Raw genomic sequence first — 144,179 nt, forward strand, 5'->3', positions numbered from 1 at the left:
CAAAAACATCGTAAACAGAGGAGGCAAACAGAAAGAAAATGGAGGAGAGACTCATGCCAATGATGCCAGGTCTAACACGTGTCCCCTCCAGCTGAAATGTGGGGAGAACTACCCTTCACCCAGGGTGTCCTCATCACTAAGGCGGAAAAATCTGGACAGACCATCAGCATTGGCGTGATCTGTACCAGGGCGGTGTTCCACCGTAAAGTCCATCCCCTGTAGGGAAATGGACCACCTCAACAGCTTTGGGTTCTCACCCCTCATCTGCATTAACCATCTGAGGGGCCTGTGGTCTGTCTGAACCCGGAAGTGAGTCCCAAACTTCAGCGCCCAGACCACAGCAAATGCCTCACGCTCTATCGCACTCCACCTTTGTTCCATGGGAAGTAACCTCCGGCTGATGAAGGCTACAGGTAAGTCTCGGCCCTCCTCATTCATCTGTGCTAGAACAGCCCCCACACCATGCTCTGAAGCGTCTGTCTGGACAATGAACTCTTTTGAAAAGTCGGGTGCCTGGAGGACCGGTGCTGTACACATTGCAATTTTCAGGGTGTCAAAGGCTTTCTGACAGGCGTCAGTCCAGATCACAAGTCTCGGCTGCTTCCGGGAAGTCAGTGAGGTCAAGGGGTGCACAATGTTGCCATACCCCTTGACAAACCTCCTGTAGTAACCCGTGAGACCCAAGAAGGCTCTCACCTGAGTCTGGGTTTTGGGCGGTTCCCAAGCCAGGATGGTATCTATCTTGGGTTGCAGGGGGGCTACCTTGCCGCTCCCTACTTGGTGCCCCAAGTACACCACTGAACCCTGCCCAATCTGGCACTTACTGGCCTTGATTGTGAGGCCTGCTCTGCGCAGGGCCAACAACACTTCCTGGAGGTGGCGCAAGTGTTCCTCCCAGCTGGCGCTGAACACTGCTATATCGTCCAGGTCGGCGGTGCTGAAATCTTCCAGCCCGGCCAATACCTGGTTAACCAACCTCTGGAATGTGGCAGGGGCATTCTTCATCCCAAAGGGCATCACCCGGAACTGGTAGTGCCCATCTGGTGTGGAGAATGCAGACCTCTCTTTTGCCCCATCAGTCAAGGCGATCTGCCAGTACCCAGACGTTAGATCAAACGTACTAAGGTACCGGGCAGCCCCCAACCGATCGATGAGCTCATCAGCTCTGGGGATGGGGTGCGCGTCAGTCTTGGTGACTGAATTGAGTCCTCGGTAATCCACACAGAACCGAAGTTCTGGTGAAGCACCAGGCGCTGCAGCCTTTGGGACCAAGACCACTGGGCTGGCCCAAGGACTGCTAGAGGACTCAACCACCTCTAAGGCAAACATCTTGGAGACCTCCTCCTTGATATATGCTCTGACCTTTTCAGTCACCCTGTAGGCCTTGTGCCTCAAAGCAGTGCTGTCCCCAGTGTCCACATCATGGACACTCCACTGAGTGACACCAGGGATTAAGGAAAACAGATCAGGGAATTGTACCAACAGATGGCGACAATCTTGCTGCTGCTCAGGGGTCAGTGTGTCAGAGAGGACAACACCATCCACTGACCCATCTTTCTCTTTTGCACACAGGAGGTCAGGAAGAGGCTCACTCTCCTCCTCCATCCCAGCATCTGTGGCAAGAAGCATGCCCACTTCGGACCTTTCTAAGTGGGGCTTTAACCGGTTGACATGCAGGACCCTTAAGGGGTTCCTGGGAGACTTCAAGTCCACCAAGTAGGTGACATCGCTCTTTTTCTCCACAACCTCAAATGGTCCTGTCCACCTGTCCTTGAGCGCACAAGGTTCCACAGGGGCCATGACCCAAACTTTCTGACCAGGTTGAAGCTCAACCAGAGTGGCATTCTGATCGTACCACCGCTTCATCTCTTCCTGGCTGGCCTCCAGATTTGCCTGAGCAAGATCTCTGAAGCTCCGAGTCTGGTTCCTAAAGGCCAGCATGTAACTATATACATCCTGGGGAGGTTTCCTGGGAGATTGCTCCCAGCCTTCTTTAACCAGACTCAAAGGTCCTCTTCTGTGGCACCTCATGGTAAGCAAACAGTAGGCATGGCAAGAGGACGTCCCATTTACGCCTCATTGGTTCTTCAAGACCCATGATCATGCCTTTGAGGGTCCGGTTGAATCTCTCAACCAGCCCATTACCTTGAGGGTGGTAAGGAGTGGTAAACTTGTAGGTTACCCCACACTCCTTCCACAGAGACTTCATATAATTCGAAATGAAGTTGGTGCCCCGGTCTGACACCACCTCTCTGGGGAACCCCACGCGGGAGAAAACACCCATCAGTGCCCGTCCCACCACGGGGGCCGTCACTGTTCGGAGAGGGATGGCTTCCGGGTACCGGGTGGCATGGTCCACCAAGACCAGGATAAACCTGTTGCCCATGGCTGTCTTGGGGTCCAGTGGCCCCACAATGTCAATTCCCACTCGCTCAAAGGGGGTACTGACGACGGGAAAAGGTTTGAGGGGAGCCTTCTGCTTCCGCCCACTTTTCCCACTTGCCTGGCAAGTTTGACAGGTCCTACAATGGATATCTGAATCCCTTCTCATCTGGGGCCAATAAAAATGGGTGACAAGCCTGTCATAGGTCTTGTCCTGCCCCAGATGTCCAGCTAACGGAACATCATGAGCCAACCCCAGTAGGAAGGCTCTGAAGCGCTGGGGTACCACCAGCACACGGGCTGACCCAGGCTCAGCAGCCTTAGGCTCGCTATACAGGAGGTCGTTCTCCCAGTAGATCCAATGTGACCCTGACTGATCACCTGTCGTTTGGGCTGAGGCCTGCTGCCTCATACCCACAAGAGAAGGGCACACTTTCTGTTCAGCACAAAATTCATCCCTGGAGGGACCACCATCCTGCTGCCAATGGGTCAGCTCGGGCAGGTCTCCCAGTTCGGCCACTTGTTCTCCTGTCGGTTCCAGGGCATCCCCCTCAGGGTCTGCTCCCTCCTGGACAGCGGGAATGATGGGGGACGGTTTCCCGCCCCCCCTGCCTCTTCTCTTCACGGTTGGGACCTGGGCCATACTTTCAGGCTCCAGGGCCCCATCAACACCCTTACTAACTGACATGGACCGGGTGGTCGCACACACCCACTCAGGCAGACCCAACATTTCCAGATGCGCTTTTCTCTCCACCTTAGCCCAAGGGGAGTCCTCCAAATCATTGCCCAGGAGACAATCAACAGGCATGGCGGGCCTCACAGCAACCTGAAGAGTACCTGAGACCCCCCCCCACTCAAAAGGAACTTGAGCTACCTCACACTGACTCTGTGAGTTGTCAGCAGCTACAACGGGGTAGAAGGCATGAGGGACCACCTGCTCTCTGGACACCAAGTGACACTTGACAGCTGTCACACTTGCTCCGGTGTCTCTGAGAGCTTCCACCCTATGGCCATTAATGGTCACCCACTGCCTATATTTCTTAGTGTTACTAGGCAGAGGGGTTGGAGGGACCATTTCAACGTCTCCTAAAGAGACCAGGGACATTTCTGCGGGACCCCACCCACCGGGGGCACCCATCTCATCCCCTCCCAGGGCTACACTCGCTACCTGACGAGGGGGTGCACGCGGCGGTGCATTCGAATCCTTCATGGGACACTGGGGATCATAATAACGGTGTCCCACCTGCTTACAGGCATAGCAGGTCATGGGGCCCCTGTGAACAGGTTTACCTGTCGGGGCCTCTGGCTTCTTTACAGGGGGAGGCTGGGAACCCTTCCCTTGGTTCCCTTGGGGATTACTTTGGGGCCCTTTCTGAAACTCCCTCTGTTTACCCCTGTCCCCCCCACTCTTCTGCTGGGGACCCTGCCCACCTTTGGCTGAGTCTCCCACTGGACCCTTGTGGACCCTGGTACTGACCCAGCGGTCCGCCTCCTCAGCAAGTTTTCTAGGGTTAGATATCTTGCTATCAACAAGGTGCTGGCGTAGCTCTGGAAAACAGTTATTAGACAAGTGCTCCCAAGCAAACAAATCATAAAGAGCATCATAACTATCAACCTTGCTACCCTTTATCCAACCATCCATGGCTCTGCAAAAAAAAGACACATATTCAACCCACGTAGTACCCGGCAACTTCTTACATTCTCTAAAGGTTTGTCGGTACTTTTCTGGAGTTAAGCCATATCTCAGCATTAAAGCATCTTTCATATGAGTATAAGACATCCTATCCTCAGCAGGAAGGCTCAACAAGGTATCTCTCCCTTCATTTGTAAAGCGGCTCCACAACCCCGTTCCCCAATCTTTCTCAGGGACCCGGTGGGCCAACAATGCTAACTCATATGCTTAAAACCATTGGCTAATATCTTCATTCTTACTGTAATCTTTGATCACATCTTTAGGAAAATAAAACCTACTTTCTGCAGGCACAGATGGAGCGTTGCCACCAGAGGGATTCAACTCTAAACTCTTAGTTTTAAGCTCCATCTCCCTCACCATCTTCTCACGTTCAAACGCTAATTTCTCTCTCTCAAAATCTAATCTTTTGCTCTCCATTTCAGCTTCCCTTTTGCTTCTTGCATTCTCTAATTCCAACTGCCCTCCTAATTTAAGTTTTGCCATCTCTAACTTGTTCTCCCTCTCCTTCTCCCTGTCTTCCAACTCTTCAGGAGAAAGGCTCTTAGAGGAAACACTGCTGCCGGGAGATGCCACGTGCCCATTCACGGGCTCTTCCGCCTCCTCTTCCTCCTCCTCTTCCTCTTCCGGTACCACCACCGGATCAGAGGGATTTCTGGCCTCTAACCAGGCCTTCAGCGCTTTGATGAAGTCGCCTCTCACTTTGAGACCTGTGGTAGGAACTTTAAACTGCTTGCAAAATCCTCTTAGATCCTTTAGCTTGTAGGAATCTATCTTCTCCTTATCAAATTCCTCCAAAACAATAAGAGAAGGGGTAGCAGCTCCGGCATTTTCCATGGTCAAAACTGGCAGTGTTTAAAAAAATAAGCTCCAGGAAAGCGGAGAACAAAAATAGGATATCCTACCAAAAACAGATTGTGGCTGCGTTATGGTCTGCTTTCACTATGTAGCGTACACTAATCACTGCACATGAGTCATAAATGCAAAGTTCAATCCTCACCGCTGACCACCAATGTTAGAACCGGCGGTCTCTAGTTGGCAGAGGTATGCACTTCTGACAAATAGGGACCAACCAACTCTAGTCAGGGAAAGGGGATTACACACTCAGATAACCCCTGCTCACCCCCTTGGTAGCTTGGCAGAGCAGTCAGGCCTAACTCAGAGGCAGTGTGTTAAGCATTTATGACCACATACAGTAATAAAGTGAATACACTACAGATGGACACGACACCGAAGTTATTATAAAAATAGTATTTTTATATAAGGCTTAGCACAAGACCAAATAACGACAAAAATATACCACAGTCTTAATAAATACTCTTTGGAAGGAAAAGTAATAGTTCAAGTAAGGTTTCTTCTTGGCAAATAGTTCTTTAGCAACAAAATTAAGTATTCTTCTGAAACACAGTTCTTTGGCAACAATGTGACCCCCACAGGAGTCACACGACGTCGAGTCTATGGTATTCCCAAGGTTCGGCGTCGACCGCGAGGAGCGCTACGTCGAGCCTGGAGTTGCAACAGACCGTACAGTACCTTGAGAAATGAAGAAAACGATGATCCACGGCGTCGAGATGTCGGCGTCGAGGGCGGCGTCGATCGTGCCTCGGAGTCGGGTCGATCTGCAGCGGCGTCGGGAGATGTCGGGCCGGAGCAGCGCTCACGGCGTCGAGAAGGGCGTTGAGTCGATGCGATCAGCAGCGGCGTCGGGACGGGGTCGCTTGGAGGTGGAGCCGATACTCACTCCTCACTGGCGTCGATACCGGCGTCGAGACGGGGTCACTTGGAGCAGGGGCCGATACCCACTGCTCACTGGCGTTGCTGCTGGCATCGATCGGGCCCGGCGGCCGGCGTCGAAGGCTCGAGACACTGGAGCCGTTACTCACGATGTCGAGCTGGATTCGGCGGCGTCGGCGGCGTCGAGACTGCAGATTTTCCCTTGTGTACTGGAAACAACACTTTCCAGCAATTCAGCAATTCAGCAGATGGTGAAGTCCTTTGGCCCTGTGACTTCAACAGGAGACTGGCACTCTTCCAGCCCTTGGAGATTTCCTAGCAAGTGTTCAGAGAGTACACACCAAGTTCCTCTCTCCTTGTTCCTTGGCAAAAATAAAGAAGCAGCTTTCAGGTTCCTCCACAGCAAAACAGCACTCTGGCAGAAAGGGGAGGCAAGTCCTTAGATCAGCAGGCTTCTTGTCCTTGGTACAGGTTTCCTTGTCAGAAGTGATCTGAGTTCTTGGTTCAGGGGTCCTTCTCTTATACCCCATTTCTCCTTTGTTCCCTTTGTCCAAGCAGGGAAATTCCCCCCATCTCAGGTTTGTTGTGGGTGTTGCCAGGCAGAGGCACCTGGCCTATTCACTGAGCAGGGCAGGGTCCTCAGCCGCCCAGCAGGAGGCGGAGCCAGTATTGTCACTGGCAGGAGCAGGGCTATCAGTCGCCCAGCAGGAGGTGGAGCCAGCATTGTGTCAGGCAGGGCAGGCTACTCTTCCCTCACTCTATGTGTAAATGCCTCATTCACCCCACACTGACTCATTCAGATCTCTGGAGCCACCCAGCCCCTGACACACACACCAAACCAGCAGAGACCGGTGGATAGTTGGACAAGAAAATAGCCACTTTCTAAAAGGGCTATTTTCAAACATAGAATTTAAAAATCATCCATCCTAAAGGATGTGTTATTAAATTCTGAGTTCAGGGATACTAAACTCGACCTGCTACCATGCTCCCTGAGTCAGATAGATTATAATGGAGTTAATAATCCATCTGCCCATTCTGGCCTATGGGAGGCAGGTAGCCCTTCAATAGTGAAAAACGAAAATGGCTGTAATTCACTATTAGGTCATGCCACACACATCAGGGCATGACCTACCTTTTACCAACAATGCACCCTTCCCTAGGGCCTACCATAGAGGTGTCTGAGATGTGGCAAAGTGAAGGTTTGGAGACTGGCAAGTAGGTTTCCTTGCCAAGTCGACATGGCAGTCAGGGACTGCACGCAGGCTCTGCGGTGGCAGGCCTGAGACACATTTTACAAGCTGCTTCTGTGGGTGGCACAACCAGTGCTGCAAGCCCACCAGCAGCAGTTAACTTACATGCCCTTGGCACACGCAGTGCACTAGACTAGGGACTGAACAGTAAGTCAACCAAGCCAATCATGGTAACACCAATCAATGTAACAATTTAACATAGGGAGCACTTGCACTGTGGCACTGATCAGCAGTGGCACAGTGCCCAAAGCAATAAACCAGCAAAAACATCGTAAACAGAGGAGGCAAACAGAAAACAAGCATTTACAATGCAATGGTCTCGGCAATATTATAGGTAGAGCTATTGGTATTGCTCATTATTTTTTTATCATTTTTGTATCCCTAATTAAATGGCATTGTCATTTCTATTGGCATTAGCTTTTTTTTTGCATATGTGATACCTATTGCATTAGCAGAGAGAGAGTGAGGTAGTGAGGTAGTGTGATAGAGAGAGAGAGTGAGGTATTGAAATAGAGAGTGAGGTCAGAGGTCAAGCTAGCGCTGAGTACGCTGTGCGCGAGCCTGGTCCTGCTGTTGAAAACAATCTAATAGACTGACAAACAAAAGCGCGACCATGTCTCACGCCGATGTTCACTATGTGTTGGATGATGAAAAGCTGAGCGCATTTATAGAGATAAAATTGGTGTGGTGAAAGCTTACCGCTTGACAAGCAACCGTCACATGTCATTAAAAGCAAAAGTGAAAGAAAGGACCGAATCCTGCTCTGCAGATGGGCAGGTGTAGACCTGTCAATATCACGAACGTACGTGTTAAAATAATCTAACAAATAGACGCGTATCCATATCTCTTTGCCGGTATTTACTATGTGTGCGATTAGACTGAAAATGCGCTAAAAACAACTGAGCGAATCGCAGAGAATAAACTGGCGTGGATAATGTTTATCGCTTGCTCAGAAACCGTCTATGTCCGTCAAAGTCGAAGGGAAGACTGAATCCTGCTCTTCTTTCAAGCCGGTGTGAACCGGTCAATTACACGGGCGTACGTGTCAAAATGCATACGCTCACAGTGATGTTGGAATTTAGCAGGAGCGAGGGAAAAAAGACTATGAAAGGTGCGCCCTGTGTGGGGCTGCTAAAAAAATCTTCCTAGACTGGGAGGCACTCAAAGGTGACGGAACATATCACGTCTGGGGGGGGGGGGCATGGATGGCATGAATTGCTGTACATATCCCAAGGATGCGATAAATGGGTGCAAAGATTAACAGATAACCAAAAGTGTTAATCCTATACATAGAATGACAGATACAGAATGTGATTAAGTTAGCCCCAGTGCGCTGCAGTACATTTTGTTGGTCTGTGTTCACCGCCCACTGTCTCACACTGCGAGACTGTGGCAAGCATCTGCTGGGAGGAGACGTCCCCGTCCTCAGAGTCGGAGTGACACCACTTCACGAAAGACTTAACCAACAGGCTGAGGCGTCGGTCATCACCGGCACCGTCGCCATCGATTAGGAGCCGCTTACGGATAATTTCGTCATCGGTGACAGCCCCCATGCCTTAGACGTCCTAAACCAAGAGAGTCAAGTAAGTTGCAGCAGTCACCGTAATCAGGCTATCACAACGCAAAAGTCGCCGAGCTGCAAACTGCCACAAAACCACACGTGTTACAGAGACCACCAAAACAGAATCAGCAGCCCAGAATTATTTGCTGAAGTCACCCCTAAGCTCTTCTGCTCACTCCATCCGGTGAAGCCTGCCCCGGCAGCGCCGCCACCAGCACAACAACACGGCGCTGGACGGATGGATCCTCACGGCCAGACTATAGCAAAAAAATGGCGGATGGAAGCTTCGAAAATTTTTCGGATTCGGGGGCGTGTTCCTGCTGTTCTAAAAGGGCGTGGCTAAAAAGTGGAAAGAACAGCAAGAACACGCCCCCGAATCTGAAAAAGACGGAGCCTATTTGGAGGGACGGCTCTCTCCTCCAATGGCGGGCCTCCGTTTAGGAAGCCAGCCAATGGAGGAGAAGCAAAAAGAGAGGCGGGCTAAATAGCCACTCTAGGAAACATTAAATCTTCCGACTTCCGGTTCTGCCTCCGGCAGACCGGTAGTCCTCGACCTAAAAATGGAGGAGAGACTCATGCTAATGATGCCAGGTCTAACAGTGCCTTTCGCAAAATATCGCGAAATGGCAAAAAATCTCCGCAATCACGCGAACTTTTGCGTGATCACGGAGATTTTGGTGTGCTGATTAATGCGTTACTGAATTTGACCTTCAACTCGGGCACTTGCTTTATTTATAATTATAACTGTAAGACTTACAGATATAAATAAAGCAGGTGCCCGAGTTGAAGGTCAAATAAAAGTGCTTCCTGTTGGGGTTTAATTTTTGTGACAGGAGCTTCGTGCCAGAATGAATCCTGCCCTGCATATTTACTCAAGAAGATGCCACCGTTTTGTGCAATACCTCTACTCAACTGGATTACTTTCTACTGGCTAATCAGTAAGTGCTACCTCGTTGGGTAAATGTATGTGTTTTCCTACACTACAGCTGCGTAAATGGCCAGAAGAGTTTTCTACAGCGACCTTGTGTGTCTGTAACATTGCCACCGCGCCAACGGGCGCCCAAGAAGATGCCACCGTTTTGTGCAATACCTCTACTCAACTGGAGTACTTTCTACTGGCTAATCAGTAAGTGCTACCTCGTTGGGTAAATGTATGTGCTTTTCCGACACTACAGCTGCGTAAAGGGCCAGAAGAGTTGTCTACAGCGACATTGTGTGTCTGTAACGTTGCCACCGCGCCAACGGGCGCCGGGGTCCCTCGAGTGAGCTGTCCATCATAGTGGGGAAAAGGGCAGGAAGACGTTGCACACCACTGGTGTGTGGGGCGGGGCCAAACAGACAGGGCTTCCATGCAGTTCACATGTCTCTTGTTTATAAAGGGCCAGAGACGGATCAGAGCATCAGATGAGGAGACAGAACCTCCTAGTGTCAGGAACTACACGGGGATTGCGCTCGAGAAACTCATGGATGCACAGAGCTCCATCAAGGATGACAGCAAATTGTTGACGGTAGATATGGGGAGACAGCAGCACACTTGCCTAGGCGACAATTTCCGTTTCCTCGCGGATCGCAGAAGTTTCGAAATTTTCGCGTTCCGCGCGGAACGCGAAAATGTCGAATTTTCGCAATTTTCGCGAGCGGAACGGTAATTGCCGCCCTTCCTTAGTGTTTACTTTGGAGTAGTCCAGTTTGGTGATGAGCTGCTTGATGTTCAGGCGGTTGAGGAGCACGTAGAGGGGTTCTTTTATTCTCTTGGTGCTTGCATCCCCAAGGGGTTTGAAGGCTCAGAGAAATGGGTGTTGTTCATATTTAATGGAGACAGAGGTGAAGAGGACTAAGCTTTCTTCTGTTAGATCCTTGTTAGTTCTTGTGGATCTGTAAATGAGGATGAAGGTGGTAGTATAGATTCCATAGAGGGAGAAAAAGACGATAAGGATTTCAAATAGTTTTATTGTATCTGGTTCACTAAGGGTGCAGGGCCAGATTGACTTGATAGTGATGACGAGTTTCCCACCTGTCTTCTGTTTGTGATCAGCACAGCGGATACTGTAGCCCATTTAGAGGAGGACATCTAAGGTTTATGTGGTTTCTGTGAGAGCCATGTTTCTGTGGAAGATGCCACACTCCTGACATCATAGACAGTACCACAACACAAGCCAGCTGGATTCTTTAACAATAACCCTAGGGGTGGCGTAGCGTGGTTCAACGAGGAGAAATGTTTTAATTTCTCCTTGTTTTTTTCCTCTTTCAAAGCGTGCTGAATTCTATAGCACACATTGGAAGAGGAAATCACCTCAATTTATTGTTAAAGAATCCAGATGGCTTGTGTTGTGGTACTTTCTATGATGTCAGGAGTAACGCCATCACACCTGAACTACGATGCACCATCAACACCACCTTCGAAACCAGCACTAGAAACGCAAAGAAGTCAAACCCCTGCTTAAGAAGCTACTCGGCAGACCCTTCGGACCTCAAAAACTACCGACCCATCTCCCTCCTCCCCTTTGCAGCCAAAGTCACCGAGAAGACCTTCAACGCTCAACTAACAAAATTCATCAAAGAGAACTCCATCCTCGACCCCTCCCAATCTAGATTCCGCAGCAACCACAGCACCGACACCACCCTACTCACTGCCACAGATGACATCCGCACCCTCCTCGACGAAGGCCACACCACAGCCCTGATCCTACTCGACCTCTCTGCAGCCTTGAACACCATCTCCCACCGCACACTCACCGCCAGACTCCACGATGCCGGCATGCCGGGAACCACCCTCGAATAGCTCCACTCCTTCCTCACTGGCAGGACCCAAAGAATCAGACTGCCACCCTTTCTCACCAAATCCACAGAGATCAACTGCGGAGTACCTCAAGGATTGTCATTCAGCCCTACGCTCTTCAACATCTACATGGCCCCCCTCGCCTCCATTGTCAGTCAACATGGACTCAGCATAGTCTCCTATGCTGACGACACCCAGCTCATCCTCTCCCTCGCCAAGGATCCTGTCACCACCAGACTCAGCTTCCAGGAAGGAATGAAGGATGTTGCATCCTGAATGAGCAGCAGCTGCCTGAAACTCAGCTCGGAGAAGACAGAGGTCATCGTCCTCGGACCCTCCCCCACTGATTGGGACAACACCTTGTGGCCCACTGCCCTCGACAGCCCGACCACCCCCACCGACCATGCCCGGAACCTCGGCATTATACTCGACTCCTCCCTCTCCATGACCCGACAGGTCAACGCTGTCGCCTCCACCTGCTTCAACATCCTCTGCATCCTTCGCTAGACCTTCAAATGGATCCCCCGAATCAAGAAAAACCGACACCCACGCACTCATAACCAGCTGACTGGACAACGGAAACGCCCTCTACGCCGGAACCAACAAGTCTCTGCTCTGCAAACTCTAGACCATACAGAAAACCGCAGCAAGACTCATCCTCTGTATCCTTCAACAAGAACACACCACCCAACACCTGCGAGACCTCTACTGGCTCCCCGTCAAGAAGAGAGTAACATTCAAGATACTCACCCACGCCTTCAAATGCCTCCACACCACCGGATCCCAATACCTCAATGAGAGAATCTCCTTCCACATACCCAAGAGAAACCTCCGATCCGCCGACCTCGCCCTCGCCAAAACCCCGTGCATCCGCAGAGCCAGAATGGGCAGAAGAGCCTTCTCCTACATCACTACCAAGACCTGAAACGAGCTTCCAATTGACATCAGACATGCCCCCCTCTCTGAACATCTTCAGGAAGACCCTCAAGACCTGTCTCTTCGACTGAACAGAGTTGCTTACTCCCCCCTCCCAGCGCCTTGAGACCCTCACGGGTGAGTAGCACGCTTTACAATTCCCTGATTGATTGAAAGATTGATTGATTGAAGCGGACAAATGTGCATTGATGAGCATGAGGAGTATTTGTAGTGCTGACACGGTATGTATCCTTGTGAGCAATATGTGCATAGTATTCTAGATGTTTACTAAATGAGTGCTGTGAGTTTGTATGTTGTATTTGTCTGTGTGGGATACAGTGAGGGGTATGGTTGTGTTCTACCTGGATGTCTAGGTTCTGTCAAGGGCTTAATCCATTTTTTTTTTGTTAAACCATTTTATTGGGTTTTCAATATTCAGAAATCATTACACATGTTTACCATACATGAATACAGGCGAAACATGAAGGGTACATTGATTGTACTGAGGCATCAGTACATGCAATAACTACAAAGCAGGCTCCAGAGGATATCAATGAAATTGCTTGGAGGACTGGATCTCTCCCGAAGAAATTGTGGTCTCCTGTGTTTGTACCCAAGAAGGGAGAAATAGAACGATAACAAGCTGCTAACTTGGGGTACAAAACCGGGAGGAGCGACGAGAGGGGGTGGGGTTGGAAGGATGTACGTTGATGCATCCTAAGTGACGAGGGCTACAGGCACAGGTAAAGGACAGTGCGTTGTGGCGTCTCAATGGGTTACCAGTGGTGAATATCTGTGCATGCAGTGCTGGGGGGACACAGGAGAGAAGGCCTGTCTCAGCCCTTAAAGAGGATTCTCAGCGAGGTGCCCCAAGTGGACCTTGCGACTACGGGTGTGCAGTGTTGTTTTTCAAAAGTGCAGGAGCAGCATGGCCCATTCAGGGGACTTGAGGTGCCGGTGCACCCGGCACACCTCCTCGTTGAGGAGCGTATCCCCCTCTGTAGTACCCCACTTATACATCACCCCTACCTAGGCCACCACAGGGTGTCCCGTGGGTGCGAGCCAATGCCGTGTGCTTCCTCGCTTGGCTAGCAAGAGGGCCAGGGCTGCAAACCATGACTCAACGTTGTGATGCTTCCTGTTTCAGAATATGCCTAGCAAGTAGGCTTCCCAGGAAGAGAAGTCAGGAAGCTCTGTGACCTCATGCAGTGTAGCATGGATGGTGCCCCATTAATGCTGTAAGGCTGGGCAGGCCCAAAACATATGTAAGAATGCTGCGCTAGGGGCATGACATCGAGGGCAAGCAAATTGTGTCTCTGGGAAGTGATGCTGAAGCTGTGCCGGCGTGAGGTAGGCCCAGTGCAGGATGAAGAATTTTATATTTTTGAAGCGGGAGTTCCGGGAAACCTTCTTCAGGAATTCTAGAGAACGCGCCCACTCTTTATCATAGAGTGGTGTCCAATACTCCTCCTCCCATTTGTGGCATAGCTGAGCAAGTGGGGTGGGTGCCAATTCTCAATGGCCTTATATATCCAAGTGACAAAGTGATGGCCCGGGCCCATAGTTAGCACTGAGTGGAGCACTGGGTGAGTCGCCCCAGAAAAGTCCAGAGATGCAGGCAATCAAGTACGAGTTGCCGGTAAAGAAGGATTTGCCCTAGGGGAAGTCCGCTTTCTTTTGGCAACTGACCGAAGGGTAGAAGCTTGCCCTCAAGAAAAAGGGACTCTACCTCAAGGAGCGAGAGGTCGGTCCAGGCTTGTAGTTCCTGGGCAGTGTAGTAGCCCATGCCTCAAGGCAGGCCAATCAGCGGCAGCAGTCGGGTATAGAGCAGGGCCCCTTGGGACAGGCTATGGATTCGGAGCATACATGCCTTCGCTACAGTCACCTGTATTGAAAGGGTCGAGACAGGCTGGGCTCCTGGTAAGAGCAGGTGGTGGATTGCCGGCAGTTATAAAGGTCCAGCCTCAGAACAGGCCTCCCCCAGGTAATGCCCCGCTGTCCGGTGAGATAGCCACTGGAGCTGTGCCGCCAGAAAATATGCCTCAAATGACAGGGCACCCAGGCCTCCACAATCCACCAGCAGCTGCAGCTTATCTGGGGCGGCTCACCAATGGACTCTTCCTCAAGTAAGGGAGCAATGCAGGGCGTCCAATTCCCTGAAGAAGGAACAAGGAGGGATGAATGGAAGATTTGAAAACTAGTATAGTACGTGAAGCAAAAGGGCTATCTTTGCCAGTGCGATTTTCCTTATGGGAGTCAGGGGAAGAGTCCTCCAGAAATTGACCAAGGAGCATATACCTGCAGTGCTCTGCAGTGATTGCCCTTGTATAGGTCATGGGGGGTATGATACAGACAGACGCCCAGGTAGTGAGGTGCCTGCTCGTGCCAGGTGAGTCAATAATGGCCAATGCACACCTACCGCAGGGAGAGGTTGGGACTGAGACGGTAGACAGAATATTTGTCAAATTGACCCTCAGTCCAGCTGCTGAGATGAAATCTGACAGTGTAGCTCGAAGAGGTTTGAGATCCCGCAGGTAGAGGAGTAAGTTATATGCGTACCAGGACGCACTGTAGGCCTCGCCCATCAGAGGGATGCCACAATCCCTCCCCTCCCCCTGGAGACGCAAAGCTAAGGGCTCCATTGCCAGGGCAAAGAGTAGGCGGGAGAGCAGACACCCCTGACACATGTCCCGGGTCACTGAGAAGGGAGCCAAGATGTAGTGACCCAGACAAAGGACCTTTCTCATTCATTATAGAGATAAACATAAGACACCTTTATACTTGAGCCCTGTTTAATCAGGACACGAGGGCAAGAGATGCACTGGTAGTGGTTGTTTTAGAAGGCAGGAAAAGGAAAGCATGGGCTGATTGGCTGCTGTAAGCTTGCTTTGTTAGCCTTCAGGCTACGTTAGCCCCGAAGCAGTCGCTGACTGATCCTACTTATACTCTGTCGGAAGGTGAGAAAAGGAAGGAGCAAGCTGACTGGCTGGTGGAGACTGGCCGCAGTACCAGACAAGGGTCTCTAGCTTCCTGAGCACAATTTTAAAATATGTTATGCCACTTGTTATACTTCTTTTTAACTTCAAATGGCTGCGTATGGTGGTAATGGCTTACAGGAGTTGTACTAACACCTTGGACAACTACTATGGGTTGTGCTGATGTGGTTAGGCTCTCCTTAAAAGATATGTGGAAATCTATAGTTGGGCACAAACTGGTACTTTTGTCTGTTAGGATTACAATTTTTGCAATACGGATTTCCTGGGGGTGAGGAGGCATGATATCGCTTCTGGCAACTGCAACTTTACTGGTATCACTGGGCCCAGAATTATTGGATCCAATATTTATGGGCCTGGGAATAGCAGACTAGGCACCACCTTCAAGCTGCAGGGGCTGCAGGCAGCTTTTGATCCCGGCCCCTACTTGCCTACATCTTTCAGGAAGTGTCGTAACACAGTGTGGGGGGCCTTCAGCACAGTACCCCAGCTGGAGAGCTCCCGATTGAGTCCGAAGGGTGGGCCTCCATGTACTTTGCATGGGGGCCCTCTCAAGTTTTGTTACGACAGTGCTTTCAGCATAGGGACAGTAGTAGAGGCTAACCACCTAGCTGAAGAAAAAAGAATCTATCCATCTCACTGCCCCCTGGCTCCTTTCACCCTGCCTGAGGCAGATGAAAAAGCCCCCACAACATGTAACGTCTGCACTAAACCGGTTGTAAATGTTTACGCATTTGGACATACTTCTCCGCCAGGAAAAGGAAAACTTCCAGAATGGGACCAGGTATTACCGAGTCCTCGTGTTATTTCCCAATCTGGCGGAAATAATGTATTATCCCCGTTATATTACGGCTGGGACATTGCCCGGTATCAGTAATGCTGGTCACAGTATCTCTCTGATAACGGGAAATTCATAATTATGCCCGAAGTCTTCAGGCAGATTTACAAGCCCCTTGCACCGCTGGTGCATCACGTTGCTTGACGCACCGGTGGCGCAGCCTGCTGAGTGATATTTACAAGCACAGGTAAAGTCACCCTGCGTGACTTAACCTGTGCTTATTAATATTGCCCATGTTCACTCAACACTTTGCTTTTTAGGGGCGTGACATGGGTGTTGCTGTGGGTATTCCCACGCAACACCCATGTCCACTGATGCATTTCCAGATTTATGAGAAATCGTAAATCTGGAAATGCGTCAGAATGCTACACCACCCTGGGGTGGCATAGCGTGGTTCGACGAGGAGAAATGTTTTATTTTCTCATCATTTTTTGCAGAAAGGTACCCCTTCCTGCACAAAAACAATCTCCCCACCACGCAGGCATCCTTGCACCATGGTACGAGGGTGCCTGCACCGGCACATGGCCGCAGTTTGTGCGCCAGCACAGGGGAAAGCACAGAGATGCAACATATTGTTGTAAATATGTTGCATCCCTGTGCTTCGAAACGAACGCTGCGCGGCGCAGCAAAATGAATTGCGACATCGCGCTGCATTAGTTTCTTCTAGATCTGCCTCTTCGCTTTTTGGCTGCTACCCTATAAGATAAGTGAGAATAAGGGGAGAAGCAGAAATGTACACAGAAACATTAACAGGAAGAAAAAAAGGAGAGGCCGGACAGGGAAAGGGAAGAATTAATGTTTAGTTTTATAGTAAGTATGATTTGTCTTTCCAAGACATATTAAAAAACATTTTCGATCTCGTGACATAGATTTCAGAAAAGACTGTAGAGCAGAGCTGGCACTGCCATAAATATCCGTATCCTACAGCATCCCTGCCTGTCATGAATTATTAACCACCCCTGCTGACTGTGCATGGAAGAGACAAGAGATAAAACACTGAAGCAGGGGCGTTCAGGTGTCCGCGCCGGAGACAGCCAAGCGGTGACACATCCCAGGCATTGAAGTGGCTGTGAGGCCCGCTATCTCCATCACAAAAGGCATTAAAACATACTTTGGCTTTTATCATCTGAGCGGTCATGTTTTCCCTTTGAGAAATCTGAGGCAGGAGACAGCGGTGGCAGGGCAGGCCTGCTTTATCGCCTTGTCTCCGTAAGGAAGACAGGTTTGGAAGTCTTCCGCCTCGTTCGTCATTGTAAGGTTGGGCAGCCCTGGCAGGCCCAGGCATGCATCACCTTACGTCACGGAGTCAAGTCAACAGAGCGACGAGCAATAGGACCTTTTCTGGGCAGAGAAGGTCACTGTCGTATTTCAAATGCAGAGTGCGTGTGAAAATGCGTGCGTTGAGTATGCAACATTCACTTAATTTGCTTTTGCATAATAATGTAAAATGCCAGGAAAATTACTCATAATGTAAATTCATCATTTAGCGGTATGGCTTAGCATGAATTGTTTCGTGATGATCTTTGATACAAAGACGGGTTTTGATACAAACACAAGTGCCACGTGCAACAGTTGCTCACGTTCTTGCCATTCCTCGGGTGCTAGCTGTAAAATTGTACCTTTTACAGCAGGTAGATATGTGCCGTGAAAAATTTGCGAATTTTCGGGGATTTTCGAAACAAGTTAAACACAAAATTCCCCAATATACGCAAATTACATTGTAGTAATTTAACTTTCGCCCAGCCCTATGCACGGAGTTGCAAAATGTTTCAGCATCTTATCCGTAAAGAATAATAGTTCGATTTTTCTGCAGTCCAGCAGCCACACCACAAATCAGGACATAAAATCAGGAGACAGTAACTCGTTTTTTCTGCTCTCAAGGACAAGGCATGCACTGGTATACCCCAGGCCATCCTCAACAAGGGTCAGAAGCAAGGAGTACAGGAATCCAGTTTACTTTATAAAGGACCAAGAAGGAGATAGTAAAGTACACCATCATCTCATATTATAGGCAAGCCACCACTATGTGCCCATTCACACGTACACAACACACAAGGGCATACCTACAAGCCCCTATCGCCCCCGGAGTGTCACTTTTTGTAATGCTCCTGTGGCATAGCGGCATTTCCTATATTTACAAGGTTGGCGCTACACCACTTAACGTGGCTAAACGCCACCTTGTAACCCGAAGTCCTCAGCGGCAAAGGGGTGTGCAATGGGTGTTGCAGTGGGCGTTACAACGCAACACCCAATGCTTTTGGATGCTGACCAGATTTACAAGGCTGGGGCAGTGCCAGAAACTAACACCAGGGAATACCTGGTCTTATAACGGCGATACGAAAAAAATTTATTAATTTCTCCCCGTTTTTTGCTCTTTCTATGTGTGCTGCATTTTGCAGCACACATAGAAAGAGCAAATCGCCATTATTAATTGTTTATGTGCAGGACGGTGTTTCTTCCTGTACATAAACAATCGCACGTGCAGTACAGGAACCCTTGCAACATAGCGGCAGGGTGCCTGCACTGATGGTAGGCAGCTTTTTTGTGCCAACGCTAGGGGAAACACGGTGCATCCCTGCATTTTAAAAATGTCAGTGTGCGGCGTTGCCAAATTGGGTATAGCACCGCACTTTTTAACCGTATCATATTTTGTAAATATGCCACACAATCTTTATGATTAAGCCATGGCACAATGCACCACAAAGCATCACACACTATATTATCAACCTGCCACTTATCATCAAATACAAACTCCAACAATCAAAATATTTTAATGCAACGCTCACATTGCTGAAATCTTTCACTCACAACCTTGAGAACTTTAGCAACAAAGAGGCATGGCTTACCCTCAACACTGCAGGCTATAGTATACAGAAAATCAAGTGCATGCACAAAACAGGTGTAGACCTTGCTGCTGTACAGAAGACCTAAGGATTTGTGTGACCTAAGAACCCTCTAACTACAATGCCATAGAACTACTCACGTGTCACTTCACCATTCTCCATCACTAATCACTCATTGCAGCTTCAGCTATATCTATATACCTCCCACAATAGCACGGGACTCAAGAAATGTAAACAGCTATTGATCAATCTGAAATACTTGCACTGGCTGCCTCTCCTAGCCTGCACCATCTTGAAGACTTACTATCTCACATACAATGCAATAACAAAAGGTACACCACTATCTGACTGAAAAAGTTAACATCTTCGTTGTTCACCACAAATCAGGACATAAAATCAGGAGACAGTAACTCGTTTTTTCTGCTCTCAAGGACAAGGCATGCACTGGTACACCCCAGGGCATCCTCACCAAGGGTCAGAAGTAAGGAGTACAGGAATCCAGTTTGCTTCATAAAGGACCAAGAAGGAGATAGTAAAGTACACCAACATCAAATATTATAGGCAATCCGCTACTATGTGCCATTGCCACGTACACAACACACAAGAGGAGAAGTGTGGCTCAATGATTAGAGCGGCAGACCCTGATGCATTGGTCTAGCCCGGCGGGTCTTGGGCTAAAAAATTCCACGGACCTGATAATTCTCACCTCGGTGCCATTCCAATCATGGAGTCCCACTCTGCAACTCTGGGCAATAGCTTGCTTAATCTCCACAACGGCCCCCACAACGCTAAGGATGCCTGGCCTCCACCTTGGTGGTGCCCAGGAGTGGACGCCTCATAGGGAAAGCCAGGATAGGTTCCACAGCGGTATTCGTACAAGCGCCTTGAGACCCTTGCGGGTGAGTAGTGCGCTATACAAGTATCAATTTACATTACAATTTACATTTGCAACACACAAGGGCATACCTACAAGCCCCTATCACCACCGGAGTGTCACTTTTTGTGATGATCCTGTGGCACAGCCACATTTCCTATATTTACAAGGTTGGCGCTAAGCCACTTAACGTGTATAAGCACACAGGACGTCATCAGATTAAACAGAGGCAAGACTTCTCTAATAGTTTGTGAGATTATGAAACAACAGACATCCACCTGTCATGCGGCTTAGGAAAGACTTGAAAATACCTGTCTCCAATCAGTATTTATTCATATGCTAAATGCCACTCATACAATCCTCCCCATAACAATAAAAAACTCCCTTTTCCTCCCTGTTCATTTACATGATCTTCAATCGTCACCATTACTGGTTATTGCCTTGTAATGACTAAATGGATCCACTCCCTCTCTCTCTTCTGGATGAGCCAAAACGAATATCTACACATAAAAATACGCATATTTGTAAGCAGTGTAACCTGCATTGAATGTTTCTGTGATGGGACTTGAATTCACACATAAGTTTTATTTCAGCCTGAAACAAGCACTGGCAAAGCCAACGGGGCCTTGCCTGCCTATTTGAGCTATTGTCGTTGCCAATTGGGTAGGAGTGGGCAATAGAAACAGATGGCAACAAAAATACGTTATGAAATGGCCAGTGCTGGACACATCATAGAGCTTTTTCTTCCTTTTGGCATTGAGGGGTGGGGGGAATAGAAACAAGCTACATGGATAACAAGGGAGTGGAAGTGAAATGAGCAAACAGATGGGGAGCTGAATAACCAACACAGACGGTGGAATAGGAGGGGAATAAGCAGCACGAACAGGGTGAGAGGGGAATGAGTAGCTTTGACGGAGTGGGAGGGGAATAAGCAACAAGTACGGTGGATGAAAGGGAATAAGCAACACAGATGAGGGGGAGGGGGCAAGAAGCAACAAAGACTGGGGTGGGAGGGAAAGAAGTAAAACAGAAAAGGACAGCAGATGATAAAGAAATATAAGAAAAAAAATAGTACCTCAATCACAACGTTAGCAGCGGAAGGACTTTTTTTTTTTTTTTAAGTTCAGAAAATTTTTATTGAAAATTATAAAGGTGTCAATAGAAAATCCATAATAAAAGCCTCATAACCATATATCCAAGATGAACATATTTGCGAATACACGAATCAGACTTATAAATGATAATATGCAATACAAAACAAAACTAACTAATACATATGTAATCTAAAAGTCAATAAGTTATAAGAGAAGGTAAGAACGAAGGAGGGGGTCAGGGGGGTTTGAGAACTTCTTGAGCAGCGGAAGGACCTAATCCAGATGAAACAAGCAGTATTTCATCTGTACTCAAGATGAAAGGTGAGTAAGTGAATCTGGCTTGCATGACCCAATTAGAAGGCTGTAAAGGAGAATGATAATGAAGCTCAGGAATGGTAAGCAATAGGCGGGCGCCAAGCTCCTTGTAGAACACAATATCTCCTGCAAGCTTGAGCACATACGCATGCCCTGACGAGAATGAAAGGAAAGTGGCTTGGTTGTTGCTGCAGCCAAAGCCTCATGCAAATTTACTGTGCAGAATTTCCAGATTGTAAAATCTGGGTCATTATTCCAACCCCGGGAAATCTAGGTGCAGAAACAACTGACCCACTAATGATCAGGCAAAGTGGAAGGTGAGAGGGGCACTACATGTGCCCCCAGAACCACTTTGCAGTGGCACACGAGGTACAGGTCCCTGTTTGGGGACCCCAATCACCCTTTCAGACAGCCTGTACATGGTGGTGTTCCTGCCATGAAGAGGCTGTATGAAAGGGATATCCAAATCCTAACACCTTTTCCTGGCTCGGCACCACCACCAGTCTGGGCCGCGACCCCTGACCGACACCCCATCAGGATCTGAGATCCTGTTGGAGGTGACGAACTGGACTTTGCCCACTGTGGGTCCGACCGGCAGCATTAAAATGAGTCAGTCGGACCGAAGGGCTGTCAGAGGTCGGACCACAACCAATGGCGTGTTGTTGTGCTGTCCGACTGCCATCATTACCAGCCCCTAAATTCAGTTACTGGCTCAACTTTGACCTCAGATCCAATCTAAAATATGCCTGAGCCACTTCAATATCAATGTGGTATTTACGTATACTGTTCTACAAGATCTTCATCCTATACTATATACTGAAACTGTGCAGGGGGATAGATGAATCTTGAAGGACACCGCAATTGAACTTTGAGTGTATAGTGAAAGTACCCAGCCCTTCTTTGTGGCCTGTCTTCAACGATATTTATGAGCTAGACAATGCAGGTTACAGATCTCCAGTAGTATCCTGGTGCTCAGTATTCTATGGGGTCCAACGCTTAGATGGAGAATTGGCTGCAATGCCTTCCCTAAGGAGAACGCGTGAAGGATACACACAGCTTGTTGCTCAATGCACTTGGATCTTGTTCCAGCTTTGACATATGGTTTATGGCATATGACCTCTGAACCTTCTACCCTAGTGAGGTTACACTGACGTGTTTTGTTATTGTTTTATCATGCCATGAACAGGCAACAACCTTTACAACGCAACCTTTACAACGCACTACACTTACAACGCATTTTTTACAACGCAAAATCCATTACAATGCATTGCATTACAACGCATGACACTACAACGCATTTTTAAAAACTACCTTTACAACGCATTCCATTACAACGCATACTACCTTTACAACGCATACCATTACAACGCATAATATTACACTACACTATCCAACACTTACCCTACTGTTGCACCCCCTGGAGTTAGAATAGTAATTTTTACCCCTATACTATCCAACACTTACCCTACTGTTGCACCCCCTGGAGTTAGAATAGTAATTTTTACCCCTATACTATCCAACACTTACCCTACTGTTGCACCCCCTGGAGTTAGAATAGTAATTTTTACCCCTATACTATCCAACACTTACCCTACTGTTGCACCCCCTGGAGTTAGAATAGTAATTGTTACCCCTATACTATCCAACACTTACCCTACTGTTGCACCCCCTGGAGTTAGAATAGTAATTTTTACCCCTATACTATCCAACACTTACTCTACTGTTGCACCCCCTGGAGTTAGAATAGTAATTTTTACCCCTATACTATCCAACACTTACCCTACTGTTGCACCCCCTGGAGTTAGAATAGCAATTTTTACCCCTATACTATCCAACACTTACCCTACTGTTGCACCCCCTGGAGTTAGAATAGCAATTTTTACCCCTATACTATCCAACACTTACCCTACTGTTGCACCCCCTGGAGTTAGAATAGTAATTTTTACCCATATACTATCCAACACTTACCCTACTGTTGCACCCTCTGGAGTTAGAATAGTAATTTTTACCCCTATACTATCCAACACTTATTAAGTAATTTTTACCCCTATACTATCTAATACTTACCTTAAATGCAATTTAATATTATGCGTTGTAATGGTATGCGTTGTAAAGGTAGTATGCGTTGTAATGGAATGCGTTGTAAAGGTAGTTTTTAAAAATGCGTTGTAGTGTCATGCGTTGTAATGCAATGCGTTGTAAAAAATGCGTTGTAAGTGCATGCGTTGTAAAAGTGTGCGTTGTAAGGACATACATCCGCCATGAACATATATAACTTTATGATGTTTTGTAAAAGCTTGCATAAAGTACATAAATGTGTTATTAACACTACTCATTTTCTTTGCTAATAACGGATATAGGTCTACAATATGATCCCCATATATGTAACCAACAAACTGCGATCTTGTTGACCATTTCTCATGTCGAGTTCCCATGCACACTTGGGGAGCAAGACAAGAGTTTGCATTGTTCTTTATTGATTGAAACACCATATAAAAACCTCTTGTTCTTTCTGCGTTCAATGTTAGCTCACCCTGGTGATGATTTGCCCAATGGCTTTCATGCCTGCACTCGTTGCAGACTAGCCAGAGGAAAGTTATGCAGAGTTTGGGTATATTGCTGAACATTGGCAGCAAACACAGGCTAGCCTTCTGTTAGCTCTTGTATAAAATGTTAGGTGTCTTTTTTCCATTTAGTTTTGTAATAATCATCTGTGTTAATGTGCTAACTATTATTGCTATTCACTTTCTATATGTTCGGATGGTGTACTCTAAAGAAGTTTACCTACATCGCTGTCCAACTTAAAAATAATACAGTATGTCAAGTTTATCCAGATATATTTGCATCATTAAAAATAGCTTACCAACAAGAGGTTTAGTAAAGCAAATTGATCAGTGCTCAGTAACATTTTCAAAGAAGCAGCTAAGTAATTTTGTTTTAAAAGCTAGGAAGCTTATTTTACGTTCAATAATAAATGCATTGAAATGCGGATCAGCAGTTCAAGTAAAAGAACATTTATAGCGAAGCAGGTCGGAAGTCGAGGTTGTAAACGTCTGGCCTGAAATCCCGGTAGTCACTTATTCTGAAAAGACACGGGAGCAGATCTACCAGAAAGGGCCGCAGCACGGCGCCCCAAGCCCTTAGGCTGCGCCACGCTGCGCCACTTTTAGAGCACAGGAATGTGACATATTTATAATGATATGCCGCATTCCTGAGCTCTCCCCTGCGCTGGCGCACAAACAGCTGCCATGCGCCGGCGCTGGCCTCCGTCGCAGGCATCCTTGCACCATGGTCCAAGGATGCCTGGGCTATGGGAAGATTGTTTTTGTGCTGGAAGGGGCACCTTCCTGCACAAAAATAATCACTACAAGCATTTTCCTCTTTCAATGTGTGCTGTAGAATGCAGCACGCAGTGAAAGAGGAAATAAACGAGGGGAAATTAAAACATTTCTCCTAGTTGCGCCTCGCTACGCCACCCCTAGGGTTGTGTAGCAAACTGACGCATTTCCAGGTTTCCAATTTCTCGTAAATCTGGAAATGTGTCTGGCTCCATGGGTGTTGCGTGGGAACACCCACAGCAACACCCATGGAATGCCCCTTTCACGCCAAGTGCTGCGTGTAAAGGGGCCATTTTAACAAGGACAGGAAAAGCCACGCAGAGTGGCTTTTCCTGTCCTTGTAAATATGGGGCAGAGAAATGCGCTGCCAGTGTGTCACAAAAAGTGACGTACTGGCAGCACAAGGGGCTTGTAAATCTGCCCCAAAATGTATTAAGATGAGTTGTTTCTAGAGATTGCGCCATCACAGTTCATAACTCTTGGATCTTATCTCTATTTGATCAGCTCAGTTCTCTTTATATATATCTAGCAAATATTCACGACTGCTCAGAAATTGCATTATTCTTGCAACATAAACGAATATATTTTGTGTTTTCATTCACGAACTTATCATGAAACTGCCACTCCTAGACATTTGTTGTTCTGCTACTGCTACTTCAAAGAAACAATTCTTCAAGCATTACCCCTGGCTTGGCATCAGAGCAGCAGTACTTGGTAAGCTACATACCTATATTGGCAAGCCTGGCCTTATCACCTTTCTTCTATTTCAATAGATGTCTCAAGAGACTTTTTCTGCACATCATAGCCATCCAGACAATTAACAAAGGTAACAGGGATAACAATTGTCGTAGGAGGTTTGTTTAAATTTAGATTTGAATGAATCCAGAGAAGTGGCGGGATCAACTATTGCTGCCATCTGTTGAACGAGATCTCAATCATTTATGTGGATGAGGATCAGGGGGATTTTCTCTGTGCAGATGGACATCAGCTAGTATCATCTCTATTCGGAGAGGCTGGCCAGGACTTCCCTCCATCAAAAGGGACACTAGCTAGGACTCTTTCCATGAAGCTAAATCAATCAGGACTTGTTCCACTCAGAGAGTCAACCAGGGCTTCTACCATAAAATGAGATTAGACAGGATATCCCACCACCAAGATAGATCATCCTCATAGGTCCTTTCTCCAGACAAGAATTAGCTGGGGATACTTCAAAATAGGTCAGACTGGACATTCCTCTATCCCTTGAGACATACGTCTGGAGTCTCCTACATTCAGCAGAAGATCAGGTTGGTATTTCCTACATAGAGACGGATAATAAGCAGAATAAAAACATTTATCTCACTCTTAGTGATGCCATCATAACTGTTAGGGCCCCCACTTGACGTCTAGGTTTCACAGAAAGGGTTTCCCACAGCGGTAAGGAGACAGATGTGCTTACATTCTCGTGGAGAAGGCTTTATCTACACAGATCCTGCACCCGACAATAAGTCAGACTTAAAGCGCATTGGGCCAGCGATATTGAAGAAATACATCCACAGAAATATATGACTGCAGTAATGAAGGGAACAGTGAGACTCTTAAAGGGTAAGCAGTGAGTGATGTAGGGAATGAATAAAGGTCCTAGAAGTGAACAAAATAAGTGATTTTGGTAATGGGTGAGGCTCCATCAAAGTTGAAGAAAGCAGTGTAATAAGAGTTATTCTCAATTGAAATATACTATGCCATTAAAATAAAGAATGTGCATGCCTTCATTGAAATACAGGAGGCTAGGGGGAGTCATAAATAAAATGCCATTAATGTCTACAAGACTCGCAATAAGACACTGAGTGATTTGGTGTACAGGGCCAGCAATTTCAAAATGAGCAAACATCCCTTCAGTTGTTTGAGGCTAGATCAAGGAAGTGTGTAAAATCAGCGCAAAGAGGATGTTCTTGCAGTTGGAGTGTATGATGAAATCAAAGATACGGCAAAGAGCAAAATTAAGGTTAGGTGATAAAATGCAACAAATTGACACTACATTAAAGTCCCTGATGAGATCAATGATGGCTGAGTGAGAGATATTCTATTGACTATTGTGAGCCCAGCAAATGATGATTGAACGTCAAAACATTATAAGCAGAGACCAGCTTTAAACAAATTATTGAGATTAAGCTGCAGTACGTGTGAAGGTGACGGCAAATTTGTGAGATTTCCATGAGTGTGTTGACATATCACATTCAATTGTATTATGTGGGACAAGCAATGAAAAAATGAAGCAGGTTGCATAACACGTTATGAGACTGGTGAGGCCACAATGAGTGAGATAATACTTAAGAACAAAAATTCAGAAATAAAGTGAGTGAGATCACAAGAAATGTATGAGATCAGCAATAAGAGAATAAGCAAAATTCATTTGATGTGTCTCACTTTAAGTTTTAAGTTGCAAATACTTGAACTGAATGATGGGTGTGTATTGAGATTCCACAGAAATGTTTGTGACTAGCAACAGACATACAAGTATGACTCCATAAGGGCATATGATACCGGTCATCAGAGAGCGAAGGTGACTCCACTGATATGCTTAAGCCAAATGGAGAGAAAGTTGATGAAACTCAGTGATGTGAAGGGAAAAATAGAGCATAATAGATTTAAATAACATTGTAATTAACCCCGGGCGGGTAACTCTGCTCCACCGCCGGAGTTTGTAGATTTTTGCCAACTCCGCTCCAAACGCAGAGTTTAGGCAAAAACTCCCCTCCATCGTGGAGCAGAGTTAGCCAGCCCCTCCACCCTCCCAAATCAATTACAAATTTAAAAAGAAGGAACTTACCTGCGTGGTTGCCTCCTCCTCTGCCTGGTCACTCTCCTTCCTGCTCCTCGCCGTCCTTCTCCTATGAAAAAAGACTACAATGTGCGTCTTTTTTATTAATTCAGGAGGGGGGAGGGAGCATAGCGTATTTCCACTGAGTTTTTTTCAAACTCCGTGTAAATACGCGTGGAGGCACTATGTCTGCTATGCCCGGGCTTAATTGTAATGTGCAAGTGCAGCATTGAAAATGTAAAAGAAATGATGTTCATGTAGACAGTGTTAAAAAAATAAATGACCTCTAGGACTGCCCACCCTTACGCCCTACTGGTTCTCCATCACAGATGCTATCCTCTAACTGGGGCACTGAAAGCACTAACAGCTCTCTTAAATGACTTTGCATAATAGCCTGCCATCGCAAACCAACATTCCAGATGGCTAGCCACAGCCCTGGCTTCGGCCAAGAGCTGCATCCTGAGACTGGAGATCGCTCGTATGACCAACTTCCAACATGTGGCTCAAGGAAATGTACAAGGTTGCTGCCTACGAACGCATTATCGCCAGACCAAACAATCAATTTGATAAATTCATAGACACATGGAGAGACTTTCTCCCAGAGACTTGACCATTGGCCTTCGACACCGTCTCCCACCACACCCTAGGCACAAGACTCCTCGATGCCGGCATCCACGACAAAGCCCTGGACTACATGCTTTCCTTCCTTACCGGTAGAACACAACAAATCAGAATACCACTGTTCCTCTCAGAACCCACAGAGATCAGCTGCGGAGTCCCCCAGGACTCTTCCCTGAGCCCCACCCTCTTCAATGTCTGCATGGCCCCGCTCACAGCTATAGTCCGGAACCTCAGACTTAACATTGTCTCCTATGCCAACAACACCCAACTGATCCAGTCTCTCACCAAAGAGGCCACAATCACCAGAAATAACTTCCATGATAGAATGAAGGCCATCGTCATATGTATGAGAGACAGCTGCCTCAAGCTCAACTAGGACAATACCAAAGTCCTACTCCTGGGGCCCAACACCTCCACTTGGGACGACTCCTGGTAACCCACCGCGTTCGGAACTCCCCACCACACCCATGGACCACACACAAAACCTCAGCATCATACTGGACGCCTCGCTCACTATGAACTGCCAGATCAATGCTGTCTCCTCATCATGTTTCCACATTGTTCACCTGCTTCTAAAGACCTTCAGATGGATCCCCACTGAGACCCGAAAGACAGTCGCCCACGCATTTATCAGCAGCAGACTAGACTACGGCAAAACACTATACGCAGGCATCACCCAGAAACTCTTCAGGAAACTACAGAACGTTCAAAATGCCGCAGCCATACTGGTCCTCAACATCCCCCACTGCAGCCACATCTCTGAATACCTGTGAGAACTCCACTGGCTCCCAGTAAACAAAAGAGTCTCCTTCAAGCTCCTCACACATGCCTACAAAGCCCTCCACAACGCCGAACCAGCATACCTGAACCACCATCTCTCATTCCATGTACCCAACAGACATCTCCGCTCTGCCCAAATGGCCCTTGCCACCGTCCCCCTGATCCACAAGATTAGGACTGGAGGAAGATCCTTTTCCTACCTCACCACCAAAACCTGGAGCACCCCGTCTTTTCTACCTCAGGCTATACCCGTTGCTGACCCAATTCAGGAAGGATCTCAAGACCTGGCTCTTTGAGTGAACCTTAGTGCACAGTCGGACCTGCAGCCCCCCGTACCCCCACTTCTTGAGACCTTCATGTGTGAGTACTCATGCTTAATAGATAGTGATTGATTGATTGACCCTTCCCTACTCACCGTCCGGTCACTAGTCCTCTATCTATAGGTCCATCACACTGACCGGGCACTTCGCTGAATTGAGTCCAGCTCACAATACTTTACCAGTTCATATTGCCTTCCTACTGTTAAGTCTTTGAAGTGCATATAGGGCGACCTTTACCTGAAGGATACAACCCAACTGCCATGTGCATTATTGGTGGCTGCCCAGTGCACCATGTGTGGACAACATCGCCGAGTGGCCAAGTTGCCACCCCTTTCAGTGAGACGAAGTCACCCATATCATTGTGCTTACAATGCCCCCCGGGCATGTTTCAGAATATGCGATCCTCCCCACACACCCCCGCCATCCCCAAGCCGCTGGCTGCAGGATTGGATTATTACCTATTCCTTACTGGTCACACTTAGGCCGCACCAAAAGTTATGGTTGCTTCTGTCACTGAAATTTGCTCTTGTCCTGTGACCTCTTAGATCCCTTATGATATGTTCTGCTCATAAGCTGTCACAAGGTCCTTTTTGACTTTACCTACTTGTGAATGCTGTGCGCCCTCCACCTGTACTATGTATATACATCTTAAAAAAGAAAGGTTTAACTGAAATAAAAAGAACGACATGGCATTCCTTGGACGTGTATGAGATCAGTGATAAGAGAATTTGTAACATTCCAACAAACCATAAGAAATAGGTAGTGAAAGAATGAGTGAGTTTCAGCACTGAGCAATGCAATAAGAGAATCAATGACATTCTATTCAAATATAGATCAGTTTTAGGAGAACAAGTGTGCTTTCAGTGAAGTTGACGCAATGAATGGAATAATGTGCAGGATTTTAATGAGGTTTTAGCAGGATGCGTATCGTCAATTGATTGGTGAATGAATGACACTTTAGCGACATGGATGAAAATAGAGACAGCAAACTGAGTGAAACTGCATTTCTCAATTAGACCATCAATGACAGGATATGTGAGATGAAAATGATGTGTGTTTAGCTAATGATAACAGAATGAGTGAGATTGCATTACCGTGTATTAGACTATTAATGAGCAAGAGAATGTGATTCCATTGAAGTGTGTGAGATCAGCAATCAGAATTTGCAAGATTCCATTGAAGTGAATCAGCCCAGGAAAAAGCAAATTGCAAATGAGTACACTTCCGTCAAAGGGCATGAGACTAGCAATGAGAGAATGATCAGAATTGCATTGAAGTGTGTGAGACCTGCAGTGGCGCAAGCGGGAATCCTTTGAAGGATATGAGTTAAAAAATGACAGAATGTGTTACATGCTTCAAGAATGAATCAGGCCAGTGGAAAATGGAACGAATGCCCGTCCATTTAAGTGTACGATCGTAGCAATGGCAGAATTAGTGGTATTCGCTGACATTTAATTGGTCTTGCTTTTGCAAAGCATGCTGTTGCCAAAAGTGCCACAAAGTGCTGTTAGCTCGCCCCCGGGGTTACCGGCGCATGCATGTGTTTGCGCATCCACTATGTAGGCTAGAGAATTGTTTAGCGAGTCCTGGTTGAGTGATTTGAATGGATTGCTTTGGTATCCATAAGCAGAGTGTGGCAACTGATTTTGGGCAAAGTTGATATGCTGTTCCAGAGTATCATAGCAGAGGTGGCACTGTGGCAAGGAAGCTTGTGCTGTATGTGTGCAAGATTGACAGATGAGCTATATGTGATTATAGGGGCATGCACGAGGGTCGTTGTGGTACCGCATACGGTTAGCTCATTTAAGGTGAAAGGTATATAGTGCGTAGCATTGTAATCACCAAGTGAGCATTTTGCTTCTTGTCCTGGCAAACTAAGAAAGATTTCAGACAATTTTTCTAATCAATGCTCAGTCGCACTTTGAACATAGAATTACATACTTTGATGACTGTATTACAATTCTTGTTGAATGTTGAGTGGCTGTGAAGTTTCATCCTCCAATTCACGATCCGTGTCACTTTGGGATTTCTATTCTGAGATGCATCTCGAAGCAGAGATTTTGTCTGGGGTGCTTTCTCTTAATTTCATAGGGTGCACATTGGCCGGTGGAGAGGCCATTGAAGGAGACTCTTAATGCAAACAGGATTCAGTGAAGAGTGTGTGTGGCTGGGCTCTTGTGGTTCCATGGTTCAACATGCAGAAGTCTATCTTCATCACCTGCATCAGTGGTGAGTGTTTCTATCTAATCAATGTTTAGCTTCCAATGAGTTCTGGTCATCCAGTCATTGGTGGCGGACAGGACAATAAGCATGCAGAGACAATGAGTGACATACTTGGCCAACAAAAATGTTTGTCTGAGTCTGGTGTGATAAGATAATCAATCAATCAATCAGGTTCTTATAGAGCGCGGCTTATCACCCTTTAGGCAAGGCCAGACTGGGAACTGAAACCAGATCTGGAAAACAGCTTGGCTGGCCCCTGGGGTGTTGGTGAGTGGTAGTGGAAAGCACCATTCCCGTCTCACCGCTGCCGCTTTTGTTACAGGGGCAATATTGCCCCCGGTAACAAAAACAGCCCCCCAGGGGTCCAAAACTGGCCCCCACCCTGGCAGCCCACCGGGGAAACGCCCGAAGCCTGCTACGGCCAGTCCGGTCCTGCTTTTAGTGTATCAAGGCACTGGAGGGTTCTGCAGTTCAGTTGAAAAGCCTGACTTGAGGTCCTTTCTGAATTGAGGCAGTGATAAAGCCTTTAAATCAACAAATTATAAGTCTTCTCACCTATGTATCGCGCTCTGCGGTCATACCTTATGTCAAGCCAACCTGTTAGTCCTGTTTGTGCGTGTTATATTGAGCTAGGTCCCAAAGCGCTCCTTACCATTTTCTTCCATTTTGTACACACTTTTCAAACCCAGCCATGCTCGGAGGCTGCTCTCAGCAGGACTTGTGAAGAAGCGTGTATCTCTCCAGGCGTCTGTACGGCTCTGTGATTCCCATTATGCATAAAAGCAGATATAGCACTGTCTGCTTATGTGTAAGAGATCGTGCTCAGGAGCCAGCTGCCTCTCGCAGTCGCTGCCTCTGTCCCCTGGCTGTGCTAACAGCATTTTCATTAGAGTGGCAATAACAATGGTCTGGAAAAGGCGTATTGACTATGGCTTGCTTTCCATTCCACGCGAGGCCTCTTAGCAGTGTTTACATCGTGAAAACAATGGATAGTGCAGGAGCCCAAAGTGTTTATAACGAACCCGCTGCCGCAGGTGCCCAATGGTGCCAGACGCCATGGTTGCCAAATATCAATAATGCCTGCCTAGTCTTGATACCACATCATGCCTCTTTCTTTCTATCACTGTCCTACCCTTCTTCTGTTGATCTCTCTCTTGCAGGTTAGTTTTCTTCCCTTCTTCTGCCTTTGTGACTGTTTTCGATCTTTCTCTACCGACTATAGGGGCATATCAACAACAACCGGCGATAATTATCTCTAAGCGCACTTAGTGCTAGGATAATTATCGCCGGCTTCCATAGAATATCATGGCTAAGTCAGAAAAATAACAGACGTAAAAAAGCAGCGTTAACCGCGGTTAGCGCTGCTTTTTTTGTCTCAAACAGGGTTAGCGACATTCTTGATAATAGGAGAAATGTCGCTTAGCGACATTTCTCCTATTATTTTACTCTGGAACGCCCCCTTTGCATCTCATTAGAGATGCAAGGGGAAGCGTAGAGTAAAAGGGTGCTAACATGCAAATTTGCATGTTAGCACCCTGTTGTTGATAGGGCGCTAGTTTTATCTCTCCTTTTTTGGCTTTTAAAGCCAAAAAAGCAGAGATAAAGCCCTTGTTGATATGCCCCTTACTTCTTTTCCACATTTCTCTCTCTTGCTCCGATTTTTAGTTTGATGATGAAAAATAAATCCTGCTCCCCAAAAGTCAGTGCCCATTGAATATCATCATATAACTCCTCTTTATAGTAAATGACACCTCGTTGTCTCTGCGTCTTTGTGACAGTTGAATGTTCTTCATGAGATGCGACCCAATGAGAGGGTTGTAAAATGCTATTAATAAAGCATCATAAGATTTATTTACGAAAAATTGCCTCGCAATGTTTTACATTTTTAATACATTAGCCGTGGCAGATTCGCCCCTGTGTGCTCACTCTGTGGTGTGCGCTTGGTGAGAAAGCTAGCTAGACAGAGGCACAGTGAGCTCGCGCTCAGAAGGTTTCATGTCGCATCATGTTCCTCGTGCACCGTGGCCGGCCCCGACCAGCCTCTGGAAGTGTCCTCCTCCCACACATACTGTGGCTGGAAGAGGTGACAATGAAGACCGTGTCTGTTTCACTGTTGTCATCCAGTGGGGAGGGGGAAACGGGAGAACGGGTAACAGAGCCTTTACGACAGCCAATCACCAAACTAAGGACAACTCTTATGAACAAAATGAGTCTTCAAAGCAGAGCAGGAAGAAAGGTAGCGTGTGTGTTATCACAAGTGGTCCAGCTTGGCTATTTTCACAAGCTTACGACGTCTGGCAGCAAGCGCTGCAGCATGCCTGGTCAAACAGGATTTACTGTGTAAAAGTCTAATCCAGCATAATAACATTTTGCCAAGACGTAAAAGTGCAACAGAGAGTAGATGTCCATATGACAGCGACACAGAAGGTGGTGGGGCTGGACATGTTCAGTGTAGTGACCTGGGGGCAGGGCACTAGGACCCTGCAAGACACTAGATGGACACTGAGGGAACCGGACACCACATCTGGTCAAGGGGTGTGGGAGGGCATTGCAGAGTGAGGGAACGACGTGGGCAGACGTGCGTGGGCACTGGGAGAACATCCTGTACTAGAATAAAGTATCATCGATCCTTACCTGTCTCCTGTGAGTCTGTTCTGAAGAGACACGACATCTGGCAAATGAAGGCGGGATACGAAGGGCAGAAGTGGATCAGAACGTCTGTTTCCTGGAGAAGAAGCGCGACGGAACCAGGAGCCAACTCTGGTCCGCTGGCCAACTCAAGAAACACTCGTGCGGAGTGGTGTGATGGGGAAAGAAAAGAGGAGCCAGGAGCCCACACTGGTCCGAGCAGTGCAGCCAGAGAACAGCACGACGCGGGAGCTCACTCCGACCGACACATCGGTAAGCGCGCTGTTGAGGCTGTGCATAGTGAGGAAATAAAAGAAATAAAGAGGGCATCCGCCGGCGAGCAGAAAAGCAAATAAGCGCCAGCACCCAAGAGCACTCATATTAATCTAACGCTGAGAGAAGGAAGGCGCGCGTTAGTTTGAGCCAACTATCGCGAGACTACAGCGGCCATTTTAGAGTCAGGCATCTCGGGCCAATCAGAAGCCAGAAACAAGCGACGGTCAATTTAAGAGGTCAGGCAATGGGAGAGAGACAAAAGAAACCTCGCGAGACTATGGCGGCCATCTTGGAGTCAGGCAACTGAGCCAATAGGAAGCCAGGAATCAGAGACGGACATTTTGAAGTCAGGCGGCCATTGAAATACATTAAAAAACAAGGAAAAAGTGCAACAAAGGCGCAAATAGCTGACAAAAGAGGAAAATAATGCATAGGAAAGGAAAAACAAAAGGAACAAAGAAGGAATAAAGAAATAAAGAAAAAAAAAAAGAAAATGAGCGACAACGAGGAGAAGCAGAGCACGCAAGCCATCTTCCGCAGGCCGTTACCGTTCAGCCTATCGGAGCCACAAGCAGGCATAAGGTGAGAAAGATGGGTCGGGAAATTTGAGCGCTACATGAGCGCCACAGACGTCCCGGATAGCAAGCAACTACACCTACTACTGAATCTCGCAGGGGACAAAATAGAAGATCTTTTATTAACATTCCCTACTGACCAGACCGCGGGTTACAAGGGAGTGATGCAGTGTCTCACACAAAAGTTCAACCCCCAATGTCGATTTTGAAAGATATACATTCAACACAGCATGCCAGCAGGGAGAAGAGAGCCTGGACAACTTTGCAACGAGACTAAGGAAGCTGGTCGCATATTGCAAGTTTGACAAGTTCGACAATGAGCAAGCAATAAGACTGCGCATCATCGAAGGGTGTAAATGAGTGGAGTTCCGAGCACGCGTTCTGAAGGAACCAACAACGTTGGAGAAGATATTGACGATGGCTCGCACGGAAGCACGGGCCACGGAGCAAGCGAAGCAGATGGAGATGGCAAAAGAGAAGAGAGTGGCGCTAGCACATCGGGTCACTGGGAACTTCAAGAAGAAAGAATTCCAGGCGCCGGTCCCACAAAAGAAAGGCGAACAAACGTGCTATCGATGTAGCCTAGAGTTCCCACATGTCGGTGCCTGCCCAGCAATGGGTCAGAAGTGCAGGAAGTGCAACAGGGACAATCACTTCTCAGGCACGTGCAAGACCAGATGATTCAGAAGTGAAAGAGGCAGAACAATGAGACCACGGATGACCAGTAACATATACGCACGACACATGGACACGGCAAATCGCAGCTCCTCCGATGAGTCAGAAGAGACGCCAGCACCTGTGAGGGAGGCGAGACTATATTTGATGTCAGACGCACCAAGAGAGGACAAAGAAACAGAGCATGTGCATCTCGTGGAAAAACAACAAATAAAGAAAACGGCCACTGTGGACATCGGCGTAGGAAACCACCAAGCAAAGTTTGTGCTTGACAGTGGAGCAACCTGCAACATCATGTGCATGTCAGAATACCAAAAAATTATAGTGAAACCACAGCTATCACCATCAACTGTGGACGTGTTCACGTGGGGTTCCAAACGGCCGGTAGAAAACATGGGAAAATTTACAGAGACTCTGACGTACAAAGGCAAATCATACCAAGATGAAATACATGTGCTTAAGGGTGACATCCCAGCACCATGCCTGCTCAGCAACGTGACGGCCCAGGTAATGGGGCTACTGGCAATGACATACCACATGTCGGAAACGGAAAATATCCTACTAGAATACCCAGCCATATTGAAGGGTCTTGGCAAGCTAAAAGGAAAACAGATAACATTACATATAAATGAAGCTATCAAGCCAGTGGCCCAGCATCACAGACGAGTACCAATTAACCTAGAACCACAAGTTGAGGAGGAGATAACAAGCTTACTGGCACAGGATATAATTGAACCTGCTGAAGGACCGACGCCTTGGGTGTCCCCGATTGTGGCAGTCCCTAAGAAGAACACCTCAAAGATCCGCATCTGTGTGGACATGAGGATCCCGAATACCGCAATCGCAAGAGAACGTCACCCGGGGCCACACCTGAATGACATGAGCAGCTGCCTCACTGGGGCTTGCCGGTTCTCGAAGCTGGACCTGTGCAAAGGGTACCATCAGTTAGAACTGGACCACCAGTCCAGGTACATCACAACATTTTCCACGCACATGGGTCTGTTCAGATGCAAGCGACTGAGTTTTGGAATATCGTCAGCAGCAGAGATATTCCAGGAGACAATAAGACAAGTGATAAGACCGGTACGGAACAGCCTGAACTACAGCGATGACATTTTGGTATTTGGAAAAACAGACAAAGAACATGATGCAGCTTTGCGTCAAGTCTGCACACAACTGGAGCGAGCGGGCCTCACGTTAAATGGAGAGAAATGCGAGCTGGGAAGAGGGGAACTAGTGTTCTTCGGGCACATCTTCTCCAAATGAGGGATGAGGCCAGACCCAAGCAAAGCTGAAACATTGAAAAATGCAAACCACCCAATGGACGTTGCAGAAGTACGGTCGTTTCTAGGTCTTGCCAGCTATTGTGCGCGGTACATACAGGACCTCACCACAGTGATCACACCACTAAGAGAACTGACCAAACAAGGAAAGAAGTTCATCTGGTCTCAGGAATACGACAGGGCATTCGAAGAAATAAGAAACGCGGTGGTGACTGTGGAACATCTGGCCTACTTTGACCCCCTACTGTGCACTGAACTGACTGTTGATGCCAGCCCAGTAGGACTAGGAGCAATGCTAGCGCAGCATCTGCCAGGGAGAGATTCACAAAGGAAAATTGTTGCGTATGCGAGTAAGAGTTTAACAGACACTGAAAGAGCATATTTGCAACCAGAAAAAGAGAGCCTAGCAGTGGTTTGGGCGTGTGAACACTACCACATGTTTATCTACGGGAAGTCATTCACCATCATAACGGACCACCAGGCGCTAGTGACGATCTATGGTAGCCCGTCAGCTAAAATGCCGCCCAGGATTGAACACTGGGGCATAAGGTTGATGGATTATGACTTCACGATTGTGCACAAGCCAGGGAAAGAACACAACCCGGCAGGTTACATGTTGAGACACCCACTACCGCAAGCCCATGAGACGACATCGATGGCAGAGGAGTCCCTCAATTTCGTACTGAAACAAAACACCCCGGCACCAATAACACTAACAGAACTGGCAATTGAGACCAAGAAAGACGCCACGATGCAAACGGCCTTGGAGATAACAAGAAGGCAGAGATGGAGGCATGTCAACAATAATTGCACCTGGGGAACAGGAGTATGCAAGGAAGAAGTGCTACCTCTCAAGAAGATTAATGAGGAACTGTCAGAGACAGATACCGGGATAATGATGAGAGGGACAAGAATAGTGATACCAAGCTCACTCAGGAGGCAACTGGTAAACCTGGCTCATGAGTCACACCGAGGCATAGTAGCAACGAAGAAGCCGATAAGAGAGAAAGTATGGTTCCCTGGCCTAGACCACATGGTAGAAGACACCATAACGACCTGCCACCTCTGTCAAGTAACAGGATCACCGGCTAGAAATGAACCACTACAAATGTCGGAAACTTCAGAGAGCGGTGTGGACAACATTAGCCGCTGATTTCTTTGGGCCCCTAGACACAGGCAACTACCTGCTTGTGGTCATCGACGAATACTCACGGTTTCCAATAGTACGACACGTCCCGTCGACATCAGCAACAGCAACATTACCGATACTAGATGACATCTTTGCAGCATGGGGTTCATCGGAAAAACTAAAAACAGACAATGGTCCTCCATTCTCAGGGGAAGACTTCCGCAGATTCATGGCCTACCTAGGGATAAACCACAGGAAGATAACTCCTCTGTAGCCTCAAGCAAATGGAATGGTGGAGAGGTTCATGGGAAACATCAAAAAGGCAGTTCAAAGAGCAAAACTGGCACAAATTTCACTTGGCCAAGCTCTGTGCCAGGTTCTGCGTGATTACAGAAACACACCCCATAACTCCACAGGAAGATGCCCAGCAGAGCTAGTACTGGGACGAACAAGTAGAACAAGGCTACCGCAAATAGAGGCAACAATGACACCGGATCACAGCAGCATTGCAGAAAGAGACAAAGAGGAGAAGAAAAAAATGAAAAGATATGCAGACGCCAAGCGACACGCCAGCTTGTCAGACCTAAAGGAAGGAGACACGTGGTAGTACGTTAGCGGCAACAAAGGAAATCAGACAGCACGTTCTCCAACGACCCGCTAACAGTAACGAAAGTAAAGGGACCAATGATCACGGCAGAGTCAGCACATCAGTGGATAACACGAAACAGTTCACATTTCAAAGAACTAAAAGAGGAAAAAAGAGAAGACCAGGATAAGGAAACAGCAGAACAAGAAGAGCAGGAGCATAACAGCGGTGAGGGGCCAGCAGAAGAGCAACAGACGGAAACAAGCCAGAAAAGAGCATGCAGACGTCCAAAAAGACTAATAGAAGAAATGTGATGATGGGAGGCACACCGACCTGTGCCCGGGCAGACTTTGCATCTATCTCTATCTACACATCTCTGTGTTTCACTTTTCTAGTCACTTCTTCGTGACAAAAGGGGGAGATGTAGTGACCTGGGGCAGGGCACTAGGACCCTGCAAGACACTAGATGGACACTGAGGGAACCGGACACCACATCTGGTCAAGGGGTGTGGGAGGGCATTGCAGAGTGAGGGAACGACGTGGGCAGACGTGCGTGGGCACTGGGAGAACATCCTGTACTAGAATAAAGTATCATCGATCCTTACCTGTCTCCTGTGAGTCTGTTCTGAAGAGACACGACATTAAGGTAGGTGGCAGTTGTAGTGGACTCTCCCCATGGCAGTTTTATGGAACTAAACTTCAAACTTTGAAGGGGACTCGGAAAACACAAAGGTGATGGGTGAATGCGTGTGAATAGTCCAGGCCGCTGGCAATTGTTCAGATTGCATTCCAGTCCATCGTTCTTTGCCTACTATTACGTTGCAGACTGAGGCCAGCTCAATGCAAACCAGCTGGTATTTGTCTTGAAAGAAGAGCTGATCTTTTTTTGCCCATTATCCACTCCAGGCAAAGACCAGCTACTTGCAAACCTGCCTTGGTCCTGCTCCATTCAAGAAGGGTCCAGCCTTAGCTTCCAGGCTTGACCCCTCGGAACATGAATATACTTAGCCTTTTAGGCTCGCCAGTGAGGCCTAGCTTGTGTCCTCTGTTAGAGTAGTCATGAGGCCTACATGGGCATACCTGTTGCATTTAGGGTGTCAAACTGGGCAACAAGCAAGTGTGATTGGTGAAATGCTTGCCAATAGTACTCTCAGCCACTGATAATTGCTCGGGCCCCATTGCAGTCCAACCAACACAAAGAAGGCATAAATGCACAAAAATTACATAGAAAGGTACATTTCATGCACTTTTGCAATAGTGGCAGATTAAGTGGGGTCATTATCAGTTTGTGATGGTGTAGACCTTACTACCTTCCCACTACTGATTGCCCTGTCCAAAAGTTTCATCAGATCAGCTTGATCCACAGCCAATAAAAGAGTCATCACCCTCTAACGTGTGGTTTAGGTCTAGGCAGAAGTTTAATTACATATATCAAACATAATTACATATATCAAACAAAGGAGGGACTAGAGCCGCTTGTAGGTCCAGCATGCATGCCCCTGGGAAAACAGTGATAAGACCCGAGTATGCAATTCCTTAGAGAAAAAAAGAAACAGAGGCCTGGTCGGTACATCAAGATAACCTAAGATTGAAGACGGGGTGTCTCCCACTTTGGGAATTAGGGCCCTCACACAACCGGCTGGGTGTCATGCTTCATCATACAGCATGCTCCACGTCAGGCCGGCGCTGCAATGCCTGATGGGCACCCTATGAGGGGCTCTCTGTCGGAAATCTTTTGTTCCCAAGGCTGTAAGGGGCGGTTTGAGTATGGGGCCTCGTGCTGTAGATGTGTGTAGAAGGTGTGAGGGAGCTGTGAAGGGGATTCTAAAATGAGATACAGCTGTATTCAAAATTAATTTTAATCAGCGAGTCCAATTTAAAATGTAGGGTGGCTCATCACTGAGGTAATGTTCAGCGGTGGCTACAGTTAACAGGTCAACATGTGTCTTACCTAGGATGTCAGAATGAATAAGTGGCAATTCTTAAGGATCAAATGTTAGAAAATGACTATCTACACAGTGGTTGGTTTCCTTATTAGTATTCATTATAAACCAAACACACAAGCAATATAACATTGAGGTACCTTGTAGTAAAACCGCCATAAAATAAAAATATAATGGTATACATCATTAGAAACAGCCTCTGGAGAGACAGCATGCAATAAAATTCTAAGCCAAGATGTTAGTAAAAAGCAAATGCGACAGGCACAGTTTAGAGGAAGAAATATGTGACTAGAGCAGGCGGGTGGCTCATCAACCATCATGATATGTATAGCAATTACAACTCACCCATCTTGGGTGGTTCACCAGCTGCATCGAATCACTGGTGGAGGGTACGTTAAGATTTTTAATGTCCTAGTCTGACACAAAGTACAAAGAATTGTTTTTAGACCAACTAATCAAGGTGTCAGAACTGGAGCAGAAAGTGCGGGTGGCACGCATTAAGGAGAAGTGCGGGGTTGCCACATGTATAGGGAGCTATATGGCCAGTAAGCTTATGTGGATGCCATGGATATCTGAAACACAGGCACCGTGTTTGAATAGTGCAAAAAGAACAATTGATGGAAATAATGCAGAACAATGTTATACATTCACCCCAGTACAGAGATCTTGCCTAAATCCATCACTTGTTTGTTCACCATGCCATTCCAGTTTGAACCCAGCCATATGCAAATCAGTCTTGACCCTGAACAGTCCAGCCCAAACTGCCAGGCCAGGTCCTCCCTGGACTGGAAACAAGCATCCTAGGACCGGTTTCGGGGTTTCACCCCTCATCAGCCAAGATAGCTTGACTCCAGTGGCATGGAGAGCACGGGACCCAAGTCTGAGCATACCCGTCCCACTCGGGGTGGCACATGCAAAACAACAATTGATAGACAGAATGCAGAACAATGTCATACATTCACCACAGTACAGAGATCTGGGCCTAAATCCATCGTTGTTTTGCTAACCATGCCATTTCAGTTTGAACCCAGACATGTGCAAACCAGTCTTGACCTTGTGCCTCATGGGAAGAGTCCAGCCCAAACTGCCAGGCCAGGTCCTCCCTGGACTGGAAACAAGCATCCTAGGACCAGTTACAGGGTTTCACCCCTCATCAGCCAGGATAGCTTGACTCCAGTGGCGTGGAGAGCACGAGACCCACGTCTGGGTATACCCGTCCCACTCGGGGTGGCAAATGCAAAAAGAACAATTGATGGACAGAATGCAGAACAATGTCACACATTCACCCCAGTACAGAGATCTGGGCCTAAATCCATTGATTTTTTTTCTCACTATGCCATTACAGTTTGAACCCAGCCATATGCAAATCAGTCTTGACCCTGTGCCTCATGGGAACAGTCCAGCCCAAACTGCCAGGCCAGGTCCTCCCTGGACTGGAAACAAGCATCCTAGGACCGGTTTTGGGGTTTCACCCCATATCAGCCAGGATAGCTTGACGCCAGTGGCATGGAGAGCACAGGACCGGCGTCTGGGCATACCCGTCCCACTTGGGGTGGCAAATGCAAAAAGAACAATTGATGGACAGAATGCAGAACAATGTCATACATTCACCCCAAGACAGAGATCTGGGCCTAAATCCATTGTTTTTTTGCTCACTATGCCATTCCAGTTTGAACCCAGACATATGCAAATCAGTCTTTACCCTGTGTCTCATGGGAACAGTGCAGCTCAAACTGCCATGCCAGGTCCTCCCTGGACTGGAAACAAGCATCCTAGGACCGGTTTCGGGGGTTCACCCCTCATCAGCCAGGATAGCAAGACTCTAGTGGCATGGAGAACACGGGACCCACATCTGGGCATACCCGTCCCACTCGGGGTGGCAAATGCAAAAAGAACAATTAATGGACATATTGCAGAACAATGTCATACATTCACCCCAGTACAGATTTCTGGGCCTAAATCCATCGGTTTTTTGCTCACCGTGCCATTCCAGTTTGAACCCAGCCATATGCAAATCATTCTTGACCCTGTGCCTCATGGTAACAGTCCAGCACGAACTGCCAGGCCAAGTCCTCCCTGGACTGGAAACAAGCATCGTAGGACCAGTTTCAGAGTTTCACCCCTCATCAGCCAGGATAGCTTGACGCCAGTGGCATGGAGAGCATTGGAATAGTGTGCACCAAAGAAGGATTAAAGCATGAGTGCGAATGGCACCTGGTTAGATGGATGGAATTGTCCTCATATTAATAAAGCAAGTTATGGGGCTGACGCAGTAAGTGTGTTCTATTTCCAGTAACACTGTATACATGTAAAACCTTGAAGGATATGTCAATGCCTTATATGAGGGGATAGATATGGTGGCAATAGCACATGTGAAGTACCCCAGCAAAACACCAAGTGGGAATTGGCAATTGAATAGAATTACTAGCCACAGTGGCACATATGTGGCACTATGTGGCACTTATGTGAACCAAGGTACCCACAGTAAAAGAGTCGCTGTCAGGGAAGGAACAGAGTGACAGTATGTTGTATGGTGTAGCAATGCCTCGCGCTCTGTGGAACAAGGTGGCAGGGATGGTGGAGCATGGATGTCGGGATACAAGTGTTCAGATAAGGCAATCTCATTATGGTTGTCGCCCCGAGGAGACATGGCACATAGTATCATAGGTAAAGATCACCTGGTATACTGGAGTGAATCCTTCTCATGAAATCCATATAACTAGTCTTTGATAGGTGTTCCGGTTAGAAGGTACTGAACATGTCAATACTCAAGGGAGCATGCTATCTACTCAGTTCACTCCAGGGTATATCCTCATTCAAACACTGTTTATCAGTGAAGAGGCAGAAAATCAAATTTTTCTCTCTCCTGAAGAGGGCTTGTTTGCTCATCTGGGGGTGTGCCTCAATTATAGTCCATCTTAGACTGTCTGGTGTATGTCCCTTCTGTTCAAACAGTGTACACATCTTGATGTTAAGTTTGTGACAACGGATGTTACTGCAGCGCTCCATGATGCATATTTTAACCATCCTGGTGGTCATACCTATGTATCACAGGTTACATGGGCATGTAAGTGTGTATATGCAGTTGCTTGTGTTGAAGTTGGTATGTTCTTTCTGCACCCATTTGAACGAGTTAGAAAATTCAATCTGGTTGGTAGTCTCAGTGAGAGCACATATGGTGCAGGACCCACATGCATAGTGTCCCCTCACTGTGGGGAGATCCCATAGGGCTCTTTGGTCACAGTGGGTAGTAGGTGGTGGTCTGGTGTTGAAGAACCAGAACCTTTTGGGCCTGGCGGCGCAGGGTACGCCTTATTCTCCTGGGTTCTCCTGCTTCAGCTAACAGAGACACGGGGACACTCTATCGGCGTAAAAGATCAGATTTTATTAGCTGCAGCTAGTACAGTTGTCCTAGAAGTACACACGGTATGTTCTCAGTAGACTGCCACTTCACTCCGTGGCGCACAATCTTTTATAGTACATAGGTGATATATACATTAACGAAGGACACACCTAAGACATACATGAAAAACCAGTAGGAATAGTCCGAAAGAAAGTCAGAGCCAATAGAGAAAGTCAGAAAACAAAAGTATCGAGTAACTCGAAGAAGCCTCTCCTCCAACTGTGTTTGCCACCCCTCCCACAGGTTAAGGTATTAACATGTCTGTAACTAGCAGGTGGCCAGATACGTTTGTTTGTTTTGGAGGACAGTTGTGAAACGAGAGAATACGAGCGGAGGACAGCGAAGGCCAGAAGATGAGATAAAGTCAGGAGAGAATAGTGTGAACCAACAGATAGTTAAGACAGGGATTAGCAAAACCAGACAGGGATTAGTGTACTCGGCCAGTCTCTAACACCAGCTTTGTAAACAGATGCACAAGGCTATTTTGACACAATATTGCAGGAAAAGCAGAAAAGACTTCGTTCGTCGTGCTGCCTGAGTGAGGGCAACACAAAATGGCGGCAGAGCATAAAATGGCGGCTCAATGCGATCGTGATCGAAAATCGAATTTCCTCAGACCCTCCTTTTGCCAGAACTCAGGCAAGATACACAGACTCACGTTAATCTGAGTCGATGTCGATGGCCATGAGGTCATCGAGCTGTTGCTGTAACATCATTCTAATATTCTCTGTTCTTTGTGTCTTGGGTTTTGGGATGCACACAGTAGCACAAAGGTCGCAGATGGCGGGACCACAGTGCATACAAAGACAACAAGAGAAAACGATGGCTAAAACCATACCAAGGAATGTTAGCACTTTCCAACCCCATTTGGACAGTAGTCCCCAAAACCATCCCAATAACGACCAATCTCCTTCGTCCTGATGAATTGACTCAGAGATTACATGCAATTTAGAGATGGCCTGGTATACTGTCAGAGCGTCATCAGGTATATAAATACAGCAACTCGATTTGATCAATTTACAGACTCCACCACGATCTGCAAGAATAACATCTAGGGCAACTCGGTTCTGTATAGTCATAAGACGATCCGCCTGTAGTTCTGCTGTAATATTACTCAAAGCTCCTACAGTAATGTCTATGGTAGTCTCTACAACACGAACCAGTTGTCTCATATTCCTGCTGTTTGCCATAGGACCCCAAAAAGGAAGAAATCCTTTTAGGAAGTCTCCTCCCTCCTATCCTGCTGTGTCTTTGGAATCAATAATTCCTCTGCCATATCTGTTTTTATGAAAATTTGAAGAAGCAGTGTATGTAGGGGGAAGAAGAAAAGCTATATAGCAAGTTCCAGAAAAACCAGTCGGCAACCACGTATAGGCTCTATCATGACAGATGAAATACGTGCCCTGAGATGGCACTAACGGCGGCGAATTCTGAGAGGAGTGGATGCAAGTATGGGAACAAAAGCTTTTTCTTTGTTCGGGGTCAGTAGTTTGGCCGTTTATTTGCAAACAGAAATTGCCTTGATGAGGTACAGTCCAAATTGGTGGAGATTTTCCCTGTTTAACCTTATCACTAAGACTAGTGATATAATGAGTGACGTTCCAATTAGTATATGCTTTTCTCTCATCAACAGAAATTTTACTATTTTCCATGATTTTAGCCATAGCTACCATTCCCTTTATCAATGAATTATGACTGAAATCTGGACCACCAATATAAGAACTGATAGGTAGTTTAAATCGGTTTTGATAGGCGTTAGAGAAAATTACAAAATAAGCCCAAGCAGAACCTTCATAAGAGAATGGAAGGACTAAATATGGCATCCCTTTTTCTGTGGTATGAGGCATTAGTCCACACACCCAACAATCGGTTGTATTAATTACTAATTGGTGTTGGTGTAATAATTGGATAAATGAATTATTGTAATATTCGATTCTTCTTACGAGTTCATGTTGAGGAAGTGATGAAATAGATGCGGAGAGATAGTAGAATAAAAAGGCACAGTAATAGAAGAAGGGACAACTTTTTGCTGCATAGCATAAACAATCCAACCTATACACGCCAATAAAATACACAATAATATGAAAACACATAAAGTTATACTACAACGACTATATATTATTTTACAATGATTGTCTTTCATTTTGTTCCTTCTCTCTCTTTCGCCTAATGTAGTTTCCATCTTCTAAATGGATGCTCACGGCAATCTTCCTTAATCACTTGGTCACGATTGTCTGCCGTCCTATGACACTGCAAGTCCTGCAGGCCTATTGCCACTACTCAGGTCACAGCCAAGACTCCTACCGTGACCCTGCAACCGGGATAGAAACTACATAGAAGAGAGAAGTTCAAGTTTTCTTCTTCAGTCTGGTTTTTAAATCGTAATGAGCCTTATCAGGTACAGTCTGATCCTGAAACAATGTTCGTGGATTTGTGGTGTTCAGACGAAAATGTGATGGTACAGCTTCTTGGAGAATGTCGTCGTTTTCTTTTTCCGACAGTGTTCCATTCAAGCGTGCATCACTAAAAGGTATAAATCGGGGAACCTTCTCGCTTTCAGAGTCACTTATACCCTTGCGGACCCACTGATCAAAGGGCAAAGGCAAAGGAACCTTCTTGCAGTGCACGCCGTGAATCCAGTTCTTCTTTCCTTCAACCTTCACTGCTGTACGAGTAGTCAGGAGAACCTGACGGGGTTCTCTCCAGCGAGGCTCCAAATTCTTCGTCCTTTGAAAATTCTTCACACAAACCCAGTCACCTGGTCGGATGGAATGACCTGAGTCTGTGGAGGCCTCTGGCAAAGCGCTCTGAACCTGTTGATGGAGAACACGCAATTTAGTTGTGAGGTCGTGCAAATAATCAATCAACATCGGATATGGCAAGTCTGAATACTTTTTAGGGCGAGGGACTCCCCGTATATTAGCTGGGCATCCGAAAACTACCTCATAAGGGCTAAGTCCCAAACGAGAATGCACAGCCGTTCTGGTAGATTGAAGAGCCAAAGGTAGGGCATCGGGCCAACTAAGGCCTGTGCTAGCCTGTACTTTAACAAGTTTGAGTTTTAGAGTGCCATTATAGCACTCCACTAGACCCGCTGATTGTGGATGGTTTGCCGCATGGAACTTCTGTTTTATACCAAGACCTGCACAAACCTTTTGCATGACTTGGCCCACAAATTCGCTCCCATTGTCACTCCAGACAATGCGCGGCAAACCAAATCTAGGGAAAAACTCTTTTAGAAGTACTTTGGCTGTAGATAAAGCAGTATTGTCTTTCACGGGGTAAGCCTCTATCCATCTGTTAAAAGCACATATTACCACTAGAACATATTTGAGATTGTTGCATCGTTACATGTGAAGGTAATCAATTTGCAACACCTCAAATGGATAGGTCGGAGGAGCAAAATGACCTGCTGGAGTTGGGGTTCCCTTTCCCGGATTGTACATTAAGCAAATAATGCAATGTTTCACTACATTGTCTGCACACTTCGGGATTCCTTTGTTTTGCCATACTGGAGCCAGAAGCTTGCATAGTCCTTTCGCACTTAGGTGGGCTGGACCATGCGCCATAGTAACTACAGGTAGTACATAGGCATCTGGTAACAGCCAACGTTGGTGCTCGGACAATTCCACCCAACATCCCATCTCATCTAACATTCCTGTACTTTCTTTCCACCTATTCAATTCTTTCTCTGTAGCCTCTTCTTGAATTGATTTCACACTTTCTACTGTATCCTCATACATTCCTCTTTCTCTGACCCAATTTGCAGGGCCCGCAGCATACATGCGACTTGTAGCATCTCTGGCTGTCTTTTTCGCTACCTCGTCCGCAAATGCATTCCCGCGACCAACATCGTCAGTAATCTTCTTATGCGCACTACACTTCACAATTGCTATCTGGGTAGGCAAAGCAAGTGACTCAAGAAGGTCAGTCACCAACTGACCATGTTGTATCTTAGTGCCGTGGGAAGTAAGGAATCCCCTTTCTTTACACAAACGTCCACAATTGAACGCCACACCAAAAGCATACTGACTATCGGTGTACACGTTCACTCTTTTTCCTTTGGATAACACATACGCTCTGGTTAGGGCTATCAGTTCAGCTGCCTGGGCTGAATTATGTCTGATGCGTGCTGTTTCCACGACTGTATGCAAGGTAGTAACAGCATAAGCTGAAGTTGCTTCTCCATTAGGAAGCTTAAAACAAGAACCATCTACCCATAGCGTTCCATCCGGATTCACTAATGGCGTATCTGTTAAGTCAATTCTACCTTTTGTCTCTTCCTCAGTACGAAAGAAACAATCATGTTGTTCCTGAACACCTTTCTCTTCTGGAAGAGGCAACAAAGTAGCTGGATTTAAAGTATTACATCGTTTGATATGCACGTGGCTAGCCAAAAGCGTCAGCTCGTATCCAGTCAAACGAGCACTCGTAAGATGCTGTGTTTTTGTTCTGTTTAGCAAAGTATCCACTGCATGTGGCACCATAACAATGAGAGTATTATCTAGCACCACTCCAGCAGACTGTCGAATAGAAATTGCTGCTGCTGCTGTAGCTTTAAGACAACTAGGCAATGCCTTGGCTACCGGATCTAACATAGACGAAAAATAGGCACATGGCCGCTGTTTATCTCCAAATCGCTGTGTTAAGACTGACAACGCACAACCTTCTCTTTCATGAACATAGAGCGTAAAAGGCTTACTATAATCAGGAGTACCTAGTACAGGAGCAGAACACAGAGCAGCACGTAAGTCAGTAAAACTCCTCTTACATTCGTCAGTCCATGGAAGGGGCTGAGGCGTATCTTTCAAAGTGAGTGCCAACAAAGGTTTGGCCAACAGAGAGAAGTTAAGGATCCACTGCCTACAATAGGAAGTAATGCCCAGAAAGGCACGTACCTCTCTTTGTGTGGATGGCACAGACATTTGCGCAATAGCTTGGATATGTTCTGGGGTTAATCGCCTTCCCTCCTTTGATAAGAGATGACCCAAGTAGGTAACCTCTCGGCGAACATATTGTAGCTTAGAAGGTGAAACCTTATGATTAAGATTGGATAAGTGTCGCAACAATGCAACCGTCACATTCTTACATATATCCTCTGAATCAGCAGCGATTAATATATGTAATAGCCCTATTCTTCCTGTTCTTAAACGCACTGATCCTTCTCAGCCTCCTGTTTATTGCTTTGTAATTGATCTTCGGGAGGTAAACAAAATTGTTGTACCACAGTTTCCTGTTGTTCCAGATATCACTGCGCTGTTGACGATGATAACTTCTACAGCGGTTTGGTTTTCTGTTATTGATCTGAAAAATGCTTTCTTTAGTATTCCCATTGCCGAAGAGAGTAGGGATATTTTTGGCTTCTCTCTTGGAGGCCGAAGCTTCCGGTTCAAGCGCGCACCTCAAGGCTATTGTGAAAGTCCGTCTATTTATAGTCAAGCTCTGAAATGTCATCTTGATGCTTTCTCTTTGCCGTCTGGTGCTGCTCTCATTCAGTACATGAACGATTTGTTACCTCTCGTTTCCTCAACCACATCTTTCTGAATCAAGTCATGAATGATTTCCAAAAGTGCTCTTTCACCTTCAGTGGAAATTCTATATTGAGGAACACGTGGCAATTCAGCATTGGGCTTGAGAGTAACAACATAAGGTGGAATTTCAAGACAACCAACATCATTTGGACCCGTAGCCCAAAGCGTTGTAGGAAGAGAGAGCAATTCAGGTGGGAATTGATCTTTAGACAAATACATTGGAGAAGTCAGTTTCTGTCCTAAAGTAAGATATACACCAGAAGGAGAGCAATATATTGTTGCATGCAATCTTTTCAATAGATCCAAGCCCAATAGATTCTCGCCGCAACCATTCGTTAAGAGAAGCGGAACTTCTAAATCATAAGGGCCAATTGAAATGGGCAAAGGGCAAGAAACCGGATTACAAACTGGGGCGCCAGAAAAACCTACAGATACATTCGTTAAGCCAGACAAAGGTGCCCCAGGGAGTTTTGAGTGAATGATAGAACTTCTCATCGCACCAGTATCTAAAAGAAATGGCTCTGAAACACCCAGTGTAGTGACATTAACATAAGGTCCATTCTGATCTACTGGAATCGACACAACTCCATTACTTTGTCCATGGCTGTCCTAGTTAGCATGAAGACTTTCATTCCCGTCTTCAACATAACAATCCTCATTGTAATACTGTGTAGACCGAGCGTTTTGCTGCTCAAAGTAGTTCCCGGAATTAGAAGGAGGAAGGGAACGCTGTTCTTGGGTCAACATACCTCGACCTCTACCTCTCTTTGCTGACTGGAGACCACCACGACCTCGTGGAGCAGATAGTGTCCCATTACGCTGCAATAAAACCGGACAACTATTCTTAAAATGACCTTCCTCTCTACAATAGGCACATTGATTAGGACCTAGCAAAGTTCGCGGAATATATGGCTCAGGCTTTTGATACACCCTCTGAAACTGTGGAGGCTGTTGAAACTGGGGCTGAGCATAACGAGGTGGATATGCCTGTTGCAAGAGAACCTTAGTTTTCAATTCTTTAGTCTTTTTCTCTTGCTTATCTTTTTCTTCTTTATCTCTATTTTCATAATATTGAGCAGTAGCCAATATCTGAGCTGAAGAAGAAACAGCCCATGAACTCTCGGAGTCTTTCTAACTTATGCAACAGCTCGGGAAGCAAATTAAATACGAACTTATCTACAAATAACCGCTGTCCACCCTCCGTAGTCATGTCCTGACCACTGTGAACAATGAATGTCTCCTTGAAACGAGTGAAGAAATCGGAGACACACTCATCGTTCTTCTGTTTACACGCGGCTAATTTATCCCAGTTAACTCTCAAGGCAGGCATCATCGTTTTCATTAATGTAATAATCCTACCAGGGAGTTCTGAAATCAAAGCATCAGGCTTCGCACCACCCACTTGGTCTCTATCTGCGGCAATTATAGCATCCCAGCCTCCACCTAATTCTTGGGCATGATTCTCTTTACGAATCCTAGCCCATAATGCTTGTGGAACTACATTCCCCATCAACATATCAATATCTGCTAAATTCATGATGCAGGCATCAACAGTTTGTGACAATTCTTTATAATAACCTGCAGGGTTCTTACGAGGATCCGGTAGAGACTGTTTAAGTGCCAAAACTTCAGATCTTTTCCAGGGGACATGTACCCATATTCGCTGGAAGTGAGCAGGAACAGCTTGATTAGCACCTGCTGCTGGAACCGCTTCTCTCCATACTGGAGGAACCTCTCTCATTCGGTAATTTTTCAGTGTCAACCTAACTGAGGGATCTGAGTCTAGAAAAGTCTGTGAGGTAAATAAGGTTCTAAAGGTAACAAGTGTCTTTACAGCGTCCTCAACCTTAGAACCCACAATGATTCCTTTATCAAAATTAGCCTGAATATCTAACAGACCCTGAGGATCCGAACCCAAGTCCATATCATCCCATCCTTTAACAAGAGTATCACACATAGTATTGAAAACATATCTCTGCGTAGGCGCATTCCACTGTGAGAAGGTAGGCATAATGTCGGGTACACTATACCGAGGACCCTTCTCAATCCATTTGCGAGCGAGAGAGTCCAACCTTTCTCATTCTTCGGAAGCTGGGAACTGACTACGAGACTGTCTTCGCGAAAAAGCCGGAGACACATTTAATGCCTCAAAGAAAGGTGATAAAAGACCAGAGACTGTATCTGTGAGTCGTTTACGCATAGACGGAGAATTGGACATTGGGATAGGGGACAAGGTATTAGGCGAACTAACTGAAGAGAAATCAGTAATTACCGGGGAAGCAGAAGGCGAAGAAGATGAAGGTAAAGGAGTCGAAGGCAAAGCTGGCAGAGGCGGCAATACTTGAGGGGGCAAATGTGGAAGATCCAGAGCAAGCGGAGGCGCAACTGGCGGCTGAACAGGCTGTAACAACGGGGGTGCATTAGCACCTTGTACATAGGGCGGGGGCAATCTCAATAGGTGAGACATCAAGGGATCCTCCTCTAAATCCTTTATTTTATCAGAAGGGGAAGCTGGCAACATCGGATAGCATTTATCTATTGCCATACGATGCTATCTCTCTGAAATTTCCATCGCATTATCAACTTCATCATCTTTAAATTGCTGAGCAGCCTGTATAATTGTCATACCCTGTGCTTTCTTATCTCGTTTTTCTTGTTTAATTTTTCTCTGTTTGGCTTCCTTACGCCAAAGGCGGAAAGAGTCAAACATTGCTGGCCGGGCTTTTCTTTTAAATAAAATAGTTTCCAAATTATCTGGAATGTCAGGCTCAAAGCTACCATTTTCTAGCCATTTTAAAACACCATCATTCTTCGTGTATCGGATCCATGCCTCGTTAAAGGCAATGGGGCCAACACCATGTTTAGAATAGAGCTCATAAGTGGGAGTTCCAACCGAAGGAATCGGACAAGAGTCTTCCAGCCGGGAATCCCTATTACAACCAAAACAACAAAGTTTCTCAAACTTAGTCAGACCAGGCATCGTTATTTCACTGGACTGTTCACAAACATCAAGGGGGTTAAATCAATTAACACAGCACAAATGTACTTACCCCTCGGCTTCGGTTATTGCAATACCTGAATCAAAGACCCAAAGAACCTAAGAACCAAAGAACCAAAGAACCTAAGGACCAAAGAACCAAATGTGGGAGCGACCCACCAATACTTAACTAAGATGTCTTCTTACACCAACAGAGGCCCGTCTATCGTCTCGCTTTACCATACATTACCAAAAAGAGGGCCAAGGCAGGGCGGCAGTCAGGGCAGTAGTCATCAGTAGCCATCAGGAAGGAGTAACCACGCTGCAAAAGACCTTCGGACCACTTTCGACATACAGGGGTCGCTTGACGTGGTTCGCAATTCCTCCAGAATTTTCTTGCGGGGTTCCTCACGACCTTCAGGCAGAACCACTACCTCTGAAGCCGCCCTACGTTGGGCGCCAGTTGAAGAACCAGAACCTTTTGGGCCTGGCGGCGCAGGGTACGCCTTAATCTCCTGGGTTCTGCTGCTTCAGCTAACAGAGACACAGGGACACTCTATCGGCATAAAAGATCAGATTTTATTAGCTGCAGCTAGTACAGTTGTCCTAGAAGTACACACAGTATGTTCTCAGGAGACTGCCACTTCACTCCGTGGCGCACAATCTTTTATAGTACATAGGTGATATATACATTAACGAAGGACACACCTAAGACATACATGAAAAACCAGTAGGGATAGTCCGAAAGAAAGTCTGAGCCAATAGAGAAAGTCGGAAAACAAAAGTATCGAGTAACTCGAAGAAGCCTCTCCTCCAACTGTGTTTGCCACCCCTCCCACAGGTTAAGGTATTAACATGTCTGTAACTGACTTGTAGGTGGCGTGATACGTTTGTGTGTTTTGGAGGACAGTTGTGAAACGAGAGAATTCGAGTGGAGGACAGCGAAGGCCAGAAGATAAGATAAAGTCAGGAGAGAATAGTGTGAACCAACAGATAGTTAAGACAGGGATTAGAAAAACCAGACAGGGATTAGTGTACTCGGCCAGTCTCTAACACCAGCTTTGTAAACAGAGGCACAAGGCTATTTTGACACAATATTGCAGGAAAATCAGAAAAGACTTCGTTCGTCGTGCTGCCTGAGTGAGGGCAACACAAAATGGTGGCAGAGCACAAAATGGCGGCTCAATGCGATCGTGATCGAAAATCGAATTTCCTCAGAGTGTACAAGTATGTTTCTAGTATGTTTAAACGCAAACCGCAGTGTGGGTAGTGTCAGATCACCGGTTTGTAGGATGCCCTGGTGCTTTTTGATGATCTTTTTGATGATCTTGCGGATACGGTTAGAGTCAGGTGTGTATGTAGTGTAGTGTATGTAGTGACACATGTCAGTGTGTCTGTTATTTGTCTCTGATTCTGTTCCAACAGTGCCTCTCTGTTATTATTTCTGGCCCGTTTGTTTGCCACTTTGATGCTGTGTGTGGGGTAGTCCCAGAAGGCCAGGTTGTGTGCCAGTTGGTCAGCCTTAACTTTGTAGTCCAGTACAGTACTGCAGTTACAGCATAGCCGTAAAAATTGTCCGCTATAGCGCTTTAGGATGGGGCTTTTGTTTAAAAGTAGGCTATTGCATTACTTAGGTTTTTTGGAGACTGTGGTACTCAATTGTCCTACTGTCAATGTGATCATGAGGTCTAGGAATGGAATACTTGTGTTAGACATGGTGTTGATGAGGCGGAGGTAGGGATTGAGGGTGTTAATCCACCTACATAAGTCCTCTCATGATGTTATGTCACCCTTCCAGAATATCAAGTTATCATCAATATATCTATGCCACAGCAGTATATTGCTGGTGTATGGGTTAGAGTAATCGAAAAGTATCCTTTTCTCAAAGGCAGCCATGTAGAGGCATGCCAAGCTCAGGGAAAATGTACTTCCTATTGAAGTTCCCTGGATTTGGTGGGACAGCTGTTTTTTTTAATTGGAAAACGTTTTCAGTTAAGGCTAGTGTGGCACACTCCATTAAGAAATTAACTAGGATGGGGGAATCCCAGTCCTCAGCCAAAAGCGCAGCCTCTACTACCTCGAGTGTGGCTGTTTGAGGGCTGTTCGAGTAGAGGGACTCCACATCTAACTTGACAAGTAAGTCGATCTTATGGGTCGTGTGGATGTTTTCAATAAGGCACAGTAAATCCCTAGTGCCCTGTAGCAATGACTGTGTTTTCTGTACTACAGGTTGTAGAAAGTGGTCACAGAAGCGTGACAGAGGTTCAAGGAGGGAATCGATGCCTGAGACTATGGGTCATCCAGGTGGAGGGTTCTGTCCCTTGTGGATTTTAGGGAGGACATACAATAGGGCAATCTGTGTTTCCTTGTGATAAGAAAATCAGCCTCCAACCCTGTGTTTCATCAGTAGAGACCATTGCTGTAATTCGAGTTGTCAGACGACCAGTAGGGTCACTGGCAATGGGGGTGTAGTAGTGGCGATATCCATGGCGCCCACATAAGTTTACCGTCCATAAAGCACCCTATACATGTGGCAACCCCACACTTCTCCTTAACGGGTGCCACCCGCACCTGTGTTTTCACTTAACAACCCCCCTCTGAGGTGAGTACTTAACCCAGCCAACCAGAACTCTCCGCACTCTACCGAGCTGGTGGAGAGAGGGTAGGCCATCCGGCTACTGAGCCACTGCTCAATAGTAAGTACCTTGCAATCGTAATCATCGGTGCGGATACCTTGATTAGTTGTGTCAAACCAGGATGTTTAAATTCTTAATGTAATCTCCACCAGTGATTTGATGCAGCTGGTGAACCACCCAAGATGGGGGAGTTGTAATTGCTATACATATCATGATGGTTGATGAGCCACCTCGCCTGCTCTAGTTCTTATATGTGCCGCCTGCCTGCCACATATTTCTTCCTTTACACTGCACCTATCGTGTTTGCTTTTTACTAACCGCTTGAATAAGAATTTTATTGCATGCTGTCTCTCAAGAGGCTGTTTCCAATGATGTATACCATTATATATTTGTTTAGGTTGGTTTTACAACAAGGTACCTCAATGTTAGGTTGCTTGTGCATTTGGTTTACATTGAATATTAATAAGGAAACCAACCACTGTGTAGATAGTCATGTTCTAACATTTGGTCCTGAAGAATTGCCACTTGATCATTCTGACATCCTAGGCAAGAAACATGTTGACCTGAACACTGTAACCACCACTGAACATTACCTTAGTTGTGAGCCACCCTACATTTTTATTTGGGACCAGTGAACTCGCTGATTAAAATAATTAATTTTGAATACCAGGCGTCTCATTTTAGAATCTCCTTCACAGCTCCCTCACACCTTCTACACACATCTACACCACGAGGCCCTATACTCACACCGCACCTTACAGCTTTAGGAATAAAAGATTTCCGACAAAGATCCCCTCATAGGGTGCCTGTCAGGCATTGCAGTGCCCACCTGACAAGGAGCTTTCCCTATGATGAAGGGTGTGAGGGCCCTAATTCCCAAAGTGGGAGACACCCCGTCTCCAATCTCAACCAGGCCTCTGCTTCTTTCTTTTTTAATGAACTGCATACTCAGGTCTTAACACAGAAGTTATATTACACCAGAATAATCAGAGTAATTTCTAAACTCCCACATTACTCTTTGATGTGAAATCACCGATAATAATGTAATTACTCCTGGGGTCGTATTGTGGAAAGTGCCCCGGGGCGCAACGGGCGTGTGCGCCTGGTTTGCGTGCCCTTGGGGCTCTTTGGTACTACAGAAAGGGCTGCAGTTGCTTTTGCGTCCCTTTCTGGTATACAGATAACGCTGGCACACATTTAGTGCCATCACTATCACCAGAGGGTGTTCCCTCATTTGCCAGGTGCGTGGCCCCATGCAATATGGGAATCCCTTTGTCTCCTCACCTGCGCCGTATTATATATGCGGGTGCAGAGGCAAAGATGCTATCAGGAGGTGCACTGACAGTGCCCGACCTAAAAGGTGATGCACCGTCAGTGCGACCCCTGATGGCAGCCCTCTGGAGGGGGGCCACCCCCCAGAAATGCCTTTGCAGGCAGATGCAGTTGCTCACTGTACCCGTTTGCAAAGGCATCTCACTCTCCTCAAAAAAGTGCAGATGAGTTGCCGCATGCATAGTGAAACATGGAGTGGCTGCTTCAAAGCCGCTCCATTTTTCACTAGAATGCGCTGCCCCTTTGGAAGCAGGACTTTGCGGATTCAATGTATTAGGGTTCACTTTCCGTGTTGGTACCAGCGCACCTGTTTTAAGGTGTGCCATGGCGCAAACAGGGAAAGTTCACCCCCCTAGTCGCGTAATTAAGAGTAATGCGGGCAAAAAGATCCCACCACAAGAGCACATTTAGTTAGCGGCCGCTTGAGCTCGGTATTCCTGCTCTGCTGCATGTAGAGCTATTCTTACCACACAATGCATCCTCGCGTTCATTTTTAATACAAGGGTGCATTTTGCGTAAAGAAATAGCGTTAAGTGCATGGCATAATTTGGAGGAAATCCTACCCAAAGAGCACAATTAGCACTAACTCTTCATATTTATGATGTAAATGGAACCAATGTTCCAAGGTTCCTTTGGAATGTTGTTATTTGAACTCCTGCAGTCAGTTGTTGTGAAGGCTGGCTGGAGAAAGTCACCTTGTGGTGGGCTGATTAACGATACCATTTAATCTACTCTTTGAGAAGGGTACCTTGTTTGCAACAGTTTTTTGGGGATGGTTTGGTAGCGTACTGTGTATCACCACGCCAGATGATAGTGATCATGAGGGTGACTCAACCTCATGTTACCCAGTGCGTTCAAGTTGAGAGACACCACAGCATTGTGAGTAAGGTTTGATTGCAACTCTCTGAAGGTACTGTTTCACTTTTGTATACAGTTTGGCTGCACATGTTTGGTTGTTCTTTGAAGAACTATTTTTATCAGTGGTGGACTACTGGCATAAGCACCGTGAACAAATAGCAGACTGCAAGAGCAAAGAGTAGTGTTTGGGGATCGCTTACCATTTTGGAGAGTTGCGGCTATTCAGCACATGGGCGAAGAGCAAGCTCTCCTGCACAAGACTCCTGAAAGAGACTCAGCACATGTGTCCTGGTGCGCCATACTGTTAAATTGGGTGGAGTCTTCTGCACATCAGCGTGGTGACGTACACACCATGTCCTCTTAAAGTAGTGTTGATTGGGAAAAGTGCTTACTGCTCAGGCAGGCAGAGCACAGTAACGCACACATTCAAAGCATTCTAACTATTGGAAATTAAATTTAATACGGTGACACACGCACCTCATTTAGTGTATGTTCCACAGTTATTATATATTTGCAAGGAGACTTTGCTCAGTGATGCACATACCTCATAAAAGGTGTGTTTCACAGTGGAAAATATATATATTGTGAAATAATTTTTTTCTTCTCCAAGAAAACAACTTAGTGATATGCACATCATTTGTGACACTAGTTAATTTTTGTCCTAATTTTTTGAAACATGGAACAAGTGTCAATTGCAGAGCCACCATCATTTCTACAACATCAGGGGATGGAATTGATCCTATGGGGAGATTGGATTGACATGTTTGACAATTATTTGCAAGCTTTGGATAGTGAATACTTTAGCTCTCTGAAGGAAAGTAGCCAATTATTTTGAAATCTTTGGTTTTGGAAGCACAGAGAATGTTTACATTTTTGCCTGCAGCACTGGAAAATGGTTCTAGAATTTCTTATGTGTACAGGGAGGCCAGGGTTAGACTTAGTAATAGGTTTGAAAAGGAAACAAATGTTGTGATGGCAAGGTACACATTTTATACCCAACCACAACATGTGAGAGAAAAGATTGATGAATTTGTGTCAAGGCTGTGAGGTGTCAATTTGTTGTCAATTTGTTGGTATCGAGATGAGATGATAAGGGATCAACTCATCGTGCAGTGCAAAAGTAGAAAAATCCAGGAGCAGTTGTGGGCAGCAAAAACCCGAAATTCAAGGATGCCATTGAAATGGCAAAAGTCGTTGAAGAGTTGGAATTTTGTATGTGAAAAATGCAAAAATGCTCAAGTGTCAGTTCAAGAGAAGAGATGTGGCTGAAATTGTTGGAGAGGTAGAATAAATGAGCAGTAATGTGGGGGCAGTAGGGAAAAATAGGACACCACAAAGAACCCCTGGAAATACATTTAATTCTAAGGCGTGTAACAGATTTGGGAGCAAATTTCATGGGAGTGAAGCCAAATCATGCTATGCCATTGGCAAAGAGTGCAGAAAATGCAGATGCAAGGGCCATTTTGCATACATGTGCAAAGAATGGCCTAAATCTAAGGTGGAGGTAACAGGTGATGAGAGAGGTGAGTTTATTAGTGACTGCATTTTGAGTGTAGGTGAGGATTATGGCACTGAGAGGAGAAAGACTAGGCTTAAAGAATGGCTTAGCATTGGAGAAGAAAGAAATGAACTGATGATTGATACAGGTTCAAGACACGGGAAACACAAAAATATATGTTGCTGATAGTGGGCCACCTATTTTAGAATGAATGCATCAATATGATCAGAATGTAATAGTGAATCCTAGGACTTCAGAACAGGTAATGATAGTGGAGGAAAAGAATGTTGATGACATTTTGAAAGAGGCAAAAGAAATGTTTTGGAAAGTGTTGGGTGAATTAAAGTGGTATGTGCATGAGATCCAAGTGAAACCAGGTGCGGTATCAGTAAAGCATAATGTTATGTTGGCTCTTATTGTAGTCAGAGAGAAAGTCAGTCAGATGCTGCATGAAATTGTGATGGAGGTAATTGAACCTGTGGAGGAGTAAAACCTAAAAAGAGATCTTTTGGTAGCTATAAAGTTGGCTCCACAACCTAAAGATGAAGATGAGTTAAGGTTGTTTATAGGACTGACAGAATATATTACACCAAATTTGTTGAAAACTTTGCATTTCAAACTGGAGACCTTAAGTGTTGTTGAGAAAAGGATGTATCTTCAGGTGGGGTGAGGAACAAGAAACCTGTTTTGATAAAATTAGGCAAGAGATGTGTGCCACAGGAATTTTGGTACCTTTCAATACTTCATTGAGTACTATTCTTACTGTGGATTCCAGTGCATCTGGAGTGAGTGCTGTCTTATCTCAACTCCATAAAGAAGTTTAAAAACCAGTTGCTTTTGTGTCGCGTTCTTTGACTGAGACTGAGAAAACCTACTCGGTTATTGAGCATGAGGCATTGGCGGCAGCTTGGTCCATAGAGTATTTCAGGACATAATTATGGGGAGTGAGTTTTAAAATGAGAACGGATCATAGACCATTGATAAAAATCCTGACTCCTGGAGGGGCTGGTGAGAAATAAGCAAGGTTGGCAAGATTGGCGGCACGTTTTCAAGATTTCATCTATATTATTGAGCTCATTTCAGGGTGGTGCAATGCTGAAACTGATGCTCTTTCACAATTTTCTGTGGACTGGAATGTTGTGGACAAGGAGGTAGTGATTGATAGAGAGAAGGAGGGGCTGTGGCATGGTTGGAAGATGTGGTACACTGTGATGTAGGTGTTTTTACTAGAGAAGAGTGGATGCAGGAAATGGAAAAGGATAATATTTTGCAAAACGTGTGTAGAATAGTTGTCAGTAGTGGAAGGGTCAGGGAACTCTGCTCTCCCCTCGTGCAGCTCCATAGTTGCGCCACTGCCTTCCAGCACCTCTCTGCCCTCTGGAAGGTGTTTGAGGCCCTCCTGCACCAGCAGGCTCCTGCCTGGGCCTCATCCCTGGTGGTCCATTTGTAGAGCATTGCTCTTCTGCTGGTCCAGCTCGGCCAGCCTTCTATGCCTTCCGTTCTGTTGTGTCTTTTTCTGATTGTCTCTCTCATTCTGCTCATCGTGTCTTAATTCTATTTCCTTTTTATTGTGTCTTGCTTTGGTGCAATTTTTCATGCTGCTGCTGCTGCCCCTGCAGCCCCTCTCCCCTGCCGGTTCCTGCTCCCACCTCCCACTTCGCTCTCTTGCCTGTCCCCTACTTAATGGGACAGGGGAGACTGTTACGACTCAGCCTCCCTCCACACACTCAACCCTGGAAGGAACAACTGCCAGTTGTCAATGCCAGACACCACCCACAGTCAGTTTTCCTGCCGACACTGCCGCCGAACCTTCACCAACCCCCGCACCCCCACGGCCACCGCCCACCCTCCGGATGCCAGCACACCTGACCCCCTGACGTGCATCCTCCTCAACATGTGCTCCCTACACAGAAACGCAGTTGAGATCTGGGACCTCCTTGAAACCCTTTCTCCAGACATCGCCTTCCTCACAGAAACCTGGACCAACTCCACCTCCGCCCCAACATCACCACTGCCATCACCGATGGATACAAGATCCAGAGGAAGGACCACCCAGGAGGAGGACTTGACATCGCCCACAAGATCTCTCTTCTACTCACCACTTCCAGCACAAACAACTCCTCGTCCCCCACAGAACACCTTCATTTCCTGATCCAGACCAGCCCCAGAGCCCTACGCTGCACCCTCGCCTACAGATCCCCCGGACCATGAAACCCGTTCTCCACAACCATCACAGACCTCATCGTGCCCCACTCCATCCCCTCTTTGGACAACATACTGCTCGGAGACCTGAACTTCCACCTTGACATGCTCAGCGACCCCAACTCCACCACTCTCATAGACAACCTCACCAACATCAGACTGAAACAGCTCATCACCACTACTACCCACAAGGCAAGACCCACCCTCAACCCCATCTTCACAAGAGGGAACAACATCCACTTCAGCCACATCACACAGCCCCTCTGGACAGACCACCACTGCATCCACTTCTCCTTCAAAAAAACTACTGCCCGTAAACCTACACCATGCCCTCTACGAAAGAATTGGAGCAAGGTCACCAAAGAACACCTCAATTCCACCATCAACCACGATCCCCCCCACCACGACCACTGATAACTCTGCAGCCAACAAACTCCACTGATGGATCATCAACTGCCCAGACAAGCTCATCCCCCACCGTAACTCCGACAGACAATACCCCATGAAAGCCACCTGGTTCACCACTGACCTCTGAAAATACAGACACACCTGCAGACGTCTCGAAAAAGCACGGAGAAACACCAAATTCCCAGAAGCGCGTACCACCTACCAGAACACCATGACAAAATACCACCAACGCATCATCCACCAAAAAGACCTTCATCCAAGACAAATTCCTCGCCAACTCCAGCAACTTGCAGGAACTCTTCAGCATTATTCAGGAATTCACCAAACCCCCAAGCGAAGTTTCGGACGTCACACCTTCCCAGGACCTCTGCGACAAACTCAGATCCTACTTCCATCTCAAGATCAGGTCCCTCTATGACAACTTCAATGATCAGACATCTGATGCTGAAACCACCCCCACCCCCAACAACACCAGGCAGCCAACCATATCCGCCTGGACCCCAGTCACCACCGAAGACACCGCCACGACCATGAAAAGCATTCACTCAGAAGCCCCCACGGACCCCTGCCGCCACACATCTTCCAGAGAACCACCGCCACCATAGCACCTGACCTACGACGCACCATCAATGCCACCTTTCAATCTGGCACATTCCCCGATGACTGGAAATGTGCAGGAGTCAAGCCCCTCCTCAAGAAGCTCTCTGCGAATCTCACAAACCTCAAAAACTACAGACCCTTCGCTCTCTTCCCACTCGTGGCTAAAGAGAAGATTGTCCACAGCCAGCTCACAACCTTCATCGAAGCTAACTCTATCCTCGACTCTTCGACCAGGACAACAAGGCAGCCCTCATCTTACTTGACCTCTCTGCAACTTCTGACACCGTCTCCCACTGTACTCTCACCGCCAGACTGCATGACGTTGGCTTACAGCGAACTATCCTAGACTGGATACGCTTTTTCCTCACAGGTCAAACCCAGAGAATAAGACTCCTGCCTTTCTTTTCTAAACCCACAGAGATCAACTGCGGAGTACCTCAAAGATCATTGCACAGCACCCCGCTCTACGACATCTACATTAGGCCTGGGCGAAAATTTAGTTCCGTTCGCGGAAATTGCGATAATTTGACATTTTCGCGTTCCGCGGAGAGCGCGAAAATGTCAAATTTCCGCTTTCCGCAGCGTGGCGATAATTTGTTTCTTGCTCGCACTGTAAAATAATACATTCTCGCGCGTGCGCGATCGCCTTACCTGAATCCCTGCATTCACCGACAAGTTTTCTTGATCCGGTCGCGTTCTCCATGAGATGTTTGATTGTTTTTAGCCATTTGCGCTGTTTCGCGACAGTTCGCGCCCGCAGTGACGTCATGCGTCGCGCGATCTCGTCTTCTTCTCGCGATCATGCACCGCGAGACAACTCAAAACAAGATGGCCGCGCCCGCGAGCAACCACATGGGTAAGTTGGCGACCCACAACCATGCAGAAAATCTCGCGAACATGCAGGAAAAAAAATTCCGCATCTTCGTGATATTTCCGCTTGTTTGTGATAATTTTAAACATTTTCACGATAATTTGCGAAAGTGGATTTCGCAAATTCCGTCCACCCCTAATCTACATGGCCCCCCTCGTTGCCACGTCAGACAGCATGGACTCAGCATAGTATCCTACACCGACGACACCCAGCTCATCCTCTCCCTCATGTGGCAAACCGACATCACAAGACTCAGCTTCCAGGAAGGAATGAAAGAAGTTGCATCCTGGATGAGCAGCAGCTGTCTGAAGCTCAACTCAGAAAAGACTGAAGCCCTTGTCCTTGGACCCACCCCCTCAGCATGGGACAACACCTGGTGGCCCTCTGCCCTTTGCAGCCCCCCTACTCTGATGGACCACGCCCGGAACCTCGGCATCAAACTCGACTCCTCCTTTACCGTGACCCGACAGACCAACACCGTCTCCTCCTTGTGTAACAACACCCTCCGCATCCTTCGCAAGACCTTCAAGGGGATCCCCCCGAATCCAGAAAGACCGGGACCCACGCACTCATTAGTAGCAGACTGAACTACAGACACGCCCTCTAAGCCGGAATCAACAATCCCTGCTCTGGGAACTCCAGACCATCCAGAACACCGCTGCCAGGCTTGTTCTTGGCATCCTTCAACAGGAACACATCACCCAGCACCTACGAGACCTCCTCTGGCTCCCTGTCAAGAAGAGAGTACCCTTCAAGCTACTTAATCATGCCTACAAATCCCTCCACAACACCGGACCCCAATACCTCAATGAAAGAATCTCCTTCCACGCACCCAAGAGAAACATCTGCTTCACCGACCTCGCCCTCGCTGAAACCCAACGCATACACAGAGCCAAAACGGGTGGAAGATCCTTCTCCTACATCGCCTCAAAGACCTGGAATGAACTCCCCCTCAACATCAGACGTTTCCCCACTCTGCAATCCTTCAGGAAGAGCCTCAAGACCTGGCTCTTCGGCTGAATCAGAGCTGCATGACACCCCCCCGTTTCTTGAGACTCTCACTGGTGAGTAGCATGCTTCAAAAATCACTGATTGATTGATTGATCGATTAATTATCTGTTAGTTAAAATAGAGTTTTGATGGGGGGCAGGTTTATACCACCAGAAAATCTAAGGAGAAAAATCATTCAGTTGGCACATAAAGGATATTTGGGCCAGAACATGACACAAAGGAGAGTGAAAGAAAACATCTGGTGGCTGGGGATTGATGTACAAACTGTCCAATGGGTGGAAAGGGTATGGAGTGGAAGGAAAGTGAAAAAAGACATAAGATTGGTGCGCAATTTGAGATGAGTCACACTCAAGATCCTACAGAGGTGTGGCAGACTGTGTGTATGGACTTAATTGGTCAATTGGCTGGAGTTAGTCAGGATTTGTGGTTTGCCATGCTTTTGGTGGATGTTTATATCAAGCATTTGGAGATCATTCATGAATCTTGTGTCTACGTGTTTTACTATTAGAAACTTGTAAGAAACTTTTAGGAGGGACGATTTTTCTCACACCGACAGAATGGACAATGGTACTCAACTAACTTCTAATGAGATTAAGGAATTTTTATTGATGCATAGTATCAAACATCATCACAAAGCTCTTTAAAAAACCTCATGCCAATGGCATTATGGAACGGATGAGTTGCTTGGTCAAGTGAACTATTCAGTTAGATGTTCAAAGTGGATCTGATGTGGGAGAGGCAGTTCAGGAAGTTGTTTGAGTACATCACACCACTGTAAATAGGGTGCTTTGCTGATTTCTTTTTGAGTTGATGAGAGGTAGCAAAGCCAGGACTAAATTCGTTCCAAGTTGGTTGAAATAGTGATAAACCGAAAACAGCTTGGCGAGGGTGCAAAATTTCAAATATTCATGTTGGTGATTGGGTGAAAGTGAAAGATGGATGTGTAGGAAGAGGACTGTTTAATTTTAGAGGTCTGTTTCGAGTCATTCAAGTCTATGATTTGTATGTCTTTTTGGAGAATAGTTATAAATAGAACAGACGCAGAGTAGCTTTGTATCAGAAGGGAGAAAAGTGTGAAAAATCTGTAGTGGATACTAGTGAGGGGTGCAGTGGATTTTTGTTTGCAGGTGATGATGTGTCTAGTTCTATGGGCAAGCGAGGCCAGGTAGGTAGTGGTTCTGAGATGTGGAAATGTGAAAGGGAAGTGGGTGATGGAAGTGCAATGGAAAGTGAGAGAAGGGATGGTTGTTTAAGGAGAAAGAAGAAACATCTCAATTATCTCTAGGACTGTGAGAGAATTAGTTTGATTCTTTCTAAAATCATTTCTTGAAAAAGTTAATACGCATGTCCAAAGTTAATTGCATTTTCTGTTATGCATGGCATGTGTTTCATGTGTTAAGATGATTTATGCTTTTAGTGTAATTCCATCTTTGCAGTGCAAAATGCATTCCTATACCCCTTTTGGAAGTGAAGAGGGATTTTGCGCTAACAAAATAATACTGAATGCAGGGAGAAAATTGGGGGAAATCGTATTGCAAGAGCACATTTGGCGTACATGAGCAGGCTGTTCGTGCTCTTTTGCATTTAGCGATATTTTTTAGAGCAACATCCATTCTCGCAGACATTTTGTACGCCCGGGGGGCATTCAGCTCGAAATGCAGAATTACCCTTCTCCCGTAATTATGTGTAATTTTTCTGATTACTTAGGTAATTCCACATGATTATTCTACATAGAATTATGCAAATTACGCTCACTCCTAGTGTGGATGAAACCAATGAACATACACCATAAGAGTGATGTTGGGGACTAATCCTACAGCTCACTTTCAGTTCCGTCCTAAACTTTGTTAAATGGTAATACTGTGGCTCGTACAACAAACCTGTCACTCAAGGCACTGAAAGGTGGATTGCTGGTTCACAAGTGAACACAGTTTCAATGTCAAGTCAAATGGGTTACTTTTATACCGGAGTCTCTACGCTTTTATGACTTTAATGGAGAGACACTGCACAAAGCTTAGGGGCCAGTTAAGACACCACCCGCATGTCCAGAAGAAGGGATGGCACTTTAACTTTGGCTTCAAAATATTTTTAATTATCATTTTTACGAAATCTGAAATACCAGTAATTTGGGAATCTGAAGTTGTTCAAGAATGGTTTCAACAGTTTTGAGACTGGAATGACCTACACAATGACGTACATCCCAGAGTGACCTGTAACAAATGAGGAAAGAAGGTAAAGGCTAGGAAAGGAGCTTGCTTTGAGAAGGGGTTTCTATGCAGCTACATGGGCAGAACAAAAGCCATTCCAGAGTGAAACCACTATCCTTTACTCTCGTTTTGGAGCTTCTCTAGAACAGGTGAGTCAAAATGGGATTGCTACTAATACACGGAGACTTTATTAAGTGCTACTTGTAATGTGATTTTAAAGAAAACACAGTTCACATAACACATGGTACACATGCATATCATGGTTTACTGCCTCACAGCAGATGCTCGTGTAGAAGAGAATCACTAACGTTCAGCGGCGGCTAGCTGGCTCGCGGGTGCCGTGGCAAGCGTGGTGGGAGGGTCATGACATGAGGGGGTTCACGTCTGGAGGGTCACGTGGAGGTCACGCATATTTTTAAAAAGAAAGATTAAAAATAAAATAAAATAAACGTACCTTTTCGCCGGGTCTCGCGTCTCCGCTCCAGCTCTTCTCCGTCTTGGACGGAAGCACAGCAGGCCCCATTGAGCAATCACAACGCTACAATGCAGACGGCAACCAGGCTCCCCTGCCCGTTACAATGCTGCAATGTAGTGGTGTGATTGGTTTTGAGCGTCTTGGTAAGACGCTTAACCAGGAAATGGGAGCCTGGGCTTGTTCTCCATGCAGGCTGTAATGCAGCCTAATGGAGAACAGGAAAGTGGCCATTACTAGTTTGGGTGGCCCAAGAGGCCGACCAAACAGTAATTGCGCACTTAGGAGTGGTCAAACCACTCCTCCCCTGCCCTGCTCTGATAGCAGAGCAGCCCCGTCCACCCACCCACCCGCAAAGCAGCTGGAAACATAAAATGATAATAACCTAGAGTTATTATCATTTTATGCTTCTTCTTTGCACTGCTTAAAAGCAGTGGGACGATGCACCTGTGTCATAGGGAAGGAGCTGCTAATGTAGATGTATGTAAAAAGAAGTTCAATATAAATCTGTCATCGTAGTGAACTGAAAACGTCTGCGTCTCTGTATCTCAAATGCGTCTCCTCACAATATAGTGAAGGGAGATGTCACGTTGTCTTTTGGATGGGTGTACCCATTAGCCTGTTTCCCTTCCCATCACTTAGTACACGATTTACATTTATGGTTCTCTTACAGCTGATCACATGGGGGCAGATTTATGACGACTGGCGCATCCCTGCATATCAGCAGGGATGCGCCAGTTATTATGCGCCACAGCTGCGCCACCATGGATGTGCCGCATTTATAATGCGGCGCACCATGGGGCAAAAACGGCACAGATGCGTGACGCATCTGTGCCGAAAAGTGGCGCATTGCTGGAGTTGTGTCGCAAACGCGACGCAGCTCCAGCAATGATCTGGGGGGCCTTATCTTTACAATGCTGCGTCAATCCTTACGCCTGCTTCAAGCAGGCGCAGGGTTTTGACGCAGCATGGGCCTAAAAGTGACTGAGTGAAATCTTGTAGATTTCACTCAGCCACTTTTAGGAGGCGTTCCTGCGTCGGAACGCCCCCACCTGCCCTGGAACGCCTACATGTGGCGCAGGGCTTTACAACGTGACGCATCTCCCAGATGCGTCATGTTGTAAATACCCCGCACCATGGCGCAGGATTTGCGCCGCTGCTGCGTCACAAAAGTGACGCAACGGCGGTTCAAAAGTGGCGCAAGTGCAACATAAATCTGCCCCATGGTGTTTAACCAAACTATTGATCAAAAACATTGTGGCTCACAAATATAATGGCCAGAGTATCGTGATGTCAAGAATGTCGTGGGACTTAATATAGAAGCTGAGAATATTGTTTTTTAGGTATTTAATATTATGATTTCAAAATAAAGTTGTAATTCATATCGTTTTTTAGTATAGTTTATTTAATGTATGTATAGTTTGATTAATGTTTCCCACTTTAGCATAATACATTATTAGTATTGTAATGATATCTATTACTTTGCTTTAAAATATTTAATTTTTTTATACAAAATGTATTTTTGTAATATGTAATTAGAAACTCGAAATTTAATAGCAGGTCCCTGGGTTTGCAGGGGTTTATGGTGGGAAATATTTAATTTATAATAAAATAAATTATTAATAAATAGTTTTTTTAATTCGTTTTTAATTGTTTCATAATTCTCAATTGGTTGATCTAATTATGTTTCAGCATGTGAAATAATTTTATATATTTATTCTGCACATTTTTATTGGTTTATCTAATTTCTAAAGTAATAAATAATATATAATTTATTACATTTATCTTGCGAATTTTAAATGTTTGTTAGGTGCTAGGATGGAAAGTGTTTTAATTTAAGATATTTTAAAGATTTTTTCATTTGTAATATAAAGCTTATACTTATTAAATAACATCTTATTTGTTTTATATTTAACAAATAAGATTATTTTTTAATATATTTTCAGATTGGCTTTTATTGCTTCTTAAGTATTTTATTTAAAATATTTCGGGGTGGATGTAGTAACTCTGACACCTACAAAGTCAGTCATGTTCTGTACTGCTTCTCAGATTAGAGCAGCGCCCTACTGGGGAAAGAAAAAGTACCCTGGCAAAAATCCTCATACTGGACTGCTCCAGTCATCTCCTCTCTCTCCCTTTCCATCCATCATTCTCTCCCTTTCTGATCACTGGTTCACTGTCCATTCTCATTCTCCTTCTCCTTCTCCTTCTCCTTCTCTCTCTCTCTCTCTCTCTCTCTCTCTCTCTTTCTTTCATTCTCTCTCTCTCTCTCTTCTCCCCGCCCCCTCCAGTCCTGTACTGGGATGCTGGGGAAAGTAACAGACACCAGCAGTGACCTCAGACTTTCAAATCCATCCTCTAATGGCTCCACCCCACTGTGAAAATTCCAGATGGAATAAAAGGCCAGTGCAAAACGTTGTCTAATGTTGCTAAATTGGAGTGGGGATAGTAAATCTGACCCCTCCAAAGTCCAACACTTTCCCTATTTTTGCGTATACTGGAGTGGGAATAGCAATTGTGACCACCCTCAAAAGTCTAACACTTTTCCTACTTCCCTACAGATGCTCAGATTTGTATGAAAATAGCGAATCTGACTCCTCCAGAGTCAAACAGGTTCCCGAATTTTGCTTATCTATGAGTTGGAATAGTAAATCTAACCTGTAGTAAATCTGTCTTTACCTTGTCATCACACAGAATTTTTCACCATATGCTGGACCCTATATTTTTGCTCTATTTAGAACTCTGTGACCTTTACCCCTGATAATCAGTTGTATAGTGCCTTTACTCCTAATTTAACCTTAGTTAACTTAGCCTATTCCTGATTGGCACATTTAACTTGCCTGTAAGTCTTTAGTATATCATAGAAAGTGCACCTAGGGGTTGGAAGTTAAATGCCACTGATGGACTAAATTACCTAATGTGCCATCCACTCTAATGGCAGTGAAAGCATGGCATCAGGCCTATCTTGTGTTGTCCTGACTGTTGCAATGTAAACTATTTTGACAGAAAAAAACTGCTTTTTAAATATTACCTCCCTTGTAAAAACCTCCTTTTTAAATGTTAATAAGTCACCCTTATATAAACATTATAGCCCACAAGGTAGAGTGCATTTACAAGTGGTTTATGTAGAAAATGAATGCTGCCATGTCTCTACAGTAACAAGGCCCAAAAAGCTATCTTCATTATGGTAGGCCTAGCAGTTTTATGTAGAAAACCTCAGTACGGATTAAAATACTAATACTGTAGCTCAGGAACTCCACCAGCTTGAGAAATAATTAAGCAACTATTTTAACAGTTATTAAAAATTCATTTTAATGGTGAAGTCAGATGTTTAATAAATATTAAGGACAAATGACTTTAAGAAAGTTACCCTTTACCTGCCTAAACTGACAGAAAGCTAATTAGCATAAACCTCTGCCAAATTTTAGCCTGTACTCAACCTTGAATCGGTGTGAAATCACCAACTAGGTTGACCTCAATGGGTAGAGATGAACCCTCTGAATTCCACAGAATAAGCAGGGAGGCTGTGGGCATCCTTTTTGACACTACAATGTCAAATCCTACTTGACAGGTCACTTGGGGAACATTTTTAAGGGAGAGAACAGGATGCCAAGACAATTCTTTTGTATCCACTGTCTGGTTGCTGTAGGACTCTGTGCTTGTACTACTAGCCTTCTGTCTTTGTGTTTGTTATGTGTATAGTGTCTGCCTCAAACTGAATTAAAAGTGATAGATAGTACATTCCCAACTCATACCCTCAGCCCTCAGAGTCAGAGTTTAGTGTGGCTAAATACTTTTCTCATCTTCAAAAGTGCCCTAACACACAGCATTTTTGACGGTCAAACAGGAACTGCTGCAAACATAGGAGTAAGTAGGGTTGTAATTGGGAACTTTTACCCAATTGGTTAGGACATGTCCATGATTTGTTCCCATCCACTAGCTAGTACCAGGCATAACTATGACCCCTCGAGGCACCCACTTCAGAACATTTTCAGTTACCTGCAGAATATCTGAAGAAAACTGGAGCTGTTGTCTGTGATCTGAGTGGAGTCTTGAAGGACATGACCCGCTCCTTCTTGTACCCAGGACAAAGAGGTGGACTCTCAGGGTCATAAAGCAAACCTCCTGTTACAAGGAGACAACAAATGCCATTGGAAATAATATAATTGTGATATGGCAGTCGGGATTGCTGTCACATTTTGTGATGGAGTATCTAACCAGGCAAAGTATAAATTCGGCCCTAAGTTACAAAGTAAAACATTTAACCATGAAAAACCTGGTTGATGTATCTGACCTGTGCTTTGCATTAACTGCTATTTAAAAATTAATAAAATCCTATCTCTTGTTTTTGACATTGGATAGTCTCTTGCCATTGTGTTTGATACATTTTCTATTTCAATTTGAGACATTTTTTTTTGTATTGCATAAATACTTTACCCATTGCCCTACGTAAAATGTATTTGCTCTGTGCTATAGCTACCAGGGCGAAGAGTTCAGATTCATTTCATGACTTTGAGGGTTCACCCTGACAAGGTTTGTGATTATTCTTTGAGGAGTATAGTCACCCACTTCTCAAATAATAATCCAGTTTCTTAAATACCCTCTCCAAAGTCTAACACATACCCTAATTTTGCTTACTTTGGATTCGGAATAGTAAATCTGGCATCTGCCTAGTCAAACACTTTCCCTACTAATGCTCAGGGGCCTATTATGATGGCGGGCGGATCACCACCGCCCGGCCGGCGGTGGCGATCCATCCGCCATCACAACTACATTTACCCCCCGCCATATTAGCATGCCAGGGGGTACCGCGGTGGACGGAAAGTCCGTCCGCCGCTTTTCCGCCTGTCGGCAATCGTCACGATTGCCGGCGAGGCAGGAAAAGCCCACAATATGGTGGCGGTTCCTTGCAGGCATCGCCATCCATATTATGATGATTGCGGTGGCGATGCCTTTCCATGGTGGTGACTCCGCCATGGAAAGGCATGCAGGAAATGACTATGGGGGCCTGTTCGGACCCCCGGGGGGTGGGGGGCTGCACTTGGGGGTTCCTATGGTACCCCCCCTTCATTGCCATGCACTAGGTGGCAGGCACTGCGCGGTGCCTGTCACGTTGCCTCTTTGGCATTGCGGTGGGTGCTGCTTACAGCACCGCCCACCGCAATGTCAAAGACGCAGGATGTGACCGCCAGGGTGGCAGTCGCATCCTAATTGGCAATGCGGGAATGCTGCACCCCTGGCGGCCAGTCCCAGCACCGCTAGGGTGGCGGGCGGACTAAAGTCCGCCCGCCATCCTAATTGGGCCCTAAGTTAGGAGTTTTAACGTTTATTTTAATATAGTGTATTACTTATCAATGTGATTTAAACTGATTTAGAAAGTTTTGTTGTTTATTTTATTTTTTGTTTATTCTTTTTAGTTTTAATGATTTGCTTTATGTTTTTAATATATATCTGTTTTATAGTTCCTTTTTATTAATTTTAAGGTAATTTATTTTTATTAAGTGTTTGCATTTTCATGTTTTAATTTATTTATATACATTTTTAAAATATATTATATTTATTAATTTATTACTTGTAATATTATTTTAAACTTTAATATCTCAAATAAATTCATTATATAATACTATGTATCCATAAATCAACATGCTTACCTGTTTTTGATAATATTTTGGCCCATGATATTTTTGTAGTTTAAATACGTACGTAAACACAATAATTTGATTCCCCCTAATTTGTTTTGTAGTATTTGTGTATTGTGATAGTTTTGTTTTCAATCTTATATTATACAAATGATCACATGAATTACTATGAACCATCTGCAAAACTTGAGGTTCTACATTCTATTGAGAGTCGATGAAGCATGGAGTTTACCCAAACAAAGGGGTCCATTAGGATGTCGGGCGGTGGCACCATCGCGGTGCTGGCGGTGTAGAAAAATGCTTTTTTCCGCCCGCGCAGCGGTCCTCACATCTGTCATATTAGTATGGTCAAACATAGCCTATTTCCCGTCCGCCGCGGTGCGACGCACACCGCCATCAAAGTGCGCCTGCCACCACAGCGGTGGGAGCCAATGGAGACCAATGTCCGCCCCGCTCCACAAATTAGGATGCCCCAAACAAGCAGACGCACCGCAGCGGAGATACCACCCAACCAGAGACGGAGGAAGCACACCAGCGGAGCGCGAAACCAGAGTCCCGGTACACACCACACGGTCACGACCGCCATGGACCCAGCTCTACGGTGCTGTACCTGCTACATCACCAGGAACTCATGGACCGCCGTGGACGCTGCCTCAGGTACGCAATAACACAAACACAACACAAAGCACATGGGCTGACACAGGGTCCAAATCCACATCAGACACCCTGGTGGGGACAGGGACACATCCACAAGGGCACCCACACATCACCCACCTGCCACCAAGTCACCTTTCTGCATCCTGGACACACATCTTCCATGACCATGCAGCAATATCCCGGTCATGTCACCGCAGCGGTGAACACAAGGAAATACATGCTCACAATGCAGAAGGCAGGACCAGTGCCAGGCATACGCAGGGCACAAAGACCACAGGGCAACACCCCCTCCCACCACACACTAGCACACTCCATGAAGGCGCATGCCATGTGCCCCTCCTGTGCACTCCATGCACAACAACAAGCCAGGTCAATACACACCCTGCACCACAAAACAAACAGCCAGGGAGACTGACACTGCAGGAGTGGCTGCACAGGAACACACAGCACAGTAGAACAAGGCCAGGGAAACACACACACCACCACATCACCACACTCAGGGAAACTAAAATGAGGACAAGCACCAAATGAACACATACAAGGAACTAACATCCAAATGGACACACAGCCTGCATAGTTACACATACATACCACAGACTGACACATACACAGCCCACATGCCAACAGCAATGGGGCACAACAAATAGGAAAACCAAAGTGGGCTGCACACAAATAGAAGGACATGGAGACACACAACAAGCATGTGAACATCACATGCAAGAGAAGGAACAGAGAACAACACCCTCATACCATCAAAGCACACATGGCTGGTACAGTCAGTGAGGACAAACCACAGACATCATAGTACAACAACACAGGGAGACAGAAAGGCAAACCATGCAGAGGCACAAGGATGAAAGGGGGGCCATGAAGTCAAACTGTGAACAGCCACACATCTATACAACTACTTCACAGGAGTACACCAGCAGCACCACACACAGGGCCCATTGACACACCCCATGACTGACAAACACCAGTAGGAATCTACACACATACCCCCCTCACACCAGCAGCACACAACAACAGTGTCAAACACACTGAAGGCTTGCAATACTTGCCTGGCAACACACACACAAACAATCACACACTCTGGGGGTAGCCACAAATATCACACACACACAGGGATGCCACAACAAATGTCTGCACAAAAACAACACACAAACACATAACCCAACAGAAACACACACAGAACCACAACCAGAACGGACATGCCCTGTGCAGCTAAACGGGGAAAGGCAATGGGAGCACAGACACAACAGGAGGGCACACCATCATCCTTCAGGAACAATGCACAGACAACATACCACAACACACACAAGAAGTGCACCATCACAGAACAACACAGCCACATCAAACACATCAAACAAACAACAGATGCACAGGCGAAAAAATCACATAGCAAACACAGCAGGACATCAGGGGATGCACACCAGGCAATGACAAGGCAACAGACACACACAGCACTGCATGCACAACAAGCAGTGTGTGCACACCAAGCATACCAGCCACACACAGACATCAGTGACAGAACAGCAACCCACACAACACCATACAGCACAGCACAAATACAACAGCACACCCAGGAAGTGAAGCAATAACACAGACAACACACATACATCCAACAAAACACCAACAGATGCACAAGTCCAGGACACAAAGGTGGAAACAACTTGACCAGAGGACTGGGCAGCACACACAGTTGGACTGCATAGCAGCAACCATGACTGCCAAACAGCACCAGCACATCACATACAACCCATTGGGGAAATGCCCTGAGTGACACATTGACCCTGGACAAAGAACTGTACCACAAAGCACAGTGTCACCAATGAAGTGATGGGGAGGCACACACACAAGGGGACAGCTGACACCAAAGTGAAGTGTACTGCATGTCTGTAGGGGACATGGCAGGAGTGTACCATACACAAAGAGATGGAGTGCAGACCCACAATGGGTAGGCATCCGAAGCACAGATAGGGGATGGTATGACAGCACACACAACATGCCACACTGGAGGCAAGAAGGAACTATGTGACAGCAAGGCATGAGAAAACACAACCACAATGGCAGTGTGGAACAGCAGGTCTGCACAGTCCCCACAAATAGCCACCAGACACATGGATGTGCAACAAAACATAACACTGACTCACCAGTCACACACTCTGCATACTCACAAGTGACAAAAACAACAATTAGGAGTCAGACAGAAGTGCAAGGACACACAAACACACTGCACAGTGCACTACATACAACTCACACATGTGCATACAACCACATCCACAGGGCTGAACAATCAAAACAACAGGCATATAACTCATGGGTGACACGTGTGTAGTTCACAATGCAGGGGCATGCACACATCAACACTCCCCACAAACTCACCTCCTTCACACTGCACACTACCTGACCATCCAAGAGCACACATGCAAAGTAAGCCATGGGACTAGGATGACTGGCATCACAAGATGACTACACACATACACCACTGGGCACACATAAAGGAAGAACACACATACATGATGACCCTGGACAGCCTGCCTGCAAAACTGTGTGCAGAAACCCACTCTGTGCCGGCAGTGCCCCCCAACCTCACATGTGTACAATATAGCCAACATGAACTAATTAAGTAAATGACAACTGCTGCACATTGTAAAATTACACCATAGCCCCCACAAGTATCTTGTTCAGGAAGAACTGAAGCACTGGCGTAGCTAGGGGGGGGCGAGGGGGGCGGTCCGCCCCAGGCGGCACAATTTTGGGGGTGGCCGCGCGGCACTGGTCGCCCGATGCGGCCTTTATAATTTATTTGGTTAAACTGTGTCCCCAAATAAATAACGGCTGCCGCGGCCGCAACCGGTCACCAGTGCCGTGCGTGGCCCAGTTTGAAAGTGTGCGCTGAGCGCACTTAGCACTGACCAGCCTCCAGGGCCGTCAATCACTCTAGTAGCGCGAGCGCTACCAATGACGGCCCTGGGCAACAATACAAAAACACATGAATTTATTGTGGCCAGCCCTGCCCTCGCGATGAGAACGACGTAGCAGTGATGCGTCACGCGCTTCACGCTACGCGCTCTCGCGCTCATTCTGGCCTGGGGGCAGTCAGTGCTTGATGGCTCTGGAGACAGGTCTGGCGGCTAAAGAAGTTTGAACCAACCTCGCCCCTGCCTGCCATAGAGACCCGGGAGCGAGTCACAAGTGAGGTAAGACTAGAGTTTTCCAACAGGGCTTTAAGTGGGATAAAAAAACTAGGGAGGGAGAGGAGGAGGAGGGGGGGGGGGCTCTCAAAGGGGGGTGGCCGATTTAATTAAGGACGTGGCTTTAAAACACTTACCCTAAAAATATCTGATTAGCATAGTGTGCCGCCTGACTTGTATTTTGCTGTTTCTGTCATTGCATCCAGCTATGTGATACAAGAAGTAACATCACACCTACGACCATATTGCCAGCACTCCCTTCTTTGATAACTGTTGCTGGCATATTTTTCAGTTTTTTCCCCATGCATAGAGCGAAAGAAAAAAAACAGACTGGTAGTTTGCAAACTACTGGGGGTCTCTCTTGCCATCTCAATAGAGGACGCACTCTTACTACGTCATCACAAGGCCTTTCCCCCTCTACCTTTGCTTCTGCCTCCCTTAGGTGGGCGCTGCTTCTCTCTGCATAGTGGGCTGTTATCAGGACTTCCACAAAGCATGCAAAGCTGCCACAAGCCCTCCGGTGCATAAATGGAGGGAGGTGCTTGCTCAGTCTGAAATAGGCAAAGGCGCTAAGTTGTTCCAAGAGGTGCAGAGGGGGCGTAGCACGATTGATAAAGCCAGGGCATGGGATGTATTGGTTAAAAGCCTGAAAAACCCTGCAACCGACTCCCCTGAGAGCTCCTTACTTTCAGACCCTGACCAAGGAGAAACCTAAACTTAACCTCTTCCATACAGGAGGATAGGGGGATCTGGGCCATACCCTCTCTAAGATACTATAGGTGACAGTACACACTGCTGTGCAGGAGGAACGAAGGACATTGTGATTCATAAACTGATGTGAGGCAGGGGATGGGGTGGGGGTAGGGGAAGTTGATGAACGGGCCCGTGTCAAGACTGTGATTGGAGCAGGTCGACTGCATTTTGTATGTGATATGTATGATCTGCCATGCTAAACAGAAAATAAGTTTATATCTGAACGGCTGCACTTGTTGAATATTGCCAAAATCTCAGATTTATACACTTGCTGCTGTCCTGCACTTTACTGTTTATTTTTGATAAAAAGCAAAAACATTTTGTGGAAAAAAAAGTCTTATTCACATTTTCATCTTCAATCTTGTGAACTGTGCTAAAGTTCTGTTTTGTTTTTGCATGGTTTATAACAAACGCTGTCAGTTTAGCATTGTCTCTGGGTTTTTTTACGCTTGAGACGTTCAGTGGTCAGTTTGCTAATCCACCTACTGATGCTAAATTGCCCCCTCTTTGCGACAAACTAACCCACGCTGGAACATAATCAGCAGACTGGGGAACACGTCAGGCAATAGCGCCTTGGGCAGACCTTAAGCATGGAAAAGGCCTGGCAGAATAATGGCCGATTTTGTTTGGCCCGGGAGATCAGGGGAAGTGCTAACATCTGTATAGCTCATGAAGCAGTTTTGGGGTGAGGTGTATGCACAGCCCAGAAAGTATAAAGACAATGCGAGTGTATGCACAATCCGGGACCAGATATACAGTACTATTTACAGTGGCTTTCACTACTTTGTAAGAGAATTTGGTTTCTGTATTGCCCAAAAATGTTTCAAATGCATGTAATTTGAGGTGGTTCCCTTTCAAATGTCATTTACAGACGGCTGCTATCCAGACAGCCCTTGAATAAACTTATTTTGCTCACAGCAGGTACTACTGGGATTGTCTCCAAACGGGAGTGCCCAAAACATGGACACAATCAAGAGTTAAGTTCCTGCACCTGGCTATCATCCGCCACTTTGTGGTAGTTATCAAGGACCTACAAATCGCAGGCCTGACCTACAAACTACCTCACCTTGCCCATCAAAAAGCGCAATCCCATCTTTCACCCCTACCATCTACCAAATGGCAGTGCACAAGAACTAATCAAAAGTCCTATGCTAACAAAGTCTTAGTGGAATTTCTGAACGTGGGCCTGTCTCAGTCCTCACTTCAGTGTTTGGATCGCCACCCTCCAGCCACAGAAAGCAAGCAATACACTTCTACTGTCTGGGAAGCTGTCCTCGTCCACCATTATAAGCTAAGTTCAACCGGGGGCATCCAATATGGATTCCAATGGTTTCAGTAATCAGGCTCATGCACCCACCGAGTCCTACTGCTGCGCATGTGCTTATATGCATGTACACACACATGCACAAGCACTCTACAAACTCACAGGGTGCTAGTGCGCAGTTCTACATTTTCCCACAACAGCAGAACTTTACATTGATAGGAGTCAGTGGGCAACACTTTTACTGAATAGGATAAAAAGGTTTGGTCAAATGTGAGATTCTAAAGCATGATATGCTGCCATCATCGTCTTATGTTCTAAACCCACGATAGAGATAGTTGCCCTTCGTTCACTCTTAGAGTATGCATGGTGCGCCCCCAAGTCACAGGCACGCCTAGGCCTCTCCGCACATGCTAGGTTAGCATGACATAAGGGCTGAAATAAAAATCAGACTAACAGATAAGTAGGCATTCAGGGCAAAGGTACATACCCTGCAGGGGACATTCCCGTTCAAACAGAAATCATTCCTAGCAGCAGATAGACTGTTTGCCTAATTCTAGTGCTTTTCAAAATACTTAACATAAGCACCATCTCACATATGTATTGTTTTAGGTTTACGATTTTACATCCTTAGTTGCATGCAATCTTAAAAAGCCTCACACACACATTACACAGAGACAATCAATCATACGTGTTTTAAATCAGAGTATAGAAAATGTTTACATAAGCCAAAGGACTAAAAGTGTAGGAGTCACATGTCATCCATGTCCCATGTCACAAGTCCCCAGATGGATCATGCAGTCTGTGTATTCTCTTTTGTACTGCCAGTCACTGGTCTATTCAACTGTGTAGCCTTGGACCGCGTCATGTATGTGCATGTAATTTGCATGATCGAGGTAACTATTAGCGGCAATACTATGTGTCTCTCGGACTCTTTCAAGTGCTCGCCATCCTTTTTCCCCAGCACCCCCCCCCCCTCTCTCCAGGGGCGGCAATCTGAGCCCAAACATTGACCATGTTGAAGTGGCACGCAGAGCTGTGGCACAGTAAACCATATACACACAGCAAAACAAATGTATTCAGTAAGGACACTGACAAAATAGACAACAGGAGAAACTGTCTTTATTCACATATTGCACCGATAGGCACCATGAGAAGAGAAGAGCAAGGCACAAAATGCAGAGCATGTCCATGAGAAGCTGCACAAGCAAGGCCAAAACAGCAGTGAACGACAAGTCCACTGGCCAGGGCAGAGTGCAGAGTAGGCCCATGAGAAGCTGCACAGGTAAGGGCAAAACAGCAAGTCCAGTGGCCAGGGCAGAGTGCAGAGTATGTCAATGAGAAGCTGCACAGGGAATGTGTGCGACTGTACCTTTCCATGGTCAGCAACACAGTCAGGGGGTAACAATGTGCAGTATAGGCCCACCTGTTTTAGAGACAGGTGTGTGAGGGTGACTACCACTCAGACTTGGCTGTCAGGTGGACTGGGAGCTGGCTGTGTCTCGGGGACTGTCGGGGCACTTGAACGGAGAGAGAGCGGAACAGCTGAGGTAGAGCTATCAATGGTTTGGCAAGCCTGAGGGCTCCTTGGACCAGGTGGTGTAGTGGCACGTGGAGGTGGAGTCATACAGACGGGAGACATGGTGTGGATGGGAGATTGTGGAGGGGTGCCCTTCCACTTCTTGGGGATCCTAAATGGCCTGCCTGACTTTGGATCAATGGGAAGTGGTGTGGGCACAACAGGAACACTCGCCACCAAAGCTGCATCAGGTGCAGACACTGGAACCCCCTCTGGTGATGTGCTGGATCCAGCGGTATGCTTTGCCTGGCTTCGCCTCTTCCCCCCCTTCCCCTGTTTTCTATGTATCACCCCTACAGTGCCCTCCTTCCCCTGCTTCACTGGGCTTGGAATGGGAGTCGAGGTGTACCCTTGGCATGCACCACCTCCTTGGTGGGCACAGAAACTGTATGCTTCTCTTTGCGAGATGCTTTAGGGACAGGAGAGTCCTTGGATGGGGATGCCTCTGTGGCATGGGTGCCTGAGGTCTGCTGCTTTGCTTTTTGTCCCCTGGTGTCGCCTGATGGGCTTTTCTTTCTGTGCTCTGGGGTGGCTTTGGTCTTCTGTGGGGATGGTGTCTGCACCTGGGCCTGCTTGGGTTGCTGCTGCTGTGTGCTTCGTGTGCCATATTGTGACTTTGATATATGTGAACCGTGGTCACTATCATCAGACGTGGCCACTGCCAGGGGGTGGACAAAGGGACCGGAGCTGGACTGTGAGTATGTGCCTGTTGAAGGGCAGACGTCACTGTGGTGGACAAAGCCTGGACAGTCCGGTGCAGCCTACCCACATCTGAATGTATGCCTTCAATGAAAGCAACCACCTGTGCCAGTTTTTTGTCATGTTCAATGAAGACATTGAGGAGAGCTGTCTGGCCTACACACAGCTGGTGCAAAAGGTCAACAGTCTCAGCACTGATGGCAGCAGGGGGGACAGGGGCAGCGGTGCCATGTATGAAGGACACTCTTCCCCTCTTACTGAGGCGGACACGGGCAGCACCTGAGGACGTGGCTGGGAGGGTGGCACTGGGCGCTGTGTGGTGGAAGACGATGCAGAGTCCCCATTCCCTGTGCCCGCCAACATGGATGCATCACCGCTGTCATCAGATGATGTGGTGCTTTGCGTCTCAGGCTGGAATTCCTACAGCAGACTCCCCTCCGAGGCACTGGTGACATCTGTGTCACTGGGCTCCTGTGCAGCTGTTGTGCTAGTTTCACCCCCACTGGTGTCCATCTCCTGTCCTTCCGTGTCCACAGGAGATGCTGCATGAGAGATAGAGATGTTGGGTCAGGTCAGTGGCAGCAACAAAACATATGCAAGCAATGCATAGCAAAAGATGACCAAATCTACATGTTGCACACCACCCTGTGCAATCATAACGTGCCAACTCACTATATAGACTCAAACTGTGTGGGGAAACAGGAAATTCAGGCATGAGTGAGCCATGTGATAACCACACAGTACAACACCCTGCTTGTGGCTCTGTTCAACCAGACACACAAGTAGCTCTGAGCACAACTAGGGACATAATGGGGGCACACTACTTGTTGCCACTGACAGATCGGGATGGAACAGGAGGGGACAACACAGACGCAGACCACAACATGACAGTCCACAATGGCCATTAGCCCATGACACCCACCATGTCGCACTTCAGGGCCCAAAGACTGGTGCACATTGTTGTCAGATGTCTAGGCCTACCCAATCTGGGTGCATGCAATGGACGCATTGATAAAGGCACAGTCAGATCGGGCACACTGCTGTTCCCTCCCATGGGATTCCCCAAGCTACCCCAATGCAGAAGAAACCTGAAGAGCACAACTCAGAATGCAATGGGAATGGACAGCATTAAAATCACCTTTGTAAGTACAGGTATGGTGAATGCATGACACCGGCACCCAGCCCAGCAGCCACTTACATGCCAATGCATCACACTACCAACATCACATAGGCCAGTGCTGGCACAGGCTCTGTACAGATGCAGCCACTCCCAGCCAAAGTCCCCCTCCCCAAATGCTCACCCCTGGCTTGCTGCTGGTGCTCCTTCAAACGTGCATCCAGCTCAGGCTGTGTCACTGCCAAAATGCGGCCCATTAGTGGTGTCATGCTGCGCCGTGCCAACCGCCCAGTGCGAGGAAGCAGTCCCAAGGTCATCTCCGCCATGTTCTTTGCCAGCCAGCTGATGTCGTCCCACCTCTTGTGGCAGTGGGTGAGCTGTCGGTTTGAGACCCCCAGAGCTTGAACCTTCGCTGCAATGACCCTCCACGCAGCCTTAAGCTGGTGTACCTTGAGCTGCAGGCATGGGAGACAAGAGGGGGAAATGATCAGTGACACAGTGTTATGTACCGACATCTATCAGTATAGCAGCAAGATACAGACTCATCACAAATCCAACGAAATGTCGATCAAAGACTATAATACATTTCACATGGTACATCTGCATGGGAAAAGCAGATGTGAATGCATGCAGGTGTGAGGGGGAACACAGCCCCTGCACATCTCACACACATGCAGGATGCCAGCACTGAAACCCCTATGTAGCCTGCCCACATCTCCAGTCCATTGTTGGGTTGAGCAACACATACATCACATATCAACCTGTGTTTGGGGGGTGACCCACTGTGTCCAAGACTGAGCAGCCCCAATGTCCCTGCCCTGTGAATAGATAACTGTGTCATGGATGTCACATTGAGGGACATGATCTCAAAAATACAAAATGTCCTTCACAAGGGTGGTTGTGTGCAATCTACAGTGCTGAGATGGGCCACAGCTGGAGTGCAATGTGAAAAGACTGATGTCATAGTCTGTAAGTGAAGTGATGTGTCCTTGACTTTGTAGACGGGGACTGTGCTGCCCAGCTGGGCTCACACTGAGATGGACTACAGGGGCACACACAGCCATCCAGCCAAGCAATCACTGTCCTGACTACAGCATGAACCACCTTCTGTGTCACTGTATGGCTGACAACACAACACAGGTCACTCATACATACATGTGCAGGGAGGCAAACCTGTGGCATTGGGTACCCACACCCTCCCCTGGAGACAGCATGTCAGGCAGTGCATGACACTACCCCACACTCCCAGACACATACTGCATCAGTCCAACCACATGTGTGGCCCCTCTGCCCTACCTCCCCACTGTTGACGACTTACCACGACATTTGGGGCACCATATAGCCTTGGGTACTGTGTGAGCACCTCGTCCACCAGGACCTCCAGCTCCTCGCTTGTGAAGGGACTGGCACGGATCTTCTCTGTCCTTGCCATCACTGTGGACATGAGACAACAGCGGCAGAATTGGGTGGTGAGGGGTCTCTGGCAGCAGTCCCTGGAGGCAGCAGCAGGTGAGGGGTCTCAGGCAGCAGTCCCTGGAGGCAGCAGCAGGTGAGGGGTCTCAGGCAGCAGTCCCTGGAGGCAGCAGCAGGTGAGGGGTCTTTGGCAGCAGACTCTGGGAGCAGTGGAAATGTGAGGCTCACTTCCACACATATATAGCCTCCTGGGGTCGTTTCAAAGGTGCCAAGCTGCAGCAATTTCAAATGCATCCAATGACCGCCTCCGCGGTGTCAGAGTAAGCCTGCCGCGATCTTCAAAATTGCATCATGCCACCACTATCGAGCTTCCCATTGGGTCTAGGGCAAGCTCCATGGCGGTGACACACCGCAGGGGCCCGGTGTGCGCTAGCGCGATAGTGCATCTTTCGAATGCATCCAATGACCACCTCCGTGGTGGCTGAGCACGCCTACCGCGATCTTCAAAATTGCATCATGCCACCGCTATCAGGCTTCCCATTTGCTATAGGGCAAGCTCCATGGCGGTGACACACTACAGGGGCCCAGTGTGTGCTAACGCAATTTTTGAGGCGGATCATGCCAACCGCCATCTCCCCATGTCTCCATGCCTATCACTACCGCACTTGTGTGAATGGGGGTGCTGGTGACACAATGCTGGGGCCAGGCGGTAGCTACCGCGATATGGGTGCCATACATTGACACGAGGCACCACCATTCAGGCGGTGGACAATGCCAACCTCCATTTCCAAGTGTCTCCATGTCTATCACTACCGCACATGTGTGAATAGGGGTGCTGGTGACACACCGCTGGGGCCAGGTGGTAGCTACCGCGATATGGGTGCCATACATTGACACGAGGCACTGCCATTCAGGCAGTGGAGCATGCCAAACATCATTTCCACATGTCTCCATGCCTATCACTACTGCACATGTGTGAATGGAGGTGCTGATGACACACCGCCGGGGTCAGGCAGTAGCTAGCGCGATATGGGTGTCATACATTGACACGAGGCACCACCATTCAGGCAGCGGACCATGCCAACCGCCATTTCCACATGTCTCCATGTCTATCACTACCGTACATGTGTGAATGGGGGTGCTGTTGACACACAGCCGGGGCCAGGCGGTAGCTACCGCAATTTGAGTGCCATACAATTGCAATGGCCATCTGGCAAACATCAACAGTGCACAGTGCCCACATGGTCAATGGCACATCATTGTGCACATGATGCCAATGTTCCATTTACTCCACTGATGGCTACACATGCCATGTTTGTGTGTGTTATTTCGTAGATTGGCCTGTACTCACTCACATGTCACTTATGGATTTGATGGTTGGGTAGGCAGGACAGTGTTGTTCTGGACTCTATAATGTGTACACATGTCAATGTGTTGAGCTGCAATGACAATCACAGCAAGGCTCGTCTCAATGAATGATGATCTATTTTGCATTGCCTCTCATGTATGCTCATGCACACAATCATCATTCCTGTAGCGACTGTGGTCATTGTGTGGTGGATGTGTGCCAGGTTGTAATGACGCATTAAGGTATAACAGGTACATCAGCTAGGTATGAGACAGTGGGTTTGATTTGTTACACATATGCTGGATGCTATACTCCCAGGCGTGCCCATGTGAAATTTGGCCATCTCCCCATGTACATTCACCTTGACCAAGGTGGTGTTTGAGGTACTTGTCTTGTTAAAGTTGAAAGGTGTGCTCTTTGTGTAGCTGAAGGTGTCCCTACATGTAAGCTGGTCTGTTAGTCAATATTGATGTCAGTCATTGTTCTCATTGTGTCATCCAGAACGTGATTTGCAGTGCACACCTCATGATGTATTGCATTGATATGTGTCCACTATCATCTCAAATAGGAGGAGGCCAAATTTGATTTGTCACTTCACGGTGCTGGAGGACATGGAGGATGTTGCAATCATACAGAAATGCTGTCTGGATGGAGCCAGCCTGAAAACCCTTTGTGATCTGTTGGAGCCCCACCTGCAGCCTCACTGGACATATCCAACAGGTTTCACCCCTACTTATAAAGTGATGGCAGCCCTGCATTTTTTTGCAACTGGATCGTTCCAAGAGACAGTGGCCAACGCTGGTGGGATGTCTCAACTAGGCCTGGGCGGTAATTTCCGTTCCGTTCGCGGAATTTGCGGAATTTGGGTAATTTCGCGTTCCGCGGAGAACGCGAAATTGCCCAAAAATCTGCGTTCCGCGACTTCGCGAAATTTTTTGCTTGTTCGCGTTCTCAATATGCGTGTTCGCGAGATATTTCACCCCGAGCACGCAAACAGCGATCGCGAACAGGAAAAAAGTATCGCTGTGGATAATGGCTATCCCGCCTCCGCAGAGGAGGCGGGATAGCCATTATCCACAGGGAACAATTTACCTGCCGCATGACCAACGCTGGTATTGAGGACTGTGAGAGCGGCCAATTCTCCATCCAAGTCGCCCCAGCTCTTACCCTGGCAGGACTTCTAATCTACCGCCCACCAGGGGCCCCGGGTAATTTCATCAACGCTGTTGTCGAAACCAGCTCACAACTAGCTTCTTCGGCCCCCAATTTCCTCATACTAGGTGACCTGAACGTCCATTTTCTGGACCCCATGGATCGAGCAGCATCGGACATTAGGATCGATCTAACATCTCTAGACATCCGCCTAGTGAATAAAGAGCCTACTCATGATAAAGGCCACCTATTAGACCCGATCCTCACCAACATAGCAACAATGGCCTCTGACCCACCGCTGTCCTTACCATGGACGGACCACTTTTTGGTACCTTTTTCTTGGGAAATCTCCACTCGTACTTACTCGATCCCAAAAACCGAAGTCACCGATCGACAATGGCGCAAACTATCTCCGGAGACCTGGGCCGCCTCTCTTGCAGAGTCCACTCCTGCGCTTTCATCTGATCCCAATATAGCTGACAAACAGTTCAGCGACTGGATCACTTCCTCACTGGATACGTTGCTCCCGATAGTTACCACCCTTAAACAACCTAAAAGAATACCACCTGCTTTATGGTACACTCCTGAGCTTAAAACTCTGCGGCAAGAGTGTAAAAAAACCGAACGCGCATGGAGGCGCGACAAAACAGCGACTAACAAAATCCTCTACTCTACTTCTCTCCTGACTTATAAAACTACTATTCATAAAACCAAAAGTATGTTTTTTCAGGAGAGAATAGAGAATGCAGGTTGCTCCAGTAAGGAAGCTTACGCCATCCTTAAAGAGCTGTCTAAACCCCAAGGACAAGGATTAAGACCCATTGCCGACCCTGAAGCAGACCTGAAGAAATGCCAGGAACTGGCCAATTTCTTCCACGATAAAATCAGACTTATTCTGGAAACTATCCCCCCCTCCAGCCCCGAGGAAAACATCGTTTGCCCACACACCTCCACCTACCTGTCCACATGGGGCCAGGTCACGGTGGATGAGGTATCAAATGTGCTCAACTCTATGAAGAGCGGCTCCCCTAGTGACCCTGCTCCTATTCGTAACCTTAAAGAGGTAGCCCCCACTATCATCCCTTCCCTGACCCACCTGATTAATACCTCTCTCCAACAAGGAGCTGTACCCCCGAGCTGGAAGAAGGCGGTGGTAAAAGCTCTGCTGAAGAAACCTACGTTGGACCCCGAGAATCTGGCTAACTACCGACCCATCTCCCTATTGCCGGGAGTAAGCAAGGTCGCAGAAAAATTGGTCAATAGGAGACTCTCTCAGTTCCTAGAGGCCAATAATAAATTAAAAAGCTCCCAGACAGGTTTTCGACCTGGACAGGGCACGGATATCGCCCTCCTGGCTGCTGTAGAGGAGGCAAGAGCACTATTGGATGGGGGAGGATCAGTGGCAGTGATCCTCCTCGACCTCAGTGCAGCGTTCGATACAGTTGACCACCAACTTCTTATCGAAAGACTGGCTAGGGTGGGAGTGAAAGGAACAGCCTTATCCTGGCTCTCATCTTTCCTGGCCCATCGCTCTTACCAGATCTGGGAAAAGAACGCCCGCTCCTCCGAAATGCCCCTCCAATGTGGTGTTCCTCAGGGCTCCTCCCTGAGCCCCACTTTATTTAATATCTATATGTCCACATTGGAGGAGGTTATTATCCCTTTCGGAGTGAGCGTCGTCAGCTACGCCGACGACACTCAACTAGTGGTGTCCTTGTCCCACCCCAAACAACAGAAAGCTGATCTGCTCAACTGCCTTACCCAGGTTCATCACTGGATGAACAGATCAGCCCTCAAACTTAACGGGACAAAAACCGAGGTCCTTATACTGGGCCCGAAAGGAGCCTCACTTCCTCCGGACTGCTGGCCAGTCTGTCTGGGCCCGCCCCCTGACCCTAAGAAAGAGGTTAAAAGCCTGGGGGTGTGGATCGATTCCGATCTCTCCTTCATCTCCCAAGCCAAGAAGGTGGCGGGGACCTGCTTCGGCCTCTTAAAATCTCTGAGGAAAGTCCTGCCCCTTCTCCCCCCTAAATCCCAAAAACTTTTAGTCCAAGGTCTCATAATATCGAGACTGGACTATAGCAATGTGATTTATCTGGGTGCTCCTGAAGCTACCCTTACTAAACTACAGATGATTCAGAATGCGGCCGCCCGGATCATCACCAACGCCCCGGCCAGATCATCTGCCAAGCCCGCCCTTAAACTCCTCCATTGGCTCCCCATAAGGGAGAGAGTCAAGTTTAAAGCCTTATGTCTCGTTCATAAAACACTACAGAACCAAGGCCCTCCTGTTCTCAGTAAAATGGTCACTCCCTATAGGAACTCTAGGCCCCTCCGCTCCAATGCAGAAAACTTCACGAACATCCCTAGATTCAGAAAAACTCGAGCAGGAGGAAGACGCTTCTCGGTTCAAGCCTCCCGCCTTTGGAACGCACTCCCCCGTAACCTACGTTTTGAACCCCAATACCTGCGCTTCAGGAAACTGTTAAAAACTCATCTTTTTCCCTAATCCTGTACCCCCCCTTCCCCTCCTGTTGCTTCAGTTTCCGCCTTCGTTCCTTGCCCTTCTTAGTCTCTGGCTCCGTTTGACCTGGTGAATTCAGGGTTCTTTAGCGCTGGGATACCTCCGGGTGACTATCGCGCTTTACAAAAATAAATAATAATAATAATAATAATAATAATAATAATTCCGCGTGTTCGCGGAATTTCTGCGTGTTCGCGGAGATTTTTTACCGTTTCGCGGAGATTTGCGTAACGCGATTACGCAAATTCCGCCCACCATGTTCAGCATAGTGCTGCGTGATGCACTTTCCGCCATGATGATATACAAGGACAGATACATTCATTTCCCCAGGGGTGCTGAATTGCCAGCTGTGAAAGGAGACTTCTATCCCCTTGGACACATCCCCAATGTTGTTGGTGCCATTGATTGCACCCATGTCGGGCTTTTGCCACCACAGGCAATTGAGCACATTTACAGGAATAGCAAGCATTACCACTCCATAAATGTGCAGGTGGTGTGCCTAGCAGATATGATCATCTCCCACGTGTGTGCCAAATTCCCAGGCACGGCCCATGACTCCTACATCCTGTGGAACAGCATTGTGCCCCAGCTGATGTGTGCTGGGTGTGTGACCTGCTGCCCTCAGCCTCAGCGACATTGCAATGTCAATTACCTAGGTGACTCTGCATATCCCAACTGTCCCTGGTTGCTGAGCCCACTGAGGAATCCCAGGACCCCAGCTGATGTCCGCTACAATGAGGCACATGGGAGGACACGTCGTGTGGTGGAGCCTACTTTTGGTCTGCTCAAGTCACGTTTCCGCTGCCTGGACAAGACCGGAGGTGCACTGGCATACTCGCCCTGGCAGGTGTGTCAGATTGTAGTGGCATGCCTCATGCTCCACAACCTAGCCATTCACAAGGAGATTCCACTGCTCCGAGATGATGGTGAGGACCCAAGGCCCCAGCCTGCACACCAACCCGTGTCCAGTGATGAGGACAGTGGAGAGGAGGAAGGTGTTGACCTGTGTGAACAGCTCATCACACGCTACTTCACTTGAAGGTGGGTGACAATGTGCAACATACCCATTGTCTGCTGATATTGCTGTTGTCGTGAAGGGGCATGCGAGAATTGTAACACCAGCCAGTTGTAGACTCAGCGGTGGTTGGCAATGTTTCTGGGACAGGTCATTTGGGAACATCTACAGGACGTGTATCTTGACACTTGTTGACCATTGTGACGTGTGCATGTTGGGTTGTCCTGATGGTAGGGGTTGTGTGATGTCTGTGATGCCACACCCAGACCAGTGAAAGTAGTTCTGTTGTGTTTCCTAGGTGCCTTCAACTTCTCTTTGCCTACATACATCCCATGCTCCTGGTACGTTGTGATCATGTTGAAGACTGTACATCCTGCAATAAAGACAGAGCAGACACGACAACATGTGTGTAAGGATATTTTATTTGCAATGGTGAGATGCGAAGGGAGGTGTACATTTCCATGGGGGGGGTGGAGCAGTGAGTTGACAGTTGTGGTAAATGATATAATCGAGTAGTCACCACATTGATGTGGTGACCCAATCCAACAGACAGATGGCATTCATAAGGCAGTGTGGGGAAAGACAGTACAAAATGTCAATGCAGTGGTGGAGAGGGTTGCCATCAAGGCTGGCTCCGTGACTGACGTCTGCCAGGTGATTTGCCTCCAGATACTCCCAGGGTCTTCTTAGATGAACTCTCATCCTGCGGCCCACCAGAGGGAGGTGGAGGTGTTGTTTGGGGCGCAGGCGTGTCCCTCAGTACCGCCACTTGCTGGCCCAAAAGGTCCACGATTTGTCCCATGCAGGTGTCGATGGACCTCATCAGCAGGATGAGCTCGTGCAACAGTTCATCCAACTGGCCAGTTCGTCCCTGGGCCTGTTCGTTTGCACCAAGGACTCTGGTGATGTGTTCCAGGGATTAGGTCCCAGCCTCCTGGTGTCCGTGGGTGACCCTGCCCCTCCCACCTGCCCTGCTGCCACGGAGCTGTTGCCTCACCACTGTGGGCACCCACATCCTCTCCCTGCCCTTCTCCATCAGTGGTGTATGCTGGTCATCCTCTGTGACAGGGAGGGTGTTGCAGGCAGCACTGGTGGTGGTATTGGCGGTGACCGCATAGGCCGTAACAGCAGGGGTCTGCTGTGAAGTTGTTGTTGCCACTGATGTGGTGGGGGGACGATGGGCTCCTGGGACCTGTTGCTTCCAGGCACACCAGATGGGCCGGTTTCAAGCTCATCGTCCATGGAATCCTGGGAGTCAACATCTGAGAGTCCATGTACAGGGAGGGAGACTGGCTCTGCAGGTTGCTGGTGTTGTCCTCTGCAGTGAGTTCTTGGTTACCTGTGGGTCAGATGGGAAGTGGTCATTGTAGTGCACCTGGCAAGCTTTGTTTTAGCTGTGAGTCATTCACTTTTTGTTCACTGCACAATTGACAGATCATCACATTGTTTACTATGTGCACTACTGTGCTTCCTGACATGATGCAGTGGTACATGCATTACTTGTCCATGGCGTGAGGTGTCAAGCCATGCGACCCGTGCACAATTAATGATTACAGGGACTTGTTGCCATCTAGGGCCTGGCACTGCATGTTTTCAATTGAGGACTCATTGTTGATTTGCCTGACCTGGCAGGCGTCACATCTGGCCATGGACTGGTCATTGTCATCTCCTGCATACCTTTGTCCTGTCATGTGCATATCTTGATTTGTACCACCACACATGCTTTTGAATGGTCCTCGTTGCACTTGCCCCATGGCGATGCACATGTAAATAGGTGCTGTGCATGATTGTGCCCTGACTTTCTTCTACTTGTGCATTGGTGTGTCACACTTTGGTAGCTGTGACAGTTTCCTTAGCTTACCTGTGTGCACACTGTGCTTGGCAATAGGGTAGGTGTGCCACTTTGTGCAATGAGGGCTGCTGTTGTCATATGGCGCCATTTAATTTGTGACGAATGGGTGAGTGCACATACTGGTTACTTACCTGTAATGTGCCCACATTTGGGTTTGTAATGTCACACATGTGTGTGCGTGGTGGTGGCTTACATCCTGCTCAGTGGAGTCACAGGGCAGAATCATATGTCTACCTATCTGTAAGTTTGTTTGGTGTACTGCAATGGCTTCCAACTGCTTCGAGGTGGGGTGGGGGAGGGCTCCATCCTGCTGAAGTGGGGGGCAGGGGGCATGGTGGGAGTGGTAGTGCAGGCCTCCCACCCCCAGGCACCCTCACTGTGAAGATGGCTACCTACCTGTAAGTTTGTTTGGTGTACTGCAATGGCTTCGAACTGCTTCTGGGTGGGGGAGTGCTCCATCCTACTCAGGTGTGGGACAGAGGGATTGGTGGGAGTAGTAGTGCAGGCCTCCCACCCACAAACACCCTCGCTGTGAAGATGGCTACCTACCTGTTAGTTTGATGAGGGTAATGTAATGGCTGGCACATGCTTCTGGGTGGGGTGGGGGGAGGGGTCCATCTTGCTAGGCTGTGGGACATGGGGCATGGTGGGAGTAGTAGTGCCGGCCTCCCACCCACAAACACCCTCCCAGGGAAGATGGCTACCTACCTGTAAGTTTGTTTGGTGTACTGCAATGGCTTCTAACTGCTTCTGGGTGGGGTGGGGGGAGGGCTCCATCTTGCTGATGCTGTAGGACAAGGGGGTTTGGTGGGAGTTGTAGTGCTGTCTGCCTGTACACATGCCCCCATGGTAATGTTGGTAGCTACGTTTGGGGTGAATGGGAGTGGGTGAATGTTGGATCTGTGAGATATGTTTTTGTGAGTGTGTGGTGTAGATGGATGGAATTTGTCATAGGTGGTGTAGCTTTGTAGTTGTGCGAGACTATACATAGCAGAGGGGTGGTAGTCATTTGTTTATACTTACCAGCCTCCACTCCCCCGGCTACTCCTGTGCGACTCTCTGGATGCAGTATGGCAAGCACCGTCTCCTCCCATGGTGTGAATGGTTTTTGTGGAATGGGAGGGCCACCGTCAGTCCTCTGAGCCAGCTCACAGTTCTTGCCCCTCCTCTCCTTGACAACCCTTTTCAGATCATGCCACCGCTTCATGATCTCCTTTTTTGATAATGGGGTGGTCCCTACTGCATTGACCCTTTGGACTATCCGTGCCCACATTTGTGTCCTTGTGGCTAATGGTGTCTGTTGGACCAGGCTACCAAAAAGCTGCGGTTCCACTCTGACTATCTCATCTACCATGACTGTCAACTCACTCTCTGTGAAATTGGGCATTTTCTGTGTGGCCATTGTGTGTGGTGTGCAAAGTGGTTGTGGTGCAGGAGTGTGAGTGGTGGGTGTGGTTGTAGTTGTGATTAGGCCTGGGCGAAAATTTCGTTCCGTTCGCGGAAATTGCGATAATTTGACATTTTCGCGTTCCTCGGAGAGCGCGAAAATGTCAAAAATTCCGGTTTCCGCAGCTTGGCGATAATTTGTTTCTTGCTCGCGCTGTAAAATAATACATTCTCGCGCGCGCGCGATCGCCTTACCTGAATCCCTGCGTTCGCCGACAAGTTTTCTTGATCCGGTTGCGTTCTCCACGAGATGTTGTATTGTTTTTAGCCATTTGCGCTGTCTCGCGACAGTTCGCGCCCGCAGTGACGTCATGCGTCGCGCGATCACGTCTTTCTTCTCGCGATCATGCACCGCGAGACAACTCAAAACAAGATGGCCGCGCTCGCAAGCAACCACATGGGTAAGTTGGCGACCCGCAACCATGCAGAAAATCTCGCGAACATGCCGGAAAAAAACTTCCGCATCTTCGCGATATTTCCGCTTGTTAGCGATAATTTTCAACATTTTCGCGATAATTTGCGAAAGTTAATTTCGCAAATTCCGCCCACCCCTAGTTGTGATGTGTATAGTGTGTGTTGTGCAGTGGGGTTAGTTGTGCAGGTGTGGAAGTGGTGGTGGTACTGTGTATGGTATGGCTAGTGATGTTGTGTACTCTGCCTCTCCTTTCAGCTGGGGTGTATATCCCTTCTCTCATGGAGTATTGCAAAGGATTGTGGTCAGGGAAGGGGCTGGTTTTATACTCAGCTATGTGGGTGTGTCCAATTGGGGTATTGCTGTCAGGTGTGTTGTCCTGGGATTTGTATATTTCTTTTTGCCATGTGGTTGTGTCAGTGGGGTGTGTTTTGTGCAGTTGGGGGCCATGGATAGTTTGCTGTGTGCACTTTTTGGCCTTAATGTGGTTTTTTTGCTACGTCCGCCATATTTTTCAAGGTTCGTCCGCAGCGGTGGCCATTCATCCCATTGTGCGACCACGGCAGTCAGAGACAGCGGTATGTACCGCGGGACAGTCGGGGACATCCTAATTTCCCATGCGGTGTCTCTGCTATACTTGCGGCGGGTTGGTGTTTTCCGATGCGAATCCGACCGCCGCGGATGGATTTTGGCCATCTCTGCCCGCTCCACCCCGGTCGGTGTTTTTTGACGGTTGATCCTAATTTGGCTGCCGGTTTTTCCACGGTGCCGGCGGGCGGTTGTTTTCCACTTCCATGGTGGTTGGGGTGCATTTCCGACCGCCATCCTAATGGGCCCCCAAGTCTCTGCTGGCTCTGTCTGTGTAAATCTTTGACTTGATATCCTACCCACGGATTGACCATTATCTCAAAGTGAAGATCGGCATTACCTATTTAAGGTGGGGAGACCATACCCAATACCCAAGACTGCCAAATGAGGCTTGGTGGTCCCAGATATGCACGATGGATCCCACATACATAGAGAAAACTACTTTTGAGCCATAACCATTTTTTGTATTCAGTAAACAAACGTCTGGTTTGAAGAATTTGTTTTGAAAAACAAATAAACTGTCAACAAACACAGCATCTGCTCAGCAATATTCATTGTCTTCAACTGAGCTTGTGATGGAGATTTCTTAATATGGAGGGCGCCTCCATCACCTCTGAAATCATACCCTATTTGATACCTAAGTAAGGACAACAAATTTGTCAGATCCAGAGAAAGGGTTCAGTTGTAAGACTTACCAGCTGCCAGTGACAGCGTAGTGTTGTGTGAGTGAGCAATGATGGAAACCCTTTTGGCTCCTGATTTACCCCGTAGAACTGTGACATAGACATTAGAGCATAGTGAAGTGAATGCAGGTTCAGAATGTTGAGCTCACAGTTGTACACACACAAACAGCAAACTGTTGGTGCTTGCCACATGTGCCTCAGTAGAAGTGTTGAACAGACGGTTGGCATATGTGGATTCAAAGCGCAACTCCAGCGAGTGTGAAACATTTGATGATAATGAAAGCTTCGCTGAAAAGTCTACACATCGTTGGGCGAAAACGTACTTAGAAGACCGCAAAGAGAGTTGTCACACTACAATGCAACTTAAAGCCATACATCATACGGTGTAATAACACTGCGATCAGAAGCTCTGCGAGGCAGAGATCAACCAGGTGTCAGGCAGTACAAAGATAAGCTTACCAGCAAAGCAATTCATATACAAGAATTGGTCATTTGCTTAGCTGAACTGAGTAAAGAGAGTCATCATAAAAATGAGCAGCGTGGAATGTCCCCGGAGGAAGCTGGCAGGGTTGTGTTTGCGGAGCAATCCATAAACAACTTGGCGCACCACCAAAGCTGCAGAGTGTGGCATAGAACAACTCCAGAGGTTTCTGAAGAGCAGAAAGCTGGGAGCAGAGATTGGAATCGTGAAAGTTTGCATTTCCAATGGAGACAAAGAAAGAGGTAATGTTTCCTGTAATTATCAGACATGAACCCAAGGCCAGCACGTCACAAGGCCTCAAAGATGGTTTGCATAAACAAGTTTACCAAGCAGTGTTGGAAAGAAAATTACTCTCCACATCAGTGAGTTCTAACAATGTGCTGCTGCCTTCCTGAAATCACCACCACCATTTGATACAGCCAAAAAGCTGAATATTGATGACGGATGAACTGCTTGGATAGAGCCATTTGAGGATTTCATTGATGCGCTAGAAGAAACCGATAACAAGATTAGCAAACACGTTAGGAATCTAGCTTCTGAAAGTATAAAAGAAGTAATTAAAAAAATGCAGTGAGTTGGCAAAATTACATACCATCAAATCAAAGAAGCTTTGAATCTCAAGTATAATCCAATGCTGAAAGTAGATTATGAAAGGTACATTTTCAGTCAAGAACGACAGAAATAGGGTGAAACCAATGAGAAATTTGTTGAAAGACTGGATTCACTCATCAAACACTGAAAGTTCAATTAATTTTATGATGAGGAAGCTATACCCCTCAGAATTATTGATGGTGCCTGTCAGATTTATTCAGATGACGAATGTTGAGAGAAACTTGTAGTCTGGAGCAAGTTCTCATGGCTGCCAGGGCTGAAGAGTGTGCCTATCGACAAGCTGCTAACATAGAGTCCAGAGGTGCCCAGAGTGAGTCAGTCATTACCATAAAAGGTAAGCCAAAGCTCAAGGCAGAGGGACACAGAGTATGTCTCCAAGGACAAGAAGTTGTGCTTCAGGTGTGGATTTTCATTTCCACACAAAGGGAAATGTCCCGCCATTGGACAGGTCTGCAAAGGCTGTGGGAAGGAGAACCATTTTGTAACAGTTTACAAGATGAAGAAAATATTAATTGAATCACGGCGCAAAGCCAAATGGCCTCTCGAATACTTAAGAAGTGATGCTCGACGCACACCCACAAGGTCAAGCGACCACACCAATTAAGGCAAATCGACAACAAACAAAGTAGATCAGCATCTAAATCATTGTCAAATAGTTCTTAAATATCTACACCAAGTGAAAAATGTGCGCATGTTGGACTTGCCACGTGTGAAGAAAAATTCAGGTCAAAGAAAAATAACATGAGAAAGCACCCCAGTCATTCAAACAGTGTCCGAAGATTACACTAAAGGTAAACGGTTGCTCAAAACCTTTTATTATCGACAGTGGTGCATTTATAAACATAATGCCTGAGGGGAAATACAGTTAACTATCTCCATTGCAAGGACTTAAGCCATTGAAAACCAAAGTGTATACATTGGCTGCATCAACGCCAGTAAAAAACTATGGTTCATTTGAAGCAATGATGAAACACAAGAAAACAAAGTAAGTACAAGCACCCATTCATGTATTTCAAGGTATGGCGTCAAGGGCCTGCTTGCTCAATTTCAGCATAGCTGCTGATATGGGACTGATATCAGTGAACCATATCAGTTCCCTTCATTGTTTCATGGGTTTGGAAAACTCAAGACTATGAAAGTTCGATTACACACTAATAAGGGTCTCCGTCCTATTGCTTAAAGACACAGATGAACTGTATTTCATTTACAGGAAGCTGTTGAAAAAGAACTTGAATCGTTGCTCAAACATGATATAATTGAGCATTCCACTGGGCCAATGCCCTAGGTTTCTCCCATAGTGGTAGTATGCATCTTCTTTTTCATGCATCAAGCGATCAAGGCAATTGAATCAGAACATCAATTTCCGCACATCGCTGACATGAAAACCAAATTGAATGGTGCAAAGGTCTTCTCTTGCCTTGATTTGAATATAGGATATCATCAGTTGGAGCTCGAGGAGTGTTACAGGTCTATTACAAACTGTTCTACACATGTTGGTCTGTTGCCATACAAAAGAATAATTTACAGTGTGTCATCAGCTGCTGCATAGCTGTTTCAAGATGTAATTGAGCATATCATACGGCTGTTATGTTCATTCCTTTCATGGCCAGCTACTGGTCTAGATGTATACGAGAGTTTGTCATTGTGAGTTCTCTGTTTCGAGACTTGACGAAAAGGAATGTTTCATTTCATAGTCCTTGCCCCTTGATATACCACCATAAAAAAATTGTTGTCCAGAAATTTTAATTCCTGATTTGTGTTTCTATATTATTTGAGAAGTAATTTATCTTGGGTAGACATTGCTAATCCGTACAGAATATTTCTGGACAACATTTTTTAAAATGGCAGATGTGTTGCAATGATGATATAATATTTCAGGAACCATGAGACCTACATACTTCATTTTGGTGTCAAAACATAGGTTTTGTGGTCAGGTAGTCTTCTAGAGACAGAAGATAACTCCTCAGAGAAATCCTTCCAACATTTTCCAAAATGGTGACTCAATAATGATGTGTTTTAGCCAACATGTTTATAATTTTGTTAGTATTGTTTCTGTTTCACGGTTTCCATTCCAAAGGTCCAATGCCCTTGGTTTCTCCCATAGTGGTAGTGCCCAAAATGGACAGTGAAGAAGCTGTACGCATCTGCTGTGACATGCATCAAGTGAACAAGGCAACTGAATGAGCACAACATCAATTTCCGTACATCGCCGACATAACAACCCAATTGAATGGTGCAAAGGTCTTCTCTCGCCTTGATTTGAATAAAGGATATCATCAGTTGGAACTCAAGGAGAGTTGTAGGTACATTACAGTCTTTTCTACACATGTTAGTCTGTTCCAATACAAAAGACTAAGGGGGTTATTATGATGGGGGAAGGACCGCCATCGCCTCGTCGGTGGTGGCGGTCCTTCCACCATCACCAAGCGTATTACCTACCACCAAATTGGGATGGCGGTGGGCACCACGGCAGAAGCAAAGTCCATTCACTGCTTCACCGCCAAAGGCAATCGCACTGATTGCCTGGCGGACGGTGCAGGGCCCATAAAATGGAGGCAGTGACTAGCAGGCACCGTCTACCAAATTAGGATGTGGGTATAGCAGAGGCCTCACCGCCATGGAATGGCTGGTGGGGATTAGGTTTGGGGGCCTGTTGCGGGCCCACCTTGTTTGGGGGGTTGTCGTTGCACTGGGGGTAGTGCAGGGCAATGCAGTGCAAGCACTTTTAACATTGCGTACGGTGCTGCAGCCAGCAGCACCGCACGCAATGTTAAAAGCTCTGGATGCGCCCTACGATTACCTAGTCTGCTCGCCATCGTAATCAGCCCCTATGTTTCGGTGTGCCATCATCTGCAATGTTTCAAGGTGCCATACTACATATGATACAGCCTGTCATGAATGTGTTTAACTATAGTGATGACATACTGGTTTTCAGAGCTACACAGAAAGAGCATAATAAATCTCTTATTCAAGTCTGATGCAGGTTTGACTTTGAAAGCTGACAAATGTGAGTTCCTTAAGACACAACTAAAGTTCTTTGGCTATATCTTTTTCGATGGGGGTATGGCACCAGATCCAGCCTAAGGGCCAATGGTACTGACAAAAGAACAAAGAACAGAGTATGTGTGTCTCAAAGGGCAAACATGTTTTTATCTGCAGCTAGTTTCTTCCAAGATGAAGTTTTCAGCCAAGTTACTGGTCCAAACAGTGAGTTAAATGTATTTGTGGCAGATATTTATTCCCTCCCAAACTACATGCATGCATACATTTGAAAATATGAATGTACAATGAGTTCTCAGCAACAACATAACCGCCAGCCTTCAAGTAAGTTTGAACTCTTTGAAAAAGCAAATTAAGTTTTAAAGCCACTCGAGTTCTGGCTACCAGTTCACACTCAGTGGGATTAGAGAAATAATGGTCAACATTAATGAAACTGTATTTGTTCATAATACTGAAATTCAGATTGTTCTGGTGAGAATGTGCAATGACAGAATTTGTTTTTGTCAGTCTAACAAGAAGAATGACTCACTTAGGGGCACAAGCATCAAGCTCGCATTTTGCGATTTCTAAATACCGAATTTTACCGATTCGCTATTTAGAAATCGCAAAATACAATGCACGAAGGATTCGCAAAAAAAATGTGATTCCTTAAAATTCCTTAATTGCGAGTCGCAATTAAGGAATTGATTCCCATTCATTCCTGTGGCCCTAGAGGCCCATAGGAATCAATTGGAATTGCATGTGCAATTTGCGAGTACCCAATAGGTACTCGCAAATTGCGCATGCAATTTCAAGGGGGCAAGAGTGCCAAAAAAACATCCTGTTGCACCCCTGAAATTGTTATGTACACACTTGCCCCAAGGGCATGTGTGTGTGTAACATGTAACTTTGAAAAATGCACTTTTGTGCATATTTCAAATTTTTTGCAAATTACCATCAACTTAAAGTTGATGGTAATTTGCATTTTTTAATAGCAAAATCGCGAATGTTGATGCATTGCATTTAGGGAATTGCAATTTGTGATTCCCTAAATGCAATCGCAATTTAAGTAATAGCAAATTTAGCGATTACTTAAATAGCGATTTTTGCATTTGGGATGATGCTTCCCAAATGCAAACATTGCAGTCACAAAGGGGCAGATTCTGCGAATCTGCCCCTTTGCTATCGCAAAATGCAATGATGCATGTGCCCCTTAGGGTGTTCTCAGCTGATCTGACTCCTGAAGTTCTTGCTGCCAAAATAAAATCACAGGGATCAATGACAGGAACATAAATTTCGTTGTCAAAAATGTTGACCCCCTATCTTCACAATGGTAAGTACAAAAATATCGCGAAAAAAAACATCTTTGTAAAAAATATCGATGTATAAAATATTGTTTTTTATATGTATAAAAAATAATAATAAATAAAATAAATAATAAATGTAACTTAAATTTTTTGATTTAGATTTATTTCTAAATGTTAACAATTATAAGTAATAAATGTAATGTAAAACAAAATTAAACATACATATTTAAAATGTAAGACATATATATATACTTAAAAACAATTATTAATTATTAATTTTAATTGCTTTTAAATATTCTATAAATTTATAAAAATGTATAAAGAAATATATATACATACACCTGTAACATAAAAATTAATTTAAAAAATGATAATATAAATTAAGATATTACAATATTTCATATTTTTTAAACCTACATTCTGCACTACATTGAGGGCAACAATCTAAAGTGTTGGAGAGCGAAGGTGTAAAAATTACTATTCCCATTCCAGCAAGTGCAACAGTAGGGAAAGTGTTGGATAGCGAAGAAGTAAAATTTACTATTTCCACTTCAGCGAATGCACCAGTAGGTAAAGTGTTGGATAGCGGATAGGTAAAAGATACTATTCCCACTCCAGTGAATACAATAGTAGGGAAAGTGTTGTAAAGCAGAGGGGAAAAATTTACTATTCCCACTCCAATGAGTGCAACAGTAGGGAAAGTTTTGAATAGCGGAGGTGAAAAAAATTACTATTCCCACTCCAGCGAGTGCAACAGTAGGGAAGTGTTGGATAGCAGAGGGGTAAAAATTACTATTCCCACTCCAACTAGTGCAACAGTAGGGAATGTGTTGGAAAGCGGAGGAGTAAAAATTACTATTCCCACTACAGCTAATGCAACATTAGTGAAAGATTTGTTTAGCGGAGCAGATACAATTACTATTCCTACTCCAGCGAGTGCAACAGTTGAGAAGGTGTTAGATAGCGTAGGGGATAAAATTACTATTCCCACTCCAGCGAGCGCAACAGTAGGGAAAGTGTTGGATAACGGAGGGGAATAAATTATATTCCCACTCCTGCCAGAGCAACAGTAGAGAAAGTGTTGGATAGCAGAGGGGAAAAAATTAGTATTCCCACTACAAGGAGTGGAACAGTAGGGAATATGTTGGATAGCAGAGGAGTAAAACTTACTATTCCCACTCTAGCTAGTGCAACAGTAAGGAAAGTGTTGGATAGCGGAGGGGATAAAATTACTATTCCCACTCCAACAAGTGCAACAATAGGGAATATGTTTGATACCAGAGGAGTAAAACGTATTATTCCCACTCCAGCGAGTGCAACTGTGGAGAAAGTGTTGGATAGCAAAGGGAAAAAAATTACTATTCCCACTCCAGTGAGTGCAACAGTAGAAAAAGTGTTGGATAGCGGAGGGGGGATACATTACTATTCCCACTCCTGCAAATGCAGCAGTAGGGAAAGTATTGGCTATCAGAGGGGTAAAAATTCCTATTCCCAATTAAGAAAATTCAAATTTAAAAACAAACAAATATCAATTACAATACAAAACATAATAAAGAACCAAAAAACAAAACATATATATCAAAAAATAACAAAACATAGAAACATATTATAATGTTAAATAAATCTAAAAATTACATGCAAAGATAAGTTTTTTTTTTTTACGTAATACACAAACAAATAAATATTTTGTAATAGAAATTATTTATAATCAAAAACATTACTTATTGCATAAACTTGATATTTTTTGTACCTACCCTATAACACCGCACAATTTAAAAGACAAACCTTAATTAAAAGTGTACCTCTATAATTAACACAAATAATTATCAATTAAACAAATATTATTAATTAAAAAACACATTAAAACAGATAAAAATGAATGTACTAACCAAACGTTACCCCATAGAACAAACATCCACAAACAAAATAAAAATAATTAATAATTAATTGAAACGAAATTAGTTTCCACCCTCTCCCCAATAAACACTGCAACACACACCTAAAAATAGATACATAATTTCCATAACTAATTTTACAAATTAATATGAATTAACCACAAATCAATAAATAATTTTAAAGAATGTACTTCCCACCATTTACCACTATAAACTCCACAGCTCACACATCAAATTATGTACACAATTCCCATATTTAAATTTGTATTAATTAATTAGCATTAATGAACAAATAATTAATTATTAACCCAACTGCCTTGCCAACTTGTGCAAAATCACTACAAGTCATCAACATGTCCCAGTCTACCAGAACGTTTCAAAGTGTTTGAGGACATGGATCTTCTTCTACCTGATGCTGCGGTCTGCAAAGCTGATGTAACTGAATTTATCTTATCGCTTATTTGGTGCGGACTGAAGAATTAAGAAAAGCCAATTCCTCCAATGGCTGGAATTCATGCTCTGATTTCCCAGAATACTGTCCCACTGAAGAAGGTTGTGTTTTTACCAGTAAAACCATCTTCATTCACAAATTATGCAACAGTATACACTTCTCTAAAGACACTGCTACTAGATGTTGTGAAACATAAATTGAAACTATATGCAGAACTGAATCTAGAGAGATTTGTATGGAAAGAGAAAAAGCTGTTTGACATAATCTCTAAAGCTGAACTTCCACACTTTAATTGCCATAGTAAGAGTTTTGTCCAACCAGCCAATGCAAAAATGGTTAAAAAAAAAACAACTTTCACAAGCACATAGAAAGATGGATGTAGCAAAAGAAAGGGGTGAATTTATAATGGACATTCTGCCGCTTGATCTTCCTCCAATAAATGCATTATTTGATGGAGATGCTACAACCAAGCCAGTGAAGCACAAACTCATACAAGCTCTTGAGAAAAAACTTTCCCCTGAGGAATTTCAATTCTAAAAGGTGTACACAATGAAACTGCAGTTGTTGTGAACTATATGTCACAATTGCGAATGGTCAAGATTTCATCCATGCAAAACTACGGACAGGTCATTGAGACTGTTCTACAGATATCAAAGTCAGTGTGCACTTTGCAAGAACTGCACTTTGTATTTGACAGTTATCTTGAACTGTCTGTCAAAGAATGTGAGAGAATCAGACGAATGTCTGCAAGTGGAACAACTGACCTTGCCTACATCAAAAATTCAACACCTATACCTATGCAACCTGATAAATTCTGTCCGTCAACATTGGACAAGATGAACTTGGATATATTTACTCGCCAAAACACTGCGATGCTTCAGTGAACACTGAACTTCCAATTATTGCAAGTGGAATGATTTTCAAGGAGGATTGGACCCTGCAGAGATATATTCAATATGTTTGGGCCATATTGTTTAAGGACTTAACAACAAATTAGAGGAAGCTCACATTTGTGTTTTGTCTCAAGTTGAGTGGGCTGTTCGAAATGGTTCCACTCGAGTCATTGTACTGTCAAATGACACAGATGTTATTATTGTGCTACTTAGATTTGTTGTAATGTTCATAAGTCAAGGATTGTCAGAGTTATGGATATGTTATGGAAAAGATGAGGAAATACACTTAATCCCGCTTTATGTTCTGTACAAGAAACGTGACCTAGAGATGCCCAGTGTTTTTTATCAAGGCACATATTCTTACGGTTAATTACACTATAAGCAAAATTGGAACAAAGCTTGGAGCTTTGATTGATGAAGCTATGAAGTTTCCAAAAGGATTTTCTAAGACAGAAGAAGAATGTGACTTTAAAAACTTAGAAAAATACCTTGTGAGTGTGTGGAAAATGAGTTCTGACTGTTACACAATTGATGATCTTTGGTACAGTGAGTTCAAGAAATCAGTCCCGCTAAGTGACCTTCCACCGATGTCATATTCTGGTCATGGACACATTAAATGAGCGTTCAGAAGATTTGTAACTGTTATGGACCATGCATATGTAGAGAAAGATCCATGTGAATTTGGTTGGGAGGATATTGAAGGGGGACTAAATCCCACAAAATTTCTAAAGCCTCAACCCACAGAACTCACATGTACTGGCAAAATCTGTGCTACAAAAATATATACCTTTTAACAGTTGAGGTCTGCTTAAATTTCATTGTGAAATCCAGCACACCAGCTGGGATTTCATTGGAACAAATTGTCACTGCCACAAGTCAAGATAGTGACATGTTAAAACGTAGTCTTGGAACTAGCACACTCTACCTCTTGCCAGTGACAGTGAATACCAGAAGTTTAAAAATATCAAAGATTAACTGGTACTCAAGAAGGCATTATCCTGAGAGGTTCCAGAATTGTTATTCCTGGGTGTCTGTACTGTGGCCCACGAAGGACATCATGTAATTGTAACAAGCTCTCCGAGACCAAGTCTGGCTTCCCCATCTCAATGAGAGAGTTGAAATAGAATTATAGGCCCGTCATCTATGAAACTGCTTTTCATTGAAAATCATTCAACACACCTTAAACATGTTAGAGTTGCCAAATGCATGCATGGGAAAGAATTGATGTTGACTTTTTCAGTCCTCTTGACAATGGATACCACATGATGTTGATTGTTGATTGTTGATGAATACTCCCGATTTCCATTTATAGAAGATCTCTCATTCACCATTCAAGAAAGTATATCGAGAGATTAAACAGCATCTTTGCGACATGGAATGTTCCTGCAATCCTAAAATCTTACAATGACCCACCTTTCAACAGTCGAGAACTCGGATGCTTTCTCAGTCACTTTAATGTGAAGCCTCGGAAGAGCACACATCTTTGGCCACAGGCCAGTGGCGGCTAGTGAAGTTTGGAAGTGGTGAGGCGTAAAATTAAAGCATGAATTTGACAGTCCAGGCACGATTATTCTAAGAGTAGTTCGGGAATGGTACTTTTCCACGAGGAATTTTTCTTTTTATTTTACACATAAAGTAAAACGGAGAGGGCAAACTGATTTCATATGCTCCAGTGAAGAATTGGTCAGTGCCTCGTATCTGAAAGCAATTTAGCAAGTGATACTGTGTGTGAAAATAGCTTTTAATTTAATGATGGGCTCTTTGTGATGATAGTAAGCAGCACAAAGATGTGCATTATAAGAAAAGAGGCTACATGTCTCATTGCATCAGTAAAAAGGAACAAAGATAATGTTTGCACATGAATTGATAAATGTGTCTGCCAGACCCACTGTTCCTCTTACAACCCCTGGAATTTCCTTTGCAGCTTTTGCTGTCATTTTGACCCATAGTTTATGGAACAGAGGGATCTACAACCGCCATTAAAATGGGACTTTAGGCAGCTGCTGCTCATATTCAACACCAAACTTGCAGTCAGCAATGCATTTTGAAGAAACATTTAAATGATAATACCTAGTCATGGGTCATGCTGTCCCAAGGATCTTTCCCATGGGGAATGCAGGCTATCATTCTGTTTGCAGCATATTTTGCTTGCCTAATAATTTCAGTGCTCGGATTGTGCACAGCTTTTAGAGCCAGTGCCAACTTTCACCCTTGCCTTTTAATGTTTATTTCAGGGACACTTGCATGCACTTTATGTCCAGCTTGATTAGCGGTGCGGGAAGCTGTGAACTGGATTCTGCGCAGGGGATCCATGAAACTTGAGTGGATTTACTGCGCAGATTCCAGTGCTCAGCTTCTTGCTTCCATCCTCTGACCCCACCCTTGCCCAATCCTCACAGAGTGGGGAGGGGTCAATAAGGATCCCTGACTCCACCCCAATCAGTGATGAAGTAGGGAAGGGTGGAGTGGCAAAGCTTCAGTCCTTGACTGATGTGAAGCTCTGGCGCTGCAGAGCTTTAACCTGTAGCACCCAGTGCAAACTTTTATAAAAGGTCATTAAGGGGTGGAGCCCAGCACAAGCGGATGATGCTTTGTCAGGCTAGTTACCTCACAGCCTTCAGGGCTGTGAGATCGCCAGCCTGGCAATTTGATTGCTAGTAGATTGTGCAAAGTGCACATGCTTATCATCTCTTGATTGTAGAGACTGGACAGACGGTGAGTGCTGTGCATGCATGCGTGTGTGTGAGAGAGTTGCTACGAGTGACTGAGGCCATGAATGAGTGAGCTTCTGTGTGTATATGTGCCTTTTTGTTTTTAATCCCCATTACAATTTTTTGTAACTTGGGACAGCAGTGTGTGACAGAAAACCACAAAAAAAAGAGGGTGGGTGCCACTCCATCGCCCTCTAGGGGCAGTCGCCCCTGCCACAGGCCAATGGCCTTGGCGAATGATTCACAAATACTCTTAAGAAAGCTGTTCAGTGTGTCGTACTGGAAAAGCTCAACCCTAAAACTGTCTTGAATTCTACTCTTCCAGCTTACCGTTTGACCTCTCATTCGACCACAGGAGAATGCCCTGTAACCTTGAAGTTTGGGAGAGGCATGAAGACCAAGTTACCTCAATGGACCAACAGAAGAACAAGTACTGAGGAAATTATTTATAAAGCACAACGTCTGCCTGAGGGCGTCTAGGCGCTGCCTGCTGTAGAGGAGACAAATGAAAAGACCACAGTGTCAAACAAATAAACCAGTCCCAAAGAGAGATCATTGATTAAAAAGCCAAGTTTTCAGGCCTTTTCTGAAAACATAAAGGCTTGTACAGGCCTTAAGGGAGAAAGACAAAAAGTTCCATCTTTTTGCTGTACAGTAGATAAAACTTCTGCCACCCCAATGAACATTTTGGATTTTGGGGACCATGACTTTGCATGCTGATGAGGAATGCAGGGTTCTGGAAGGATGGTGGGGAATAGATTTTTGTTGCATGTAGTCAGGGCCAATGCCACTTAGATCTTTGAAGGGGATGCAAAGGGATTTAAAAACTATCCTCTTACATATCGGCAGCCAGTGAAGCTGGGCTAGGGTAAGTGAGCCAGAATGGTTTTTAGGGACTCTTAGTACCAAACAAGCAGCTGCATTATGCAAGACTTGTAACCTATTTAAAAGTTTTCTGAGCACCACAAAAACTAATTGAGTAGTTATGATTGTATATATTTGTAAAACAATTATCTTTTATTTTACAGATGGGGAGATGTAGTGTCGTTTGAGTTAGCAATGATGGAACTCTTTTGGATCCTGATGGACTCCGCTGACCTGTGACGTAAGCATTAGAGCATAGTGAAATGAATGCAGGTTTAGAATGTTCAGCACGCTGATAGACGCAGAAAAAACATGTTATACTAAACTCTGTGTGTGGATTAGTCATTAGTGGGTACCCAGGCTGGGGAAGACACTGCACATTACACCTATGGCTGTCATTTACTACCCTTGTGGATGCATTCCAAAATGAAAAAGCCTTTTCAGATTACCACTGGTGTAACATTAGCCCCTACCTGCTTCTTTTTGGTGCGGGGGTCCCCGAGTTCCAGGGAGCCTACTCTGGCACAGTGCATGGGGGGCTACCCCCAGCCTGAGAGCTCCTGACTGGGTCCGAGAGGGGAGGGCCTCTCCATGTACTTTGAAGGAGGGCCCTTCAAGTGTCATTACTCCACTAGCAACCCTGGTCGATGCACTGAAATGATCACTGCTGGTAATCTTGCATGGGGTGGCCACTAATGTATTCTTCTCTGACGTGGTCACTATTACAACACTAATAATATTAGAAGCTCTGGATGATTTTCATTCAACATAAGTAGCTCCTTACAGAAAAGGTTGGAGACCCCCGAGCTAGATTGTACGAAGTGAAGTTGTGTCCACGAGCCCGGATGAGAGAACAAAAATTGGAACAACTGAAGCACATTTCATTGCCCTTCTCCAATTAAATACATATAACGTTGATGCCTAATTCCATCTCGAAAGTCAGACTCCAGTTCGAGCAATTCCTGTGTGTAACTGGGGATTAAAATGAGTATACAAATTCAAATGTAAACACCCCAGGAATCCATTGGAAAAGTAAACATTTTCCTATCTCTCTCTTTTAATTGGCGAGGTTGTCAGAATAGGATGTCTTTGTCCAGTGAATAGAAGAAGACGTGAATGTGTTTTTTGCAGATCCCTTTGCTAGACGCTTGTCTTTTCTTATTCAAATATGCTTTCTATCACATTCTTCGATATCTCGACTATCAACAATATGGAAAAACACAAGTTAGTTTGTTATTCAATTTATTTGTTGAATTGAAAAATGTGGGCAATGTACGTGTTTGTTTCTCGTTCCTTTGTCAATGTTCCAAAACACTTCACAATGCAAAAAAACAGAACATACGCTGATTACTCCTCAATAAGTTATTTGATGAAGTCCAGGGGTAGGAGAAAAGAGTAAGAAAGTATAGTGAAGTTTATTAAGGTTTAGTCACAAAATGGGTATCTTCCAGCATTTAGTAACAGACAGCCTGATTGGGAGTTTAGCAGAGCAGGAGGAATGCCATACACTGGAAACCTTCTCACAAGGCCAAACCTGTGATCCCCATGCTTTTGTAAGAATTAGGGGAACCACTAGGTAAAGATGGTCAGAGCCTCTAGTGACTCCGTCGACCCTGGCCCAGTACTCCACCCACCCCAGGATCACTGGTTGGTAGTGGCTGTTGTCACGCCCTTCTCTGGGTGGGGAGACCCTCACTCATTTTCCTGCATGTGTCCTCCATGCGATGTATGACATGAATGTGTAAGAAAATGTTAAATGACCATCCACTTTGGGAGTTTATTTTCTTTGAACAAAAAAGGTTTGCTGAGTGGGTGCTTTTAACAATAGCACCCACCTGGCAAGCCTTAAGTGATGTAAACGTAGCTGCTGTGGCATCGATGCCCTTCATGGCAGAGAGATACCCGCCAGGCAGATGGGGTCCCTTAATAGGGTGTATGGTCCTCTACAGGGTGACAGTGACCATGATATCTCCACCCCCACCCCTGACAGACCTGCAGACCACTCGCTAGGATCTAAATTATCCCACGAGTTATCCATTGGCAAGGAAAGGAGACTTGTGCACACAGTGGCGTAGCTTGAACTTTTGCTGCCCAATGCGTTTCCTGAGTTTACAACCTAGTGACGGCCAGTAGGGGTGGTGGTGGCGGCAGACGATGATGAGCGGGAGTTTGGAGGAGACAGAAGACGAGTGGGGGGGTGACGAGGGAGAATACAATTTAAAAAAAGGAATTCTTGCTTTGCGCTCACCACCACCCCAAAAAAGTGCCATGCTACGCCACTGTGTGCACACTTGGAGTTGGCACGATAGGCCATACAGACTGAACACTTAGGGGGATATTCACAATGAAGTGGCGGTGAGAGGCGTTAGCCACCTTGGCTTAACGCCTCTCACCGCCATTTCGGAAATGCCAGGCTGCACCCTATTCTCAAGAATGTGGTGCAGCCTGGCGTTTCCGATGGCGACGGAGCTAAGTCTCACGACTTAATGCCAACGCAGGCAACCTTGCACCAGAGTTCAAGGGTGTCTGCGAGCAGGGAGGTTTGTTTTTGTACAGGAAGGTGTCCCTTCCTGCACATAAACAAACCTAAAATGCTGTTTAGTAACTTACATGTGTGATGCTTCATGCAGTGCACATGTAAGTTACAAACGGCATTTGTAAAAAAAAGGTTTGTTTATGCACAGGAAGCAACACCTTCCTGTACATAAACAAACCATGGCATTTTGCTATTTCCATGTGTGCTGCACAAGGCGCACACATGGAAATAGCAAAAACGAGGACAAATTAAGCATTTCTCCTCGGTTTACCACCTTAAGACCAGGATTTTTCTGGTCTTAAGTTCGGCGCTGCCACCTATTATCGCCGCCCTTGATAATAGGTGGCAGCGTTGAATTCAATGGGTGTTGCGGTGGTACGCCCACCGCAACACCTACTGCACGCCCCCTTTCACGCTAAGTTTAGCGTGAAAGGGCCCCTATTCTCAAGGCAGCGTTAAGCCACTTAACGTGGCTTTAAGCCACGTTAAGTGGGTTAACGCTGCCTTAAGAATAGGGCGCTGGCCCTATCGCCATGGGAACGTCAAAAAAAGTGCCATTCCTGTGGCGATAGGGGCTTGAGAATATGCCCCTTAGTTTGAGAGAAGATTCATTTCCTGGGGTTAAGGGATAGGGGAGAGTAGGGGGAGCGGGATATGTAAGCAAAAGGGGGTTGAGGTATTTTGTCCCCAGATTTTTACATATTTGCCTACACCTGATTCTGGAAATTAACATGGAACTGACACCATGTACTGACATAGTGTGCCCTTTGCCAAAGAAGGAGAGTTGCTGTGATTTTTATTAAACAATCTTCATTGAAAGTCAGAAACTCCAGCATGTTAATCGACAGGATTTTGGTAATGTGCGCTGACAACCAGCACCCAAAAGTTCACAGTGACATTTTCCTTCCACCAAATCCCCCATATGTCAACTCACAATTAATGTCTATTTCAATGGCACTGCAATGATTTAAACAAATCTTCAATAAGTATTGGATTATGGTTTTTGAAAGTCTCAATCTGACCTATTCTCAGGATTTGAGAAGATGCAAAAGCTCCATATGTTGTAATTTATTTACTTAATTGGGTCCAGGAGGAAAGCAGATAGTTGCTGTTGATAAGATATGTAGCACTTTTTGGTACTCTGCAAACTTGCCTAATTGTGGGACTACCTGTCCCAGGGGGAATCGTGCCAGGAGGCGGCAACGAGACAAGGCAACCACACCCCTTTTTTACCGCCACATAGCACGGTTCGCTTCCCACTGCACTAGGACTCTGTAAACTTGCCTAATAGAGGGACCACCTGTCCTAGGGGGAATTGCGTCCGGAGGCACCAATGAGAGAAGGTGGCCACACCCCTTGTTTACCATCCTATATCGCGGCTCACTTTCTCCTGCACTGGTACTTGCCTATTGAGGGTCTGTTGAAACTGACTCTTTTTGCAGGGTCATCCGCAAACTTTTTGCCTTCCTCCTCCATTTTTTCTGACCTTTTTTGTTGTTTTTATGACTCTGGGCACTTTACCACTGCTGATCAGTGCTAAAGTGCATGGTCTCTCTTTTGTAAACTTGGTAAGATTGATCTAGACCTGTTTGGCATATTTAATTTACCTGTAAGTCCCTTTTACAGTAGTATTCCATATGCCCAGGGCCTGTAAATTAAATGCCACTAGTGGCCTGCAGTGCTGTCTGCGCCACCCACCAAAGTAGCCTTTCAAACCTGTCTCAGGCCTCTGCCAATGCAGGGCCTGTGTGAGCAGTTTACTGCCGCATTGATGTGGCTTTTAAAATGGTTGCCATGTCTGAAACCTCCCTTTTACTACATATACATCATCCCTAAGGTAGGCCCTAGCTAGCCCTATGGGCAAGGTGCTGTATAGGTAAAAGGTTGAACATGTGCCTTAACTGTGTGGCATGTCCTGGTAGTGACAAACAGCCAGTTTGGTTTGTCACTGCTGTGAGGCTGCCCTCTCATAGGTTTGTATTGGAAATTCCCTGATATGTGCTTCAGTGGTAATTTCTGATATGAAAGGGGTAGCGTGGCCATATTTGGTACGTTTTGAATAGTAGTAACAAATCCTTGTTATTGGTGGAAGCAAATTTATGATTAGTATTTGAGAAATGCCACTTTGAGAAGTAGCCATTTCTGTGTGCTTATGACTCCTTGTGCCCTGCCTGGATGTGTATTCAACATCTGGTTTAGACTGACAGGGGTAATGGAGTTTGCATTCACTCTGGACAGTCGCAAGGGGGGTTGAGTTGTGTCCTGCCTTTCCTGGGTGACTCAGCACTGAGCTGACTAAACCTTGGCTGCATTTAGAGTGGTGGGCGGAGTTTCCCTTGCACCGGAATAGGCCTGGTCTGAATTTAAAGTGGTGGGAGGAGTTGCACCTTTATAGGGATGTGCCTGACTTTCACAATGCTGTCTCCGCCCCCTTGTAGTGTGTCTGGGTCCAGGGTATAGGATGTGAATGGGGTGTTGTGCACTTCTGAAAAGCGTGTGAAGTGCCCCCAAAACAAAGAGTTTTGCACTGTATTTATTTATTAAAGAGTTTTAACATAGCGCTATCCAGACCCGAAGGTATCAGAGCGCCTTACAAGACTTGTAACGAGGAAAACACATATTATAGCAGTAGTAAACAGGATGCCACAAGGTGCAGAAGAGGTCTTCGAGCATTGTATAATGCTAGAGGCTGGAAAGTTACATAGTCTTGTAATAGTGAGCACAGTAGTTCAAGCCGCGCCTCCTTCCGATCAGGGGGGATAATGGGAAGGAGTCGGGCTAGGAGTGTGTTAGAGGTCTTAGTGTCAAAGTGTCAGTGTGCCATAGTGTGCACGCTTGTGAGTTTTGGTGGCAATCTATCCATTTGGGAGAGTACGCTTGAGGAAGAGGTCTTTGATCTGCTTTTTGAATTTTAGAAAGGAGGGGGTGGTCCTGATATGGACTGGGATGGAGTTCCAGATTTTGGGCGCATTTCCAGAGAAGGATCGGGCTGCGAGTAGAGTGTTGGAGCTCCTGAGGCTCCTTGTCTGACCAGCCTTCGTGAGTTTGGAGGCCAGATAGGCGGGTTTCCCTGTGTGGAGGTCTTTGTGTGTGAGGCAGTCAATCTGAAATTGGCACGCATTTCAACTGGGAGCCATTTCAACTCTCTGAGTGCGGGCGAGATGTGGTCATATTTTTTTACTCCGGTGACCATTCTTGCAGCTGCATTAAGAGTTGATCGGAGGGGAGCTAGGTGTGATTTTGCTGTGCCTGTGAGGGTTGCATTCCTGTAGTCTAGTCTGGAAAGTACCAAGGAATGAGTCGCTTGTTTGAGGTTGTTGGTCGGGATGAAGGGTTTTATCTTGTTGAGTAATTTCAGGTTGAGGAAGGTGCTCTTTGCAGTGTTCTTTATGTGTTTGTCCATGCTTAGTTTAGGGTCCAGGGTGATTCCCAGCGATTTGACGGAGTCGGCTAGGGAGAGATTGACGTTGAGAGCATCAATTACTTTTAGCCATTCTGCGACTTGGGGGTTCTCTGTTTTGTTGGCAATGAGGAGGATTTCCGTTTTGTCTTGGTTCAATTTCAGGTGGTTTAATGAGAGCCAGTGTTGGACTTCTCTAAGAGTGTCGTTGAGTCTCTGGATGTGTTCAGTTGAGGATGTTTCGAGATAGATCTGGGTGTCGTCCACATAGAGGTGGAAGGGAATGTTGGATCTTTTGAGTATAGTGGTGAGGGGGTCCATGTATATGATGAAAAGTTGCAGGGAGAGAACTGATCCTTGGGGGACTCCTCTGCTGACAGGGTGAAGGTCAGACAAGAAGGTTTTGATTTTGACTCTTTGAGAGCAATTCTGGAGAAAGGAGCCAAACCAGTGTAAGACCACCTCTTCAGCCCCTAGCCTTTCTTGGAGTACCTTAATGAGTAGTTGATGGTCCACCGTATCGAAGGCTGCCGATAGGTCCATGAGGATGAGTAGGGAGCAATGGTCTGTATGGAGGGACTTGTGTATATCATCTTTGCTATTAAGGATCGCTGGTCTCTGAGCTGCACCCTTTTCTGAAGCCCGATTGGTGGGGGTCCAGGAGGTTGATGCTGTCCATGTGTTGAGTCAGTTGAAGGAGAACACACTTTTCCGTAGTTTTGACCAGGAGAGGGAGATTGGAGACGGGTCTGTGATTGTTCAAATCATTGGTGTCCAAGCCTGTTTTTTTTCAGTAGTGGCGTGACTTGGCCAACTTTGAGGCAGTCAGGAATGACTCCGGAGCTCAGGGAGCTGTTTATGATCTTAGTCCAGAGCGGTGCTAGGGAGAGTTTTAGCTTTTTGGCCAGTTTGGCAGGAATAGGGTCCAAGGCGTGTGAGGAGGGTTTAGAGGTGGAGATCAGTTTGACTATCTCTTTTTCCGATACAGGGTTGAACGATTTCCACTGGTTGGGGGGGTGGGGGGGGGGGTGATTGGGTGTGTTGCCATCTACTCCTGTGTCCGGACTCCTATGGAGGAGGTTGCGGTTGACGTCCAGGGAGTGCTCAATCTTGGAGATTTTGCAGTTGAAGAAGTTGGCAAAGTTCTCTCACAGGGCATTAGAGGCATGTGTTGAGGATACGAGGGGCTTTGAAGTTTGTTGCCTGATGAGGGTGAAGAGCTCTCTGGGTCTGTTTTTAGTGTTTTCGAAGGCATTGCGAAAGAAGGACTTTTTTTGCGCTTGATGTGGTTTTTGTTCTTCTTGCCTATTGATTTGAGTTGGTCCAGGAGGATTGGGGACGGATTGTTCTGCCAGAGTCTTTCTGCTGCTCTGAGTTGTCTTCTTTCGGCGTTTATGTCTGTGTTGAACCAGGATCTGGAGGGAGTGGCCCTGGCTCTTTTTTGTTTTAAGGGGCTATTTGGTCCAGAATGTTGATCATAGTGGAGTTGTAGTGAGAGGTGAGTTCTGTAGTGGATAGGTCGCCAGAGGAGATGCGAGGAGAGAGCTTATCCTTTTTTCCAAAACGTCCATTGGAATCTGCTTTAGATTTCTTACCCAGTGAGTTTGGTCCTGCTTAGGGGGTTGGCGTAGGATCGATTGGTTGATGTGGAATAGGATTATGTTATGGTCAGACAAGTCGACGGGCATGGTGCGGTCGATCGTGACTGTGTCAGGATGGGCAATGATGGCATCCATGATTGATCCTTTGTTGTGGGTTTCCTCTAAGCAGTGTTGGGTGAGGTTGTTGTTATGTAGGAGTTCATTCAGGTAATGAATCAGCAGATTGTTTTCCTCATTCCTGTGAAGGTTGAGGTCTCCTAGAATTAGGTTATTGGAGTCCCGGAGTGTGCAGTTAGATATCAGATCTGATAGGTGTTTTCCAAATGAAGTTTTGTTGCCTGGCGGATGGTAGAGGAGATGGCAGGATAGTGTTTTGTTTTCCCTTGTCTTGATTATGGCAGTAAGAAATTCAAAAGTATTGTACTTGAGGGCTTCAGTTTCTGTCACGGTGATGGTGTTCTTGTGTATCATTGCTATGCCCCCTCCACTGTGTTTTTTTCTGTCTTTGTTGATGATTACAAAGCCCGGGGGCACAAGCATGTCCATGATTGGGGAGGAGAACTTGTTTAGCCAAGTTTCGGTGATGAATGTGATGTCTATGTCGTAGGTCAGGATGGTTTCAGCCAGCTCTGTGGCGTGTTTGATGGCTGATCTGCAGTTAATAAGCATGCAGTTGGTGCTGGTCTCTCTGTTTTTGAGTTTCTTCGCTGGGGAGGCCCTCGGAATGTTCGTGAGGCATGCTTGGGGTCTTGGAGATCTGGGTTGAGAGCGATCTCTTCAAAATCCAGTGATGACCTGGATCTGTGGATTAGGGGTGGCAGTCGGGGGAGTATCGTAAGAGGAGGCAAGGTCAAAAGTTTCACACGTGGACATTGCAGCTCTTGTTCTTTTGGGTCTTTGTGCCAGGTCAAGGAGTGGGGTTGTTTTCCAACTGGGCCGTGGAGCCCTGGAGGGCCTTAGGCATTTATTGTTGTTAGTGGTGGGGGTCGGGTGCGGATGTTGGCTGGGCCTACGGAGTGAGGAGAGGTTCATTGTGATTTCTTTGAGGCCTAGTAATGCCTTTTTTAGCTGGCTTTCTAGCAAGGCGAGACGTAGCGCCATCTCCCTGGTAGGGGGGATAGGGGTGTTCTGGGGAGGGACGTCCCAAGATGGCGGGAGCTTGTCATTGATAAAGTGGATTTTGGTGTTCGCGTTGACAGTGTTGTCTCTCTGGGGAGTTATGGGCATGGGGTGAGAGGGTTTACATTGAGAATTCGGAGGCCCCAGCTTGCATGTGGGAAGTGAGAGGGAGCTGGGTGACATAGATTGCGGGTTGTCGGCGCTATTTGTTTGTTGAGGGGCAGAGTGAGGCAGGAGGGGGAAGGTTTCGGGCCTCAAGGGGTTGGGGAGCTCCACTGATGCCGTACCTTTTGTTAATGATTGAAGGGGGGTATAGAGAGCACACGGTTGGTGTGGGGGGGACAGAGTGGAGATAGCGGTCTTGGGGGGAGGGGTTGGTGCTGTAGGCACTGGGAGCGGGATTGGATTTTGGTAGCATCCACCTGGTCAGTCTATCCGTGGTTAGGTAGTTGTTCAGGCTGGGGTGCTGTGTATGAGAGGAGGCGTTGCGTAGCGAGAGGAAGTCTGAGTCAATGCATCTAGGTTGTCGTTGGTGGCTTGGATCAAGACTGTGCCGTTGGAGTATAGGGTGACGGAGGTGAGGCCACTCCGCATGACACGGTTGGGGATTTTGGTCATCAGTTGACAGCTGTGGGGGGTGTTAGTTGTTTTGGTTACAAGGAGATGTGATCTGAGAATGGTGTTCCAGTCTTTACGTATGGAAAATGAGGTCCATTTCAGCTGCCCTTTGGCGGAGCAGTGGTAAATGTCCACAAATAGTGTTTCTGGGTGTTGTGTAATCAGTATGTTTTTGAAGTTCTTTTTGGTTTTAGGGGAGAGGTTGGTTGGGAAGTGATGGAGAAGGAGTTTGGGCCGTGTGGTTTTAGGTGGTTATGTGTGTCTGGGTAAAGTGAGGTTGGAGTGAAGGGTAACATTTTGTTTAATTTGTAAGGGGGGGTGGTTATTTGGAGCTTTCGCAATTATCATCTCCTAGGGGACCAGCATCCGGGACATTCCGGCTGTGCCTGCAGAGGCAGAGGGTGTCGCCAGGTGATTCAGTTATTTGGGAATCGGTCTAAGGATCAGTGCTTTGTCTTATGTAGAGATGGAGGGGGTAACTGGAGGTTGCCAGCTAGTGGACAGGCCTCAAGTTGGTGTCAGGGACCTGTAATTGGATTACTTCGTCTGTGTCATTAGCCTGCTGTAAGTACAGGGGCTGTGACCTCATGATTTTGTACACTGCGTGGACTTGTAACCAGCTGCTGCTGGCTCTACAGACTACACCTGGCCAGGAGGAACTGTTGTACTGCCAGGAAAACCACCACTGAGACTTTGCTTGTAGACTGACCTGCTGCATGCTTTCCTGAACTGGCGTGCACCCCCAGTGCTCTTACAGGAGATCAGCTCGAGGTGAGCACCATGAACTGCTCCTAACCATTTTTCCCCATAGCTGGTGACTAATTTCCTGGCTGAGAAAAGAGCATACTGTGGTGAGAGCTTTTGCCGGAAAATCAAGTGTGGAGCCCTTTCCCTCCGTCTGAGGGAGGCAGCCTGGAACAGCGTGTGCAGTGCTCCACTCTCATTGTGGGCTTGGAGCCACAGGAGGAAAGAGTTGAGGTGAAGGAAGTGCTCTTCCCACTTCCTGGTGGCCTATCTTTCCAACATCATTTTTTGTTGTTGTTGTATGGGTAGCCAGGGTTCTGCAAAGTGGACCCAGGCTGCAAACCAACGCCGATGACCAAGGGAGGCACCCGGAGGAAAACCAGAGCCTTCCTGGCTCCAATCTGCTGCTTCCAGCCTGAAAAGGGGCTCTTGCAAGAGACGGCCAGTAAAAACTACCCAGTGGGTCCCCTTCCCCAAGGACGCTGTGAAGAGGCCCTGGCACTCACAGTGCTGTTTTGTTACAGAGCCGGTGCGGGGAGAAACAGAATCGCTGTCTGTGTTGCAGCACCAGCCACCCCGGAGCCCTGTGCACCAGCCAAGAAGTGGGGCCCTGTAGGACTGCTCTGGGCCACAGCAACTCGAGGGGAAGATGCGTAGTCTGTTCCTCCCCCTCCCTGTGTGTTGATCTCATTGGGGGGATTTTAGTATTTGCCGCCTTCGCTGGGATCAACGAGCGGGCGGCCCAATAGCCTACAGGGGCAGCCTTAACCCAGAATGGTGTGCTCACACAGCATGGCTGGTCCCTCGCCCATAGTGGCGTGTTTCTTCTTGAGCCCAATTTCTGGGTACACAGTAGCTGCACCATGCTTACGCAGGCAACTGCACTTCAAAAAGCTCAGGCGAGAGACTGAATGAGGCCTCCCGCCCTCCGTAAATGGTGGCAAAGGGTTGTGATTGCCTCCCAAGTCCTGAAGGGTGATGAGGAGGAGTGCCTGTACCCCAGTTACTGCATCATACCTAATAGAGGTCCAGTAGCACTGTACCCTATATTTTTAGGGTGAGCTTGCCATACAGGTTACAGACTGCATTCTCTTATGCAAAGATGTGGTGACATGTATATGTTGGCACCACCCTTATGACCCATTTGGGGTTTACGGTATATGCTGATTCAGCTCTGACCCTGATGTGATGATTTATGGCATGTATTCCTTTCATTGGTCAGGATAACAGATATTATCTCAGGAGTTGCATATATGTGCAGTGATGGTGTGTTTATAATGTGTGCAAATTACAAGCATTTACTTGTTTCCACTAACTTATGATGTTATGACCACTGCCTAGTGGCAAAGTGCCTAGTGGCACAGTAATTTATGTGATGGTGGCCTAATGTGTTGTGTGAACAATAAAAAGGATATTTTTATATAACCTTGTGTGGAGTCTCTTTTTGTGGTGTGCCTAGTGTGTCACTAGTGTGTGTGTGTGTTGCGCAAACGCTTTACACATTGCTTCTGGGATAAGTCTGACTGCTCTGCCAAACCACCAAGGGTGTGAGCAGGGGCTATCTTGTGTGTGTAACTCCCTTACCCTTACTAGAGTGGTCCGCTCTGCCTTGCTTAGGTGCATACCCTAGCCAACAAGGGTCCCCATTTCTAACAGGGTCTACCTGTATCGGGGGAAGTGCGCCCAGAGGTGCCACTGGGAGAAGGTGGCAACACCCCTTTTTTACCACCATACAGCGCTGCTCGCTTCCGGCTGCATTGGGACTCTGCAAACTTGCCTAATTGAGGGACTACCTGTTACAGGGGGAATTGCACCTGGAGGCACCAACAAGAGAAGGTGGCCACACACCTTTTTTACCGCCATATAGCACGGCTCACTTTCCGCTGGGACTCAGCAAACTTGCCTAATAGAGGGACGACATGTCCCAGGGGGATTCACGCCTGGAGGTGCCAACATGAGAAGGTGGCCGCACCACGTTTTTACTGCCAGATAGCGTGTCTCACTTCTTGCTGCACAGAATACACCAGAGCAAATCCCAGACCAAGGGCAGGTCGGTCTTGCACTCATCAGTGACAGGAAGAGCCAGGTAGGGCAACCCCCCTCTGGCCCCATTCTGCATGGAGGCTTAACATCTAGCTCCAGCTGTGAGCACCTAAACTTAAAATAGCAAAGGAAAAAAGGTAGGCTCTGGAAAATGATGCTGATCCAGGGCCAGGTAGGAAATTAGCCAAGAGGCACACCACTGATAATTGTACCCTAGATGATATCGACAATCTAACAGAGGAGGTAGAGATATCTTAAATAAAGGGAAGAAACAGTCTGAGGCTAGAGGTTAGAGGTTGGAAGCCAAAAATCACTAATTTCTTCAAAGGGAATAAAAAGAAGGGCAACTCTAGCAAGGAAATCCAGAACTCTGATCTTTATTGCGGATACTGAAACTCCAGCCACCACCACAAAGGATATTTGCTGAACAACTCCCCTCACCTCTACCACTACAATTCCCACTCCTACAACTCAAATTATAGTGTCAGACCCATCGAGTAGTATTTTATGTAACAATCGCTATACCCCATTTGACAACCTGGCATAGGAAACCTCTGGTCCAAATGCTCTAATGGGAGCTCTAGATGAAGCAGGTACAACCATCATACTCCTAAATAGCAAACTCGATGCAATGAATCTGACATTACACTCACTAACTTTAAGGGTAATGGAGCTTCTACAATCTAACACAAATGTATCCAATAATCTGATGGCACATCTGGCTGAGTGTTCGAGAAGGACGATCCCAGTGTCGGTCATGCTCAACCAATAGTGAGGGCACAACAATAGGGGGTAAATCACTCCCAGGAGTTTAGATTCACCACACTTTGAGCACCTCAAGTAATTCCCATGGCATGGACAGAAATGACCGGCGATATACTGGGGGAGGCAGTGACAACATGGCAATGAACACCATGCAATCTAGGAATGCAAATCCTTTGAGACCCCGGAGTAAAAATATCCACCATCTTTCCTGCTTCCAATTAATCACTATATGAGATAGCAGGCATAAAATTGACACTCGCCCCATTTGACAGGAACAAACCTCTCAGCCCACACATTGCTGCCTACAAGCAGGAATCCTACAACACCAACAAGATCAACTCAGGCCTGAATGGGCTTCAACTTCTACATGACAAAGGTCCTCAGATTATCGCCTAGGCAAAGGGAGTCAACCAAGTCACTAGTTAACAAGGATACACATTGGATCCACAAAAAATGAAAAGGGTTTATCTTTAATCCATTCTGACATAACTTTTGGGCAATGCCTACCTAGCAATCTGATCTCCTATGACAACATCAAACTCTCCCTGAAAAATCAGGCCATTGTGGATGGCCTATAGCCACTGGAAACACTAACATCACTCTCCCCCCCAGATTCCAACATTCTATTTAAACCTGTCACAAACCTCGACATCAGCTGCACAGCTAATTCCTCTGGCTCCAAAACACCCTTGAACCTCACGATACTGGTCCTGTCAAGCTCACAGAAGGGGATAGAAAGTCTTGTGCCACAAATATTCATACAGACCGCAAATGCAGAGGGCATCCTGGTATATCCGCTCAAGACAATTTATTGGCTGCTCCGCACCACCTTGGTTACCACAGACACTACCAGCTCTGTCATTAATAGCCCCCATATCCAGCTCAGAGAAGAAGTATCCGAGTACAAAACTGTAAGTTCACAGGTCCCTACAGTTTATTCTCAAAGATCCCTGACAAGGACTCTTGCAGTATACTGGAACATTGCTGGGCTGAAATCTAAACTTCCTGATCCACAATGGGGATCTTTTATAGACGCTTACGATGTCTGTGTGTTCTAGGGATCTTGGTGTACTAAATAATTCTATAGGTCTGCTTATTAGAATTTCTTCTGTCCTGCTATTGCTCAGGGGAGAGGCCACCCAGCTGGGTTTAGACATTTGGGTGAAAGGCACACTTAATTACAGATTCAAGGGACTTCCAGAGACATCACTTGATTTATTTGGTCTTTCTTTTACTAAAAATGGACACTGTGTCCACCCATTTAATATGTATAATAGGCCCACATGCACCAACAAGGAATTATATATATTCTCACGTTCCTAGAACACTCCTTAGGTGCCTTACCTTCTGGTGCACTCCTGATAATAGCAGGCGACTTCAATGTGACTTCTGAACCCATTGATTTGCATTTGACCTAACCATGGAGGACGAAGCCATATGGCATATCCCCAAACTTGATATTCTGCAAACTAAGAGACGTTCAGTTCTAGCAAACCAACTCCTGGGCATGGCACTGAGGATATGCCTTAGAGCCTGCAATTGCAAAAAAATCAGTGATGGACAGTACGCAGAGCAATGTCATAGATCCATAGGCCACTGGAGTCAAGCTATCCTGGCTGATGGAGAATGTCTGCATTGTCAGCATTCCGTCCATCATTTGTTTGCTGTAACACTTTTCGCCCTAAGTGGGATGGGTATGCCCAGACGTGGGTCCCGTGCTCACTACGCCACTGGAGTCAAACTATCCTGGCTGATGACGGCTGATAGCCAGAAACCGGTCATAGGATGCTTGATTCTGGTCCAGGGAAGACATGGCTTGGCAGTTCGGGCTGGACTGTTCCCATGAGGCACAGGGTTAATACTGATTTGCATATGGTGTCTGAACTGGGGTGGCATAGTGGGCAAAAGAACGATGGATTTCACCCAGATCTTTTGACTGAGGGAGAATGTCTGCATTGTCAGCATTCCGTCCATCATTTGTTTGCTGTAACACTTAGAGCCTGCAATGGCAGAATCCAGTGCGATCAAAAGGAGCTCAAACTTTTAAGCGATTAAGCCAATCTAGTATAATAGACTGCATACGCTTATCCCTAGAGATATGATGGCACATGGGGAACATGGTAGTTATTGAGAGGGGGACAGCAACCATATTACTCTCAAAATAGAGCTGGGAGGGCTAATGACCCCGGTTCTGAGACAATAAAACCTAGACTATTGGTCAAAACCTCCCACTCAAACAAGAAAAAAACACTAACATGAGAGCATGTTGCAGGCCAGCAAGACCTAATGAAACAGGTATACATAAAGTTAGCTGGCACACTGGAAATAATGAACAGCATAGCCCCCAAGACACAGGCTGCAATTGCATCATAGCGCCCCACAGGGAATTTGCAAGTATGAGAGTCCTCCTTTCAAGAGAGCCAAAAAACTGAACAAAAACACATCTGCCATGCATCCATGGTACTACGCTCAGTGTACATCAGCGAAAACTACCTTCCTGAAGTTCATTCAATTGAGAGACCAGAGTAGCATTACCTTGGCACAAAGCAAGTACAATGAAATGGCGGCCCATGCCAAAACTAGTTGGGCGAATGAGGTCTGGTCTAATTTGGTTCATGCTGCCAAATCGGTAGACTCCAAGACTTTTTGGGGAAGTGTTGCACACAACAGTCACCATGCAGCTTCTTCCGTCGCTTTCCACGCCCAACCCCCCCATGTGGATCGACCACTTTGAGAGGCTGTATTCAGGTGGTAGAGGTGGAGGTAGCGGGCCTTAGGCTGTAAGCCAGGACTTTAAGAACCATCCTCGGCAACTAGAACCTCTTGTAATCTCCAATCAGACTCACACAAAGCCTTAAATTCCATTGTTCTCAGAAGGCTCCTGGCCCCCACTGTAGTCCAGCCGACATGGATGCATCTGAGCCTGACATCTGGGCCTCATACCTCCATGCTGTTTCGATGGAAATTGTGAATGGAGGCTCCATACCAAAATCATGGCAGAGTGCTGAGATCACCCCAATATTTAAGAAAGGCCAGCAAGACGATCCCGGAAACTATAGTCCTACAACTCTAATAGATTTGTAGGATTTGTCCGGATTTCGAGCCAACAACAGCACCGAGACCGCCCTCATCACAGCCACCGATGACATCAGGACCCAGATGGACAATGGAGAGACAGCCGCTTTCATCCTCCTGGACCTCTCGGCAGCCTTTGATACCGTCTGCCACCGCACCCTAATAACCCGCCTCTACAACACTGGGATCCAAGGAAAGGCCCTGGACTGAATCACATCGTTCCTCTCCGACAGAACCCAGAGAGTCCGCCTCCCTCCCTTCCGCTCCGCGGCCACCAAGATCATCTGCGGCGTACCCCAAGGCTCCTCACTCAGCCCAACCCTCTTCAATATCTACATGAGCCCCCTCGCCACCATCGCACGCAAACACAACATCAACATCATCTCCTACGCCAACCACACCCAACTGATACTCTCCCTCACCAAAGACCCATCCACCGCCAAAACCAATCTCCAGGACGGAATGAAAGACGTCGCAGAATGGATGAAGCTCAGCCGTCTGAAGCTCAACTCGGACAAGACGGAGATCCTCATCCTCGGACAATCCCCATCCACCTGCGACGACTCCTGGTGGCCCACGGCGCTTGGCACCGCACCGACACCCACGGACCACGCACGCAACCTGGGATTCATCCTGGACTCCTCCCTCACAATGACCAATCAACTCAACGCAGTCTCGTCCTTATGTTTCAACACCCTGCGCATGCTCCGAAAGATCTTCCGGTGGATCCCCACCGAAACCAGAAAGACGGTCACCCAGGCCCTCGTCACCAGCCGACTGGACTACGGGAACGCCCTTTACGCAGGAACCACAGCCAAACTTCAGAAACGTCTTCAGCGCATACAGAACGCCTCCGCACGACTCATCCTCGACATCCCTCGCCACAGGCACATATCCGCCCACCTGAGAAACCTGCACTGGCTCCCCGTCAACAAGAGGATCACGTTCAGGCTGCTCACCCGCGCACACAAAGCGCTCCACAACATGGGCCCCGAATACCTCAACAACCGCCTCTCGTTCCACACCCCCACCCACCAGCTCCGCTCCACCAGCCTCGCCCTCGCCACCATCCCACGGATCTGCAGAACCACCACCGGAGGAAGATCGTTCTCCTACCTGGCAGCCAAGACATTGAACTCCCTCCCCGCACACCTACGACTGACCCAGGACCATCTCACTTTCAGGAAACACCTCAAGACCTGGCTATTCGAGCAGTAGCAGCACCGCCCCCCCCCCCCTCCCTTCAGCCCCTTGAGACCCTCACTGGTGAGTAGCGCGCTCTATAAATGTCACTGATTGTTTGATTGAATAGATGGGCTACAGAAGACATTTTGCTGGCAACTCCTGGGGAAATTAATAGACTGGGCCCTGACAAACCACATCCTCTTGTACCTCCAGGTGGGCTTCACGCCAAAAACCAACTCTAGATCAAATACTGAGATTCTGCATGATATACTCGAAAAGAGCAGTGCTTGGGAATGGTCACCTTTATGTAGCCTTTGTTGATTTAAAATCAACATTTGACCTGGTTCCCCACCGTAAACTATGGGAGATCCTAGACAGTATGGGACCCCGGAGCACATCTAAGACATTCTTATCAGACTCCCCACAGACAACCATGCATGTGTCAGGTACGGAAACAACGGGGAGCAGACTGATTCTTTTAAAATTGAGAAAGGAGTTTGCCAGGGCTGCGTTTTAGCCCCAACCCTATTCTCTTCGTTATTAATGATCTAGTTGAGTTTGTTGATTTCCCCAACAATGATGATTCGAAAGTAGGTGTAAATAAAATCCTCAATTTACTCTTTGCTGATGATATCCTTCTCATATCCTAAAAATCTGCATGACTACAGGCTATAATAAACTGCTTTCTAATGTTCTGTGCTACTAGAAGACTTGAGTTTAATATATGCAAAGCAACATATATGGTGCTAAATCCATATAGAGCAGTAAGACCAAGAATCCTAATCCAAAATTCGTCTCTCTTGCAAGTCCAATATTTTGTCTATTTAGTGGTGAATCTCACCCATAACTTTAGTTGGAGACCCCGGATCAGCAAGAGGGCACTAAAACTGCAACAGGAGACAGGAGCGGTCCTTAAAGTGGTGAAGAAAATGAAGTCTAAAAATGTATCCACCGTCATAGAAATCTATAAGGTCAAAGCAAAAAGCTCTGCCTTAAATGGTTCCGAACTTGGGGCCATGTAGGTGTTAGTGAGCTCACACTGGTGGAACATAGATTCCTTAGACATCTAACTAATTGCTCAGAAAGTACGCCTCACCTATCTTTGCTCCAAGACATGGGATTATACCCGGATCTCCTTTACTGGGCAACTGAGACCATTGCTATTCTGGCATAAACTCTGGCCCACTGAGGAACTAGAACCCTATAGGCTTCCCCTTATGAAACTCCTAAGTACTAGGGGCCATCTAAAGATCCCAAGGTTAGCCTACTATTACAGACAATGGTTTATCCTTTTGGCCTCCCGGACGAAGCTGCCGAAATTTCAAAGCAACTGATCAAGGACAGCTGCAGGGAATATTTATGGGGCGGAGAGATTAAGAATTGTAAATCAGTAGTTTGACTGACCGATTCTTATATCACAAAAGCAGCCCAGCTTACCAGGCTTCCCTTGACATCTTCCAAGGTGCCCTGCCGAGACAAGGCGCCCTGCCTAGACAGCTGTACTTAAAATTCAGAGACTGGTCCCTCCCCATCCATGGGTTTGTTGTTAGTTGGGGAAGCAGCACGTGGTTGAACATTCTATGTGCAGTACTTTGCACCACTTCCTACTGTTCTGCAGTGTCCTTAAAGTCCCACGCAAGAAGTGGATCATACCTGTGTGCCAACTGCTAGGAGTCAGGCAACACGAGGTTGCTCTAATAATTTGAAGTCTAACACAAGCAATGTGGTAGTTGTTAGCATGGCTACATTTTTGCATGCTGCTTGGCTCAAACGCAAATGATACCTTGAAAGAACCCCTAGTAATTCTGCCAGCAGCATTTGCTAGAAAACCAGCATCGTACCAGTACATTTTTCTACTTATTCATTCCCTCTAAGCTGCACGCAAACGTGCAGAGACAGTTGCGTATGACGTAGGAACGCTTCTTTTTTTTTTTTATTAGGCAACACTTGTTCACTTTCTTTACGAAACTATGATGCATTTTAACTCTGTCTTTAGGACGTGAATCAAAAGGATTGTATTATACGCTCTTTTAATTTATTTTGGAACTGCGTCCTATTACTTTTTAGATTGGACTTCTGTATTTGCTAATTTGCTCAGAAAAACATAGAACCAATTGTTGTTCTCACAATCGATTTTATTATTCCTTCTTGTCATTTATTTATTGACCGTTATCAGTATATCAAACTGTGTGTTTTTAACCTCTGTATGTTTTATGGATCATGAATCCGAAATAAACAGATTTGATGATGAGTTTTCAAAAACCCATGAAGAGAATGTAATTTACAGGAGAACACGTTCTGGTTAAGAGAAGGAGGAGCTGGGTTGTGTTCTGTCAGGGACCTATGCATCCAGATTACTTATGCAGCTGACCTTCAAAGTTTACAGCCCCTCAAAGCATAAGAGATGCTCATGCTGTCTCCACTCAAATTAGAGGATGACATGATAACTATGTGAATTTGACAGTATTAAATGTTGCCTGTAATTCGGTTGGCTGCACTGTGTTTCACATACTTATATGAAATAACCAGGTAAAGAAACACTCACTCGATTTCCACTCACTTCAGGCAAGGCTTACTTTGGTATACTCTCATATTCAAGTCAACGGATGCCTGGGTCATTCACATATGAGATACTTGCGTGACCTAAAGTATAGGGCCGTGCAACACACAGAACGTTATTACAGAGGATGGCGAAAAGTAGGCACATGTACAGAGAACTGATCCCTTCTTCCTCCTCTGAGATTGAAACCCTACAAACTCATTATTTGGGTTAGCAGACACTGAACCTGTGATGGCCAGATCTCACATGCTTCCACCTTCCCTCTGCACAGGTTGTACATTTCTTTGTTTTTTTGTCTTTTGTTTGTTGTTTAAGCAGAGAGGGCAATCTTGTCCTGATGAATGCACATACATACCTGTCTTCTGAGGGTGCTGTAATGGCAGAAACTTGTTTATCTCTGCAATTGAGTCAAATTGATCCCCACGAAATTGTAATCCTATCCCTGGGGACCTAATATAATACATATCGTCCACCCATGAAATAGTTTTAATCTTTCCATTCCCTGCACCCCTGTTCCTCACACCCAAGGACAAATCAATAGCAGCCTCACCTCTACCTTATTCTCACCAAGAATACTGTGGGCTGTAGCTCGCATCTTGATCATGGAGATCAGTGCTAGGAGTGCCCGAGGATGTCACAAGCCACCTATCAGATGGGTGCGGGCCTTCTGCCCTGAACTGCAGAGTACCTTGGACTCTCTTATCTCTCCATACCTATATGGCAGACAGCACCAGAGTGTATGTTGGAAGACTATACTAAGTTACCATACCCTTGAAGATACTAGTAAGTCTAGACTAGATTAGTACCAGGCCACTGATACACAAAAACTACTAAGACAGGCTAAATTGCATCGAGACACCGGAACTTATTAGAATCACAGGAGGACAGCCTAACATCAACAAGTGAATAGTAGAGCTTACGGACCGATTCAATAAGGTACATTTTAGATGGCTGGACTAAACTTAGACCAAATGTCTAAGTTTACGACTTTGGGAATTCACAAAGGGCATTTACGAGCAGTATCTGTATGCCTGCACTAGGGCAGGGATCCAGTCTGAGTGTAGACATAAAAATAGTACTCATAAATGCGTTTTGTGAATTCCCAAAGTTCTAAACCAAGACATTCAGTCTGATGTTAGACCAAACGTCTAAGTTTACCTTTGTGAATCGGGCCCTATATTACCTTATCAATATGAAATTCTGTTTCAGAGTCAACTCCAATATCAACACTATTTTACAATCGGTACTCCATTTAAACCAGAAACCTCAAATATCTTGCAGCTGCTAATAATGCCATCAGGAGCCAGATTATCGGCTGGCTGGAGGAATAGTGCCAAAAGTGAGGTGCGGGAAGGCCGAGGAAAACACAAGGCTAACTGAAGACAAGACAAGATACCAGGAGACTGAACACATTCAAAGGCGAGTGACTAGCCAGAAAGCAGCTTTAAAGCAAGCATTGGCATAGCCAATAGGTCTCGCCTTTGGGACCTTATAAGTGTTTAGCCATGCAACAGTTGCATAACTAAATACTTATAAGGTCCCAAAAACGAGACCTGTTGGCTATGCCAAGCGGCAGTGCGACCGCGAAAGTGAAAATGATCGCAATCAAACATCAAAGCGGTCGTGCGGCCGCAAAAGTAAAAGTAATTGCGGTAAAGCGCGGTGCGCGAGCCCACGCACAGGCACTGTAGCTCTAGGCTGGCCTGGTAGCACTTTTTGGAGCCCTCTCAATAAGTCTAGCCAGACCAGCGCATGCGCTGGGTCAGGCGAGACCTAAAAAGATGACTGATACGCGTGCAACCTAGAAGGCATGCCAATAACCGGAAGTGACTTCATTCCCCGTTGCACGAAACAAGAACTTAACATACACTTACTCCACAGCACATAACTAGTGCCTTTTAGAGAGAGAATTAGATTTTTAGATAAACAATGATCATGAACAGCATGGTAAAAAGAACTAACGGCGTGATACATCGATCTTTAAGAAGAAAAAGGACTCATGAGTGATAAATGTTTCTGCACACGCCCACACTCACAAATTACAGATGGCCAGTTGTGGGTTATGGACATACAGCAAACTTTTTTTTTTTATTGAAGGAGAACTTTTATTATAAATATTTTTAAAATGTATATGTCTGATGCATTTAACTCGATTTTGAGATTTTCGAGTAATTTTTTTATTACATTTGTCTCCGTTTTAATAAATTGGCTTAATGATTTTATTGCGTAGCTTTTGGAGTGTAATATTGTTTTGACTTCGTTTTAATACTCAGAGCACATTTCTCTTGGGAAAAGAAAACTGCTTCAGGCCACATCTACAGTAGCTTTTGAACTTGTAAATTGTTTGTATCATTATGGTGGTGTGGTCCCTCCTCCTACATTAGTGATCAAAAATCAAGCATTTGCTGCCCTCATTAAAACACACTGGGTTGCGTTTTCTCTCCTGAGCCTCCGTCTTAAATATTTTGTTGCAAACGTCATTGAGTTATTCTTTGAGAAGATATACCGCGGCATCTAAGTGTATCTAACGTAAATTGATAATTGTGAAGCTTATAATTGGGAATATTTGTAGTTGTTTGGTGCAGGATGTTTCCAGTCCTGCGGCTCATGCCAAGATCGGTCTCATCTGTCCACCAGGGGGGTTTCTCAATGGAAAATACCGTGCATGAAGCTTCTCGCAGCTAGTCTCGCACAAAAGAATCGGTGCCAAGCTTTTGCAGTACCCAAATGTAGGCAAAGAACAAGCTGGCCTGATACTCACATCAATTTAGACGTCACTCACCATTACCCATGCTGAAGTTATGATAGTGGTCCAAATTTACAGATGTAAAAGTTGATTGCACGAAGAGTGAGGATTCATACAACTAATGTACATAATTAAACCTGTAAAATGTACTTGCAAGGACAGAAATCTCACCTCAACCACGACAGCTGCAGCAGTAATTGCATCAAGGAGATCATCACATTTAACAAGCTTGACCTTTACATTCCCACTACTTTCCATTAGGCTCGCATCCCTTTAGTTAATTAAACTCTCACTGTGCTAATTGCATGTATGCCTAGTCTAATTAATGGAATCTTGTTCAGTTATATATGCATTGTATATATATTATTTTTAATTAAAGTACAGAAACAAAAAGCACAGTTGACCCATCACATGGTAAATTGGTTAATTACATGTATATTAGCATTAAACCACTAAAATTATTGTTTACTTCTAATTAATATAGCACATAAGCACATATATTAAAATATATTATGTGGGTGACTGTGTGTATCCGTGTGTGAGTGGGTGTCTGAGTGCCAGTATGGGTGTGTCTGTGAGTGGCTGTATTGGTGTATAAGTTGGTGTGTGAGTAGCTGTGTGCGTGAGTGAATGGCTGTGTGAGTGACTGTATTGGTGAGTGAGTGGGTGTCTCAGTGACAGTATGGGTGAGTGAGTGGTTGTATGAGTGGCTATATGGGTGATTGAGTGGGTGTGCAAGTGTTGAAAAGTGGTTTATTAATAGTGATAAGTAGTGATTGTACACTACTAATAAGGTCACAAACACACTAAAAGGTTCTGACAAGGTCTCAATAACTTATTCCCTTGCTCAGCTAGCTTAGTTGCTTGCAACAAAATACACACAATTGATGGACGGAAAGCAGAACAAATCAAGACATTCACCCCCAGTCAAGAGATCTGGGTTAAATCCATCATTCTTTTGCTCACCATGCCACCCCAGTTTAGAACTGGCCATATGCAAATCAGTCTTGACCCTCTGCCTCCTGAGAACAGTCCAGCCCGAACTGCCAAGCAGGTCCTCCCTGGACCGGAAACAAGCCTCTTAGGACCGGTTTTGGGGTTTCACCCCTCTTCAACCAGGATAGCTTGATTCCAGTTGCATAGTGAGCCCAGTACACACGTCTGGGCATACCCGGCGCACTTAGGGCGAGAAAGCAAAATACACACAATTGATGGACGGAATGCAGAATGTGGGTCCCGGGCTCACTGACCCACTGGAATCATGCTATCCTGGCTGAAGAGGGGTGAAACCCCGAAACCGGTCCTAGGTTGCTTGTTTCCGGTCCAGGGAGGACCTGGCTTGGCAGTTCGGGCTGGACTGTTCCCATGAGGCACAGGGTCAAGACTGATTTGCATATGGCCAGGTCTAAACTGGGGTGGCATGGAGAGCAAAATAATGATGGTATTAACCCAGATCTCTTGACTGGGGGTGAATGTTTTGATTTGTTCTGCATTCCGTCCATCAATTGAGTGTCATTTGCTTAGTAGCTAGCAACAAGCAGACAGGCATAACTTAGGAGACGGGTGTGTAGCGCATTTAAGAACACCAATACATTAAATAAGTAAGACGCAACACACAATAAAAACCCCACTCCAATTTATAACAATAGATTATATCTTTATGAACAAATAGACAACAAAACAGCAAAAATCCAAGAAGGGAACGAAACATATGAATTTTTAAAGAATAAACACTTTCTAGTGCTTAAAACCTACTGCGCCTTTTTGGGACATCTGGTCGCGCTTCACTGAGGCAAAGTCAAAGTTTGAGGACAACTGCGATGGAGCCCTGGTCAGACACACTAAGCGGGGGACCTCAGTCAAAATTTTACCTTCACACTTAGTTTTTTTTCTGGAGCTCTTTTCCTCGCCGTCGAGAAAGGCAGTTTGTCAGGCCGGATTTGGTGCTGGTTCCCTGGCTTGACTTTTTGCAAGGCACTGGTGAAATCCTGGAAGTCTGGAGCTACGGAGCTTTCACTATGTATGAACCTGAAATTTACTCTGGGTCGCATTTGAAGTCAGCCGGCTTGACTCGTGATGTCGGGTCGGTCACCTTATGGAGCTTTTTCCAAAAGTTGCTCTAAACTTCTCCAAACTTCTGAAATTTCTTGCTGAAGTTTCTCGTGAGGGTGCAAAGTGTCCAAAACACAAATCCAAGGGTCTGGAATCTCCTAGATGGTCCTTGGAATGTCTGGACTACAACTCCCACAATGTAGCTAGCCAAATCCCTAAACGTTAATTGGAGATACTCCAAGAACGGGACTCTTGGTGGAGATGATGCAGGTGGACTCTATTACCTGTAGCTTGCAGGGAGTCCACTCCTTAGACTTTTCAGAGTCAGGCAAAGTCCTTCTGGTGCAGTCCTGGTGGTGCAGTCCTCTTGGTGCAGGCCAGGAAGTGAGCAGGATAGTCCTTCTTCTTGTCTCTTCAGGCAGAAGATCTGAGGAGCTATGCAGCTCTTCAAATTGTATTCGCAGTTTCTGGGCATCACGCAGGGGGGCACCCCTGACCAATTGGATGTAGGATGCCACTCAGGTGTAGTATATTCTTGTCCCAGAAAGCACCACTCTCTCAAAGTCCAACATGAAGGAAATCCCTCCAGAGAAGCTGACTCAGGCTAAGCCAACCTACTGGTGTGTTCAGGATGTGGGGGTCAGCCTGTACTGTCCTAAAGTGACACTCTTCCTTTGAAGACCATTTTGGCTCTCCTAACCCTTTCCTTCCTTTTGGCTTCTACAGCCACAGTTCTCCACTCACAGGAAATCCAATGTCATCTCTGACAGGATGCTTCACACCTCACCAAGCAGCTCTGGCTAAGCCTGGGAAAGGCAGGCCAATAAGGAGAGGGCTCTGGAAAGCTAGATTTTGGCTCACAGAAAAGAAAGTTTAATAACTTAATTTTTGTCATATTTAATATGAATCCTACAGAGGCAAGTGGCTGGATTTATCTTAACTATTAATTTGATACCTTGAAGTATACGTTCACGTGGCTCCTACCAATATTTATATTTAAATAAAATATTACCATGTTAGCCTATGGAGCCAATCACTACAATGGGAAAAACAAAATTGACAGTTTTTCCCTCGCCAGGCCTTATAAAATATCTTCTATCATGCCCCTGTTTATAGTTACAAGGTACCCTACCTCCGGGGCACCTAGGGGAGACCTTAGGGGTGACACATATAGCCATAAGGTAGATTAATACTTTGGATGTACCTTTATATCCAAAGCCAAATTTGCATATAATTTCAATTTAAAAGCAGCCTGCAAGGCAGAGCTGGTTTTTTAAAATGACAGCAGGCAACTCAGTAGTGCACACTCTCATGCACAAAATCTACTGGACCTCGAAATCTCCCTGCCCTATCATATCCCTTTGGGTGCTCATGATGGAATGGTTCCGTCATGAGCACCACTGTTCCTGTGCTCATGACAAAACCATTCCATCATGAGCACATGCATGGGAAAGGCAGGCCAATAAGAAGAGGGCTCTGGAAAGCTAGATTTTGGCTCACAGAAAAGAAAGTTTAATAACTTAATTTTTGTCACATTTAATGTGAATCCTACAGAGGCAAGTGGCTGGATTTATCTTAACTATTAATTTGATACCTTGAAGTATACGTTCACGTGGCTCCTACCAATATTTATATAAATAAAATATTACCATGTTAGCCTATGGAGCCAATCACTACAATGGGAAAAACAAAATTGACAGTTTTTCCCTCGCCAGGGCTTATAAAACATCTTCTATCATGCCCCTGTTTATAGTTACAAGGTACCCTACCTCCGGGGCACCTAGGGGAGACCTTAGGGGTGACACATATAGCCATAAGGTAGATTAATACTTTGGATGTACCTTTATATCCAAAAACAAATTTGCATATAATTTCAATTTAAAAGCAGCCTGCAAGGCAGAGCTGGTTTTTAAAATGACAGCAGGCAACTCAGTAGTACACACTCTCGTGCACAAAATCTACTCGACCTCGAAATCTCCCTGCCCTATTATATCCCTTTGGGTGCTCATGATGGAATGGTTCCGTCATGAGCACCACTGTTCCTGTGCTCATGACAAAACCATTCCATCATGAGCACATGCTCAGAAAATCCCTCTGCCGAAGACAGCAGAGGGATTTCCCTTTTTTTTTTTGCCTGGGGAGGTGGGTATCATTTTACTCGGGAGACTAAGGAGAACACTGTGGGGTTGGACATTTGTGCCGGCACTGTGATTCCAAGCAAAAATAAGTGGAAAATGTGTTTTTTTTTACATCTAATTTTGAGGTTTGCAGGGGTATTCTGGGTAGGAAAACATTGGGGGACCCACGCAAGCCATACCTCGCTGGACTCTCCCGGGTGACTAGTTTTCAGAAAAGTGTGTTTTTGGTAAATTTCCCAAGATGGCCACCGAGCCCTGGGCCAAAAACCCAGGTGACCCCCTTGGAAAAACAGGTTGTTTTGTGATGGTCATTCTGTAGTCTCCCCAATACGATTTGGGCCATTGCCTGTCGCGAGTACTTGACCCACCCACACGAGTGAGGTACCATTTTTATCGAGAGACCTGGGGGAATGCTGGGTGGTAGGAAATTTGTGGATCCACACAGATTCCAGAACTTTCCCACACAAGAAATATGAGAAAAAAGTGATGTTTTCAGCTAAATTTGAGGTTTGCAGGGGATTCTGGGTAGGAAAAGGTTGGGGTACCCACGCAAGCCATACCTTGCTGGACACCCCCGGGTGTCTAGTTTTCAGAAATGTATGGGTTTGGTAGAAGTCCAAAGATGGCCGCCAATCCTGAGGCAAAAAACCCAGGTGACTCCCCTTGCAAAACCAGGTTGTTTTGTGATAGGTCATTTTGATGTCTCCTCAATACGTTTTGGGTCCTTACCTATCGCGGGTACTTGGGGCACCCACATGAGGGAGGTACCATTTTTATCGGGAGACCTGGGGGAACACTGGGTGGTAGGAAATGTGTGGATCTACGCAGATTCCAGTACTTTACACCACAGAAATGTGAGGAAAATGTGTTTTCTTTTTACAAAGTTTGATGTTTGCAAGGGAATCTAGGTAACAGAACCTGGTGAGAGCCAAACAAGTCACACCATCCTGGATTCCCCTGGGTGTCTAGTTTTCAAACATGTATAGGTTTGCTAGGTTTCCCTGGGTGCCGGCAGAGCTAGGGTTCACAATCTACAGCTAGGCACATTGCAAAAAAAGGGTCTGTTTTTACTGTGAAAATGTGGTGTGTCCATGTTGCGTCTTGGGCTGTTTCCTGTCGCTGGCTTTAGGCCTACCCACACAAGTGAGGTACTCTTTTTCTCAGACGACTTTGGGGAATGCGGGGTGGGTGGAATTTTGTGGATCCACGCATATTCCAGAACTTTCCACCACGGAAATGTGAAGAAAATGTTATTTTTATTTGACAAATGTTGAGGTTTGCAAGGGATTCTGGGTAACAGAACCTGGTGAGAGCCAGACAAGTCACCCCGTCCTGGATTCTCCTGGGTGTTTAGTTTTAAAAAATGTATAGGTTTGCTAGGTTTCCGTAGGTGCCCGCAGAGCTAGGGTTTAAAATCTACAGCTAGGCACTTTGCAAAAAAGGGTCCGTTTTCACTGTGGAAATGTGGTGTGTCCACGTTGCGTTTTGGGCCATTCCCTGTCACAGGCAATAGGCCTACCCACGCAAGTGAAGTACCATTTTTCTCTGCAGACTTTGAAGAATGCGTGGTGGGTGGAATTTTGTGGATCCACGCACATTCCAGAGCTTTCCACCACAGAAATGTGAGGAAAATGTGTTTTTCCTTTACAGATTTTGAGGTTCGCAAGGGATTCTGGGTAACAGAACCTGGTGAGAGCCAGAGAAGTCACCCCATCCTACATTCCCCTGGGTGTCTAGTTTTTAAAAATGTATAGGTTTGCAAGGTTTCCTCAGGTGCCGGCAGACCTAGGGTTTAAAATCTACAGCTGGGCACTTTGCAAAAAAAGGGACAGTTTTCACTGTGAAAATGTGGTGTGTCCACATTGATTTTTGGGCCGTTTGCGTCGTGGGCACTAGCCTACCCACACAAGTGAGGTACCATTTTTCTTGGAAGACTATGGGAATGCGGGGTGGGTGGAATTTTGTGAATCCACGCAGATTCCAGAACTTTCCACCAAAGAGATTTGAGGAAAATTAGTTTTTTTAACAAATGTTGAGGTTTGCAAGGGATTCTGGGTAACAGAACCTGGTGAGAGCCAGACAAGTCACCTCATCCTGGATTCCCCTGGGTGTCTATATTTAAAAAATGTATAGGTTCCTAGGTTTCCCTAGGTGCCGGCAGAGCTAGGGTTCAAAATCAACAGCTAGGCACTTTGCAAAAAAGGGTCCGTTTTCACTGTGAAAATGTGGTGTGTCCACATTGATTTTTGGGCCGTTTCCTGTTGCAGGAACTAGGCCTACCCACACAAGTGAGGTACCATTTTTCTTAGAAGGTTTTGGGAATGCAGGGTGGGTGGAATTTGGTGAATCCACGCAGATTTCAGAACTTTCTACCACAGAAATGTGAGGAAAATGTGTTTTTAAAAAAAACAAATTTTGAGGTTTGCAAGGAATTCTGGCTAACAGAACCTGGTGAGAGCCAGACAAGTCACCCCATCCTGGATTCCCCTGGGTGTATATATTTAAAAAAATGTATAGGTTTCCCTAGGTGCAGGCAGAGCTAGGGATTCAAAACCAACAGCTAGTCACTTTGCAAAAAAAGAGGCCTGTTTTTACTGTGAAAATGTGGTGTGTCCACGTTGCGCTTTGGACTTTTTCCTGTCGTGGCCACTACACCTACCCACACAATTGAGGTATCGTTTTTATTGGGAGACTTAGGGGAACACAAAATTGTGGAGCAACTGTTATTATCTATTGACTTTCAATGCATTTCTGCCTTCCAAATGAAAGACAAGGTGTAAAAAAAAGTCACTTTGAAAAATTACCTATAATTCACATGCTGGTATGGGTACCCACAATTTCGGAGATGTGCAAATAGCTACTGTGTCTAAACTCTATATTTTGTTCCCATTTCAGAAATACATAGGTGACTTTCATACCAATTTTTCTCTGTATATATTTTTCCAAATGAATTGTTATATACCTGGTACACAATAAAAACCATTGCAAGACGCTGCTCAGTTATTGGCTCTGGGTTCCTCGGGTTCTTGGTGAACCTATAAGTCCTATATATCCCCACTACCAGATGGGTCCAGCGGATGTAACAGTATCTTGCTGTCAAACATCTGTCATACTTAGTAGACGTTACAGGTGAAAACGTTGGCAGAAATGGCTGTTTTTTTAAAACTCATTTTCAATTGTTTCTATTTTCAACTGTTATTTTATATACAAAAACCTTGAAGCAGCTACACAAATGACCCCTTGCTGTATTCAAAAGTGTGTTTACTTTTCAGAAATGTAAAGCTTTCCAGGGTCCATCATTGCTTTCATACCCATGTTTACCATTAACTGGAAGGAGGTTGAAAGCACATAACATATCAAAAATAGGCTATGTCCAAGAAAAATGCCCAATCTGTGTAATGAAATGTTGGTTTTCTTACAAAAGTCTGCTTGTCCCTGAAAGCTGGGAAGATGGTGATTTCAGCACCACAACCCCTTTGTTGATACCATTTGCAGGGAAAAAAACGTCCGCTTTCATCTGTAGCCCTTTTTCCCATTTTTCCCCCAAAACACAAAATTCAGCTGTATTTTGGCTGATTTCCGAGTCCCCCTCCAGTGGAATCCACAAACCCTGGGTACCTTTAGAATCCCTGTGATGTTGAGAGAAAAGGACGCAAATTTGGCGTGGATACCTTATGTGGTCAAAAAAATACAGGGGCCAAAGCGCTAACTACCCCAAATAGCAAAAAAAAAGGCTTAGCAAGGGGGTGGGGGAGGCCTAGCAGCAAAGGGGATATACTGGTGGTTTGAATCCCTTAGCCTTATTTTCTTCCAGGAACTTACAGGGATCTATCATTTCCAGTTGTAATTATACCACATTATCATGTACTTTGAACAGAGAGCTCAGGCCCTAGGTCTGGGCCAAGTTAGCAGAGTCCAGGGCACAATCAAGTAAAAAAAACAGCTTCTAGTGGCTAAAATAGGGGTACAAAGTGAGTGGACTCTGCAAGTAGGTCCTAATTTCTCAAAGTAAGTGACTGTATGGGTGAGTGAGTGGGTGACTGAATGGCTGTATGAGGGAGTGACTGACTGTGTAAGTGGCTGTATGGGTGAGTGAGTAGGTGTTTGAATGGGTGTTTGGTTAAGTGAGTTGGTGTTTGAGTGGGTGTATTGTAGAGTAGCTGTTTGTGTGAATGGATGTATGGGTGAATACTTGTATGGATGTTTGAATAGGTATGTAAGTGGTTGTGTTAGTTGTGAGTGAGTGTGTGAGTAATTTAACGGGTGAGTGAGTGACTGTGTTTAAAAGCTGTATGGGTGAGTGAGTGATTGGCTGTGTGAGTATTAATATGAGTCTGTGAATGGGTATGTGAGGGGTTGTGTGCCAGTGGGAGAGGGTATAATAGAGGTTATATGGGGGTGTGAGTGGGTATCTGAGTGGTTCTGTGGGTGATGTAATCAGTGATGTCATTTGAGATGTCTTCACTGATATCATCAGTGATATCACTGACCGTGCCATGAGTGATGTAATATGTGAAGTCATAAGCAGTGCATTGCAGGGGCGTAAGTTATAATCTGCTCTGTAACTGCTGAATTTCACTGGTTTTATACAAGTGAAATTTGAGCTTATCTATAGTGTCCCTGTAACCTGTATGCTTTTTCAGTGAATTTATAAGGTTTAAAAAAAATGCTGTTTCCTAACTATAACGCCCCAGTAACCTTTGGTTTTTTAAGTGAATTTCTAAGGTTTTTGAATTTTTATTTCATAACTGAAATGCCTCTGTAACCTTTGTTTTTTTAAGTGTATTTCTAATGTTTTTTAAAATGTTTATTTCCTAACTGTAACCTTAAAGATTGAGTGTGTGACTTGGTGTATGCATGTCTGAGTGGTTATGTGTGGGTCTTGCTGGGTGTGTGAGTACCTGAGTGGGTCTGTGATTAGGTGTGAGAGCGTCTGCGTCGGTTAGCGAATGCCTCCATGAGTGCATCAGTCAGTCTGTGTGTGAGTGACTGCATGAATGTCTGAGTGGGTCTGTGAGTGGGCGCATGCATCTTTGAGTGGGTCTGTGAGTGGGTCTGTGAGTCTCTGAGTGGTTCTGTGATTCGGGCGTAAATCCCTGAGTAAATCTGTGAGTGGATGAGGGAGAGTATGAATGATTCTGTAAGTGGGTGCATGGTTGTCTGACTGGGTCTGTGAGTAGGTGAATTTGTACTTGAGTGGGTTCTGCTCATTCTCAGTTTGCTCTCTACCTTTTCCTTTCCTTTGCCTCTTTCTGCTCGTTGCAGACTTTATTTTGCCTTTCCATGCTTGTTTCTGACCTATATTTTGCCTCTCTCGTTCATTGCTGCTATTTATTTTGTCTCTTCTGCTTGTTCCTGACCTTTATTTTGCATCTTTCTGCTCGTTTCTTACCTCTATTTAGCCTCATTCTGCTAATTTCTGATCTCTGTTTTGTATCTTTCTGCTTGTTTCTGATATCTATTTAGTCTCTTTCTGCTAATTGCAGACCTTTATTTTGCCTCAATCTGCTCATTTCTGATCTCTATTTTACCTCATTATGCTCGTTATTGGTCTTTATTTTGCCTCTTCCTGCTTGTTTCTGACCTCTATTTTGCCTCTTTCTGCTTGTTCCTGATCTCTATTTTGCCTGTTTCTGCTTATTGCTGCCCTTTATTTTGCCTCTTTCTTCTTGATTCTGACCTCTATTTAGCCTCTTTCTGCTACTTTCTGATATCTATTTGCCTCTTTCTGCTCATTGCTGGCCTTTATTCTGCCTCTTTCTGCTCATTTATGAAATCTATTTTGCCTCTTTCTTCTCATTGCGGGCCTTTATTTTCCCTCTATCTGCTCATTTCTAATCTATATCTTTCTTCTTTCTGCTAGTTTCTGATCTCTATTTTGCCTCTTTCTGCCTATTGCTGGCATTTATTTTGCCAATTTCTGGTTGTTTCTGATCTCTATTTTGCCTCTTTCTGCTCATTGCTGGCCTCTAGTTGACCTCTTTCTGCTTTTTGCTGACCTTTAATTCCTTCTTTCTGATCCATTCTGACCTTTTTACTGCCTCTTTCTGCTCATTTCTGACTTCTATCTTGCCTCTTTTTGCTCGTTGCTGACCTTTATTTTGCCTCTTTCTGCTAATTGTTGAGCTTTATTCTGTCTCTTGCTGCTCATTTCTGACCTGTATTTTGTCTTTTTCTGCTTGTTTCTGACCTTTATTCTGCCTCTTTCGGCTCGTTTCTGACCTTTATCTTGCCTCTTTATGCTAATTGCTGACTATTATTTTGCTTCTTTCTGATTGTTTTTGACTTCTGTTCTGCCTTTTGCTTCTCATTTCTGACCTTTATTCTGCATTTGGTGCCTGTTTCTGACCTCTTTTTTACCTTTTTCTGCTCGCTCTACCCTTATTTTCCAACTTTCTGCTCCTTTCTGACCTTTATTCTGCCTCTTTCTGATCGTTTCTGACCTTTGTCCATCCTCTTAGCGCTTATTGCTGACCTTTATTTTCCCTCTTTCTGCTCCTTCCTTACCTTAATTCTGCCTCCTTCTGCTAATTTCTTACCTTTATCTTGCCTCCTTCTACTCATTGCTGACCTTTATTTTGCCTCTTTGTGCTCAGTTCTGACCTTAATTTTTCCTCTTTCTCCACCTCCCCCGGGACTATTGGGGGAGCCTCAAGACCCCCACAGTTCAAGCTGGCTCCCAACTGCTTCTAGAACCAGCATTGCTTTCATACACAGGGAGCTGCTAAACATGCAGCCCCTGTGTATGAAAGCAATTCATCTGTTTCCCTGCTTGCTTGACCAAGGGCTGGGAAAAAGACGAAAGCTCCGCTTCCTGCATGCGAGAACATTTTCCCAGCTCTCACTTGCTGAAAGTGCAGTGTTTTCCTGTGACTTGGTGGGAGTGGTTAAATCCCCCCACAGGACACAACAAACAGCTATGATTTGTGGGTGGGCACCCCAGGACATAGCAGGAGCCTGCCCAGAGCCTGCCCTGGGGTGGCAGTCCCAAGGGCCATCCATGGTTCAATGAGGTGGGCCAAGAGGCCCCTCTTCATTGTAGTACCAAGCCCAGGTGAGGTGATGGTCTCGGGTCTGCGGGCCTGCGCTTCCCCCCTTAATTTGAATAACATGACCCAGGAAGGGGGGCAGTCCCTGGGGCTCCCCTCATTAATTTCATGTTTAGCCCAACGGAGGTGCTGGTCCCCAGGGTGCGGCAGGGCCATTGAGCCCGCCCAAATGCATATTAAATAAGTGCATGGAAATGCCCTGCTTACATAAAAAGCAATGCCCCAGAGATGTGGGGTTCCTGGGACTTTCATAAGCCTGAGCAGGGGGGGCCTCATGCACCCCTCCCTATTAAAATGTTATCCCTCGGGACCTGGCCCACCAGGTGGTAATTTAAAATCAAGCACAGGAGCCCATGCTTATTTTTTTCCGCAAATTCATGACTATCATGATTTTGCTACAATTCTTTGTTTATAAACAGTGCTATTTTGGCCTGTTGTGGTCCCAGGGGGACCCCAAGACCAAGGAATGGGGGTCAAAGTATTCATACCCTTTTTTTACATTTATTCGTGAGACTCAGCTAAAGCTGAGTCCCAAGATGGCTGCCAACACTTCCCGGTTGAAGTGTTGGCAGCCAATCAGAGCTCTATATTTCCCTGCATGAGCTTGTTATTTTTCACAACGGTGTCACAGCCACAGATATCACTAACCGTATTTTCCTACATTTCTCAACAACTACTGAATGGATTTACACCAAATTCCAAAAATCACAATCTAGGAAACCAAATCTAACTTTCTGCCAAATTTGGTGTAATTCCGTTAAGAAGTTCGGGCTGCAGGAATGTCTAAAAGGTCCTATGGGAATTAAAATAGGAAAAATATACTTTTTTGACACCCCTTTTTCTAGGAACCTGAAACTTTCCATGCACAATAAGACTCACTATGACACTTTTTTGGGAACTTTTTGTGAAGATTCATTAAATGGCGCTCAAGGTATAGACAAGTCAAAAAACGTTTTCTATGGAACCACCTACTTGCGACCGCTAGTTGGTAATATGTATATATATATATATACATATTACACATTTATCAATGGCGGAGTGTGTGATTATCGCACTAGTCCGCTTTTAGTGTTGCTATATGGGTGCTTTAGCCAATATATGGCAGGAAACACGTTGAAATGCCACAATGCGTGAATCATGTATGAAATGCAACTCGTACATTTGGGTTTTGTTTACATAGACCTCAACATTTATGATTAAGAATGTTTTTTAATGATATCTAAATCAGGTCTCATTGAATGAGTGACAAATATACATTTGTAAATGGCGGACTATTTGCGATCAGCGCACAAGTCTCCTTTCTATGTTGCCATACGGATTTTATGATTGATGCAGGCATTGAAAATGACGGCCTCCCAGTGTGTTAGCAAACACCGAGGAAGGCAGTCCGCCGAAACGTGTTTGTTTGCTGTATCGGAATAAAATTTCTTCCGAGTGTCTCCCGTGAGTGCTTACTTCCTTTTGATAGCAAGGATTTGGAGCGTTGATGATTTGTGGCTTGCACCGCCACAACGAGAGCACCCACCCGTGAGTGAATTCCCAAATAAAGGTGCAATTCGAGCCGATGTTGATGGGAATACACCGCCAACCCTTGAAGACGCCTTAATTTTGGCCGAGTCAATGCAGCGGACGTCAGAAACCGGCATGACAAGTAAGACGCTGCGCGACGAACGGCAATAAGGACACAACTGTGTCATAGTGATTGGACTAAGTTTGGCAGGGTGAGGGAGACACGTAAGAAGCGAAAGTTTTCCGTAGAAACAAGAGGATGTTTAGCGACTCAGCACGCCGCGAGGCCGCACAAGGCATGTTTAAAAATAAGGCATCCAGAGCAACGGGTGATTTAGCTACACCCACTGATGCAAAATCTACGAGTGGGGTTAACGGCATGTTAATGAAGTTGGAGAGACTCTATGAAAGAGAAACGCGCAAGTGGTGGGAGGCGACTTCACTGCAGAGCTACATCGAGGTCAATAGAGTACCGAGGGGCTTAAGGGTTTATACAGTTCCATCCTACGAAAACCCTGACCCGGCATTATTGGCAGAATGGGCCGACCATACAGCTCTATATTGTCAAGGTACATTGCAAATTTTAGTGAAGTACGCGTGGAGTGATCGCGACAAAGCATTACAAGAGATTAAAGAGATAGAAAACACATTAGCAAAAGAAGAAGATAAGAATAAAGTGGAAGAACTGTTGGGGCAAATGAAGACACGCCTCCTAAAATATGAAAGTAAAATTAAAACCAGGAAACAAGAAAAATATGAAAGAGATGAACAAGACTATCTCCAAGGAAGAGTACTAACGTTTGCACGCAAATTTGACATTCCCAGAAAAGAACTATCATTACAAACTACGCGAACAGACACTGTGCAAGTGGTAACATCAGAATCTGAAGTCACTGAAAATGAATCAGAAGACGAACGAACCACAAGCCAGCCTGCAGTCGGAAAAACGACTACTCCTTTTTTCGACGAGTTCAAGATTATCAGGCAATCATGGTTAAGGGGAGGGAAAAACAAACCACCCGAACGAGCAAACGAAGAACGCGGAGATCAGGTTGGGGAAGGAAGAGGAAGAACACCCTCCTGGGCATCTCGCAGGAAGAGATACAACAAGAAGTAACCAACGCAAGTAATCTTACCATCGTGAACTTAACCCCGAGAATGTTGTCTGATAAAGAAATTAAAGTGTTATCGCTGGGACTGACATTTTGCCCTACAAACCATCTAGAGTTCACGCAGACGAGAATCGATTTGTTTTGCTTTGTACGCAAATTGAAACTACACAAATATTTTAAACTATGACCCACCATGAGAGAAAGTAAAATCACTACCTCAAGAATAACGGCAACAGACATACTGACATGCAATGACATATGTGCTGTGGAATTGTTGCAAAACTTGCATACTGAAGACCAAGTGAATACAGGGTTGTGTATGACAGAAAGGGCAATAAAAGTGGGCATTGAACAAGGGATGCAAGAAAGTCCCTTCAAACCGAAATCATTGTTTGTCCCTCAAATGCCCGATGATTCAATCGACGTATTCTCAGAGGCAATGGTTAAAGAGCTACTCAATTTTTGAAGCAAAAAATATCATGGGGCTGGAAGAGACAATCTAACCAGAGAGGAGAAGATGGCACTAACCAATTTAATGGAAGACAAAACGATCTTTATAAAACCTTCAGACAAAGGTGGGAATGTAGTCCTACAAACAAGAACACAGTATCGGGAAGAAGCACTCCGACAACTGCACGATACAAAGTATTATATACCGACCACACGAGAAGTATATTTGGCTAGTGTGGAAAAATATGAAACTATGCTTAAGCTGTGGAACACCAAGGGTATGCTGGGAAAGGAGGAACACCTATTTTTAAGATGCCCAAACCCAGTGATAGCAACTTTTTATCACATTCCAAAGATACATAAGGATTCAGTGCATCCGCCTGGAAGACCTATAGTCTCGTCCCAAGGAAGTCTGACGGAACACATGTCTATGTTCATAGATCACTTTCTCTTTCCATTCGTGATTGAATTAAAATCCTACATAAGAGACACTAAAGATTTTTGGGGCAAAATCTCTTTGATAAAATGGGATCCAACGTACCTGATGATGGTGTTAGATATTACAAGCTTGTACACCTGTATCAGTCATCATGATGGTTTGAAAGCATTACAGCACTTTTTAAACAAAAGACAGCTTAGGTTTGCTGCACACAATGACATGATCTTACAATTCACTGAATTTTGCTTGATGAAAAACATATTTTTGTTCGAGAACGGATACTTCAAACAAGTGTCAGGTACAGCGATGGGCACCTGTTTCGCCCCCAGCTATGCAAATTTGTTCGTAGACTGGTGGGAGGTACAGGTGCCCAAAACATATGAACATGGTAACCTGACAGGAAGAGTAGTTGAGTGGTATCGTTACATTGACGACTTATTCATAGTGTGGCAGGGAGGAATTGAATCTGCAAATGGTTATATTACTAATCTAAATACCAATCATCTTAATCTGCAATTTTCAGGCATAGTTAGTCCAGTGGCAGTGGACTACCTTGACCTAAAGGTATTTGTAATGGAAGAACAGTTACACACTGCCCTACACCGTAAAACTACGGCAGGTAATTCCACCCTATTTGCCACGAGTAACCACCCACCGAAATTGATTCAAAGTATTCCGTATCGGGAACTTTTGCGTTTGAAACGCAACAGTTCAAGATCATGTGACTTTGAGGTGTCAGCCAAAGAATGCATACAAAGGTTTGCCCTAAGGGGATATAATCCCACATTACTGCAAAACACACTTAATAAGGTGAAAGGCATTCCAAGACACAAGCTGTTAACCAGCAAACAGTTGTCAGAAAACGAGTCAGATATTACCCATGAGGGTAAATTCAGGATGGTGACTCCCTACTCAGCAGAAGCCAATTATCTGACACGTATGTTGAAGAAAAACTGGCATATTCTGCGAACCGACTCTGTATTAAATGAGGATATTCCATCATATCCACTAGTAACTTTCAGAAAGGCACGATCTTTGAGAGATCAACTAGTGCAAAGTCAT

Source organism: Triturus cristatus, chromosome 4_1 (assembly GCF_964204655.1).
Source record: "Triturus cristatus chromosome 4_1, aTriCri1.1, whole genome shotgun sequence".
Taxonomy (NCBI): Eukaryota; Metazoa; Chordata; class Amphibia; order Caudata; family Salamandridae; genus Triturus; species Triturus cristatus.